General features: G+C 36.3%; 1 protein-coding gene and 1 long non-coding RNA gene across 6 annotated transcripts; one reads left to right on the top strand and one right to left on the bottom strand.

The window, feature by feature from the left end:
* The first annotated feature begins 6,453 nt into the window (after window positions 1-6,453).
* On the top strand, window positions 6,454-6,596 carry LOC140157565 (uncharacterized). Its single transcript, XR_011859706.1, has 2 exons — window positions 6,454-6,512; window positions 6,566-6,596. It is a non-coding gene; the product is annotated as an uncharacterized lncRNA (long non-coding RNA).
* A 658-nt stretch (window positions 6,597-7,254) lies between these two features.
* On the bottom strand, window positions 7,255-81,490 carry LOC140157564 (uncharacterized). Of its 5 annotated transcripts, XM_072180797.1 has the most exons (8): window positions 80,998-81,490; window positions 51,188-51,265; window positions 36,189-36,242; window positions 25,639-25,701; window positions 23,210-24,126; window positions 22,326-22,397; window positions 19,199-19,353; window positions 7,255-8,307 (listed from the first exon to the last, which is right to left on the bottom strand). In XM_072180797.1, exons 1-5 carry the CDS (start codon window positions 81,068-81,070, stop codon window positions 23,483-23,485), a joined length of 912 nt encoding a protein of 303 aa, XP_072036898.1. In that variant the 5' UTR covers window positions 81,071-81,490; the 3' UTR covers window positions 7,255-8,307; window positions 19,199-19,353; window positions 22,326-22,397; window positions 23,210-23,482. The 5 variants fall into 5 exon arrangements, with proteins under 5 accessions (XP_072036898.1, XP_072036899.1, XP_072036901.1 ...); XM_072180798.1 differs by lacking the exon at window positions 19,199-19,353; XM_072180800.1 differs by lacking the exon at window positions 36,189-36,242 and having other exon boundaries at window positions 80,998-81,488.
* Between the last annotated feature and the right edge of the window lie 40,562 nt (window positions 81,491-122,052).

Here is a 122,052-nt window from a genome sequence, read left to right as displayed (position 1 = left end):
GGAGAAAAAAGAGAAATATCCCCTTCGTACATACTGTGTACAATATTGTACACATGGACTTCTATTGCTCCCTGTATACCAGGGGAAGCTTATTACTGCAAACAAACACCATGTGCACAATTGTGCATTCATATGCTATCCTCCAGTGCAGAGCGCCCTCGCCTAACTGAATGTCACTTTTCATAATCTAAGAGGGCATCACCTACTACAGCACGTTGCCAGAAGACATGTACTTTCCCTTTTTAATTTTATATGAAATATCATTGTGGACAAGCTAAATTCTAGTCAGGGGGTCTAGTAAGACCTGTAGAAAACACGGAACACTATTTTTGATCAAATGCTTCAAACATTATGTGGTGTAGAATTTTTTTTAAATGGTGTGTACAATTGTACACAGTGTGTCTCACATTGTAAATATAAGACTAATATATTGTGTTCAGTTGTACACAGTGTGACTAATCTTATCAATATAAGGAGTTATTTAGTATACTTTGTACATCATTATAAGTTATGTTTAACTCTTTTGTCAATACTTCCATTCAGTTTATAATTTGCTCTGGATGCATTTTTTGGAAAAACCACTATGTAGGCCTGTTATTACAGAGATAGTTAGGAGTAACTGGTCGTTGATGGGCCCGAAAATGGATCGTGTAGAGTGGAGTAACAAATTAGTCTCAGAAATTAAGTTTATTAAGTGTGATGTCTTTTTCGGTCTCTCCAAAGACAAGAACTGTTTATTAGCATTTTATACCAAATTAATGAGAGTTAAGAGCCTACAGATATGGACGTATGAAGGCAACAGAAAAAAAGAAACAAAAGGTTCAAGTTTATTGCTTCACATAATGTTACCAAGTTTTACTGCCATTACTTAGTCATAATGTGTACAGTTGTATCCAAAAAATCATTGTAAACGTCGTCACTTAGTCACAATGTGTACAATTGTACACATGCCCTAATTTGCATAATTAATGAGGTAATTTTTTTTTCAGTTTTTCACAAATTACTATCCAAAATAGTTTTTGATCGAGCCATCTTCCTTCGTGTCCGAAGGGGCCTCGCCAACCCAGTAGGCCCTACTTAGTTTTAGCTTGGTTATAAAGTGGCAGGAAAAATCCCTAGCTTTGTGGAAAAACACAAAAACACAATTTGTACATTGATAATATTTTTCTTATATAGTTTATTTCATGAAATCTTAACCAAGTTAACAATATGCATTCAGATCAGTTTGATCTAAACAATTATCATACTTTTAAGTTTATGTTTTAAGTACAGGTCTATATAAGACTTAAAGTGTAGTTATGATCAATCGAATGTTTATAAAACTGCATGATCAAAATCAAGGCAAAATAATAATAATAATACTTAAGGGGGTACTACACCCCTGTGGTAAATTTGTGACTATTTTTGCATTTTTCTCAAAAAAATTACACACTGGTAAAAAAAAGTTATACATATTATTGGGGCAAGGAATCCAATTACTACACTGAAATTTCAGTGACTCAAGACAAGCGGTTCAGTATAATATACGATAGAAAACGAGGTACATCCAAGCGGTACCTTATTTCTTATCATAAATAACAAACCGCTCGTCTTTGGTCACAGAAATTCCAGTATAGTAATTGGATTCCTTGCCCTATAATATACATAACTTTTGTTACCACTGTGTTATTAGTTTTGAGAAAATGCAAAATAGACACAAATTTATCGAGGGTGTAAACCCTTAATAGGTAACAAAGCATGGACCGAACGATATTTCTGGCGGGGGGTATGATATTTGCCGGGGATATTTGGGGTTTCAAGGTGTTAAAGGGGTTATTTCCATAAAATTGAGAAACAGGTTTTCAAGGAGAAAGGATACGGCATTTTAAAAAATGCAAACAATTTACGAGATAAAAACGCAAGAGATAACACGATATTTGACAATTATTTAAGGGCTGGGGTATGAACGTTTGGACAGTATTTATTTTGGGACATTAGAACACATCAGACATATCGAATTGCATTCTGAATACGAAGAATGTCATTCTGATATCAAATAATTTTTATTTTTGAAATTCGCAATTTAATACACATTTTATGGCAAATCATTAAAATTGATATTTTTGATATTTAACAGTACTCGAAGTAAACTTTATAAATCTGATGATTTATACTTAAAGTGTATGTAGGTGGGATGAAAAGCCGACGATCAATTGAAAATTTGGACCTTTCGTATATGGATTTTTTTCCAAAAACACCAAAAAAAATTAGGTCTTTTTGGGAAAAAAATCCATATCTTCAATATGAAAGGTCAAAATTTTCAATTGACCGTCGGCTTTTCCTCCCAGCTACGTACACTTTAAGAATATATCATTAGATTTATATAATTTACTTCGAGGACTGTTATATATCAAAAATTTGAAAAATATCAAATTTTGTCATAAAATTTGTATTATATCGTGATTTTCAAAAAAGAAAATTATTTGATATCAGAAAGACATGCTTCGTATTCAGAATGCAATTCGATAGGTCTGAGGTGCTCTCATGTCCCACAAATAATACTGTCGAAACGCAATAAACGCTCATTCTAGATCCCTTAACCCCTCCCCAAAATATTGATCGGTAACCTATACTGAAATGTATACATTAACGCGTACATTTATCTATTATGATTGGTGACTCATCATGGCAAAACTATGGCCTTACCTTCATGTAAGCATCACGGAATATTTATATCATTAATCCTAACCCTAACACTAACACTAGACCCTATAACACTAACCCTAGACCCTAACCCTAAACCCTAACCCTAAAACCCAAACCTTAGAACTCGTGATATTGCTTACAGGAAGGTAGAGCCAAAACTAGGCAAAAATCGCCAAGATAGGCCTACTTTTGAAGACAACATAAAAACATAGCTAAAAACGATAGAAACAAACAAATGTTCAAGAAAAATATATATTTTCAAGTAGAAAAAACAATGTACTCAAGGCGAGTTGGATGCCGGCAAATTAATGCTCTACGTGCTAGCCATGCACTCCAATAGACAAATTTCAAGTTTTGAAATATTTTCTCAAAATATCAAGAGCTATCTTTTAAAAGAACTACTGAACCAATACTAGGCATGTTTGTACTCATTTTCATGCATTTTTCATGCTGATTCCAAATATGGTCATGAAAATTAACATTTTTGAATTTTTTTTTAAACTTGTCGTCTGCAGTCGACACCCGCGTGAAGAGAGTTAAGTTTTGATGGGTCACCTATTACTCCCTGTATCCTCGTGATTTGGCATATTTATGAATATCGGATGAATATAAACCGTATAACACATGAGGTACCGAGCCCTGGTAGTGGCGACCACACCAAAAACGGCTTTGCACCGCTAAACATTGGAGTGGCCGCCCTCTACAGTCGGCACAATAGACACGTTTATCGGGGATATAATGAAAGACAGAGATAATAAAAAGACTAGTTCGCGTCTGAAATTCTGACAACTAGACAAGAAAATGCCGTACTGCGCAGGTCGGCAACCAATCACGGCGCGCCTTTGCGATCTAGTCTTTTTATCTATGTCTTTCATTATAGTCGGTGTCTGAAAACCACAACATTGTGAGTTTACATGTACATAAATACCAGTTATCGTATTTAAAAACATATATCTTAAGGTGTGAATCGGAGCCTTGTGCCATATTTTTTTTCCAATTTTGGTAATTTGGGTAACATTTATATTTCCAAATGTATTGCAGTAATTGAGTAATGACAATAGGGCTAAGCTAAAACAAAAGGTTTCGCTATTTATCCCGTCCCAGGCAAAATCATACACATGGGAGAAAAATAAAATCCATTATATACAATGAGCCTTGGGCTCTCACGTATTGAACACATACATTTTCCTTTGAGTGTGGGATTTCTATTTCATTTCTCATGAGCGAAAACACCGCTAATTCAGGCACCACTCCGACTCACCTTAACGAAAAGCTCTGTACAATATGTATAACATAAATTGAGTACAAATAAAATTTAGAAAACCGTAAGACATATAACTGCCCTACGCCGACAAAAAGGCAAAACTGACACCTCGAAATTCAGTCTTCACTTTATAGGGTTGCAGATTTTTGACTCTGCAAATTTGAGGCCCTAAGGAGTTGTGCGATAATTATGAGCCCCCCCTCAGTAAAATTTGCAAGCGACGTGCCACAAATTGGTTTCCTTCCCTCAGCATGCCAATAAATATTGCCCCCCCGTCCTCAGCCTGAAAACAAATTTTACCTCTCAACCATTGGCATGATATCATTGGACAACCCCTATTTGCACATGGCAACTCATTTTGCAAACCATTAATGGTTTAGATATAGCGAGCATGCAATCTTGCATATTTGAACGTTTCTGTACTGTTTTCCTGGGCCAAAAATCGCTACCCCTTTTGACCTGCTCTACTAAATATCACTTGCCCCTCCCCCTTTAGGCATACCAAAAATTTCCCCCTCCTTTTTTTTTTTTTTTTGCTTGCCAAAACATTCTTGCCCACCCCCTCATAATTATTGCACGCACAGCCCTGTAACCACTAATAATATTATTGTTGGTTTTTTCAAACGGAAGCTGTCCATATTAGCATGTCACTTGTGACATTTTGTCGGCAACAAGGCAGTTAAAAGTAATATGAAATGCTAAGATACAATCTTAATGAAACTACAATAATATTAATAAATTTCAAACATTTTAAAGAAATGTTTTGTATACATCACAAATTTTGTCTTGATGAGTTTTAACCTTAAAAGGTTTCGAAATGAACCCTCGTATGGTACCTTTAACAATTATAGCTTTTTAACGTAACGGTTTACATGAAAAAAATGCTTTTACAATAATAATATCAGCCTTGATAAAGTATAATAACCAGTCATGACAACAAGGACAAAAGTTTAATATCATATGTATATAATTTATGAGCCGTAAAGGAAAAGTGCGATATCCCACAAAATCACAATTTCCGAGATATAATGGTATTCCACTTTCGGTAAAATTTCTTCTTTTTTCTGGTAAATTTAGGTGCTTTTAGAGCTGAAATTACCAAAATCTTCAGTGCTTTGTTTTGGTAAAATTCAGGTGTCTTTCGGAGTTGCGCGGTCCCAAAAACAGGGGTCTTTCCGGGGAGCATACTCGTTTTGGTCATTTGTGTTGAGTGCCACCACCACCACTGGCAGTATCTGTATAGTACTATATATACGAACTTTCCGAACTGAACAATATTGGGGTAAATTTGTTTTTTTTAATAGATGCACTATCAAATCCTGCACATTATGACACCACATTGAATCCAATGTGACTTCAAGAAGCAAAGTTACAAGCATTTGATTAGACGAAGGTCCAGTTTTAAAAGTGACAAACTGGCCTATTCAAAACTCCACAGACTAGACATCTGGTTTGAGAGTGGTGAATGGCTAATTTATGCGTTTGGCTTTAATTTAAAACAAAAGGAACAAATGAAAACTGAAACAAAAGAACTGACACCTTCTCTTCTATATTGCGTTAGTTATTGCATAATTTTGTCATACAATTGACACGTTCTCTTCTATATTGCGTTACAGTTATTGCATAATTTTGTTATAAAATTGACACTTGCCATAATTTTGTATCACCCATTTCCGCGAAACACTATGAATAAAGTATGGTGCTAGATGGTCATCGCAGCCTGTATACCTATGCCTTCCCGTAGGGTACTGCGCCAATAAAGTATCCTTACACTTGGAAAAATAATCACAATTTCCGAACTGAACAATATTGGGGTAAATTTGGTTTTTTTAATAGATGCACTATCAAATCCTGCATATTATGACACCACATTGAATCCAATGTGACTTCAAGAAGCAAAGTTAAACGTACAAGCATTTGATTAGACGAAGGTCCAGTTTTAAAAGTGACAAACTGGCCTATTCAAAACTCCACAGACTAGACATCTGGTTTGAGAGTGGTGAATGGCTAATTTATGCGTTTGGCTTTAATTTAAAACAAAAGGAACAAAAGAAAACTGAAACAAAAGAACTGACAAATAAAATGAAAGTTATGAAAAATATAGAGAAGTAAAAATTGATATAAAAACTGCTTTAAATCACGTTTCATTGAAGAAACTGTGTTGTCTCTTTGTTTCGCTTGTTTAGAATCTTTTTGCGCCTGAGGCCAGTTTGTCACTTTTAAAACTGGACCCTCGTCTATTCAATTGCTTGTAACTTTACTTCTAGAGGTCACATTGGATTCAATGTGATGTCATAATGTGCAGGATTAGATAGTGCATCTATTAAAAAAACAAATTTACCCCAATATTGTTCAGTTTTGAAATCGTGATTATTTTTCCAAGTGTAAGGATACTTTATTGGCGCAGTACTTTATGGGAAGGTATAGGTATGCAGGCTGCGATGACCATCTAGCACCATACTTTATTCATAGTGTTTCGCGGAAATGGGTGATACAAAATTATTGCAAGTGTCAATTTTATAACAAAATTATGCAATAACTGTAACGCAATATAGAAGAGAACGTGTCAATTGTATGACAAAATTATGCAATAACTAACGCAATATAGAAGAGAAGGTGTCAATTTTATGACAAAATTATGCAATAACTGTAGCGCAATATAGAAGAGAAGGTGTCAATTTTATGACAAAAAGAAATAAAAACTTAAGTTAGTTTTGTGCAACAAGCTTGAGTGATTTCAGAAGTAGGTACCGATTAATTTTAATTAAGTGAAAAATTAATTTGTATAGCCCTTCTCGAAAACTATAGTGCATAATTGTGGATATGCACTTACTGAATTAGCATTTTGTGCAAATGTTATTACAAACTTGAATAGGATTCCTTTTAATGGACCTTTTCATTTCGCCTGTAAAGTCTATGGAGAGAATTAAGGCTGAAAATGACGCTTTAGCCTCATTTTAGGCACTGAAATACTCATAAAAATGCTCAGATGGGTAATGAAATTCACATTAAATGCTACTTGACTAAGTACAAATATAATTAAATAATTTTGAAAAGGAGGCTAATAGCCAAAACAAAATATCCTACACCTTAATAGTCATGTTAGTGGTTATGGTACAATGCTGTCACGTGAACTTTTTTTTTAACAGAAAAATGTTTTTAATCCCCGGCGTAAATATTGATGGGGTATTTATCTTTAACAAACAAAATGGGAAATGTTAATAGAAACTTTTTATTTCAAATATGTTCGGCGTTTTTTTTAGAATGGGGTCACAAATTTATGCATAGCATTTTTAAAATTATAATATAACACCCGGAAGGATTTTTCAAAAACCTTAAAAACATTTTTCTTTTAAAAAATACTTCCAACATTTTGAAAGTTTTAGCATGTTTAGTATAGGAAACCAAAATCTATTTTCAAAAGAAATACCGGGACAAAATTGACCCAACATGCGTGATGTAGGCCTACATCTTCTTTTTGGCCTATTTGAGCTTGTGAGGCCATAGATATCCTATATAAAGTCATTTTGGGACGATTTTGCCATTTCCGGCCTCTTGTAAATTTAACGGTTCGTTCCTAACAACACCTGATATACAAGGGCCGTCACTTGGGTGGGGAACAATTTGACCTTAAATATTTTCGGTGAAGTCGGGTGAGAGGCAGAATGATAACTATGTCCGCATGGATCCTGGGTCCCAGTCACCGTGACACACCATAAATGACCGGGTTTCCCAGAATTTTTTAGTGTTCTCTTAAATTTAAATGCTAATGATGCAATGGTATAAGTAAACATGACCCCGTGTTATTATGAAATTATGCAAAGTGACGAATGTGATATCTTCCGTAACTGATGAGGGCGATATTTGCGTGCTCATACCGGGACCTGGAAAAGATTTGATTACCATGATGTCATTTCTTTTGTAGATTTTGCCGAAAATTTCATTTAGACATTTTAATCACAAATTAAGTGCTCATTGAGCAAACCTTCGATAAACAACCCTTTTGATAACCAATCTTGTAACAGAATTCCAATCAATTGTGACTGTGAGATGTGACTCGTCGGACTATTGTATTGGTTGTGAGCGCGCACATTCTCCTCGCTAAGCGTGATTTTAATACATCATGACAAACTGTTTGGATTGAATTCATATTCGACACTTTGCAAAATCCCTCAACATTGCGACTCAGTGTATGACACGGAGAACACTGTATTTATTTCAGTATCTTACATTTAACCTTTTCATGTGTTATTAGGAAACCCAAATCCATCTTGGTACCAAGGGCTTGGATTAAATTCATATTCGACACTTTGCACAATCCTTGTATAGACTGATTCCCGGTCGTTGCTGTTAAACACCTGCAAAATAAAAGAGTGACATATTTAATCAGTATTGTGCATGCGCACTTGAACAATAAACTGAATGACATTGCAAGGTTTGTCTCGCCACTGTAACCCAATCTGATGATTGGGTTATTCCAATTGATTGAAAATCCATACACGTAAATCACCTGTGGAAGACATGCCGTCGTTTTATCTTTTCTGTTTCGGTTTCGGTTTCAATTTCCGGTTTCGGATCTCATTGTTATTTTGAAGTGTTAGCATGGTACGTGTGAACAATCCTTTTATTCTAGTCTTTTGTTGCCCACAGAAAAGTTGAACGAAGATCATTTCTGTTTTAGGTTTCGGGAGTTATGTTAAATGCAAATGTGAGATGAGAGGGTCGGTGCTTATCTAAATTTTACGGCCGTAAATTCGCGATAAATTGTACGGCTTCAATCGACTTGCGTTGGGTGTATAGGTACTTCCGCCTAGGCGGGAGTGGCTCGTGAAAATAGCCCAGGGTATAAATATACATTAATCACTAGTAATCAGTATTGCCCTGAGACTAGTATACTAGTCTCAGGTATTGCCAAGAATTACGTATACTTGTTCGGTCATATGATTATGTAGGGATGAAACGGGGAATTATTTTCGGCCCAAATACACCTTAAAACTTGGTAAAATGCAACACCAAAGAAGTGCGTTGAAGTGAAACTAATTGGATTTCTTTCATTGGAATTGGTAATCTGATAATTGCTTCAGGCAAAATTGCCAGACTCAAATCTATTTTAAATGTATATTATTTGTCATTCATTGACCAGCGAAAGGGGCGCTAGACCACTAAAAAACACCGGTCTTCCACACACTGTGGGTGTTCCATAATCTTGTCTTATCCAGCCTTTATTAACAACATGCATCTACCTCTATTGAAATAAGCTGATTGGTACTTCAAACTTAACAACGAATTCAAGGAACAGATCAACTCACATAATCCCTTGCGTTTTCGTTTCTGAACAATAGAGCTCCCGATACAAAAAAGATAAAACGACAGATGGCATTAACTTCATACACAGGGGATGAATATTTTAAATTGAGTTATCCATAAGTAACTCCATTTAAAATCTGCATGCACTCCCTGTGTGTCTACACAGATCCTGGAAAGACGGATCTGGGGTGTCTGTGGGATTAAGTTCATGTCTTCCATGGGAGTGTATGCCTTTCAACTGCAATACCCCATTATCAGCTTAAAATGTAAACTTGAACTTTTAAGGGCTCGGATAGCTACGTTTGCACTGTATTTATGTGGAACCTGAGAAAACATCAGACACGGCAAAGTGCATTCTGAATACAAGGAATATCCTTCCTACATGAAATAATTTAGATTTTTTTAATTCGCGATATAATACAAATCTTATGACAAATGATTAAAAAATTGACATTTAACAGTCCTCGAAGTAAACTTTATAAATCTAATGATATGTACCCAAAGTGTATGTAGCAGGGATGAAAAGCCGTCCATCATATAAAAATTGTGACCTTTTGTATTGAAGATATGCATTTTTTTCCTAAAAATATATTATTATTCCCAAAATTATTTAGGGAATAAATGTATAATTATCTTCAATACGAAATGTCATGTTCATATGATGTAAATGATAAATATACCTACAATTTTTAAATTGTACTTAAAAGTACATAATCATTAGATGATAAAGTTTACTTCGAGGACTGTTAAATATCAAAAATTAAAAAAAAAATATTAAATTTGCAAATATATCACGAATTTCAAAAAAATCAGATATCAGAAGGGCATTGCTCGTATTCGGGATGTAATTTGGTGTGCCTGACGAGCTCAGGCCCCATTGAACGGAGACTACTCCCAATTCCAGAAAATACAGCACTAATTTTATGGAATTAAAAAATTTATAATTCTGTTTTGACGAATGAAACATTGCTGAATTCTTATCATTTTAATTGAAACTTACTGACAATGAAAGTACAGTTTTAACATTTGGCCAATTTGTGAAAATAAGGGGCAAAACATGCAATTTTTTCTAACAGTAATAATTGCAGTAAAATTCAAGGATTTACACAAAATAGAACTCAATATTGCTTATTTTTACTCAATATGAATTAGAATTTTTAAATTTCTAATGAGTCAAATTAACTCAATGCTAATTAAAATTAGCATTGAGTTAATTTGACTCATTTTGCTGCTCTTTTGCCTTTTGCTCAACGGTTGAGTAATACGTATTTACAGTGATATAATATTACTCTTAATCTTAAGGGAACAAACCAAAAGTTTCATGACGTCCTATAAATAAAAGTGAAATATTAAAAATTCAATTCCGAAAGATTAACTTTGACCGATATTTTAGAACTAGTTTTTACAATCGTAATCGGACTTTATGACCCCCCACCAACGAAAGGACTTTCGTTCGTTTATAGAACATCATCTTTTGGTTTGTTCTCTAATTATCTTTTTAATAATGTTATAGAATAGAATACAAAAATGTGTTTGCTAAAAAATAAGAGTAGATAAGCTGATATTACACTTCTAGAAGTGTTTAGGCTCGATTGTTACTGGATAAAAAACCCAAAACGCACGTTTTGGACCTAATTTCTAAAAATTGGCCAAATATAAAAATGACTTTTATTGCCAATCAATTTTGTCGAATTAAAGAACTAGGATTGGGCTACACAATATATGTTTCATTTGGCAAAACGGGATAATATTTCTTCAATCTCCTATCTGGAATCGGGAGGAGGGGCAGTATAACTATAGTCAATACATCTGAAAAACAAACAAAAAATTGAAACATTCTACACACTTGTTATAAAACGTGTTTTGGTTTGGGTCAAAATGCTTTTTAAAGCTGTTATTAAAATAACAACTAAAACTCGGGTTATATGTCATGAACACGTTTTTAAAACCTTTTCAACGACTTAACACTCATCTACAGCATTGTTATTGTAAAATATTTTTCTGTAAACGAAAAGACATTTTAGCTTGATAAAACCAAGTGAATTTTTACTCACTACAATATTTCGTCCTTCACATCGGAGGACTTCATCAGGTATGACTGATATGGTCATCTGATCCACCTTCCCGGGAGATGGGTTTTCGGTGATGTTTAGACTCATTTCCAGTCTTTTTTAAAAGCGGATCATAATTATACGTGGCTAAGGAAATATGTGCCCTCCTCTCTGTTTAAGGTAATGCTCCCCCTTCTTCTTATCTCCATGGCTTCTCGAACTGCTCTAGACTTCTTATTGTGCTCCCGCCCAAGGATCTTTGAATCGTCCCAATTAATTACGTGGTTGGCCCGGGCAACATGATCAGAAATTACTGATTTGGTATGTTCTTTTTCTGATATCTTGCGTTCAGAGCGAGTGTACCTTTTTTGTTAGTGGCCTTATTGACTTCAGCTTTGTGTTCTGCCATTCTAGTTCCAAACATGCGAGAAGTTTCACTGACATAAGTCTGATCGCAGTTTTGGCATCCAATTTCATTTAGGGTGCACTAAGATGCGCCTGAGTGTTTGGAGAGGTTTCATGGCTGTATCTACCTTATGTTTTTGAAGATTCTTTGGATACGCTCCGACACGCCATGCCTTTACTTTTCTCTTCAGTGGTCTTATTTTTCTTAGAGATTGGGTTTTCAGGGTTTTGGATCTTATTTTTCATTTAAGGTTAGCCGAGAGTTTTTCATGCGCTTGATTTCAGAGGGGCGTAAGTTCATAACAGAAACAGCCATGCAGAAAACGCACAAGCGTACCGGGACGTAGGCATACTTATAATAGGCATATCACCTCAAAAATAATCGCAGCAGAAACATGTTATTTAATGTTCCTACATTATTGAGCTTTATTAAAGCATCAAAAATCAAAAAACAGAATTGAAATCGGTCAATGCATTGTGACGTAGTGTCAATTTAAAGATGCTCGTAGATGGAATGAAATCCTGCCACAAATGGCTGTAATGACAAAATTGGCACATTTTAAGATTTTGAAGGTATATTTGGACGCTTGCTTGAAAAAGCAGCGTTAATTTAAATATCACATGTTAAATGCATATCTTTCCTGACTTCGTTACAGAAAACAAAATTAAAAAATCTATCATTGAATAATTATAATAAATTAACCAAATATACTATTTTAGCAATTTCGGCCAATCTGCAGACAAATTAAATTTCAAAAATGACTAAGTTCAGCTAATTAATATGCAAAATTGATGCCAATAGAAAACCGTACATGATATAAAGGTGCGGTTTTTTTTGCACACATATGTATACAAAGTTCTTTCAATTGATAACAAAAAATACACAAAAAGTAATTAATTATGCAAATTAGGTAATTACAGCTAATTATGTATTTATGATATTATTATGCAAATTAGGCATGAGTAATTTTAGGTTTTTTTCAATATTTAATGAACGTCTGTTCATTCATCATAAATTTTTAAGTATGATCCTGTTATGAGGTTGAATAAATGAACTGCAGTTAATTATTTAAAAACAATACAAAAAAATAAAAAGTTTGACATTTTGACGGTGTCTGGAATATAATTTTCATTTTACTGTAAACATGGTATGTGTCACCATTACTCAAAGCCAAGTCCGAAAAGTAAAAATTAAAATTCAGTTGCAATGAGACTTTAAATTAACATTTTGTCATCTGGATTAACATGGGAGGATAATCGGTAAAAGCAAAAGCTATTTTACTGTACCGCGTATACAAAAATAGTATGGCCTTGGACACACACAATGGCTTAGAGCTATTGTGGTTTGGAAAATTACTCCCTAAAAATATAATTGATTAATGTTTTGCTTCAACTAGTTTTAGGAAGTGTTTCATTCGTTGTCGACGGAATTAATTTACATGCTAAGAAAGATTAGTATTTCAGCTAAATGGTGGTAGTTCCTTTACTTCAATAGGCCTATATTTACTGATTTATGAGCGATCTTCAAAAATCCATAAAAACAGGCAGTAGCTCTTAGACAAAACAATTTTTTTATTTAAGGACCCGATGTTAGCCTCGGAAAGGCTTCACACACCATATATTAAAAATTCAAACAATTTGGATAAATGAAGCATATGAAGAAATTCATTTATCGACATGGATGTTTTCTAAAATTGGCCAAATTTGAAGCGCGCCCTTTTCAATTCACTGTTATGCTTGCATGCACAGTGTAGCAGAATTATTGTGCAGCCACTGTGACATACCTACTTATAATAGAATATCGATCCACGGACAAGACATGAATAGGCTATGAAACTTGGCTTAGCTCTTGCCGATGCCCGGAGCTCGTGAGTCGGGGGGGGTGTCATGAGGGGCGGCATGCCGGGTCGGATGCGGGGTCGGATGCCGGGGGGCACAAGCCGTTTTCGGCAATTTTCATAAGGATTTTATAAATTTTAAAATTGATTTGGGGCACTTCGTCAAGCTACGCCCTGGAAAATTGGTTGATTTTGAATTTATAGCCTTGATAAATCAATGATGCTATTCCCCTGATTACAATGTAATAGGGTACAACAATAACATCAACAACAATATCAAAAAGCAATTATTTGCAAATCGAATTTGGGAAGAATATTCAACAAGACAGACTTAGCAGGCCTACAAATTTCTGAATTATATAAAGTGAAAAACAATCAATCACGATTCACTGCAGTCAGCGAATCAATCAAATAAAACTAAAAAGAAAGGAGCGAGAAAGAATAAAAAAATAGTGAAAAGAGAAAGAAAGAAAGAGAGAGAAAGAAAGAGAGAGAGAGAGAGAGAGAGAGAAAGAAAAAGAACGAAAAAGAAAGAAAGAAAGAAATGAAAAAAAAAAGAAATGAAAAAAGAAAAGGAGAAAGAAAAGAGGAAAGAAAGGAAGTAAAAATGAGAAAAGAGAAACAAAAGAAAATTCAGCCACACGGGGACTCGAACCAACAAAAATGTTTCATAACAGATCCCCAGTCCAACGCTCTATCCACTCGGCCATACATCAGCTTACGCAATTGCTTGTTCCCGAAGCGGATATATAACTATAATTGGATGCAATTACGTGATTACAATCGCGTCCGCACAATGGCTCTTAGAATAAACACGCATCTCGGCGCTGAAATTTTGAACGAACTGATGAAGGAAAAACCTCGTTTTTTGCAATACTAGCTTCAATTTGGAGTGAAAATCAAATGGGATAGCAATTGGCAGAATGTTGAGAAATAATGTAGGTATTCAGATGTCTGAATTAACGTCCCGTAATCCAGATATCGATAATGTAACAAAACAGTGTTTTGTGGTACAAGATTCTCGAAAATTGTTCCCAAAAACGGGCTAATAAAATTTAATCGGTACTGTATTTTGTTCTTCCCCATGGCAACATTATTTCTTTGGTCGATTTGTAGTACAATACAAAAAAGAGAAATAATCACTCGGCGTGGTTTTATACGGAGCGAACATTTGAAAAAAACTGCATGGAACGCGTTTTTGATCTTTTGAACATGGTGCGTAAAAATGATTTAAACGAAGGATTTTCAAACGGATTCTAAAAATTTGTATAAACACACAAAAACAATGTAAAGATACATCCATGCACCAACATTTGACTCACTGCGATATTTGATTGCTGAGAAAACGCGGTTTTAGAGAACAACTTTATACGTCTTTTATACGTTTTTTTATACGTTTCTTCGTGTAACCTTAATCTTTTACTTTGTCCATCGTCCATTTCGGGTAGCCACAGTTTTTAAGGGCTGTGCGAATATGCTCTTCTTCTTTGATTTTATCACTTGTTTCTGTGACAACAGAGTTCATGCGATCGAAAAGGGTTCTGATTACTCCCATTTTTTGATGGAGAGGATGCTCTGAAGTGTAATCAAGATACTGATCTGATAATAAGTGTGTCCAAGAAAGGAATTTTTCCATCTTCCTCTTTTTCGAAAGTGAATTTAATACTGTCTGTTTGGTATATTGTATTGAGACCTGTTTGGTCTATTGTATTTCCTTAGCCACGTATATGATCCGCTTTAAAAAAAAGACTGGAAATTAGTCTAAACATCACCGGAAACCCATCTCCCGGGAAAGTGGATCAGATGCCCATATCAGTCATACCTGATGAAGTCCTCCGATGTGAAGGACGAAATATTGTAGTGAGTAAAAATTCACTTGTTTTTGTCAAGCTAAAATGTCTTTTCGTTTATTTAATCAACAAACCTGATGAACTTATTCAACGATTGTTCTGTAAACAGTTATGCAAAATATTTTAGCACTTTATAAAGAACATTATGTTAGCAGGTACAGGTTAGAATATGCTGCATGCAGCAAGTGTTTAAAAATGTTTGCATAAAAACGTTTAATACCCTACACTGTAAGAAATAAAGGTTCTAAATAGAACCTCCTTTGTCCTCTCAGGAGAACCTACCCTCTTGAACCTCTCAGAAAAGTTCGTTAATTTTGGAGAACCCTCAAAAGTTCTCTAAAGAACTGAAAACGGTTCTGTATCACATTTTTGGGGCCATTTTCGATGGTTTTGGAACCATTTTTGGTTCTTTAGAGAACCTCTAAGAGTTCTCCTGAGAGGACAACTTTAGAACTTTTTTAGAACCTTTATTTCTTAGAGTGTATATATAATCCGACATTCAAAACTTTTTCTGTAAAACGTTTTGTGGGGTTGGGGTGAGTTCGATCATTCCGTCGCTATAGGATATAATGTCTTGAAGCTTCAGAAATAGTCAATGAACATGCAGTTTAACGTCATTTTAGTGTGATTTTTATTACCGTGTAAACTCAGCAAAAACAAAACGTTTTACAGAAAACGTTTGATTGTTGTGTTATATAAAGGGTATAAAACGTTTTAATAACCTTCCCAAAACAAATTTGAAACTCAAATGCAAGACATTTAAACACAATGTTATTAGAGAGTTGACAAATATTTTGCAACAATGTTTACCAATAAATATTTCACAATAATATCTTGACAGCAACATTATTAAAATGTTGTTGTAGTGTTTGTTTATATAAACGTTTTAAAAAGTGTTTTCATGACCTTTATATAACCCGACATCCAAATGTTATTACGTTTTGAAATAATGTCTTGAGAACATTTTTTACTGGGAAGAAAAATTAGTATAATGTTAATAACACGTCATTATTACAACACAAATGGTTAGTATATACTGTATCCGTTCATCATTATCGCGCTATTTGCAGACGACATTTGCAGACGACATTTGCAGACGACATTTGGTCCTCAAATTTGATTACAATACCAAAAAGTATATAATTATTTTAATGACGTTCATTCCCGTGTTCATTTTCGTACGATGATTGGTCAATGCAGTTCACGTGACGAAGCGTGACAAACTCGCGAAATGGCCGTTGCTTTTTATCAAATGTAATAGTTATTGATCTATCGGCTCAACGCTCATAAAACAAAAAGTACGTAAGAGCACGCGTAAAAACCGCTTTTCTAAAAATTTGGTCGAATATTTGCCCGGCATCTTTGACATATGGGCAGATTCCATACACGTATATAAAGAAAAGTCTTCAGGGTTCTCGAATGACCCTTTATACATGAGACGGAATTTCTAGAAAGAACTTTTTTATACCTTCCGGGACTAGACTCTATTAATTAATAGTCTGCAAATTGGACACCCTTTCCAGTCTTCAGGCCTTAATATACTAAGTACTGACTATAATTTGGATATATGCGTACCCTTTCTGATATAGTTTTTCTGCTGTTCACGCAGTTTGCGAGCATGAAACTCCGACCTATATAAAACCAGCCTTAATTCAGCGGCGCGCCTAGATATAGTAAATGAAGACAGAAAAAATTAACTGAGACTGACAGCGACTCATCGCCAGGCAGATACGGTAGGTGAGGTGTTTGTCCACAGAAGCGTGCCACTCGGGTCAGTATCAGAGGATGATTTAAGGAAGCCCCATCATGCACTGTAAAAGTGTTGTCACTAGAGTTTCAACTGCCACTTTACTTTTCAAATCCCATTGAACTCTGTGCAAAAGATGTTGTTTTAGAATTGCCCGTGTGTCATTATTACTTGGTCGATTTCAGATTTAAAGTGATGTATGCATGAAGGATAATTCACACCTTCTGTAGATAACATAAAATGTGAAATCGACCAACCTTTTGAAGGTGGTTTTATTGTAAATATATCTGTCCAAATTCAAATTTAACCATGCACGTGTGTATGCAGTGGGCGGGCATGTTCACTCACACAGCTGTGCTAACCGCAAGACTTGCTGGGAAGTGCTTAAATCATCCTCTGGGTCAGTATGACTAAAACCTGTCATAATACATGCGTCAAAATACATCGACACTAAATTGAATTGTCATATTACAACTATTTTGTATGCAGTCCATATTCCTGATCAGAAATCGTGCGTTCATGTGTGGTTTTCATATCAATGCAACATCGAAAGCGAAGCAACACAATAATAATTTTAAAAAATATCTGAAACCAATTTTGGAATGTTGTTGACGGGTAACACTAACAGTAATCTAGGACCTACAATAATACCGTATGCCACAGAAATTGTATGCCTTCCTATTTTTGTAAAGTAGCCCATGGTCAAACTTCCCGGACTGACGCGGTATTTTCTTCATGTGGAATAAACTCCGTTACAGTGTGATGCTCCGGGGATGATGCTGTACTACAGAGGACACAATAGCCCGCATCTTTTGTCTATTATCACGTTGCTTCCTATATTGGGGCACCTTTCTTTTCACGCAGGTGAGATTTGAAGCTACTCTGTGTGCACACACAAACAGTACTTTAAAAAGCTCTACAGGGCCTAATTTCCCCTCAAATGTCCGTTTTTCTTTTCACGCAGGTGAGATTTGAGGCTACTCTGTGTGCACACACAAACAGTACTTTAAAAAGCACTACAGGGCCTAATTTCCCCTCAAATGTCCGTTTTTATTACAGCTGCAATATAATATATTGATAAATTAAAATAAACTGTGAACAATGGTGAAAGGCAGGTGGTGTATGACGTGCAGTCCCTAAATTCAGTAAATTTTCATCGTCAACCGTGTACTTGAATGGGATTATTTTGAAATTTTAAAACGCTTGAAATATCACAAACAAATAGGCCTATGTTGATAAATAATATAAATACAAGCTAAAACCGTTGGGGTTCGATAATGAACCCCACAAAATTAATCGAGTATATGGAAAATGCCATACGGCCGGGCGGTTTCACGAGTTGCCGGCGCGATCATGTCATCCGCCGCCTGGTGAAAGGAAAGACGAAAGTGTTACATTTGTGACAAAATCTAAGGTTTAACGAAGACAGGATCCTGGCCCGAGGTGAAAATAGCTAACCGTTTCAAATGTCGATATAAACGTGATAATCATCATAATACAGCATTTTATCTATTAAATAGTTCGGCTCAAAGTGCAAAGGGAATATTACTGAAAGTGAAACGTTATTTATATATAATTCTGAGAAAAAGAAATAGCAAAATCGAAATTTGTTAAAAGATGACATTAATATATCCCACCACCATGTGCATGAAATGAATTATGTACTGGGGAAAAGAAACACCCACCGAAACTGCGCCAGCCAAGTGAAAACAAAACAAAGCAAAATAGTTTTTTAAACGTCTACAAAATCAAAAGAGCACGCCTTTCCATCTATGAATATTCTGTACTTTTCCTCGTTCTTTTCTATTTCTCCTTCCAAGCCTTAATTTTATTTCTTTCGATTATTTTTAAGTATTGAAAATAAAAAAGATTAGCCTTGCATCAGAAAATATGCAACATTACATCTTGATTCTGATCATTAAAAATTGCATTGTGTTTCTGCTGATACTTTTTGACATACTAGTGACGTAAGCGATGTGTTTCATCGAGGTGTTTGTTTCTTCACTCCAGTAATGAATTAATAAAAACATTTAGTATATCATAAATCATACCCAATCCAATACATATGTAGGATGTTATACTAAGAACTGTCCCATGCAAGTATTATCCAGTATGCCCCCTCGGCCGAATCCAGTGCGAAGGGGGTCGATGAAAGTGAAAAATGTAACCCTGCCTCGTTTGTCAGAAGGCAAGTCGGAATTTATGACTGTCGAGAAAAAAGTAACGAGAATGAATGTGTCTCTCCAATGAAAACTTGTGCTAAAGCTTTACAAATACCATAGATGCAAAAGAACGTGAAAGAGGAGTAAAGATGCTATATTACTAATATTATTAGTCCTTTTTAAGGGCGTACTACACCCCTGTGGTAAATTCGTGACTATTTTTGCATTTTTCTCAAAAAATAATAACACACTGGTAACAACAGTTATGTATATTATTGGGGCAAGGAATCCAATTACTACACTGAAATTTCAGTGACCCAAGACAAGCGGTTCAGTAAATATGATAGGAAACGAGGTTACATTCTAGCGGTACCTCTTTTCTTATCATAAATAATGAACCGCTTGTCTTGGGTCACTGAAATTCCAGTGTAGTAATTGGATTCCTTGCCCCAATAATATACATAACTTTTGTTACCACTGTGTTAATAGTTTTTGATAAAAATGCAAAAATAGTCACGAATTTATCGAGGGGTGTAGTACCCCCCTTAAGACCAAATGCCCTTCAAAAATGATCAATAATGAGGTTTAGCTAGTATGATGTCCACTCTGTATTACGAGTCCACCGCTAAACCTCGTAATAATACTAGTTCTAGCGGACTTCTCCATACCATATGGCCACAGTATCAATTATGCTGTAGCTTGCATGGCTGGAGAATAAAGAGGCACCAAGAATGTTTCATGCATACACTGTTAGAAAAATGGGTAAAAAACCGTTTTGGTAAAACACGTTGCCCAACATTGGGTACCCAACATCGGTTAAGGCAATGTTGGGTAAAATTTACCCAATGTTTTATGGGTTAAATGTTTTACCCAGCCCAATGTTTTAACAGTGTAACCATGGTAACACTCTGGATACAGGTGACGTAATACTATCAATTGTCAATGAAATCCCTAAAGGCACTTTCCCCTACCTAAGATAAATAACCTACGGTCATTGAAGTATACGGGAATAAGATACAAGCCATTATTTGACGTCAAACGTCTTTGTTTGTTTCTATAGCCAGTAGTGATCATAAAAAAGACGATCTAGGAAGCTTGTACGTTACCTGTGTTAACCTGGTCCCATCGGAACCCATGTGTGCTCCGTACGCGTGGAGCGACCGTTAAACAGACAAACTTTCTACAAAATTTGGACAAAGTGTAGATTCTTCATTGTTTTTAAAGAAAAAATTGCTTTTTAGTATATTTTGATTTATTTTGGGGGTCGGTTGTCAGATTTCCTGGCCAGCCACACCCTCCTTACCCAAACCAACATTTTACTTTGCGATGATTATAAAAACCACATACTTTCCGTGTAGGGAAATGCAAGCTGTATACACATCAGTGCTTCTCTCTTAAATTGCCTGATTGAATATTCAATCAAAAAGATTGAATTTTCAATTTCGCCGTCCCGATTTAGGACAAATCGTTTTCGACTGTATATTCAGTCGGTGAGTTGAATTTTTCAAACTATTTTTTTCCAGCAGTGATTCTCAATCTTTAACAATCTTTTAGTGATTGAAGTTAGGGGCAAATCTTTTTCGATTGAATTTTCAGTAGAAAGGATTGATTTTCATTGTTTTTCAATCTTTTGCCGTCCCAAATTAGGGACAAGTCCTTTCCAGTTGAAAAAAAGATTGAAAATGTTCACTCTTAAACAGTTGAAATCTCATTCCAAACACATGCAACACGTATACATGTCATTTGCCAGTACATTAGGATTAACACTTGATTAGATAGTGAAATCAGTCTACAAAGAGAGTTTAAGTGAAAACAAAAAACATTTCAATTAAGATTGATTCCTATCATCAATCGTTAAAAGATTGACATATTTCAATCGGCCAATTTACGAGAGCTTAATCAATATGCAACATTTGGTCCCCTTGAAATGTCCAGGATTTATAGTTTTATGAATATCATCTATAAAATATACCGGTAAGGTAGCTCCTATGTTGCATTTTGATGAGACAGTCTTGTCCATAATCGCTGACAGTTGATGGGTACCAATCATTTTGATACAGCCTGTACAGTGCTTACAGTAGCTTCGTACTCCACTTACTCAAAGTGCCTACTCTGGCTATTACATATCATATAACTCTGATTTGTATTCATTTGTACAATTGATAGAGTTTCACATCTAAACTTTTCAGTCACCGTACTTCCTGTTTCCTAACTTCCCTCTACTTGGGGTTTCGCGATCAATAAACTGGCATATCCCAAAATCAGAATTGTTCATAAGTGAGCACTCAATATAATTATGCCAATTATGTTGCATTCAATAACATACGTATAGACTTTACTATCACTAACCATAATAAACCTTTTTATGACCAGAATACTTTGACTTGTGGTATCTGTATAATTTGGAGTTCAACTGAACGAGTTCATCATGATTATAATACTAGCATAATTTCTTTATTTATAAAAATATCGACTATGGCATAGTCCGATGTTGCGTGTTTACTGATTACTATAAATAAAACCAAAACAAGCCATCAAACCCAGTTTTATTTGACACAAAGCCTGTAGAGTTCATTTTTTAAACCACGTGTCACACAAGGTGGCAGGATGCCAAAGCCTTTATATCCACAGCAATGATGAAATAGCGTAAATAAAAATACTGATGAAGCGATAAGGAAAAATGCCACATTTGAGTGATCTCAACCTTTAAAGGGAGATTGAAAAGATGATGGACCTTATCCCGTTGTCATGGTAACCATTCTTTATTTAAGACAAGACATATCTTTGTGAGTTTTTAATTTCAAATGAAATGAAACATCAACACAGAAAGATTTATCCTGGTATTTTGAATTGACGATCTAAATCCGTGGTAAAGCGGCGCTATGGGCTCTCAGCTGATCATCAGATCCATATACTCTATACGATGCATAAGATTCTAAAATAGTGCAATCAAGATTAATGTTTATTTATGACCATTGTGTTGTTTACATGTGTATCCCTTGTATACTGCTCTTACCATTTCTCGTATCGCTATCTTCCCTCAAAAAACGGGTTAGCAAATTAAGAAGAAGATCATTTGAAGACTGTTCTATAAGCAGAAATAAAGAAAATCATACAAAAATTTAAAAGAAAGGCAAATCAAATTTTGAAGCGTTTGAGCGATAGAAAAACCAACATCGAGTTTTTGCCAAATAATAAACATGGAAAAAATATATGAACACAATAAAAAGCAGACGATACGATAACGATTCGAACATTAACCAAAAGTAAATAAATGTTAGACCCATCCCGCAACTGGGAGTGGCAAGAGGGGCATGCGCAAGGCACACCCCTTCCTCTACCATGTCCGTTGGACCATATAAAGCATGTTAAGTGACCATGTAGCACAAAAGTTCATTTTAATAGTATTTTTAGTATTCAACCGTGACGGGGGCCGATACCAGTTACCAAGAGTGTACTATAAACATGATAAAGTGTTGGGGTCAAGTGTCCAAAAGGTCACTGATCAGGAACTCGAGTTGCCAGTCTCCCGATGAAGGTCAAAGATGTGACCGAAAATTTGAGGTTCGTCTAATCTTGTGTTGAGATCAAAAGTTTAAAAAAATCGAAATACGTCAAGATAACTCATTTTGTTTGCGTTGCAAAAACTTCTTTTCATTGAGTTGCAACAACGCAGGCACTGTGTTATATAGTTGATTTTCATCAACTAAGTTCCCTGCACCGTTGAATTGTAACAACTTCAACAACTCACCTCAGATGATTAACTTTTGCCAACAAAATTGTTGGCATAACTAAAAAATTCCAGACTTTTTGAGCTGTAAGACGAGAGTTTTAAAAACTTCATTATTTTTCTGTAATCAAATTATGTTTCATGTTTGATAACAATTAAATTTTGTTTACCTTTTGTCGCTTTTGCTTTATTCCTATATCCCGATTCTAAAGGGTCCATAAAATTATTAAACTGTCCTGTTGCGCGTTTTTCTTGCTCTTCTTTTGTTACTCCCTCAGGTTTCAATGGATCTACAAAGTTATCAAATCGTTCAGTTCCTCGCTTCTCTTGTCCTTTCATGTTATTCCTGAATCCAGACGCTAATGGATCCACAAAGTTATTAAACTTCCCAGTTCCGCGTTTTTCTTCTCCTGTATTCGTTCTGAATCCAGTAGCGAGTGGATCTACAAAGTTATTGAATCGACCAGTTCCGCGTTTTTCTTCACCTTGGTTCGGCCTGAATCCAGTAGCGAGTGGATCGACAAAGTTATTGAATCGCCCAGTTCCGCGTTTTTCTTGACCTTGATTTGGCCTGAATCCAGAAGCGAGTGGATCGACAAAGTTATTGAATCGCCCGGTTCCGCGTTTCTCTTCACCTTGATTTGGCCTGAATCCAGAAGCGAGTGGATCAACAAAGTTATTGAATCGCCCGGTTCTGCGTTTTTCTTCAGCTTCATTTGGCCTGAATCCAGAAGCGAGTGGATCAACAAAGTTATTGAATCGCCCGGTTCCGCGTTTTTCTTCCCCTTGGTTAGGCCTGAATCCAGTAGCAAGTGGATCGACAAAGTTATTGAATCGCCCAGTTCCGCGTTTTTCTTCCCTTGGTTCGGCCTGAATCCAGTAGCGAGTGGATCGACAAAGTTATTGAATCGCCCGGTTCCGCGTTTTTCTTGACCTTGGTTCGGCCTGAATCCAGTAGCGAGTGGATCGACAAAGTTATTGAATCGCCCGGTTCCGCGTTTTTCTTGACCTTGGTTCGGCCTGAATCCAGTAGCGAGTGGATCAACAAAGTTATTGAATCGCCCGGTTCCGCGTTTTTCAGCAGCATCTATATACACAGAGAAAAATAAAGCAGTGGAAGAATTATTATGATCAAAAGATAATGTAAAAAAAGAACATAGGTCTAATGTAAGATGCAAGTTTTTCAATACCAATCTGCCAGTTTCGAATGGAGCTGAAAAGTAGGCACTGTATGATATGTTATTCAGCTGTGTTTTAATTGGGAAGCGAACTCACTATCTTTTACCAATTTTTTGTAATATAACGATTAAATATATCGAGTAAATATAGGATTAACAACATGTTTTATAACGTCCTGTATAAAAATGTTTTTAAATTAATAGTGAAAGATATTTTTACAAACGTTTTACACTTAAATAACATTTTGTTGCAATGTCTAGTGGTATTGTATTGAGTAATTGATAATGTTATTGATAACGATTCGAACATTAACCAAAAGTAAATAAATGTTAGACCCATCCCGCAACTGGGAGTGGCAAGAGGGGCATTCGCAAGGCACACCCCTTCCTCTACCATGTCCGTTGGACCATATAAAGCATATTAAGTGACCAGGTAGCACAAAAGTTCATAGACATCATTTTAATAGTATTTTTAGTATTCAACCGTGACGGGGGCCGATACCAGTTACCAAGAGTGTACTATAAACATGATAAAGTGTTGGAGTAATTGATAATGTTATTGATAACTGCTTATTTCTATGGGTGTGTGTATAATAATGTTGGGTGGGGGGTATGTGTGTATGCATGCAATTGTTTGTATTATATTGTGCAACTTAGGCCATAAATGTTAATTCTCTCCACGCGGGTGTCGACTGCAGACGACAAGTTTTTTCAAAAATTCAAAATTTCAAAGATTTCAGAATTGTAAATTTTCATTACCATATTTGGAATCAACATGAAAAATGCATTAAAATGAGTACAAACAAGCCTAGTATTGGTTCAGTGGTTCTTTAGATAGCTCTTGATAGTTTGAGAAAATATCTCAAAACTTGGACTTTTTATGTTGAAGCTTATGGCTAGCACGCAGATCATTAAGGGGTGTTTGTTTCAGGCCTTTAGACCGTCTGAGCATCTCCTCATTCAAATGGCAAATAAAAACCCTATTCACTACCCTTTTCTTTAACGAATCAAAACAAGCTTGAGACATGTAGCAAAATAATAATTACAACCTTTAAACTAGAACCACTATTTTTGTTTGCATGGTATATTTTCGTTTATGATTGATGTAATGTTAAATGAAAAATATGTAGAAACATGTTTAGATTTACACGTGAAGGGGATATTGATATATTGATATTAAACCGTTGTTTTATAACCTCATTAATTATTATACAACTCAACATTCAATGGTTTTCTTGCAATCTTGTGCGCCATTTTGAAAATGTTACGAAAATATTTTGTGTGTATTTGGGTACTTATCTTGTTTACGGAACTTCCGATAATAAATCTCTTTTCAAGAAAAGTGATCGTTGATAGTAAAGAGGCTTACGTGAGTTCTTACGGGGATCTTACTTGTTTTGAACCTGAAGCTTTATCTTTACCTTGCAAATAAGTGGTAAGCCGTTTAAAGAGTAGCTTGGCTTCTGCATCATGTGTCTCACCGTCTGAAATATTAAAACAAAGAGACGGGATTTACAATGATGGATTCATGTTATCCTAGGCTTGAATTAAATGTCATGCAGGTAAAACCGGCTAATCCGTTGTTAGCATTTGCAATAGATTCAATCCGGTCCATGGAAGAAAGATGATCAGGCCAAAAAAATGTTTGATTGGCGTAACCCGACCTACCCTAAATATACTACCGACCCTGAATTTAATTTTGAGAGAGCGGAACATTTTTAATTTAATTTTGCGGACCTATTCTTTGGAACTCTCTAGATAAAAAATAAAAATCTCAAAGTCCATAAAACATTTCCGCAAACAGCTTAAATAAAATCTTATCTCTAAGTACAATTAGCCCATTCTCGAGCACTGTAATTTGTCATGTCTGTTAGTCATTTTTATTTATATTGGTTGATTTCATAATCTTTGTTTTGTTTTTTCGTCAGGGAAAGGCAATTCTCAGGCATTATTGGCTTTTCTGCCTTTTCCGCCATATTGTGTTTCCTTTGTACTTTATTGTAATTGATATATTTTTTGATGTAGTTGTATATTTTTATATATGGAAATAAACGAATGGAAATGGAAATTTAATATACTATTAACAATAAATGCTCTAAAATGGAATGAATAAAGTAGTTTGTGACTAGTAGAAGTTAGGGAAGTTAAAAATAGAGACGGGCATGTGAGGTGGGGCACAGGCCTTATGAACGTGAGATCGGTCATGATTGTGGGTTCGAGCCCCGACGTGGCCATGTGTGTTGTGCCTTTGAGTAAGGAAAAAGGTACTTCACCTCAATTACTCCTCTCTACCCAGGTGTATAAATGAGTACCGGCATTCTTTAATGCTGGGAAGGTAACAGACTCGCTGTGGAGGAGGTGTAGCGATCCCCCTATTACAACATTACTTGGGAGGAGTCTGGCCCGTCGGCAAAGAAAGAGAGACGGACTCTCCGTTCACTGTTTATATACCGGTGTAATAATAATAATAATAATAATAATAATAAGGAGCGATTGCCGAATAGGGTGCAACTCTACTAGTCTTATTACAAGACTGCCCACCCCAACCCTAAACCCTAACCTGGACTGGACTCAAGTCTAGCAAGTTGCACCCTATTCGGTAATAACTAATAATAATAATAATAATAATAATAATGATAATAACACTAACACTAATAATAATAACACACCTTATTCGGCAATCGCTCCTAATGATAATACTAATTTTATATTACTCCGATCACTGTCTATGCTCCGATCAAACAAGTTTCTTTCATGGCCAGATACGGATATGCAGCGATCCCCGTCAATGCAGATGGATTAACCTTGTCACTGTGCTCATGCAAATTTATACTGCAGCTCGAAGAGCTTCATTACAAGATCGGTTGCAGCTTTACCAAGTCATGCCTTCAATGGACTTTCTTAACCCTAACTCTACAGTGTGCCCTAACTCTATAAAATCTACAAAGCAAAACCATTACGCATGAGCTCGCATGTATTCATCCCACGTGACCGAATCAGTCAAAAACCACTTTTAGCGTTCGGGTTAAACAAGAGGATCGTCCAAACAACAGCATTATCCACACTTTTCGTCAACAAAATGAGTACTAAAATGCCTATATTATTTTATTTATCCTGTAAAAAATAAATTACGGCTGAAAGATGTTTTGGTCAGAATTATAACACGCTTTTCCTTATGCAGTACTTCAAACGCACATTTCGTTGGCTCTTGCATAGACCTACAGTAAGCCAAAGAATTAAGGTACCAGTTGTGTTCACCCCTGTATATCCTAAATAAGGACAAAATGTCAAAATTAAGCAGCCAATACCTGTACTCTTTATCTCTGATTAAAGACCTTATCTTTTGAAATTGTTTGAGAATTAAAGATATGGTGATCTAAAACCTAAAAAAGAAACGAAATCAAAAGTTGCACTTTTGTGTTCTGATCAATGAAAGCACGACGTTACTTTTAACATGCTAATCAATGGGAAGCAGGCGCCACACAGTGTCGACTTCCTATTCGATAAATATAAATTTAATACTCCGTTGGTGAGCGACGGGCGACTGGTATTTCACCGAACGCAAGAAAAGGAGTTCTATCTGATTGGCTAGCAATCGATCTCTTAGGTCGCTTAGTAGTCAACTACAAACTCAAAACTGAGCATCGTATTCAATTCGATTGAAATCGATATTCTATTATTGCCGTATATAAAGAGAGTGATAGTGTGTCAATAATGTACATTGTATTGCAGCTGGATTTTACATGCATTCTTTTATATAAATTTTTTCTCAAAGAGTTGAATATGATCAAAATTTTTACTCAGGATTTCAAATTTTTACCCGCAAATTGCAGTTAAACATATCCACAGCAAAATACCGGTCCTCACTAATTAGTGTATTTAATTTCCAGTTAGTGTATTTAAGATAAAACCTGACAACAAATAAAATTTTCTTGCAATAGAAATATCATATGGGATACTGATATAGTAGGCCGCAACCGCCACAACGTGGAGCTGCTACGCGTAGCTGACTTTTTGCTCCGTGGAGCCAAATTGACCAATCATGATCATGTTAGAGTTTTTCATTACTCGGAGGTAAAACTGACTAATTAAGTACGACTTACTCATTACGTGAAGCGAATTTATTCATTAAGAATTTGCCAGACGAGCGTCACGTAGTTGCAAGATATCCTCGGTCACGAAAGTTATGATTCAAAAAGTAGTTTATGAAAAGTACGAACTGACTTATTATTAAGGTGGTATTGGATGCATTTTCTAGAAATAAGGAAATGCTTTGAGCATGTTTTAAACATATTAATTGAGTAGGGTAAAGTACACTGATCAATATGCCTTTTGTTTGAAGCAAATCGGACATACGGTTTCTATACTACATCAAATTATATTTTCTTTGTATCTTATTGTTTTTATCAATAATCAATATAGTTAATGAGCTAAAAGGACTGTAAAGGCTCATTAATATGTAATTTTTGGCAATATTTTGCTAAAAATCAATGCATAAATGTTCATGGTACTTTTATTTTGCATACTTTTGCCCTGAAACTTGGTCAAAGTGTTTCTAATATGTTCTAATGTATTATATAGTGAAGCCGCCCCTCATTTGCATATTTGCATAATTAATGAGCTAATTTGCATAAATGCTAATTAATTATGCAAATTAGGGCGGCTAGCTCATTAATTATGCATAAATTATCTGGAAGTCATTAGGAACACTTTGACCAAGTTTGAAACCAATATTCTGTTAAATAAAAATGTTATGAACATTTATGCATTGGATTTTAGCAAAATATTAACAAAATTACATATTAATGAGCACTTTCAAGTCATATTAGCTCATTAACTGTATTGATTATTGATAAAAACAATACAATACAAAGACATTTAAAATGTATGTATTATGAAAACCGTATGTCCGATTAGCTTCAAACAAAAGGCATATGGATCAGTGTTCTCTGCCCTACTCAATTAATATGTTTAAAACATAAATAGAGCACTTCCTAAATGGGTCCAGAACCACCTTAAGATGGACATGCACTCATAAGAAACTCATAGAGTATTGTACATAACTATATAGCTAGGCAGAGTGGTGGTAAACTATGCACACAGTTCTGTGATCTGCAGTGTATCGCCGGGAGCTAATTTGTATAACTTGCGCGGTGTCCCTGCGGAATTCGACCTTCAGCAAACTGCAAACCAGTTCGGATTTACTTTATATACTAGTAGTAGGCCATACATACTGTAGTTACTGTCCGTTTTCCTATACACAATACTCAGTGCGCTCACCATTGACGCGTGACCTCTACAAATAGTGTATGTTAGAAGTATAGGCCATTGCCTAGTTGACGTCACTACTGTGTAAAAAATAACCGGCCAATATTTAAAGTATTCTCTGAAATTCTAGAAAATATAGTTTTGTAACATGTCCTAAATTTTTAGCTAATTTAGGTGTTTGGAAATATTGGTACTTTTGTACCAAAAATATAAACCGTGTTAAGTCATTAAGCTTCTCATTTTCAAGAACGCTGGTTAACAATAAGCAGACTATTGTCTCATTTCGTAAACAAAAGCCCACAGTATTGTTATCTTGCGTTCGCTTTATAATCGTTCACCCAACTGAAACTATAATACCAGCTCATTGCTCATTGCACAGGTAAAACAGACACAAGTGCAGTGTGTATTTAACCAGAGAAGATCTGATGTAACATAGTTGAGCCGTTTTCATTGAGTGTTATCTTGGTTTAATAGCTTTTAATAGGGTTTAAGTCCTTCAAAGGTCGTGGTGAGTTCTACTGTAGACATGACTGCATCATGATTATTTTTAAGTCAACAACATTCAACAATATGATCACCGTGATAGTATGAGAGTATCAGTACCGTGGGTGTCAGTGATCCTGGCCTGACACAGTAGACAAACAAACAAACAAACACGCCACACACATTACACATGCATGCAAGGTAACATTGACTATACACTAATCAAACAATGGTATTGATCCTGTACAACTGGTCGTGGTTTATTTACAATCGATTCATTTAAAATCCCCATAGTAAACATTAATTTTGGCAAGAGTTTTCTCTCTGAACGAGGATGCATCCACTGGCTCCGCGTAATGAAAAGATCTAACATGATTGGTCAATTTAGCTCCGCGAAAAGTAAGCTACGCGTAGCAGCTCCACGTTGTGGCGGTTACGGCCAGCCATATATTGATCATGCGAAAATCGTAAAACATAGAATAGAAACAGTGTGGCAGGCGCTCAAAATCTCAAATTGTATGCTTAGCCTGAGTTGCACGGCCTATCTCGAATAAAATCACCATGCGTAGTTGTTGAAAAACGTGAGGATTCATCGTACTATCACGGCAATTTTTAACACGAAGATATAGGGATGATGACGGTGTGCGCCAGTTATCTTGTTCGCGAACGATTTGCATACACATCAATAGGGCATGCAATGGAGCAAACTGCAACTTTTAAATTTGCATCTTCCTTGGGTTTATGGATCGTCATGTCTTTATTTCTTGAACAATGTCAACGAATGGGGTCTTAGATTCCAGCTAAAAGATGCAGCTATAGGCTGCTGGTTCCAATTGACATATCTGTCTTTGTTTAGGATATACAGGGGATGAACATAACTGGTACCTTAATTTTTTGGCCTACTGTATATAAAACATGTTGAAAGTGATTGAAATTAAAATGCTGGTAGAAAACCTCACAGGTAAGATCAAGGTCATCAGCATGTTCAATCAAGGCGAACAAACAACGGGATGAAATGATTGAAACGGACCACTCCTTAGGGAACATCAACGATCTTGAACAAATTTAAATCTTTACCACGCGCCAGTGCACATAAACGTTGAAAAAAAACCAGTGCATCTGGCCGCGGATTCGAACCGGTGACCTTCGAAATACTAGCACGACTCTCTAGCCTAATTCTGATATTATTCTTTAAAACACTGCTGTGTTGTTAATATTGAACTAATTGGACGAATGGGGTATCAAAATGTGCGTAAATAAATCATCCTTATTTCTATATATGTTGAAATATTGTGAAAACAATTATTTGTGACCGTACACGAAGAATGAGCCGTAAATTCCTCCCCGGACAGTTTTGTTTCATTTCGTGTTTAGAAAATATATATCATAAGCTTTAAAATGGTATATCATTTGACTTCAAACAATATCCAGAAGCGGGGTTATGGTTTGTTGAACTTTGCTCCTTCAACAAAATGGTACCTTTTTTCGTTTCTACATGTGTCTCTTTTTCCACATTACTGTTGGTAATAAATATCAAACAGTCATAATTGGCGGTCCTTTCAAATCATATCCAAGTCAACGAAGTTAAGGAGTGGCCTTTCATTGTTAATTGTTGGTTATACATACCTACACAAAATACAATGCTTTAATTGTAACCCTCCACTTGAACAGGATTCTATAGACATATATAAGTTAAAAGCTTATTATCCTCTTCAACAAAAGGATTATTGATTGGTTTAAAAGCTGTTTGACAATCTAAACATGCTAAATGAGATACATGTCGAACATATTTGAGGAACCTTCATGCACATTTTACACTGTAACTCAGAATACAATTTCGGACATTTACGGCTCATTCGTGCTGTACGGGTACATTTGTTCTGACGCTATTGTCCTGAAGCTATAGGCGTATTTATACCAGCTACGTTAATTTTTGTGCAGTCTTCACAAACTTTCATACTTTTCGGATTTTAAGCTGAGGGGTTATACACTTGAATGATATTGTATTCATACTTGCATCTACCCATCATGCAGTTATTGTTAACTACATGTATGCACACAACACAGGGGCACTTACATATGTAATTGACCCGTACTAGCAGCGCTGTGCTGTGGGTATAGGAGATGAACTAGTTAGCGTCACATACCAAAAAGTATAAAAGCTCTGATTTTAGTACTTGCTCTATGTTTCAATTACTTATTCTTTTCAAATTATCTGAATTTTTAATCCGGTACAAGCTTTAATAACGGGAGAGCATGCATTTGTATGAGAAAGGAAATCTACAATCTTATCCAAACTCCCGTGTTAATCCAATGCACATTTTGCTTCACCGGGCCGCCCTGACTTGGTCGCGTTTGGAAGAGAAGTGCCACCAAACCGTAATAGGTACAATTTAGTACTTTCTGTCAATCAGGTATGGTTTATTATCTACATGTCAATCTTTAAATTATTAGCATAGTCCTTATAATAACGGTGGAGCGCCTTGATGAGTAAATGATAGCAAACCAGTGAAAAATCCCCAAAACTCAGTCAGTGGAGCTCCACCCGTACATGTCAATAGCGTCATTATCGATTGGATTAGTCGACCGCAGCGGACAATTCGATCGCTCATTGGATTAATATTATCACGTGGTAAGAAATGTGCATTGGACAATCGATTACTCTAATCATGAAAATGGTTTAGTACTGCATATTTCGGTTTAATCTTCACTAAGCGGGTTTATGGCTGAAAAGGTCACGGTGAATTTGCCGTGGACAAAACTGCACTATGCGCCGTCGTCGCTCAATGCTAACCTTTTGAATATGCTGCTTGTGTGAAGTATGTAAATAAACGAGTTAGGTGTGTAGCATGCACGAAAGTTTAACATCGTTACACGTCTACAGATGCACATAGGTGCTTAATAGTAAACACCATTCTGAACCAAACACATGCACCTTAAATTCAACTTTCTACCTCTTGTCAGGCAAATATAGTCCAAAGGTCCTTTAAACGTATTATAAACATAAAGAGTACAAGGTTGAGGACAGTACGGTAATTAATGCTCTGCATGCTAGCCATGCGCTTCAACAGAAAAAGTTGGAAGTTTTGAAATATTTTCTCAAAATATCAAGAGCTATCTTAAGAACTACTGAACCAATACTAGGCTTGTTTGTACTCATTTTAATGCATTTTTCAAGCTGATTCCAAATATGGTCATGAAAATTTACAATTCTGAAATATTTTGAATTTTGATTTTTTTTAAAACTTGTCGTCTGCAGTCGACACCAGCGTGGAGAGAGTTAACTTCAAATACAAATTCAAATACAATCATATAAATTCAACATGTTTGTGCTTCTATGCAGTGTGATCCTTCAACAACAATAAATACTAAATGTGAGCAAATCAACTTGAGATACGAACTAAGCAAATATCAATATGATACCTGTGAGATTGGCTGTTGAAACCACAATTATAGCCAACTTTTTTTTATCTTTCAATATTTATTGGTTTTTATTCATAAACAAGAAGTAATTAAGACAGTTAACATCAAATCATACACAAAAAGGTAGCAAATATGGATACAAAAATTATACAGTCACTTCTACCCAGATACACTAATCATGCCAATAACCTGTTCTTATGCACAAGGTCACAATATAATCAATTATAGCCAACTTGATAATGTCTAGCAAACAATGAAAGCTTCAGTTGGCGAGAGCATCGTACTAGTATTACCAAAGTCGCCAGTTCGAATCCGGCCAGGGGTAAGTCGCCGGTTCGAATCCGGTCAGGTGCACTGGGTTTTTATATATTTCAACGTTTATGTCCGCTGGCTACTCGGGTAAAGATTAAAATTTGTTCATGAACCCAGAAAATATAATAATTATCAACGATCTTTATTAGAAAAAAAGATTACATATTGCATACTCTTTTACCATACTTTTATAGCCAATTTCATGTGATCTTTTATACATCCATATTGTGGCAAACGAACGGTACTCCGTCCTTAGGAGGAGATGTTATAAGCCTTCGATCCCAATAGAGAGTTAAAATACATGTATAATATCGCAGCCAGTTTCAAAGAGATTACGGTGAACCCCCTGACTGCCCAAATGCGTCCCGAGGCCAGTATGGAAAGAGTTAATGCTTCCCCAGCAAACACAAAACGGTTTTACAACGTTTTAAACATATCATATTTTTTGGTTTTGATAAAAACGTTATATTAAACATTAAATGTCGGGTTTTATAAAGGTCATGAAAACGTTTTGTATCAAAACACACTGCAACATTTTCAAAATGTCGGCAAAATGTTATTACATTATGTTAGAATATTTTGCAGTACCTTTTCCAAAAAATGTTTTAAATTTTATGAAGACGTTTTTTAAAAATCCTCTATGTACCCCGACATTTAAACGTTTTCTTGCAACCTTTTCTAACCGTTTGCGGATAATGCCCAAAGCTTTTGTGTCTGCTGGGTCGGCACTGATTAATGGAAACCCTCTATAAAGCGCTCCACAGACTCCGAGTATTGTACGTACAATATTGTATGTAACATATGTACGTTATTTAATCTATTGCCATTCTATTTCCAGTAATGTTTAAGTTCTAACGAATGTTTGATGACGAAAAATCGATAATATGTTACATACAATATCTAGCAGAAATATATTATCGATTTTTCGTCATCAAACATTCGTTAGAACTTAAACATTACTGGAAATAGAATGGCAATAGATTAAATAACGTATATATGTTACATACAATATTGTACGTACAATAAAAAGTCTGAATACTGCTTTAGATGTCATCAAATAAAAATAAATAAATAAATTTACTGTAGGGGTTAATAGGCTAATGGATACGGCTCATTAGGTTCCTATTGGACACCTAAAACAGGACGAGGTTGCTTTTCATTATTCATTATTATGTGAGAACTAGTTCGAGGTGTTGTATTCGCTTTAATAAGGGTAGCCGACGGATTTTTGGTCGAATCAGCCAAAAAAAATCGATTTTCATTATCATTCTAAATCAATTATTATTGAAAAATAACATCTGTGATTGAATTCTTCTACGCACTCGGCGAGTCGCTATAAAATTATCAATGCAATTTTTGCCAAAGCTCACTACAGCTCAACTGATCATACTTTTCCTACATTCGACCTTGCATGATTTTTGAGTTGACACAGTCATGAAACTAACTATAGATACTTGACAGGCCATTAGTAGCCCAGTTCTGAACCTTTTCATTGATCATTCATAACAATAGGTATCTGATGGATCAGTGAAGATAAGAAGGATTATAATATATCCGTAACCTTGATATTATAGTACATCTCGAGGAAAAAGTGCAATGGACATGTTTTCATTTTATGTTTCAAATATCCCGCGCATGAAAATTGAGTATTTAACCCAAAATGGAAAATGGAACAATTTATTGGAAATCTGTTTTAACAGATTTTTTTGACATCTTTTTCTGCACTGTATTATACCTAAATTAAGAAATTTGATAAATATTCAAAGAAAATATAGGTCATCCAAAAATGTTGATTTTACACATTTTGGGGCAAAAAAGGAAAAATAAGCAAAAATATCAAAATCTGTTTTAACAGTTTCATTCATCAAGTCATAACAAACGGCCTACATGCTTAATTTCTAATAAAATATTGAAATTGTGAAAAATATAGGTATTTATTGATTTTCATGTTTTTTCTTGCAAATATGCTAATAATATGCAAATTATGAAATTGCAAAATAAGTTTCTACATAGCATACATCTTTCAAGTGTGATGTTCAAAATGACAGACATCAAAAAGAGATTCGATGAAATGTAAAGGTGTAGTAACAATTTTGGCATGGACTGTCTGGTTAGGCAAAGTACGGTAAGTTGAGCTGTACCATTCGCAAGATGCTGTGAACTACCAACATGACCAAATCGCAACAGTTATCCTTCATTATAATTATCTGATTCTGAAAGTAGACATCACGTGGGATGGGTTAATAAAGTCTTATTATCTTCTGAATCCAGAATGACGAGCAAATGTCATTATTAAGCCAATACCCAACTCCTGTCAACTTAAAACTGTGTTAAATCATCAGAAGTATAAGCATGATAAGAGTGGATTTGCTGCTGAGTTTGGGGGGAAAGTGCATGTTATTCAAAATAATGAAAATTTTGTCAAAAATGGAAACTCAAGATTTATTTCCTTTAGCCTTTACGACCATGATGACAAAATCCATACCTCGTTTTTTCCTGCCGCCAACCCATTGTCGTCTGTCGCCCTCTATCTGACCGTCTATAGTGATACGCATGCGTGCGAAAGATACACATGCGTACAAATGGTGCATATGAAAAATGCGTGAACATAGAAAAGACATACAAAGAGTTGGTGAATAAATATGATTACTAAACAGTGAACATGAGAAACAAAAACAGGCTTAACCAAATTTAACAAACAATATATTCAGGGTTATCAACTCTCACGCATTCGACGCGTGAGTCTCACGCATTTGGGTACTTTCTCACGCTTTCTCGCCAAATTAGTTAGTTCGGGATTTTTATGCCTTAGTGTTCGACAAAAAGGTTGACAGCCCTGATTATTTTGTTTCTTCTTCGAAAGTGACGTCATTTACACGCATGATAATTAATGAAAATGAACTTACCGGACTAAACAGAAAGAACAAGAATTACACAATCATGCAGTAGGGTCATTGAATTTGGCTCTCTATATAATTTTACTCAAAAAATGAATTGTACGTAAATATTACATTGGTGCTTCTTTTACACGTATTTAACATGGTAATACACATTTTAACAAGCAGTGTAATTTTTCTGTAGAAAAGTGTGCATAAATAATAATGTGTTACACAGTGCTAAGCTCCCAACAGGGAGCACATTGTGTAGTGTTAAATGTTGTGCACTTTGTGTTATAATCATGCGTAGGAGTTTCCACATATGAAGTGCAAGGTCCAAAGATTATTTTAAGAGGCATAACGCCATTTTAGATTTGACCCCCGCTGACCACTAGTGGTCGGTCTTGAAACGTCATAGGTACACGTTTGGAAATAACGTCCAATTTGGTTGAAAGATATACGTCTGATCGCAAAGATTTCACGAAATGTCGTTATGGTGGTTTTCTGCAAAAACCTCATTGGTTGTACGGGTAAATAATTTCAACTTCCTCCAAGATTTTTGGTACATATTTCAACAAAATGTTCACAATTTCACCCCTGTATGACCTTTTGTGACCTATAACGGGCACCAGGTGTCAAATCCAAACTGGCTGCACATTTTAAAATGAACTTTGACCCTTGTACTTCTGGTGTGGAAACTCGCATTTTTATCAAAAAGTGCACAATTCGTCAGGTCAACAGTTCTACTAAAACGACAAGTATAACAAAATCAGCCTTGTGTTTTAAATTAAATATGAGCTAATTATTTCTTGTTTCTGAATCCAAAGGCTAGGAGCAACTAGTTTCGTCTACAGTGGAAAGCCATGAGATCTTATGGTTTTTCTGAAGCTTTCTGATATAGACGTTTAACCTTGCTTGTTGCGAGTCGCTACTTGGCCAGACCGTTTATAAAAGAGTGCAAACGTTCTATGGGAAAAGGCACCCGCCTTATGGCTTCTCTTTTTTGGTACAAGCACTGTGGAACAAACAAACAAACAAACACCCCATGCGTGGCTGAAGCTAATGATGCACTGATTCAAAAAGGTCACCAAGATTTAAAACCAAAAGAGTATTGAGCAAATCAATAAACTCACTGAGCGTGTTTATAGTGAGACAATCTTTCCGTTATTTAGCTAAACTACCGCGTAGTCTAGATTTGCAATGGTTAGTAAAACATAAACAAATATAGACTGCGTGGCAGTCCAGCTAAATACCGCATAATCTGGCTCACTATAAACACGCTCACTGACTGCAGCATTTCATACTGCGGATATTGACACCTGAATTGCTGCTCTGCGATCTTGTTGGAAACAGTGAGCGTGTTTATAGTGAATATATCGCATTTTGAGTATACCGTACACGATAATCCTTGTATATGTACCGATACTCTTGCTGTTTATAGTGGGACACAGTTACCGCACAAATTATATACCAACTAACATTATCGTACATTTGCAATGACCCCGAGGTCACACGGGGAATGTGTAAATATTGTGGCGCGAGCTATAAACAGCGCATTCAACAGTATGATCATGGCGGTGAACATGCAGCTTCTGTTTTGATAACGCGTGGGGTGAGAATCGTTCCGAATGGCCTGCGCGCATCCTACGCATCATGAAGAAGCTCCTACTTCCGGTAATACCGCACACAATTTATACTGGTGTGTTTATAGTGGGAATATCTCGCCACAATATCCTTCGGTTGAGAAGGATATCAATATACCGTACATACATATACTGCTAGTGTTTATAGTGGGCAAGTATCCGGATAATCTCTAACCGGGTAGAAATTGTACGGCAATGTACCGCACATCTGCTCCCACTATAAACACGCTCTATTACAAGTGTTTCAATGGTAAAGGGTCGCATTTTAAAAGCTGCGGTAGTCCCTATACAAAGGATTCTGAATACTGGATGAGTATCCAATGCGGAACAAACTTTATTGTGCGCGTCATTTTACAGCGAGGTTATTGTCTCTGCACTTTTGTATATGGGCTCGCTACTGCAACTTTTGAAATCCTATCCTTTACCATTGAAATGCTTGTAACTTTTCTCAACGAGATCGCAGAGCAACAAATGAGGGGTCAAACTTTGCAGTATAAAATGCTGCATTCAACGAGTTTATTGATTTGCTCAATACCTTTTTTAATCATCGCGAATTTTTCAAGTGTAACGATACTTTTTGTATGTACATGAAAGTAATACCGCTTGGGTGCCAAATCGCCTGATATACACATTTTAAACTATACATTCGCCCTATTTATATTATATTATATTATATTATATTATATTATATTATATTATATTATATTATATTATATTTATTATACTGGTTCTATTTTGGAAAAGTTGCGTTCCTACTGACAATTTTGCGTAAAAGTTGGCAACCAGCAACCAGCTTATTTTGGTTAATTTGGGTATGCTGAACCCGAATCTGTTGTCTGCCAAGCAGTATTTTAAGGCCGCGACCTCAAAAAGACCTCCAAAAAGACCCCATAGGATCGTATATAGGGGGCAAAAAATAATTTTATTCCAATAACACTTTCAAACATGTCAAATTATTCGTCTGGCCCACGGATCCCAGAAATGTAAAGTGTGTGTGAATACGACCTATAATTAAGATGTTATGGGGCACAAAAGGTCAAAGGTCTATGTGCTTGCTGTGCATATGGGTCAAAAGTCAAAGTTGCTCTAATTATAGTGAAGTTGTGGCAAATTGTTCGCGTAGCTTAGAGGTTTTAGAAAAAGACTAGTTTGCACTATCTGCGATGTCTAGTTAATATTATTACACTTCATCGTCTTGTCCGTCTTCGCTGGTGCCGTCAACACCGCGGTTGGATCTTACACGTGTGGCGCAATGTTATGTTTAGTGATGAAGCAAGATAGCAAGATTTTGTTTGAGGAAGCTGGATATCCGAATGAGAGTGTGGAGAAGACGTGGAGAACGTTTTACAGATTGCTGCATTGACAAAGTAACAGTCTATGGTGGTGGAAACGTGAAGATATGCAGGGGCGGGAATATCGATGACAGGAAAGACCAGACTGGTACTGTAGTCAACGGAAATCTCAATGCAATCAACTGAACTATTGAGATGACATCCTTCAGCCAGTTGCAGTCCCATTTCTGCAAAACCTTGAACCGAACGCTGATCTACAGGATGATAACGCTCAACCACACGCTACCACACAGGGCAACAGTTTTTAAGGACTTCCTGCAAGAAGAAGGAATTCAAGGAATGGCGTGGCCAGCCAATATCCCAGACTTAAATCCTATAGAACATCTCTGGGACCAACTTGATCGGGCTTTGCGCACTAGAGTGACAGATCAAATCACCATGGCTATTTTAAGACTTATCTAGCTTGAAAATTGGAATGCCATCCCTCAGGAGCGTGTGGCCAGGTTTGATAGGAAGCGTGAGAAGAAGATGCAATGCTGTTGTGAACGCGCATGGGTTCTCTACTCATTACTAAATTTAGGTAAGTGGCAATTGTTTTATGGAATATCCTTACTCATGTTTACAGATGCGAATGGCGCTGACAGTGGCAAATTTGGCATATTTTGTTTGAGACCTGTTTGTCTTTCAAAGAGTGTTACTCAACCATGGAATAAGTTATGGTCACAAATAATTGGTGTCATTTTTGACAGGAAAGAAAAATGTTTGTATTGATATGACACAATATAGAAATAGATTTCAAATATTTCTGATATATAGCCGTTTTGGAAAATTTCCAAACTTTTTGAGGAGTTTATTATACATTTGGTTCCTTGGAAATGTTCTGCTCTTCTCTGGAACTTTGACCACGTGGTATAATACTCACAAGCATATAATTATCTATTTAAGTGGCATATTTTCTAATTTCCTGCAGACGTGAAAGATGAAGGTCGGCCGCCATCAATAATATTTTGGGACATTGATAGGTTTTGATAACACTTTTCAATCACGACACTAAAAATTCTCTGGAGCCCCCCGTTAAAAAATATGACCACCCCCTAAAAATCGCTCCAAAATCACCTAAAATATGTTTTAAAAAGCAGTTTTTCATCGCATTTCCAGGAAATATTGTAGGAAACTCCAAAATTCAACAGGTCCCAAACAAATTGGTATTGAAAATACATATATTGGTGAATCTCCTCACAAATTTGCAGAAGCCAGCAATTTCATTAAGGTGGATTTTTCATAAACTCAATGTAGCCATATTTTCAAAATGTTGAAAATGAGAAAAAATGCAAATTTTACCTAATTTCTAACTTAATTATTGCCTTTATTCAGGCTGAGTTTGATATGACCTTTTTAGATAAACATTTCCCATCCTTTGCCTATAAAAAAATGCTTTCTCTATTGTGGTATCTTTTTCCAATTTTTTTTGAGGGGTCTATAAAATATTGCATTTTGCATTAGTTCGTAAATAAACAAAATCAAAATGAGCATATTAATATTGTTTAATACTATGTACAATCTGTATTATTCAGAAAGAAAATATTATATAACATCAGTATGTAGATTATTAATAACAACTGAGTACAAGTTTTTACCTAGAAGTAGGTATGTCACAGTGGCTGCACAATAATTCTGCTACACTGTGCATGCAAGCATAACAGTGAATTGAAAAGGGCGCGCTTCAAATTTGGCCAATTTTAGAAAACATCCATGTCGATAAATGAATTTCTTTATATGCTTCATTTATCCAAATTGTTTGAATTTTTAATATATGGTGTGTGAAGCCTTCCTGAGGCTACCATCGGTCCCCCAAATTAAAAATTGTTTTGTTTAAGAACTACTGCCTGTTTCTATGGATTTTTGAAGATCGCTCATAAATCAGTAAATATAGGCCTACTGAAGTAAAGGAACTACCACCATTTAGCTGAAATACTAATCTTTCTTAGCATGTAAATTAATTCCGTCGACAACAAATGAAACACTTCCCTAAAACCAGTTGAAGCAAAACATTAATCAATGTTTTTTTAGGGAGTAATTTTCCAAACCACAATAGCTCTAAGCCATTGTGTGTGTCCAAGGCCATACTATTTTTTGTATACGCGGTCAGGTAAAATTGCTGTTCATTTTAACGATTATCCTCCCATGTTAATCCAGATGACAAAATGTTAATTTAAAGTCTCATTGCAACTGAATTTTAATTTTTACTTTTCGGACTTGGCTTTGAGTAATGGTGACACATACCATGTTTACAGTAAAAATGAAAATTATATTCCAGACACCGTCAAAATGTCAAACTTTTAATTTTTTTGTATTGTTTTTAAATAATTAACTGCAGTTCATTTATTCAACCTCATAACAGGATCATACTTAAAAGATTTATGATGAATGAACAGACGTTCATTAAATATTGAAAAAAAAACCAAAATTACTCATGCCTAATTTGCATAATAATATCATAAATACATTATTAGCTGTAATTACCTAATTTGCATAATTAATTACTTTTTGTGTATTTTTTGTCATCAATTGAAAGAACTTTGTATACATGTGTGTGCAAAAAAACCGCACCTTTATATCATGTACGGTTTTCTATTGGCATCAATTTTGCATATTAATAAGCTGAACTTAGTCATTTTTTGAGATTTAATTTGTCTGCAGATTGGCCGAAATGGCTAAAATAGTATATTTGATTAATTTATTATAATTATTCAATGGTGGATTTTTTAATTTTGTTTTCTGTAACGAAGTCAGGAAAGATAGGCATTTAACATGTGCTATTTAAATTAACGCTGTTTTTCCAAGCAAGCGTCCAAATAAACCTTCAAAATCTCGAAATGTGCCAATTTTGTCATTACAGCCATTTGTGGCAGGATTTCATTCCATCTACGAGCATCTTTAAATTGACATTACATCACAATGCATTGACCGATTTCAATTCTGTTTTTTGATTTTTGATGCTTTAATAAAGCTTAATAATGTAGGAACATTAAATAACGCGTTTCTGCTGCGATTATTTTTGAGGTGATATACCTACTAGAAGTGACTTTTTAATGTCCAAATATCCCATTTTTGGCTGTGTTTGGTCAATAATTTACATTCATATCCCTATATACATACGCGCTACCTAACGGCCCAGCGTTTAGGACCGGCTGATTTGCGTGCCAGGATTTCAGTTGGAGAAATAATGGTATATGATGAAGAAATAGTATAGTATCACAAAATGTTCTGGTATAAGCGTGGTTTTCATGAATGAATCCCTAATAAATTAAATTTGATGTGTGAGAATTTGTTGGATTTTACTACATCCACTTGGTCCCATTATCATTTTGTACAATAACCATTTGGTCCTATTTACCATTTCGACCAAAACCCAATAGTCTAAGGGACCGTTCACAAACACTTGTAGGGGGCCCGATGCCAAAAAATTTCATCGCGAACATTTTTCGGGCCCGCCTTTACAGACCTCAAAAATTTCAGGCTCCCCCTTTTTGACATGAAAATTATGGGTCAACCCCATAGAAAAGCATATAAATTCAATTTTCCTGGGAAAATTTGTGGTCATTTTTTTTTCAAGGCCCCCCAGGAGGATCAAAATTTTTCAGGCCCCCACCCTTTTTGCATCAGCCCACCCTCCCAACAAGTGTTTGTGAACGGTCCCTAATAACCAAAAAGTCTAAAACCATTTATTCCAATGAACCATTTGGTATAATTCCCATCTGGTCTATAACCATTAAGTCTAATAGCCATTTTGGTCTAATATTACGCTTTTGGTATACAAACCATTTGGTCTAACAAGCATTTAGTCTACTAATTAATTGGTCTACTAGCCGATTGGTCTAATAGCACGTGTGAGGCTATGTAGGCGAAATGATGCTACTACACATGATGAGGTCATAGGCCGGGGTTACCGTGGTCGTATAAAAAAGCAGGATGCCTTTGCTTGTTTCATAAACAGGGATTATATAAACAGGCCTATAATACATGTAGTATTCCAACTCTATGCGAATGACGTAAACAGGCAAACCTATTTCGTTTTAATGTTTGGAGTTGCAGGTAACTCGTACTGGCCCATGTCCCATGCCTGTGGCACCCCCGGTGATGCATGATGAGCCTAGCACAGTGTCATCGACCCTATATCTTCATGGCAGAAATCGCCATGGTAGGTTGAATCCACAGCCACGATTGGCCATTTGGTTCAGACCTTTGAAGCTCTTTGAGACGAATAATTAGTCGAGGGACATGACTAAGGCTACTCACAATAGCCGGGTAATTGATCTTGGTTGTGCGTGAATAATCTTGTATACCCCATTGAGGTCAATGGTCATCGACTTTTATACTGCCTAGTAGTGAGTGCAGCTGTACTACACGCTGTAGTCCATACAGGACCAACGCAATTGGCCGACTTTCATATCTGTTCAACACGTATTTTCAAGTGTATGAGACCACATCTGGTTTCTTGAGAAAAAATCATTTACGGGAGATATTCATCATTTTCTAACCCGGTATCCGAAGATTTTCGTCTGATATCAAAATCGTGCATAGCAATTCACGTGTATCGATCCCGTGTATTCATTTTAGTGTCTCTGATGCACCAAATAATTATTAGCCAGGCGATGTCGGTGTGCCTAGTGTCGCTGGTATTATTTACATACCTTGTAAAGACCGGAAAAGAAGAACAAATAGCCCGGCAAAATGTCACTTTCAATACATGCAGGCTGCATGTCTTCTTCTTATTTTTTTTGGTACATTATAAACAATAATAAACAATATTAATTCTGAGAATTCCGAGGAATAATGCATACGTTTTGATGAATATAGTATGTTTTAATATACACATGCTCGTCTCATTTACATATATTTACAGCCCGTAACCCGTTGTAGACGAATATTTTGGCAAATACACGACATAGTAGGCCTATTAGACCATACGGTTAATAGACCACACAGTTATTAGATCAGAAGGTAATTAGGCCAAATTGTTCATAATAAAATATTATACCAAATGGTTATTAGTCTATATGCTCAGTAGACATACTGGTTATTGGACCAAACAATATCATACTAAATGACTATAGACTATATGATTATTAGACGTGGTAATTAGCCTTTCTGGTACTAGACCTTTTGTATATACAGAATTGATATTTAGTATGGAATATTTTTTTGCAAAATTCCAAGACTGGTCTGGAAGGGGTCTGCATAAACCGCACAGACTAAATATTAATCAGGGTGTGTCGGGGGATGGTGTAACATAATTTTTTGACAGAAAATGTGCTTTCCAAATTCCATTAGTTTACATTATGCCGCTCATAATGTAGTGAATTAGTTGTCAAATTTATTGAGGTTTAAGGTGGTGTTTACTGAACCTTAATATCAATAAGTGTTCATCAGAACTGAAATGCACTTGTAATTTACCCGTTTTGAAAGTGGGAGGAGCTTTAAAAATATGGCTCTTAAAAGTGGTACGCACTCAGAAAGTTTGAATGGCCCCCTGGGGCCAGATGAAATTTTATAATCTTACTGTACACAAAGAAGCAGCGTGAGTTCATTGGACAATGACAATTTTGCATAAAGTCCGAAATTCTAGCCCAGTCCTTGAATTTTGTGAGAAAATATTCCATACTAAATGTCAAGTCTGTAGATAAAATAGGTATTAGACTAAATGATATTAGACCAAATGGCAATGAGATATTGAGATATTGTAAACGTACATCATTGCATGTACATATTCACATTCAATTTTAGACCATGCTTAAAGTACCTGTACATGTTATTTGGTAAATTCGCCTTTGAAAAGAAATGAAAATTCCATTGCATTGGTAGTAGATAATATGAAGTATGGTGTGGTGTTTGTTTTGATTTGTTATAAATGTTTTTTTTAACTAAAGATTAGTCTATTTTATTTAAAATATGATTTATTACCTAAACAGTGTAATGTTGGTTGCAAATTCCACTTTCGAAAATGTTAAAAGACACAAATTCCATTAACACAAAACAAACACATTCTGTTATTGGAAACATATTTCTAAAATCAGCAATCAAAATAATTATCATATCAATCTAGGAAACCCAAGTTTCATATCATTAGTTTGTAGGGAGATTCATATGCAAATTCCATGAAAATTAACAAATTCCACTATAATAAAAGAGCAAAATCCACATGAAAATAGTTATCAAACTCAAATCAATAATAACCTTGGTTGAGAATTGAAGCCGTATTGTGAATGTAAAATAATTAGTATGGTTATACATTGGAAAACGTTAATTAAGTCTACAAAAAAACAAGCAAAAACGGAAAATCCACCAAAATCAACAAACTCCCCTGCAGTATAGGAAAAAAGTACCACGCTAATTTAAACATATTTCAGAAGTACAACATGTTGGTTATATTATCCAAAAGGTTTGATCCAATGTTAGCCTGAATATAGCAGAAAATGTGATTTGAAAATGTACTTTTTTCGCTACTTTCAAAATTATGAAAAATCCTGTTTTTGCCCAAATTCCACCATGATTTTACGTAATTATATCAAAAGAATTAATTTTTTCTGAATAGGTCATCTTATAAAGCATGGTTCAATTCCAATATGTTCAACTTTCTGTCAGACCCAGGTTATTTCAAAGTACATTTTCATGATGTCAAATGTTGGGCATTTTTAAGCAATATAAAATCTGAGGCAGGTCAAAAGAGGGCCAATTGTAGGGGGGTCATGGAATTTCCCCCAGGGGGGTCACCTGATTTTTTTACTATCATAGTTGTGAACCATCTGACCTAACTAGACTAAGTACCAAATACCAAATACCATTGGATTTGGCTGACCTTCATCTTTCAGCTTTGTGTACAGGCCACATGGTGCTTAGAAAATATGCCACTTAACCGCTATTGAATCATTCAAAGTGCATTGCCTGTGCAATATTGCTTATTTGTTTTAATGTATCATGTTCATCACACAACATTGGAACGAACTTCATTTAACATGGAGCGTGAAATTTCGAGCTTATTTGCTTTTTGTATTTAAAAAAAGAAAAGTGGAAGCTTTGTGTGTATAAAACGTGCTCGTTTAAGAAGTGAATCGAACTATCACTATTTGCATCAGGGAATTTCAATTAACATTAAGCATGTGCATGCATGTTCACAGTTCAGAGTAAACTTGATAAATGAATGTTGCTTGTATACCATGTATATCGTATAACAGTCCAATATGAACTAATTGCTCTTTGCGTTACTTGTCAATTCAGCAGCTTGTGAAATTGAACGTTTCCTATACCTTAAGGGTAGACTAGGTATTGTCGGTCGAAGCAGCCAACATCTATTTTCATTTATCTAAATCAATATATTATTGAAAAATAACACTTTGAAGTTTGCAAAAGTTCATTCTACAAATCATATACTTTGAAAACTTATACTTTTGAAAAACCCTCTTTACAACATAACTCAAGAACCACATGACCTACAAAAGTATATCTGTGAATTTGAATTCTTCTTCATACTCACTATGAAATGATCAATGCGAGTTTTGCCAAAGCTCACTACTATTCGCAAGATGCTATGAACTACCAAATCGCAACAGTTTAAAATAGTTGCTAACCTTAAAAGTTGATTCCGTTGGTTATTCGTATAGGCATGCGTATACATGTGCACGCTTCTACACCAATAAGTTTACCCTTAATCAGTGGCGTAACCAGGGTGAAGCCGGGGGATTTCCCCCACCCCACAGAATATTTTCAATGATAAAATGGGGACCGCAAAGCAGACTTGTAGTATTTATATGGACACCCAGACTGTGCAATACTAATTTCAACATACTTTAGTATATTTAGCAGTGATGTACAAATGTAGCTTTCGAGTCTGGACTCGGACTCAAGTCCACCTTTTGCTGGACTCGGACTCGGCTCGGAATTGAACATTAAAAGGCTCGGCTCAGCTCGTTCAAAAATAGGACTCGGGCTCGAAGTCGACCCCAGTCCGTTTCCAGTCCAATCAATCCATGTACAATGTGGAAAAATTATTTATCTTAAAACATCAATTGGAATAAATTAATTGTCAATTTTCCAAGTACATTCATGCACATCTACACAATACATCTACACAACAGATTATCCATTAGCTTAATCATTATAACTATTATCATTAATTATGCACATCTGGATAATTATATCCATGTTTTACTAATATTTTTAAAACTCCTTTAAATCTCTTATAAAATCCCAAATGTCTGTGTGGTAAGGACCTCTCTATTCATTTGCTTCAGATGCACTAGCCCAAGCCTGGCACAAGAAGTACACTGTGAGCTCATGTGGCTGGCAGAAAATCTCACACCAGTCACATTATCATTAGTTCTACATGTGTGCAGCATACAAGCATACAAGTAGTGGAGTGTATTTGAATTGGGAATATCAAAATGATTAATAAAAGCTAAAATAATGATATTTTAACATGATAACTTGAAATTCACCACAAAAGAAAAAAAATCTTGACATGTTTTCCCAGTTTGCTGGGTCTTTTTCTGTATTGATCAGGCATTGTGTGAATGAGGCATGTACATGTAGCATACATGTCATGGGTGGCAGTGTGCACAGGCTGTTACATTGTAGATCTACATGTCTGCAGCATTCATGTTCATTTTGTGTAGCCAGGGCTGGATTTATCTTTTTCAGGGCACTGGACCAGGCTAAAATAAATTTAAGGGCACTTTCCATTTACTCCCCACCCAACCCCATCCATGATGTACATTGTAACCTATTTGTTTTAATTATGAATTTATGATCAGAGGACTCACAGTGGGATTCATGAGTGGAGTTAACATGCATCTGGGAAGTGAGAGTATTCTATTCTCACTTTCCTGCATTTGTGTAACTAGGGTAACCATGTACTGCATGGTACTTGTACCCATGGGTACGGGTACGGGTCCCTGACCATGAGTACAGGTACGGGTCCCATGCATGAGTACGGGTACGGGTACGGGTCCCAGGCCATGGGTACGGGTACGGGTCCCAGTCCATGAGTACGGGTACGGGTCCGAAGTCAAAATAGGGCACGAGTACGGGTACGGGTCCGGGTCCGAAGCCACGGGTACGAGTACGGGTACGGGTACGGAAATTGGGACTTGAGTACGGGTACGGGTACGAGTACGGGTACTACAAGTCTGCCGCAAGGAGTAAAGTGTCATTAAAAGTATTAAAATGGGACAACATATAATTGACAAAATAGGGACGAAAATTTGTTTACCCCCCCATCCCTACACACACTCTCTAAAAGACTGGCTACGCTCCTGACACAAACCATAGTTAACATCGATGTTGCAACCTCCTCGTTATATATTCTACGAAAAGTAATGAGTATCTCATTTTAAAAAATGACTAAGGAGTTCAAATAATTTGGTTCTACGGGTTTTGCGTTTCCTGTGTTTAAATTAGGGAGTAGCAAATTGGTTTTTCTTTATATTTTAACACCTATAGGCCTATCTGAAGAACCGTAAGACGTGATCTACTAACAGTGCAATAATATTATTGGGTTTATCACAGCCTTTATAATAAGAACCATAATATTATTGGGTTTATCACAGCCTATAATAAGAACTATAATATTATTGGGTTTATCACAGCCTTTATAATAAGAACCATAATATTATTGGGTTTATCACAGCCTATAATAAGAACCATAATATTATTGGGTTTATCACAGCCTATAATAAGAACCATAATATTATTGGGTTTATCACAGCCTTTATAATAAGAACCATAATATTATTGGGTTTATCACAGCCTATAATAAGAACCATAATATTATTGGGTTTATCACAGCCTATAATAAGAACCATAATATTATTGGGTTTATCACAGCCTATAATATGAACCATAATATTATTGGGTTTATCACAGCCTTTATAATAAGAACCATAATATTATTGGTTTTATCACAGCCTTTATAATAAGAACCATAATATTATTGGATTTATCACAGCCTATAATAAGAACCATAATATTATTGGGTTTATCACAGCCTATAATAAGAACCATAATATTATTGGGTTTATCACAGCCTTTATAATAAGAACCATAATATTATTGGGTTTATCACAGCCTTTATAATAAGAACCATAATATTATTGGGTTTATCACAGCCTTTATAATAAGAACCATAATATTATTGGGTTTATCACAGCCTATAATAAGAACCATAATATTATTGGGTTTATCACAGCCTATAATAAGAACCATAATATTATTGGGTTTATCGCAGCCTTTATAATAAGAACCATAATATTATTGGGTTTATCACAGCCTTTATAATAAGAACCATAATATTATTGGGTTTATCACAGCCTATAATAAGAACCATAATATTATTGGGTTTATCACAGCCTATAATAAGAACCATAATATTATTGGGTTTATCACAGCCTATAATAAGAACCATAATATTATTGGGTTTATCACAGCCTTTATAATAAGAACCATAATATTATTGGGTTTATCACAGCCTTTATAATAAGAACCATAATATTATTGGTTTTATCACAGCCTTTATAATAAGAACCATATGTAATTGTTTACATTTATATTGATGTGATGCTACAACCGAGATTTCCAAACTGAGTTGTTACCGGTTATAGTTTCCACAACTGGATATAGCGTGCATTAGCTTTTCAATGCAATCTTCTTACGAATTAGTCACTTAAATCCAACTTTATATTATTTTCACCTGCAGATAAAGTATAATTCCTTCGTCTTTGGAGTTTATAAAATTACTGATATGTTTGAAAGTCGTCAAATAATTATCCTATAAAAATATAATAGTTTAAAACACAATTAAAAAAAAAATCAAAGTACCATTATTAAAATTTAAATTAAATTATTATTTTATGAAAATTATTTACTGGTACCATTTTGTTCGATCAGCTCTAAGGGAAATCACCGGTGGGTACATTCGCATAGAGCTCTGAGACGAAAATACCTCGTCTCAGGTAGAGCTGGGGATATCAACCGTGCCGTGTTACACTCATGTTCAGACATCATTGGTCTTACATTAATACTGAGAGCATAACTTTCATTCATGTTACTAATTAAAGAAACCTCTTGACTTATACATGGTATGTTTAATTTGTTTGTTTGAATTTCCTGTGTTTTTGTGTGTTATTGTTTTTAAACTCTGTCGGCTCTCATTCACCTGGGTATGTTGGAATTAAGATTTAATTTAGATCTGGTCAACCAGACATACCTATTTTTGACGGACGAAACCGACATTGCCACTGAAACCTTCAGTCTTCAGCTGGGTTGTGATGCAAATGACCTTGAGTACCGGAAACTTCTTTAGCTTTTTGTTTGTTTGCTTGTTTGTTTGCTTGTTTATTAGGGCAAAGCACAAAGTGGTCAGTGAACATGGTGAAGCATCATGCATGAGCTATTAATGCATGCAATGCTTGTTGTGAGCCAAACACAAATATCTAATTTCTTCCGCAACGTGTCATTAACGCTAAAACACAAAGGCCGCAAGCCCCGCAGGGCTGAGGCCACTGACTGCCATAGTAAAGACTTACAACTAATGGAGTTCCAATATAGAAGAGCCCCAAGACACTCGGACGGAATCAGATTTCTACTGAGGCAAAAACTTGGAAAATGTATGGAACTTACCATCTAAACTCAAGTCATCCTCTAGATACTTGGCCACAAGACTCAGTAATAATTTGGATTTGTCATCTGGTGGGATTTCTGCAATGTACAAAAAATGTAATCAAGTAAATTATTGGCAAACATCTATATAGTGGTTCACATCAACTTCAGTGGTGACGTCAATGCTTTTTAGCGCTTGCGCTGCAAGCGTGTCGACAAACCACATGCCTAGGTGTACGCTCTGTTACAAGTTACAGGTTTACAAGTTTTATTTGTCTCTATGTCACCAAAACATTTGGTATAAGAGAGTTACAATAAGATATCATTATCATAACCTACAATATCATACAATATAACAATAATTGTAACAAAAGTGTCCAAAAATATATAGACCTATTGCAATGATATCTTTCATAATACAATGACAAAACTCTGCAAGTTTTGATAACTCATTACCTCTCTGGCTGTTTAAAAGAGTGTTTATTTTAAGAGTGCTTGGTCTGAAGTTGCAAGACTGTTTTCGGAACAGCCTCCTCTCTTCAACCAGAGACGGACATTGAAAAAGATAGTGGAACTCGTCCCCAAGTTGAGCGTTTGTGCACAAGGGGCATATTCTATTGTACCGTTCAATGCCCTGGTAACGCCCTGTAACGATCGGTATTTTACTGTTATTACATCTAAATCTACAGAGTCTGCTACGGTCGCGTTGGTTGAGGATGGTGAGATATTCTTCAAACTGAAGGTCTGTCTTAAAAAGGTGCGATTTGTCTGAAGGTTTGGCTTTAAGATTTACTTTACGTGCGCGATTTGATGCTGCGACCAGCGAAATGCAAAATATGCGTCTACGTCCTTTGAATGAAGGAAGGAAATAGCGCACAGTGTCGACACCCTATATTATAAAAATAAACTTAATACTCCGTTGGTGAGCGACGGGCGAGTGGTATTTCACCGAACGAAGAAAAGGAGTTCTATCTGATTGGCTAGCTATCGATCGCTGGATCGCTCAGTGGTGAACTACAAACTCAAAATGGAGCGATGTATTCAATTCGATTGAAATCGATATTCTATTATTGACGCATATAAAGAAAGTGGCATAGTGTGTATTGTATGACTTGTGATTTAATTTTCTAATACATTGTGTTCCTTTATAGAATTGGAATTCTCAAACAGTTGAATATATCACAATTTTTGAAGATCAAAATCGTTACTTATAAAATGCAGTAAAATATATCCACAGCAAAATACCGGTCCCCACTAATTAGTGTATTTAATTCCCAGTTAGTGTATTAAAAATAAAACCTGGGATTTACCTGACAACAAATCAAATTTTCTTGTAATAGAAATATCATATGGGATACTACTGATCATGCACAAATCGTAAAAACATAGAATAGAAACTGTGTGGCAGGCTCTGTGGAATCTCATATCGTGTGTAAAATGGTATGCTTAGCCTGAGTCGCTCGGGCTATCTCGGAACAAAATCGCCATGCGTAGCTGTTGAAAAACGAGATTCATCGTACTATCACGGCAATTTTTGACACGAAGATATAGAGCTATATAGGGATGATGACGCTGTGTAGCGCCAATCACATCACACTGCTTCTAAGATTTCTTAAGATCTTCTGCTTCTAAGATTTTCGAGTGCTTCACAGCAAAATGGTTTTTTTTTGTACTTTGCCGTGATAAGTGAAAACAGTCAGAGAACATTTTGCCAATTCTAAGTACACCCATGAAATATGCTTCTACCACACATTTACATTGGCGTATGACGACATCGGTCTCATTCACTTTGATATGTAAATATAAGAATATAATACAAGTAACGAACGCATCCAAATAATCAATTACATAAACCATTTGTCTTACATAAGAACAGCTATGTAAATAACGACACGCCATCGTCACGATCACCTATCCCTATGGAATCTAATACATAACGACACGCCATCGTCATGATCACCGATATCCCTATGGAATCTAATACATAACGACACGCCATCGACATGATCACATATCCCTGTGGAATCTAATACATAATGTCTTCGCTAGTTTACAGGTACATTGATATAATAAATAGCTATCCTTACACAATCACCATAGTCCGACCGTGAATATATTATATTTCGGGTTAGATGGTTTTGTCAGTTACTTAACATCGTTATTCTCCCGATTTTGCTCTTTGAAAGGAATATAAGCGCTAGCGCCCTAAATGCAACACATTTTGATGTATAGTACAATTTTTTCACAATTTTTTATACTTTTCAAATTTTTTCCGCCCTTTCTTATTTACTATTCTTTTTGCCGCCCCTTCGTTTGCCGCCCCTTCTTCCCGCCACCCCTTCGTTTTGGACGCCCCCCTGCTTTTACCCCGGGGGTCTGGCGCCCCCAAAGCTCCCCAAAAAATACGCGCATGATCACACGATTTCAATACCATAATTGCATACTTAGTTCTTGTCAAGCTTGACATGTCATGTGCTATCCAAATAACTAGAATATTGTACAGCCCAAATGCTCTAGGGTCAGTCCATGTCAAAACAGACTGAGTGTACACCCACCCTCTTGGATTATGCTCTCCTTTGGCTCAGGGGTACCTTTCATGGACCCCTAGGTGAGGTCACAAGAAAAAATTCAAATTCAATTTCGTTTCCGAATGGCGGGCCATCTAAGTTTGGCGACCTTGACCAAAATTGGGAATTTAAGGTGTCCAAATGACAAAGCGCTCTCTTTGAGAGGCATTTTCTTCTTAATTAAATCAGTTGTGACCCTCTTTTTGAATGTGGTCACTCACTGGCTGTGTCTGAAATGCCTAATGCCAAAAAAGATTGATTTCGGAATTTCGTTGGGATTTCAGAGGGGGTCAAAATCAGCACTTCATACTGTTCAATCAAATTATCTTTGATTTTGAAGGACCCATAATAATGCCACAGTGCACTTATAGGGCCTAATTATGTTCAGAATGGATTAACCATGTGCCAATGTCTATGAGCAATTAAAAAAAAGAGACATTTCTAGACCCCCTACAGAATTTTAGGCCCCCTAAAGTGGTTCAGCCACAAATGGCGCTTAAAATCGGCAAATTTTGACACCTAATAACTTTAGGTGTACACCAGATATGAATTTCTAGTCTTTTGCATCTGAAAGAATGTAGTCTAATGTTACTAGGAACATAAGATTTGTTTTGTATTTTTCGTGTTTTGATACTTTCAAAAAGGTCGTTGACCTATGAACATTTTTCGTCATAGCGCCCTCCTGAAAGGTCTGACACATAACAAACTATACATTTTTGGAATCCTCATGACCATACGAGTAATTTGATATATTACTTGACATAATTGGGAGCATTCTGAAAATTTGACCCCATAACCTGTACTTTGCATGTGCATTGTTGCCAGGAAGTGCATTTTTGACCCCCTTAAAAATCCATACAGAGGATTAGAAAGTAGTTTTTTCTTATTACTTGACTCAAGAGCAACTTGATATATCAGGATAAATAATACAAATGGCTATAAAGTGATCAAAAATATAAAAAATATCATACTAAAATTGGCATTTTGTACCGTATCCTGTATGCATGGTATGTTAGGCAAAAATGACTATTTTTGAAAGCGTCAACTTAATACTAAAACACAAAAAATACAAAACAAATCTTATGTTCCTAGTAACATTAAACTACATTCTTTCAGATGCAAAAGACTAGAAATTCATATCTGGTGTACACCTAAAGTTATTAGAGGTCAAAATTGGCCGACTTTAAGTGCCATTTGTGGCTGAACCACTTTAGGGGTGGCCTAAAATTCTGTAGGGGTCTAGAAATTTCTCTTTTTTTTTAATTGCTCATAGACATTGGCATATGGTTAATCCATTCTGAACATAATTAGGACCTATAAGTGCACTGTGACATTATCATGAGTCCTTCAAAATCAAGATAATTTGATTGAACAGTACGAAGTGCTGATTTTGACCCCCTCTGAAATCCCAACGAAATTCCGAAATCTATCTTTTTTGGCATTAGGTATTTCAGACACAGCCAGTGAGTGACCACATTCAAAAAGAGGATCACAACTGATTCATTAAGAAGAAAGTGCCCTCAAAGAGAGCACTTTGTCATTTGGACCCCTTAAATTCACAATTTTGGTCGAGGTCGCCAAACTTTGATTGCCCGCCATTCGCAAACGAAATGGAATTTGAATTTTTTTCTTGTGACCTCACCTAGGGATCCATGAAAGGTACCCCAGAGCCAAAGGAGAGCAAAATCCAAGAGGGTGGGTGTACACTCAATCTGTTTCGACATGGACTGACCCTCTATTAGTCAAGAATAACGTGAAGGATATTTTTGGGTGACGTTTTCCGCCTGTTTTATAATTCCGCGTAGTTTGCAAGTGTTCAATTTGTCATTTAATGTAAACGACCATGATATGGCCGTTATAATTTACCAAATACGTCAATAGCAACGCCCCTGTATCGTTGGGTCTCAACCTGTACACTCTTTAGTTATAGGAAATGTAATATTTCAAAAATCAAATGCATAGAAATTACTTGGCGCGACACCTAGTACTCTCCCTCCCCCATCACTGATCATGCGTTTATACTTGTCACAGCCTCACAGGTCATTTTAGAGGATAATTGTGTACATGTGACGTCAAATTTACGTCACTTCCTGGGTGGCATTGGCAGTAGAACTGTTATTCAAGGGCAATTTTGCGGCTGACGTCATGTCACTCAAACTATATACGGCGCGTATGTAGGGCTGTTAAGACCCCCTTTTTCAGCTTCGCTGTCACCCAAAGACCCCATATTTTTTACGAACACATGTTCTGTCACCCGAAGACCCCTTATTTTTCCATTTAATCTGTCACCCAAAGACCCTTACAAGTTCAATTTGAACAGCAACTTTCATTTATCACTCATTTTGTTACTTATTTTGAAAAACCAAAGAAATTTGAAGCCATTTAGAACTAAAAATTTGATTTTCTAGGTTTCTGTGGCACTTTTTCGGCTCTCACCCAAAGATTCCATTTAAAAAAAAGGTCATGTTCTCACCCAATGACCCCATATTTTTTACATTTTGCTCTCACCTAATGCCAAAAATCATGCTCTCACCCAATGACCCCATATTTTTTTTACATTTTGCTCTCACCGAATGCCCCTTAGTGCGGAAGTGCCAGCCCTACACCTATATCCATTTCATATTGAAGTGCCCCCACCCCCGGACTAAAGTGCTAATATTAAGCACTGTATAACAGTCTCAAAGTGCTAATTACTCAATGAGGTATGCGGAAGGTTGTGGAGGTAATAAGTATCGGTAACCCACTGATAATATCTAATTGACCCATCCATTTATTCTCCATCCATTTAGTAGCCAGTTTAGTTGCGCTCATTCGGAATCAAACTGGCCGAGACTTATGCTAGATTCTCAGCTAGAGCAGGAGGGTGGAATACACTGGTTCTATTTTTGAAATATGTGCTTATTTAAGCATCAAGCATTAAGCAAAAATTTTTAAGCAAAAAATTAAAGTTGCTCCGATTTTCGTAAAAATGGATGCAAATTGTTCTTCAAGTTCAAGTAAAATTCAGGAAAAGAATAGTTTCTACTATCTGCGATGTGAAGTTCAGAAGATAGATGATAAATAAATGTAAATTCCATTAAATCCTACGCAATCCTACATGTGTAACATGCTAACTAGACATCGCAGATAGTGCAAACTATTCTTTTTCTGAAACATCTGCAAGCTAGGCGAACAATTTGCCTCAACTTTAACCAAAGGACCCATACACAACAAGCAAATCGACCTGTGACCTATTGTGCCCCATAACTTCTTAACGATAGGTCGTACACGCGCGCACAAGCATTACATTTCTGGGATCCGAGGGGCCAGATGCATATTTTGACATGTTTGAAAGTGTTATTGGAATAAAATGAATTTTTGCCCCTATACTATCCTAGGAACCACCGCCAAACTTAAGACCTGTCATTCTATTATCTGTAATTAGACAAATTCTTGCCATAATAATGATCACAAGAACAGCAGAAAAGTTAAACAGCCGTATACCGATAACTCAAGCAGCATAGATCAGATAGAGGAACAACAGAACATGCATTTACTATCAAAACTCTTGCTATCAAAAGAGACTTACTCATGGAGGATTTAAAAGAAGTACTTGATGATGATGAATTACACAAAATGTTCTATTTTACTCAAAGATGCAGAAATACAAATGAAGAGCTTTGTTGCAAAACCCCTTACATCCACTTTTGACTTTTTGAGAAAAACAGCTTTTTTTAATTGTGCAAGTATTACTTGTTCGATTTGATTCAATTTGGGATTGGATAAAGTGTTGATGAATAGAAACTAAAAGAATAGGTTTGGGACAATTTTCAAGGCTTCCTATTTATTTTATTATTTCTTTTATATCGCACCTTTTGTGGATGTAAGGGGTTTTGCAACAAAATAAATTTACCCCTTTTCTAGAAACCACTTTTGCAATCAAATTTGAGCCCATTTGCTTGCACTACATTATGTAACTTGACAAATGCTTTGAAAATCAAAAAGAAAAATTGAAATATCTCATTTACTTTTTTAATTATGAATTTTTAATTTAATTCGGGAAAATGGCATTTTTGGGGGTATTTCCGAAGGTACACCTTTTGTTAATTAAAATGATTTTTTCAAACATAGTGACCCAAAAACAGTTCCTTTTGGTTTTAATAGGTAAAAAACATTCCAGGCTACCATTATACATCAAAACAAATTTAAAATAAAACAATTCTATATTCATTTAAAGTTCAGATTTCCGGAAATTCCCAAGATTTCCCAAACGGGAAATATGCGATAACTCCGGAAGGGAAGGTGGTATGAAGGTCAAACAACCACCAAAATGTGTATTTTTACCCACACTATAATATTATTCCAATAACTCAATTTGGCCAAAAGTGGATGCAAGGGGTTTTGAAACAAAGCTCTTCAAATACGGGTAGATAAACACACTGGTGATAACATAATCACAAACATAGTTGAGTACGCCGCCACATCCTGGGACCCTCATACTCAACGCAACATCAGAAAGATTGAGCAGGTTCAGAGAAGTTGTGCTAGGTTTGTCACAGGTGACTATGATCGCTCCAGCAGTGTGTCAGCCATGGTTCAAGATCTCCAATGGCCCACCTTGGCTACCAGACGTCTCCAAAGCAGACTGGAGATGATGTATCGCATACGGTTTGACCTCATCGACATCAGGTGGTCCCAGTACATGACTCCACTAGCTTCAATCACCAGAGGCCATGGTTCCCGCTTTCAATATCCGCGGTGTAGTTCGACAGCTTACTTAAACTCATACTTTCCACGCACCATCCGTGACTGGAACAGCCTGTCAACAGACCCAGCTGCATCCTGTTCCCTCAACGGCTTCAAGACTGCGTTGAGGGCCTGCTGGCAGTAATCATCTTGCTACCAGTTTTTACTCGCACCTGTTTATTTTGCGCATAATTTGTTTTGTTTATGTCATGCTTGTACCACGCATGACCACCCTCGCAGTGCGTTTGATACTCATCCATATGAGGACTGCACAACCATGGAAGAAGAAGAAGAAGCTCCACAGGGCGATTGTGCTAGTGCAATACTCTTCACTTTTTATCTGGCTAAATCCCTACAGGCTGAGAAGAGATGCAGATGAAACTGAACATAATTATGCCATAATAGAGAAGTCTCCAATGATACTCTACCATCACATATACAGGATCACTCCTATTTCAAATCCAGCCCAGACCAAACATTTCTAATTGATCGATAATATGCAGATGACATAAGCTGGATAACAACAAAATACTGCACAATCACCAAAATAAGAAAAACAGTACTATATACCAAAACTAAACAAAGAGAAACCTAACAATAAATCAAGTTAAAACAGAAGAATACAAAGTACACAAAGATGGTCCATCAGACTGGAAAAATGTAATTACCTAGGAACATTACTAGATCTTGATCTCTTAATATTGTAAACTGCTGATCCAACTCCTAATGGAACAACACTCAGCTTGGAAGAGGTGGGTGATGGATGAGCAGATTATTGACCTTTGAAGGATCTACGGGCTTCAGTGAATTGTTTAGAATCGGCAATGTTGGTGATGTGCTGCGGAAGATCATTCCAATCATGACTGGCCTGAATGAAGAAGGAGCCTTTATGCTAGTGAAGGGTACCTGAAGGTAGTTTGGTTTCAATGTCTAGTTGTAATTTCTGGTTTCCTGGTGATTATTTCTGGTGGTAATTTTACATCGATCTGGCTGCTGATGATCTTGTGGAAGTTGATGAGGCATTGGATATATCTTCTTTCCTCCAGGGTTGGTAGGCCAAGTTGTTGAAGAAGGGCGGTGACAGAAGTTGTGTTGTCCCAGCTATAGGTGTTGGTAGCGTGCCAGTGGCGTAACTAGGGTTGGTAGCGCCCGGGGTAAGAAACGTTTTATATGAATATTAAAAACGACAGCATTTTACATTATGTTGTTAAAATATTTTTGCAAAATATTTTGCCAACACTTAACTAACATTATGTTATGTTTTGCAGCCGTTTTTAATAATTTTTTAAAATGTGATTAAAACGTGTAATACTCTTTACATTTCTGTAAAACGTTTTGTGCTTTGTGACAAACTAATTCAAATTGCCTCAGCGCCCAGGTAAAACGATAGTATTCGTTTTGCAATTGAATCGCATATACTGCTACTTGCCTTGGAGGCGAGGGCAGACACACCTATATAATTCATTTAAAGACAATATTTTACAAGGATTTTGTAAATCCGGGGTAAGCTTGCTTCCATTGAAGCCATCTACCATTTACACGTCACTCTATCATCCAGTTTCATCTACATTGCTTGTTAACATGGTTAACATGCGCGTATGTTTTTTTTGGGGGGCTTTGGGGCGCCAGCCCCCTGGGGTAAAAGAAGAAGGAGAAAAAAAAACAGGGGCGGCAAAAACGAAGGGGCGGCAAAAAGAATTAGTAAATACAAAAAGGCGGAAAAATTTGATAAAGCATAAAAAATTGTGAAAAAATGGTACTATACATCCGCTTTTAGGGCGCTAGCTCCTGAAACCCTTTTTTTTTTTTTTTTTTTTTTTGCTCTTCACTTTTTCAAACGACCAAGAAAAAAATTGGGTCAACCTTTTCGGGCTGTTGAGGAAGGGGCGGCAAAATTGAATTTTCTTCAGCCCCCCGGGGTTGGGGCAGCCACGGTACGCCACTGGTTAAGGGGCTGATCAATAATCAAGTGTCCCAGGGTTAATCAATTTAAGGAAGGCAATATGTTTTGGGCTGCATGGCGGAAAGTAACCAAATTTGGGGCAGCTATTTTTTGCACAATTTTGTTGTCGGTTTTGCATAGTCGCTATCTGCGCTCAAGCATGCACTCCATGTTTTGTACGGTTTAGTAGTCCCGCATTTAGTGTATGAGTCCGACCTCCTCAAATGGGGATTAGAGTACTCGGGTCAAATTTCAAACTTGCTCAAATTGTGTTAAAAACCATTCCAATATGTCCAATCATGGAAGTATAAGTAGACTTGTACTTCCGTGGTCCAATGTATTCCTTTGGTTATTAGAATTCATAAAATATATAGTTTAACTTATCTAGGACGCACCGTTCTTGGTCAAAGGGGGGAGGTCAAAGGTCACGTTTTGCAAATATGTAGCGCAAATATAGGTTATCCACTTCACTCATGTGCGACTTCTAACAAATGGCACTGGTTCCCGTAGTATTCCTCATTCAAACCAATTCAATGCACGACCTCGGAGTTACTTGCATGAGTTTGGCGGGCTATTTTGAAACAGTCATGGTTGCACAATGTACTTCTTTTGAAAGTCCTAAACAAAGTATAGCAGTCGCTGATAGGATATGCAGCTTATAGAACACGGATAACCTCTATAGTAGCTTGTCGTAAACTATGTGCTTAAAACTCAGGTATTTACTAACTCTGGATTCAGAGTTGACCCACTTGATTTGATCCGCTTTAACGAGGATCAACAGGTAGTGCCGTGCACATCTCTTAGTGATTCAGTTTCACAACTCAAATCCATAGCTTAACATCCAATATCGAACTCCTGAAAATCTTGTTAGAATTAACACAATATCCCTTATAATTGAGTCAAAAGTGTGTTGAATAGGGAGTTATTGTGCTCTATTAAATGTAACACTTGTCCAGTGTCAATGCCCGGGGATGGGCATTTCAGTATGATATTTAAATATACACGTAACACATAGACTTCCAAAGTAAAGGGCTTTCGGTTCAAGAAAAATGTTAAAATATGTGGCATTTAGGTGAGAGATTGCCTTTCGGACCTAATTTATTTATTTATGAAATCAATGTAATTTCTCTACTTTTTCATTTTTAATAATACCTAATGGCAATTTTAATGACTTAGGTCTATCCTACACATTATTTGTGACACTTTTGCTGTGATCACTGAATAAGCCTTGTATTCAAATTATTGGATGTTTATGAGTACAACATTTGGTAAGAATATTTTCATAACGTGAGATATGAACTGTTCCATTCAGCCAGGTTTTAACAGTTCATATTTCACCGAATGAAAAAATTCTTTCCATTGACCGAGTAAAAACATTCAATATTTGTTTTGTAACTCATGTAAATTCTTCTCTTCCACCACAGGCTTGCTTTCCTTAAAAGGTTGCCATGGTAGTTCCGTATACAATAACCTTATTTGACAGTATTTTCCATGTTTTCACGCGCATCTAAAATATTTGAACTTAAAGAGCTTAAGAGTGCAGACACCAGATTAGCATTTTTTAACAGGCTTGCATACCAACAGAGCCGATAAGACGTATGAGCCTATGACAGATAGTAAGAACAAAAATTCCTATTATATTTACTTACTATTATCATGATTTTCTGATTATTATTATGCGAAAGTATAGGGTCAAACATTTAAATGGCTCACAAGTACTAGATTCGAGGCCTCATTGAAAATTCTTCAATAGAATACGTATAATACTGATTGATTAATTCGAATTAAACCATTCGTCAGTTGGTCATGGGCGCCACCTTTAGACATATTAGAAGACCATCAGATGACATTAGAGTCAGAAAACTGACTTCAACTTCGACGGCAACTTTTACTTCAACGCGACCGTCTGATTGGAATTACTGCACCAATAGCATCTTATCGTTTAAACTCGGGACATGTGTATCAATGAACGATCAAAAGAAGGGTATGTGTACGCGACTGCTGCAAAATTTGTTTGGTCAAGTAGGTTGTTGGTCACATCATTTTCAGGATAAAAGACTCAACCTTTTGAATAAACATGAATGGACTCGCCAAGCGATGTCTGTCCTTCTCAACAGGGATTATGTCGGGAGCCAGTGCTAATCTCATTATCATATTATTTTCTAAACTAGCTTTGTAAATGCATCTATGCACAGTTTCCACCTCGATACACCTGAGTACACGAATTGTCCAAGCACTGTGAGTCTTGCAATTCGTTGTCTCTACAGTATGTGTTTACACTACACGGTTGAGTGCATAGCATCATAAGACTGTGTGAGCTTCTAGCTGGTGACTAGTGGAAAATACGGCATATGTGATTGGTTTTGTCAAACCCCCGAAATAAGAAAATGATATGAAGGTATATACCAAGCTTTACGTTTGGAACAAAAAAAGAATTTTAACCTAATTCAATCACTAATTTTCAACGATATGTGGCGTGTTATTGGTCTTTTAACTAGATAATACATAACTTGGAATTTTTTACTGCATGCGGAAAATATAGAAACTATTGTTCTTAAATTGACGTATTTTCGTTCATAATTTACTGCTCACTATAGATTTTCGCGAATTCACTTCAACTTCTAGAGGCTCTCATGGCAGAATGGTTTTGAACAGATAATCTTCTAGACGATTGCATTATTCAGACCAATAACACCTACATAACCATGATAACGCCTACAATATGTAGGCGTTATATTACTCATATCTCTGCTGGTGAATATTAGACTACCAAATTTGCTAATTTTGTCTACTTTGATCTGTGCAGGGCAGGGCATATTCAAAGCATAAAATGGTTACAATAAATACAAACAAACACTTAAAGCCATATTATAACATTTTCAAACAAAATAGATTTTCTTTGCCATAAAATGTTAGCTTTTACTGTCAGATATATCCCTTTTTATTTTTGAGCCGAACAACTACGGCAAACCAAAGAAAATTGGAATTTACTACCAGCGCACATGTCGCCCACTCCTTCGGCCATGTTATGGTACGACCCTTTGTTGTGTATATCACCGTCCGGCACGCCGTGTACGTACTGTGTGTTATGAACATCGTGTATGCGTTCGAGTAATAATTCCATCGTAATAATAAAACGCTGATTCAAGCGTTTTATTCAAAATCTCGGATTTTGACAAAACTACACCACCTAGAGTCTTGATTTTTGCAAGGTACATGTGTATATTGGTTTAATAAAGTACAATATAATCGTGTGAAAAAAAGAATTGGAAAAATTCAGTGAGGGCGTCCTCCTCAGCAAATGTTATAATATGGCTTTAAGGGTAGACGAGGTAGGCCCTATTGTTGGTCATATTTGACTATAAATTATGTTAATGGTTTAAGCCTTACCCCAAGCATTTCGAACTGGTATGTATTTTTGTCGATCAGATCTTATTAATTTCACGGTGTCATGATATTTTACTCTAGTTTACTGCATCCTCAATATCGATTGTCATGATATATAGTCCTGGGGCACTCAACTTTGATAGTGACGGTATGTGCCTGTCAATAGGCCCCCTCTTTTGAAGTCGACTATACCCGATGACCCCTTTTTTAAAAGCCATACCCGATGACCCCCTTTTTTTTTTGGTTGCGGCTACCCAATGACCCCCTTTTTTGGTTGAGGCTACCCAATGACCCCTTTTTCTAGAATAGCATCATCAAAATGGAACAAAAAATTGCCGAAACTGTCAAATTATGCTCAATTTTTTCAAAATTATGCCGAAATTTTCAAATATTGCTCCATTTTTTCAAAATTTTCTACCCGATGACCCTTTTTTTTAAATCTTACTCGATGACCTCCTTTTTCAAAATATTGTACCCAATGACCCCCTTTTTATTTTGTTTGTACCCAATGACCCCTTTTTAAAATAACGCTTTGTACCCGATAGGCCCCTACTTCGCGACTCCGGTAGGCACATACCCGTCACTTCCAAAGTTGAGTGCCCCCCCCCGGGATATAGTCCATGTCTTAATGTCATGAATATTGCAATGTTAGATTATTCACACACCAGTAAACGCCTACAAACTGCTACATAACACCTACTTACCACGCACTACATGCCCACATGTACACCTCGATTACACCGCCAAATTTAACACTTTTGTCTGTTTTGATCAGTGCAGGGAACCTGTCAAGAACCATGGCATTTTTCGATGGTTACAAAACAAACCGACACACTCTCTTCATATGTCGGTAATTGAAATGACAAAAGCATTAGACGAAGATGTTGAACACCTGCTTACGAGAGGTTAGCCAGCGCAATATTGATGTTTGGGAGAAACTCCTTTAGAAAGTATAGTCTTAATCAAAATATCCCAGCCACATTTAGAATGACAGTCGAGTATGGCGTGTATGGAATATACTAGTACTGTGCATATTGATTTTAACGTCATTAGAAGTTTACTTGAAATTGTCTTAAACTTTTATGTCAAACTTCGATGTCGATGTGATTTCTCTGCCACATTTAACATCCACAGTCCACATTTCCCAATGCTGTATAATTGTTGTCCAATTTTACCAGTAATACCAACTACATGCGTACAAACAAACACTTTGGGTGTGATCTGCTGCAAATTTGATCATAACAACGCACAAAGAATATCAAATACTTGTTTTTACAACAGATAAAATGGTTATAGTGTATTAACAAAATTGGTAATGATTTTGCTAATCAATGTAAATTATCCGTTGCAAAATTTGAACTAAAGTCATAGTTTTGTATGATCCAAGACTCAGGCAAGGCAACGTATAAAGCAGATAACTACTCAAGTACAGATAAATTGGTTATAATAAACATTCCATATAAAAAGGAATAGGGCGAGCAAATGAGGAACTGTCAAGATAAAGGTGTAGTTATGATATTGATAATACAGTGTTACTTCAATAGGAGAGGAATGAAAATGTTGATTGAAATAATTGAAATATATAATTGAACTAGTAAGGTTGGTGTTGAAAGTTTATTTTGTTAGTATAAAATGTATAGGGTTGAGGCAGTCTTCCTGTGGTACACCAATGTTAGTCGTGCAGTGCCAAGGATGTGTCCTAAACCTGAGGTTACACATCTTTGTTAGAATTGCCATACGGCCCAGCGTCATCTGGAATTGTTTTGAAAAAGTCAAAGGCTTTACACATGTCGAGCATTTTAATCATGATTTCGTATAGTTCGATATTATGATTTGATTTTTCAGCGAGGAATTTGAAAACATGTTCCTTCTTGGTATGTGACTCGAGTATTGCTACTTATTTGGTATACACGGAGACTTATAATAGCCTGATAGTAAATCCATGCGCTCAAACGTTGGATAACAATTATCAGCAACAATATTCATCTCGAGCTAGCGTTAATGCAGAGATAATGGAGAGATTGAGGTTTTCCTAACTTCTTACTACTTGCACTTAATTATCTTTTTTAATTATTTTATATAACTCGTGTCAAGTGAATCGCCTCAACACGACAATATTTAAGCCTAAAAATAATTAACTGCATGTACAGTATGTTAATTTCATTAACAGTATTGGCAAAAACAACTGACATAATTTACTGATGTAAGGGCAGAAAAAAACTTAAAATGTGAGATGTCTATTACAAATTCTTGAATTAGTTCGATAAATGACTCGATTAGCCTCTATAAACTTTCATATATTTATACATTACTTTTTTATTTATATACTTTCTTTTAGGCCAAAAAAAGTTTGTTTCCTGTATAGCGCGCGCATTACACTCTCAGAACATTGGTTAAAAATTTTAACCAACTTGGTTAAAATTTTAACCAACCATGTATTTACAGGTGAACAGCCCAACAGTTGGTTATATTGTTAACCAACCTGGGTTGGGTAACAATATAACCACAGGTTGGTTAAAAACATTGACCAACTACTGGTTAACATTACGGTAACCAACCAGTTGGGCAAAGCATGTTGGGCAAAATATAACCAATAGTTGGTTAAACACTATGAATGGGAAGTTCATTTCATTGTTCATATTTTAATTAATTGGAGACATTTGAAGGCAGGAAATTATATTATAAACATTTTATCGGTATAACACTTGTTTAAGTGTGTGCGAGGTTGTGAGCAAGACTTACGATGCTTTATCGACTACAGCTACCACAAACCGGTAAGCTTAAGCTTAAGCTTTACCGGTTGTGGTGGTAGTTGTCGTCGATAAAACATCGTAAGTCTTGCTCACAGTCTCGGCCTCGCACACACTTAAACTAAGTGTTATTCCCGATGAAATGATATACATTATAATATAATTTCATACCTTCAAATGTCTCCAACAGATCTTGAAGACCCCGATCCACCGCTTTGCAGCAAGCCACTCATATCGGCCATCTTGTTTTCTGAAATGCATTTTTGCCCAACACAATGACCAATCACAGTTCGCAAAGGAACACCATGTGACCCCTCAGACCATGGTTGGGCAAAACCATACTTTGCCCAACTTTATTGGCGGGAAAAGGATGTTTTTTACCAAGGTTGGTTAACTTTTAACCAACATTGTGTAAATACCATATTGACAGGTTTGACCAACCATGTATTAAACTGTATTTTGCCCAACTTCAAGAATCTTAACCATTGTTGGGCATTTTTAACCAACTGTTTTCTGCCCATTAATTTTTTATCCAATGTTCTGAGAGTGTAGGTTTTTGACGTATAGAGTGTTTGCGCATCAGAATTTTTTTTCACTTACAAAACCGGAAAAAAATCGCACAAAATAATATAAAACACTACTGGATTAAATAACATTAAATACACATCACACAACAAACGAGCGTAGGGCCTAGTGACAAACTACTGGAGAAAAGATCACACATTTTTTTTAAATACCGTTTTTAATCTATAGGTTGAAAGGGGATCATAAATATACTTTTTGATTTTATTGTGTGTCGGAGAGACCCACTGTAAATTCCCATTCCAATTTGCAGCAAAAAAAGTAATTTGTTTTTTCATTTGAAGACATGGATTATATAAAAAAACCCGCATTTCGCATTTGACTTTTTTGACCTGCTACAGGAAACAACCATGTTTTTTTTGGCCTTATACAAGTTAATTATTTCTGGGGAACATATCCTGTAAAAATTTTCAAACCACTCGTGAGCTTTGAGACAAACCTTTATTTTGCCTAAGTAAAACAAATCTCCCACCCACTCTAAATAAAAAAATTCGCCCGCTTATGCTCATGATGGCAAAAAAAAAGCACCGCCTTCGGCGGCAACTTGAAAAAAAAATCAGCCCGACCCAAATTCCCATGTCCCCCCTGAAAATCAAATGGTAGGTCTCAATGTAAGATTATAAAAACAGAACATGAAAAAATCGGACCATACCCCTTTAATGTCATTGAAAGTTTGTATTAATTAAATGTCGAGCTTCGATAAAGAGTCATGGTTTTTAAACTGGGACCCCAAAAAGGTGGTGCCATCACATTTTGCTAAATCATTTTGTCTTTTTATTCCTATATTTTTGCTAAAATATCATGAACAAATGGTGTTGGTCTTATTTTGAAGAGAAATTATTAATCTAATGAATTAATAACAAATACAGTTGAACAAATGTATTAATTAATTATAACAGCTTAATCAAACTAATTAGTCAGGGATGGTGCCGGAAGCGGGGGAGCCGGAAGCGGAGGAGCGCTGTGTAAATCATGAAATCGAATGGGAAATTGGTGTTCACTACAGTAATAATATTAAGGCTATGAACTTCGGTGCCTGGTAGAAGTAAAAATGCATTTGAATAGCGTTAATCTTATTTTTTAAACATTCTAACTGTAATTGCCTAATAGTTTATCCTAATAAAGTTTAGTTATTAAGGATTTAACGACCTTTAAATTTTGCATGAAAAAGGGAATGAAAAAGGAAAAACTCTCTAAGCCTGTAATATGCATGTGCATGTTTTTGCTCTTCATATATGTATGTTCAAAGTACATGATAAAATCAATTATTCACCGTTTTAGTTATTTTAATTTTAGATTAGAATTTTAGAATTATTCTGGTTAATATGCAAATAAATTTGTTTAGGGATTCAGGAAGCAGCAATATAGATTTTCATAGAAAGATATTTTTTAATTGTTTTTGAAATATCTAATTAGGATACTTTAAATAGGCCTGATTTGTTTATTTTTCAAATATTGGCGTTCTCAACACCCTGCATGTTCATAATTATTTTATGTTATACCATGTATATTTACATTGTTGTTGTTGACTTTAAAATTGTTTACTTTGATATGTTCTATATACTTGATTAAATAGACATTCATTTCTGTTATTTATGTTATTTAGTGCAATCACTGGTCCTTATGTACACTATGGTGCAAAAATGGCCTCATAAGTAGGCCCTATGTTTCCTTTTTTTACAGGCGACGCTAGATGCTAATAACCTGCTGCCCCAGTTACTGCGCATAAACTGCAAGATTGAGAAAATTGAGGCAAGCAGCGTTATTAAGATCCTGCATTTGAAGGGTTGCAGTGCCTAGAAAATCAATGATGAAATGAAAGTTATCTTCGGTGGTGATTGTGATATTGTCACTGTTGCTTTTTGGAAAATGAATTTTTATTTCATCACAGATTTTTTGGGCACTGTAACCCTTAAAATGGAACTTAATCATGCTACATGCCTCAATTTTCTCCATTTTGCTGGTTATGCGGTTACATAGGCAGGTACTGACATCTAGCGCCTGTAAAAAAAGTAAACATTCTTATGAGACCATTCTTGCACCATAGTGTACATAAGGACCAGTGATTGCACTGACAAAATTTCATTGATATAGCTCTTTCACTTCTGGGCGATTTCTAAAACTTTTTGATACCCCTTCGTATATCTGTAATCACTACACTTTACTCATTAATTGTGTCAGAAATCCAGTTTGTGCACATACCTACATGTACGGTTAATTATCATTGTAATTATTCACTGTAGAATTGATTTTGGAACACTCTATATGGATATTTAAATATGATACTATACTGAAAATGCAACAAATATGCCAGTTTTAGCTTTATATTACACGCAGGGCTCGGATAGTGACGTTTTAACGTATTTTTTGAAGGACAAGAGAGCACATCAGACATCATCGAATTGCATTTTTTTAAACGAGGAATGTTCTTCTGATATTAAATAATTTAATTTTTTTGAAATTCGCGAAAGAGACCCAATTTTTTTTTCAGGTTTTTTAAACAAAATCTGTATAGATCTTCAATATGAAAGGGTAAAATTTCCAATTGATCGTCGGATGTTCATTCTAGCTACATACACTTAATGTACATATCATTAGATTTATACAATTTACTTCGAGGACTGTTAAATTTTAAAATTATAAATTTCTAATCATTTGCCATAAAATGTGTATTATATCGCGAATTAAAAAAAAATATCAAAATTATTTGATATCAAAAGGACATTCTTCGTTTCCAGAATGCAATTGGATATGTCTGTGCTCTCTGGTCCCGAAAAGTCGCTATCCGAGCCCTTGAAATTAAACAATTTAAAATACAACTATTTCACACCCTGTATAACACAATGGGCTTAACAAATATAGTGCAAACTATTATAAATTTAGTTCAGGCTTGGACAGCAACGTTTGCATAGTATTATTTGAGGGACATGAGAGCACATCAGACATATCGAACTGCTTTGAAGACTGTTAAATTTCAAAAATATAAATTTTGTAATCATTTGGCAATTTGATGTGATACATACCCACCTCAAAAAACATGGCCATAGATGCGATTTCGGTGCTTCCTTATAACATAATTATCCAAGTATTTGTTCTGTTACCAGTGGCGTAGATTTCTTTTTGACATTGGGGCCTGGGGGGTTTGTGTGAAAAAAAATCCACTATAAAATTGTATCCAACAGTGGAAAGTTAAACGTTGTGTAACCATGGTAACAGTCAGTCTCGAACGTTACCCTGGTTACATAGATAATTTTCAAATTCGCCTGGACGCCTTTATACTTGTAATTATCTTATAAATCATTTTGATATCACTCTGTAATATAGGCCCCTATAACAAGATTGCAAATAATTAACTGTGCAGTATTAAGTTTAAGACTCTATTTGCAAAAAGTTTCTTACATGTCACTTTGGGGCTCCGTAATTTATTTGAAGTTGCGTGAAAAAGTCAAATAATTACATTAGCCTAGTGATCATCTTGAACCGCGAGATGTCTTGGTGCGCAACGTACGGTGGCTCAATTTGATTTGAAATTCAAAACAAATAGTTTATAACCTGTATAAAGGCATATGGGCCAGAATGGTCCGACACTTAAAGCAAATTTTCATAGAGCAAAAAATTAAGCTCTTTTTAGCATATTTGATAGGGGCATCTATGTATCGCAGACACGCATCTTCGATGAAGATAACTAAATAAGGACATCAAAAAAGGTCGATGTCGGGTGTTCATTTTAATTCAGATATTAGTTGCTTTTCGGATTTCTTGCTCATTTTAAATATAGGATATAGGGGTAATATATATGATATAATGTAGCATAGAAAGTATCTCAAACCAATAAATAATACATGAATTCATAATTAGTCACACACTACGGGAAGCATGTAAATCTGGTAATATATGTAATGTGTGGTAAATCCCCGGGGGTAAATCAGCAATGGAAATGTTCATGATGCAGATGTAACTGCATACAAACAATGTCATGTATAATTTAATATAGATTTAGATGGTAGACACTGCGTGCTTTCTATAAAGATACAAATCTGATAATATCCCCAGAACATATCCTTACAAAGTGCAAAGAACTCCCGAGGGTGGGGGCATCTTGTACACAAGTGGTATATATCGACGCTCTTGTATTTCTGAATTGCACCGTACCTCCAATTAGGGTGTACAACATAATATGCAAGCAACCCTAAATGACGTAAACAGTTGCAGAGTTTGACGCCCGAAGGCTGATGCTGAGAAAACGAAAACGCTCTTTTCTAATTACGATCAAGTGTAAAATTAAGTTGTAGATGACAATTATAAGTCGTGACTTTACATGTTGACGTCGACAGATCTTAGGCACTGAGGTAACCTTCAGTGAGATGCCTCACATCGTCATCATCCCTATATCTTCGTGTCAAAAATTGCCGTGATAGTACAGCGAATCCTCTCGTTTTTTAACAGCTACGCAAGGCGATTTTGTTCGAGATAGGCCGAGCGACTCAGGCTAAGCATACCATGACTATCATATGAGATACCACAGAGTTTCTATATTCTACACATTATTACGATTTTTGCATGCTCTAGTACCCCATATTATGTTTCTATTACAAGAAAAATCGATTTGTTTTCAGGTAAAACCATGGTTTTGTTTCCATTACACCAACTCGAAAAGCAATATACTAATTAGCGGGGCCTTGCAGCTTGCTGTGGACATCTTTTACTGCATTTTATAAGTAGGGGCCTAAAGATTTTGAAATCCAAAGTAAAAATTGTGATATATTTAATTTTGAGAATTACAATTATACTTTATATGTATAAAGGAACACGTTTAGCCCATTCAGTTAGGTTCCAGGTGCAAGTCCTATAACACAATGCATATGTAAACTTTCTTTATCTGTGTCAATAATAGAATATTGATTTCAACGGAGTATAGAGCTGTATGGAAAAATATTTATAATACAGGGTGTTGACACTGTGTGCCTTACACAAGAAACCACATCTTTTGGTTTAAGGGTAGACGAGGTATCGTTGGTCGAAGCAACCTAAAAATCGATTTTCATTATCTAGATCAATATATTATTGAAAATTAACACCTTGATGTTTTGCAAACGTTCATTCTACAAATCGTATACTTTGCAAACTTGCTTAATTTATTGTTGTTAATTAGTTATGCACGTTTTACAAAAGTGTTGTTGTTTCAGCCCTCTTTACAACGTAACTCAGAACCGCAGCACCTATAAAAGTATATCTGTGATATTTTAATTCTTCTACACGCTCGCTATGAATTGAGCTATGCAGTTTTTGCCAAAGCTCACTACCATTCGTAAGATACTGTGAACTATCAAATCACAACAGTTTAAAATAATTAATAACCTAAAACGGGCCCAATCTTCTTTCTATCGATTTTTTTTGTTTGTTTTATATTATTATTATTGTTATTGTTATTGTTATCATCATCATCATCAGCAGCAGCAGCAGCAGCAGCAGCAGCAGCAGCAGCAGCAGCATCATCATCTCATCATCATCATCATCATCATCATCATCATCATCATCATCATCATCATCATCATCATCATCATCATCATCATCATCATCATCATCATCTTATCATCATCCTCATCATCATCCTTATTATCATCATCACTGTCACCATCACCATCATCATCATTAACATCAAAGAGGTGCTCTGCTTATTTTGTTGGTAATCATTTGGAGTTAAGCTGAACAATATTGGAATGCCGTCATTATTTATACGGATCACCCCATGTACAGGGTGATTTAAAATGAACTGTACCCAACTTTACCCATTTTTTATATATATTCGTGGAGATTGTACATATCAAAAAAACTATCATAGAAAGCAGTGATAAGTGTTCTGTAGTAGAAATTTTGAATTTTGATAATAAGTGGTTTTAGTCAGAAGATATCGCATTTTCAATTTATCATCCCATTTTAGACCAACACATGGAACTAAGTTTATCCGTGTTCTTTACCGCAGTAACAAAATTCGTGTGTTTTATAAAAATATACTTTTCTTCAAAACCATTTGAGGTAAAGACGTGATTTTTCACCAATAATAGGAAACATACTATCCTGTTACAGCTTACAAACACAAATTATTTTAATGTCGGTAAGTGTTTTATTTTAATTTTTGAATTTGGGTACAGTTCATTTTAAATCACCCTGTATTATAGTCCCCTGTGTGTATGATGCTCGTGTGTTTAATATTAGTGTTCGTGACACATTATACGTGAATAACCATGATAAGTGTCACATACTGTTTTTCAACACATTCAATTCATCCCATCATCCAAAAAATAGTGTCTTGAGATAACCCTCAAACCTTCAGAGAAAGAGGAATTTATGGAAAATAAATCGCTCGTTTATAAACCACGTTGAAGCATTATTTAGAAACTGCAAGCGCTATGTCATCAATTTATGAAATTTGATCCCTACATCGATGCAGGCTGTATCAAACTGACTGTTCTCAGACCTCTTTCCATTTTTGTGCTTTATAAAATCATGTTACTGAAATTGCTTGCCATTTTGTGTCAATATTCAAATAGCTCAGAATGCCAGTTTGTGCGAGCATTCTGTTTGGAGCGCACCTTTTCACGATGTTTTCACAAAGCAGGCTCGGTGGCGTATCCCCACTGGTGATAACAATGTTGTGTTGTGTTTGTGTGTATTGTATATATACCTCCATTGCCTACATTAGTACCCAGTTTTAAAAAAAACACCGTTTATCAGTGGGAGCTAGTGGCCTAATGGTAGGGCGTCCGTCTAGTGATCGGAAGGTCTTGGGTTCGAATCCCGCGCTGGTACAGTCCGTTGCTTTTATTTTTCATGTTGGGTTGTGCGCCGGTCGCGATTTGTGTTTATTTGTTGTCTTGTTTAATTGTAACACTTTGGCTTGGTAAAATGTTCTTTCTTTCTCTACTATAGATTTATCCAAAATTACAAAACTGGTTCTCTTTATTAAAAATCATTTTAGAAAGTTGACGAAATCGACAACCCGAATAGTCTCATTTCCAGTAGCAATAACCTCCATGTATCAATCAATGTATTAGGGGGAAATAACTGTGCCCTGCCAGATGAGTATGTTTGTGGCTGATTGTAGTGAGAACGGTTTCCTCAAATTAGTATCATTATAAGTATTAAGTATTACTATTAAGCAACTGTTTTTTCACATTCTTGGCACATTTTCCGTGCTGTTTAAATTCCATTTAATTTATTTTTACCCTAAAAACTGAGCTACGTTATTATGAAACTCCGATCATGACACTAATGGGACCTTTGCCTAGCTCCACACGTTTCACGCCAATAATAATATTCTTCCATATCATACATCACAAAATCAATGTTTAGCCGCAGATGTCCAAACTATGATGTTTATGTTAATTCCGTTTTCCTGCAGTCATTCATCTCTTCGACCACGCCAACCCAATAACCATGATAAACTTGAAGTTTAAGGGTATATACGAGGTATTGTTGGTCGAAGCAGCCACCAAATTTTTCATTATCTGAATCAATATATTATTGAAAAATAACACTTTGATGTTTTGCAACAGTTCATGCTACAAATCATATAGGCCTACTTTGAAAACTTGCTTGATTTATTGTTGTAAATGAGTTATGTATGTTTTACAAAAGTGTTGTAGTTTCAGCCATCTTTACAACAAAACTCAAGAACCACAGGACCTACATGTACAAAAGTATATCTCACTACCATTCGCAAGATGCTGTGAACTACTTTTTTTTCTGCTGCTTCGACATCGTATACCCTTAACTCTCTTCACGCGGGTGTCGACTGCAGACGACATGTTTAAAAAAAAATCAAATTCAAAAATTTCAGAAATGTAAATTTTCATGACCATATTTGGAATCAGCATGAAAAATGCATTAAAATGAGAAAAAACAAGCCTAGTATTGATTCAGTAGTTCTTAAGATAGTTCTTGATATTTTGAGAAAATATTTCAAAACTTGAACTTTTTCCAGTGAAGCGCATGGCTAGCACGCAGAGCATTAAGGGGGTACTACACCCCTGACCAATTTTGTGCCTATTTTTGCATTTTTCTTAAAAATTATAGCACATTGGTGACAAGTAAAATATGTATATTATAGGGGCAAGGACTGCAACTACTGCACTGGAAATTTTATTTCAGCACAGACAACAGTTGTGGAGTTACAGTCAAAAATGAGGGAAAACCAATATTTGATCAATAAATCTATAATTACTTGCCTTGAGTTGCTGAATTTCCAGTGCAGTAGTTGCAGTCCTTGCCCCTATAAATTACATATCATACTTGTCACCATTGCGCTATAATTTTTGAGAAAAATGCAAAAACAGGCACAAAATTGGCCAGGGGTGTAGTACCCCCTTAAAGTAGTTATTCGCAATATTGCGTTAAGGTGAGTCGGAGCGGTGCCTCATAGAGAAAGGTATGGGTTCAATACGTGAGATCCCAAGGCTCATTTGAATGGGTTTTAGTTTCCCCCCTTTGTGCATTATTTTCACTGCGAGGGAGAAATGGCGAAAATTTTCGTTTTGACCTATTATTTGGCATAACGATGTTGCCATAGATGCACGATTTATCACGGCCTGTTTTGTCACATGTTTTGCTACAATAAAGACGCATATGATTCAAAGTTCTCGCACATATCAAATTCATTTTTATTATAGATTAGTAGCAGGTACAATGAGTTAACAAAATATCAGTGGGATCACTTTTGTTTAAGTAGCAATCTATACTGATCATGCTGATATTTGGCTTGGCAGTACATGTACAGGGTGTCCCAAAAAAAAAGAGGCCCCTCATTACGCCCTCTTTTTCTCCTATTTCTGAAAAGTAAATCAAATGTATTTTGGTATGTAAAGAAACCTTAAATCGTTAGCTTTAATAAACCGAAACAATTATTTCAATGGGTTCATAACTTTTGAAGATATGCTCTTTTAAAGAAATGTATCCGTTTTCACTCTGTCCACGGAGGAGGTTTGGCTACTTCAAAGATTGAAAAGTGTATATACCATGCATGAATGTAAAACATTCCTCGATGATAAATTTATAAAATAACAACTTTATTTTAGCTAATGGGCTTTACCGGTGGGCTTATGGGTTATGGATTTTGTTAAGTGTCATTAATTTTGGCGAAATTGATGTGGGATGGGATTTCTTTTGCTATACTTGCAATTACTTATGTTTTTCTCAGTTATTTTATGCCTTTTTGTTTTATTATGTTTCTTGCTTTCTTTTTATTGACAACATAAGTCATTTCTCTCTTTGGAATAAAAGGTAGCCCTGAAAAGGGCTGATTAGTTTGTCTTTGGTTCTTTTGAAGTGAATTTACTGTGCTGCCTGGTTGCCTCCTTGACGAATACAGGTTTCAGCTCTAGTCCTCATTGCATCAATTGTTTTTGATGTAGCCAAACCTCATCCGTGGACAGAGTGAAAAACGGGTACATTTCTTAAAGAGGGCATATCTTCCAAAATTGTGAGCCGATTGAAATAATTGTTTTGGTTTATTAAAGCTAACGATTTAAGGTTTCTTTACATACCAAACTACATTTGATCAACTTTTCAGAAATAGGAGAAAAAGAGGGCGCAATGAGGGGCCTCTTATTTTTGGGACACCCTGTATGTTGCATGGTCAGTAGACAAAATGGTAGCCCGTCATTTGATATCAGAATGACTCCGTGCTACATCGTGCAATGACTTGCCTCACAATGAGGTGATACAATATTTTCCCACAAACCATTTGTTTTCAATATTTCTGTAAGGTACGGTATATCGTATATGTCTTTCACATGAATTGATGAAGTCTTTTCTTCACGGGACGGTATTAATTCGCCGTAGAAGTAACGATGTAACAGGATTGATTACCATAGCGATAGGTGAATACAATTTTTGAGTATATCGCCCTGCACTACAAGCAGGTTGCACTCATCACATGTGTATATATCTACGTCTGCAATCATAGGTTGAATACAATCTAAGATGCTTATCTTACAGGTTCGAGTGATCAATATGATATGGTTCAATGCAGAGGTACCGCGTGAACGTCCTAGTGCAGTGCGATATATTCAAAAAAGTTTTAACCTATTGCTGTGGTAGCTAATCTTGTTACATCATCACTTCTACGGCAAATACCGCTCTTATCAAAGATACTAACCTTACTATAGGTGCGAATGCTCAGCATGTTAATGTATGAATATTCTATTGAATTACGACCTAGTATGAACGTACTAGTGCAGTGCGATATATTCAAAAATTTTATTCACCTATTACTATGGTAGTTAATCCTGTTTACATCATCCCTTCTACGGCGAATCGTTAATTTCAGTACAACTCGTTTTACTCACCCTGTGTATTATTATTGAATATTTTGGACATGATGTTGTGATCATGGTGATGGTTTCCGTTTTGTTTAATTAATTGAACTCCATATATTGTCTCTCATTCGGCCATTGCATATTTATCAATTATTGACGTGCTAAATTATTTAGTAAATTGGTACCTGTTTCTACGAACGATTAGATACAATGATCATTACTCAACACCATTATAGGAATGGGCATGTAAACGCCTTTATTATCTGAAAAGGAGGTCTCCAAATATTATCCGGGTTATATGTGGGAATGGGTCAAAACCGTTCAACATTTAAACGCGTTTCTATTGGAACTCATATTTGGGAATATTATACCGGCTAAGAGATTCATTTTGCCCAAAAGACACTGACGTTCTCCGCCGTTTTTTTCTTGGTTTTGTTAAGACCATGTTTCTGCTGATATACATATTGCTCTTTTTAGCTTTGTGGAGAAAGCATAGGCGTAGATCCCGGGGTGGGGATGGGGTAAATCGCCCCAATATTTTGCCAGGGGGATGGTCCATACAATCATCCCCCAATGTTGACGACTGTGTGTGGGTTTCCGACCAAATTAACCTCATATTTGGCCATTTTAGCACCCAACCAGATTTTTACGCGCTTCGCGCGGATTTATCCCACATTGCACCATTATTTCAACAGTTTAGCTTCAAAATGGCAAATTTTTTCGCGCACATCGCGCGCATTTGTCCCACAAACTTATTCTGTCGCCAAAAGGTGCTGGATTCACTGTACTCCTAGAAATCCCCCCCCCCCCCATGTCAAAAAGAAATCTACGCCACTGGGAGAAAGACAACTACAATGTGTGCAATACTGATCTGAATTTTAACTCTCTTCACGCGGGTGTCGACTGCAGACGACAAGTTTCAAATTTTTTTTAAAAAAACATTTCAAAAATGTAAATTTTCATGACCATATTTGGAATCAGCATGAAAAATGCATTAAAATGAGTACAAACAAGCCTAGTATTGGTTCAGTAGTTCTTAAGATAGCTCTTGATATTTTGAGAAATATTTCAAAACTTGGAAAATTTTCCATTGAAGCGCATGGATAGCACGCAGAGCATTAAATAATGACATGAACTGCCCCTTCGGTTAATCTCAAGTGTACTCTTAAAACTATAAGTGTCCAATATATTTTTGCATTTTATGCACGAACACACTACATTACCATGTAGCTGGTGTATTATACACACACGTACATGCATGTATTCTTATTATTAATGCTCTGCCTGCTAGCCATGTGCTTCAACGGAAAAAGTTCAAGTTTTGACATTTTTTCTCAAAATATCAAGAGCTATCTTAAGAACTACTCAACCAATACTAGGCTTGTTTGTACTCATTTTCATGCAATTTTCATGCTGATTCCAAATATGGTCACGAAAATTTACATTTCTAAAATTTTTGAATTGTAAAAAAAATGTCGTCTGCAGTCGACACCCGCGTGAAGAGAGTAAAATATCTTTCTGCTAAGATCCACAATTTTAAACTTCAAAATAACACACCTAAATTTGAGTTCACATAAAATAGGCTTGTTATTTTCACAATAATTTATTGATTACAATCAAATCATTTTAGACACGTGTTCACGCGATAAATGTGTGAATTACAATAAACAAATTCATATACGTATTCGTATAACCCAGAAAAGTTTAGGGCTTAGATGTTTCCTTTAAAGGCCCATTCAGTGATTTGCTCATCCGGACGATCGTAAATATCATCATAATTCAGATTTTGGTACCTTTTTCATTGTCATAGATGTCCTAACATATAGCCTGCTAGTAGTTCAGCCGATAGCCATAATATGGAAGACAAAATAAGACATTTTACCAATGTTGTTTACATGAAAGTCTGTAATTTATATACTGACAGTATATAAATTAGTTTATACATGTATTTCAATGGGGCTTCAACTTTGTCAATAATGGCGTTTCCTTGTTTATTTGCCCAAATTTTTCATTTCAGAAATACCTAATTACAATTTTAACGACTTATCCTTCACTTTTAAGGGATTTATACACAATTTTGATTTTTGTGTATACTTTCGCTGGGATCACTGAACAACAAAAAAGAATATCCCATGCACACCCCCCCCCCCCCGGGGCATCCCCCAGCAACAACCAAATTGACTCACAGCTTTATTGTGGATAAAATAAGGCTATTCCAGATGAAATCCATACACCCCCATGCCTTGATTGCTCCATGGAAGCAATATCATGGAAGTAAGGGGCGCACCATTAGATTTCCAGGGGGGCATGGGAGTTTTTTTGAAAAAAAAACTTGCCCACTAGTGAGAAAAAAAAAAACTTTGCCCACTAGTGAGAAAAAAAAAAACTTTGCCTCACTGATGAGTAAAAAAAAAATTTCCCCCACCCAACTTTGTATAAAAATGTACATTAAAATTGAAAAAAAATAACTTCGCCGCCGAAGGCGGCGAAAAAAAAAAAAAAAATTTGGTGCTCTTGGAGGCAAAAAAAAAAATTCACCGCCTTCGGCGGCGAAAAAAAAAAATTCTGCCTGACCCAAACTCCCATGCCCCCCCCCCTGAGAATCTAATGGTGCGTCCCTAAGAGACAGTCTCTTACTTCAGTTCAAATTATCCTTTCATCGCACTCATTTTGCTCAGAGCGGATCCAGGTATTTGAGAGGGGAGGCGTAATGAAACAATTTTGCTTACTTTGCTGGCCCAGATTTCATTCATAGTATTGGCTATTGGCCATTCTAGGGAACCTGACTAGCATGGTCAATTCTCCCTTCGAGGATTCGAGACCCCCCCCCTCCCTCTTCTTAACACCGGAAAGAATTGTATATTCAATTCCTGGACACCAATATTAATAATAATTATTTTATACTCAAGTTCTATGTCCCATAGACATTTGCAGCAACGGATTGGTGACTTTAAAGAAAAAAAATTAAAATAACGGTTTGGAATGGGAGTCCAATTTCTGTTTAATATATTTGTACGAAGGCGCATAGATTCCCGGACGGGAAAAACACTTAGGAGGAATTATGGAAAAAGAAACAATCGTCCAAACATTCGACGTCAACTTAAAAAATAAACTTAAAAATTTCACATTTTACACAAATAAGACATGACGTCACGACCTGGGGTATGCCCTAAACAATATCTGAATATTTCCAAAGTGACACCATTAAATGTGTTTAGAAAAGTTTTTAAATTACCCAACACAGGTTTTGAAGTAGACCTTAATCTAGCCTTAAAACTACTCCTTAATGCTCTGCGTGCTAGCCATAGGCCTAGGCTTCAACATAAAAAGTCCTAAGTTTTGAGATATTTTCTCAAATTATCAAGTTATCTAAAGAACCACTGAACCAATACTAGGCTTGTTTGTACTCATTTTAATGCATTTTTTCATGCTGATTCCAAATATGGTAATGAAAAATTACAATTCTGAAATTTTTGAAATTTTGATTTTTTTATTAATTTGTCGTCTGCAGTCGACACCCGCGTAGAGATGATATTTTAACAAAGTGAGAAATTGGACTTACCTTGAGCTGATATATGTTGATTTGCAAACAAGGTGATGAATAAAACGGCACAAAATATAAGAGGCACCTTCATCTTAGGTTAGGATGTGTCCAGGCAGTATGCGATAGATAGGCAGTGAGTGATCCCTCTTACGATGTAATATCCTGCAAGCCCAACCAACCAGCTAGTAATCAGCACAACTTAAAAACTCCTATAGATTGGAGCAGATGACGAACTATTAATACGACTGCATGCACGCAATGCAAAGGCACCACCGATTGGCTTCAAAGGATGACACGAAATTCCTCCTAAACTTCTTATCATGTAGATCTATAAAAGTATAAATCCACTGTAAAACACCTGACCTACGGTAGTGAAAACGACCGATGACAATCAATTCACCTGTCTCCTTCAAAGACGAAAAATGAACTGATACAAATAAGTGGCATTTCTATAACGCATGTTGAAAGAACTCACGGCCTCCGCACAAAAGTGTGAAGTGCCTTTTCGCCCACACTGTAATTGGTATTATAATAGGCAGGCGGGGACTGACCATTTCACAATATTGAAAAACCATCGACTTTCCCGGTGGCATCTTTATAGCCATTTTGCACAGCCAATCAGGCGTATATATTTCAAGTATACCGCCCTAAAGCATGTTAAGACATTTTAAATATAATTCAGAATTTTTTAAGCATTGCATGATTTTACATAGCCAAGAAGGCCACATTAATTTGAAAATTTGACTTAAGGGATGGGGAATGATGAACGTTTGGACAGTATTTATTGTGGGACATTAGAGCACATCAGACATATCGAATTGCATTCTGAATACGAAGAATGTCCTTCTGATATCAAATAATTTTGATTTTTTTTGAATTCGCAATGTAATACACATTTTATGGCAAATGATTAAAATTGATATTTTGATATTTAACAGTACTCGAAGTAAACTTTATAAATCTGATGATTTATACTTAAAGTGTATGTAGGTGGGATGAAAAGCCGACGATCAATTGAAAATTTTGACCTTTCGTATTGAAGATATGGATTTTTTCCCAAAACACCAAAAAAAATTAGGTCTTTTTGGGAAGAAATCCATATCTTCAATATGAAATGTCAAAATTTGCAATTGATCGTCGGCTTTTCCTCCCAGCTACATACGGTACACTTTAAGAATATATCATTAGATTTACAAAATTTACTTCGAGGACTGTTATATATCAAAAATGTGAAAAATATTTAATAATTTGTCATAAAATTTGTATTATATCGCGAATTTCAAAAAATGAAAATTATTTGATATCAGAAAGACATTCTTCGTATTCAGAATGCATTCGATATGTCTGATGTGCTCTCATGTCTCACAAAAAATACTGTCGAAACGCTCAAAACGCTCATTCCAGATCCCTTAAAGCTCCTCTGATGTTCAAAATCTAATTCAGAATGCGGGGAATTTTTGGGGAAAAAATCCATATCTTCAATATGAAAGGTCAAAAGTTTCAATTGATCGTCGGCTTTTCATCCCACCTACACACACTTTAAGAATATATCATTAGATTTACAACATTTACTTCGAGGACTGTTATATATCAAAAATGTGAAAAATATTTAATAATTTGTCATAAAATTTGTATTATATCGTGAATTTCAAAAAATGAAAATTATTTGATATCAGAAAGACATTTTTCGTATTCAGAATGCAATTCGATATGTCTGATGTGCTCTCATGTCCCACAAAAAATACTGTCGAAACGCCCAAAACGCTCATTCTAGATCCCTTAAAGTTCCTCTGATGTTCAAAATCTAATTCAGAATGCGGGTTTTTTTTAAATATTTATTTTCTATTTAGTGATTTACGATTGACGGGAATCCGGTTTTCTTGTAATATTGGGCTATTCCATTTAAGATTCACACTACCCCTGTGGAAGATTTAGCTAAAGTCTTCCACAGAGGGAGTATGAGTTTTGAATAAAATAGAAAATTTGGTAACTTCCATTTGAAATACTCACTCCAGTTGTGGAAGATATAAGTAAGCCATAATACAGAGGGAGTATGGGTTTCAAAATGATTTACCCTGACCATTTACATTTGAAAAATATACTCCCTCTGTGGAAGATATTTCCAAAATCTTCCACGGGGGTAGTGTGGATTTCAACTGGAATAGCCCATTGCACATAATGTTGCACACATCACAGATATAAAATACATTGAGTCTTATGTTCTTTATTTTATGTTGTTGGGACATACATAATTATGACAAGATTTGCTATTAAAAACACAGCAAAGAAATTTAAGAAATTTTATTTTTTGCCTACAATCTCGGCGTTCTTTTATGATTTCAATGGTAAAAATTAAAATCGTTTTGGACTATTCAGGCATGACTAACGCACACACATTTTCTAATGCGTGCGGGAGCTTTGAGACAAACTTTGAAATGAATAAGGCCTAATCAACCGTAGGGGCCTATACCTGATTTCAAGTACCGACTTTCAGACATTTCAAAGATGATTCAGAAATAAATAGAATCTATCTCCATAGCACCATGACAGCACTTACATTTGGTGCCGGCTACATTCAGCACTTATCGTGCCAGCCTGGCAAGTTAAGCCACAATAATTATTTGTTGTATAATCATGATAATGGGGGATTCCACTTTTGGAATTCTAAAAGGCATGAATGAGCTACAAATGATTTAGTAAACATAATCGGTGATTTAGTTTCGTTATTGTTTGTTTGTTGCTTGTTTGCTTGTTGTGATTCCTTATGTTGTTTTCTCTTATTATGATGTATGGTATCCATGGTTATATAAAGCATCACTATGGTGACAAATAACTTGTTTGTGTATCACATTGCAAAAAAAAAATCGCATTTTCATCATGTTCACAACAAATCTTCTTATCTCTCTTTTTCATACCGGTAGTTGAACAGATTATGGTTAATTCGTAATTTACATTGTGGTATTATAATGCATGTAAATAAGGCGTCAGCGGCCATTATGACGCTTGATAGGATTCGTCTTTTCCATGTAAATTTGCGGTAACAACTAACATGACTAAACTAAGTTTAGACTTTGCATAATACCAAACTTACGTCAAGTTTACTGACGCACAACGGATTATTGGCGAATGATAGGGCCAATAAATGGTTTCATGTCAGCAGCCATTTTTTCCTTCTTAACCAACATTTTCAATACTAAGTATTTTGTCATTATTCCTGATGCAACATGTGTCATACTTCACACTTCTCCTCCGAATCATTTTTAATAAATAAATAAAATAATGAAAAATGGGCTATTCCATTAATGTGGGGGGCAATGGGTAAATCATACAATTCTATAGTTTAATGAGGATCATCCATGTTCATATAGGCTATATGTTACTTTTTATGTTTTGATTATTTCATCATCATTATTATGCACTAAATAAACAAATAAAATTGCACATCGTGAGAATGCAATGTTATTGCATTTGGCAGAAAATGAGCGAAAATTACGACATTTACGCAGTTTTTTGCGACATTAAAACCTAGCATCAACAATAATATTAGATGTCCTTTACAATTTAAATAATTAAACCTACTCATTTGTAAACTTAAATGCAACTTCAGATGTCAAAAAAAGAAAACAAAACTTAAATTTAAAGAATAATTTAATATTTTCACCATGTGAGAGGTTTGGAAAAATGAGTTCCCTGTGTAAACTTTGGTGTCCCCGAAAAGTGTTTACACGGGGAACCACATTGTTGACCAGCATAGCATCCATACAAAGGCTTACACCATGTCAATTTTAATAGCTAAGTTATGCTTGTACATGTTTCCAACCCATAAGAAAGAATGAAGAGGGAATTGATTAAGCTAAAAAAAATATTGACAATTTAAATTTTGAAAACTTAGTTTGGTGTCCCCAATTTACTATGTGAAACTTTGCAGCCATATTGAAATAATTTGCTGGACCTAATTATTATGAATTTCTAGCTAAAATGCATGCTAGACTGGGCTTATAACATGTATGATATAACATTTGGTCAAACTAGTCCCAATTTTTAAAATAACAGGCAAAACGACTTTGGTGTCCCCCCAACACATTTACACGGGGAATTTGGTTTTTGAACCAGAAATACCCGAAAAAGCCTCGGAGAGTAGAATAAATGGGGTTTTTAGCTCAAGAGTAACCAAACCTCCTAATATAAACTCAGGATGGGTGTTTTGAAAAATGCAGAAGCAATTTTCGCAATTTATCTCGGTCAGTGCACCTGATTGACAACCTGGTTCATCTCAAATTACGAGTTCAACATAACTACGCACCGATAACCCTTGGCGTTAAATGAATTGCTAACAGAACACCTGATTCTTGTCCTACACTTACTGGCAGAGAAGAACGGCAACTGCATTTTTGAGAGCGTACACAGCGTAAACACGGAAGTGGGGTTCTGATTGGCTAATTCAACTAATCTATATTGGCCGATTCGCGTCAAAGCGTTGGTCGACGCAGAATGCCGCTCATGAATGCTCCGCGTAAGTTACTGATTAATAGGGCGCCCTCGCCAATAAGAGCAAAAGAGTGTCGTACTTCTCTGGAAGCCAGTGTAATATATTTTGGCAAGAATCATGAGAAGTAACAAGAATAACTTGGATTTATTGCTTTGTTTTCTTGAAATATTTAAATAATCTTCATATCAACGAACCCAATAATTCGATACGTTTGTTTGTTATCATTTTTGTTTTCAATTTCCTTTTAAAATAACCACTTATCGATATCTTTATTGAAATTTCAAAACAGTTCAAATACAAACAAACAAAGCAAATCTTCAGGTCTATTGAATAAATTGGCCAGGGGGGCACTTAACACAAAATGACCACTACGGGTATGTTCCCCGGAAAGACCACCCCCCCTCCCTTTTTTTTTTTGGATTTCGCGGCTCTGAAAGACGGTTGACCAAAATAAAGCTCCGAAAGACCCTTGATTTTGATCATTTAAGCTCTAAAATTCCTTGTATTTCCGGTTTTTTCAAGTGATATTCAACCAGAAAGCCAAGAAAGATCCTCAATTTTGACTGTTCGCAGCTCAAAAAGTCCCCATTTTACTTGTTCGAAGCTCCAAAAGACCTCTTTTACCGGTACGCCGTCGGCTCCCAAAGACCCACCACCTCAAAATTCCGCGAGAACTTAACCACCAGAATTTTTTGATGTGCTCCCCGAGTAAATCGGATTTCAGAATTACCTGTTGGGCTCTGTATGAGCCCTCTTAAATACTTGAATTCATGCGAAATCCACATAGCATAAATCAAAAGCCGCCCTCCTCCACCCCTAGAAAGAAAAGCACACGGTAATTCTCTCTCATGATTGATACACAATTAAAGGGAAAATCAGTGATAACTAGACTAGACTAGGGAGAAGTAAGAGGCGTCCCCATGATGATTAATGTATTGTTAGTACACTCTAAATTACAGGGATTTAAATTCAAATCCAAAAGACTTACTTTCAAAACTTTCAGAGACAGTAGTTAGGGACCAATCAATATAGGATTAACATAAGTCTTTGGATTAAAAAATAAGACTATCCTTAGACTTAAAATTTCAAATCCTTGAAAGATTAAAAATGCAAGTCCATTTGATTTGATATTCAAGTCCTTTAAGATTTACTTTTAAGCATAAAATAATATAAATCTTTATGGGGATTTAAATATCGATATTAAATACAAGTCTGTGTGACTTCTTATCAAGAAATACGTCTATTCTCATAAAGTTCAAGCAATAGTCTGCAGTGCCAGTGATAATCCCAGTGTCACTGCAGTGGCCGAGAGTGATCCTTCATGGAAATAAGCTTACCCATTTATAAATTATATTATGTGTAGCTATGTGTATAGGTAAGCTTATATAGGGCCTACAGCAGAAGCACAGACTACTACCTCGGCGATTGAAGATAATGTTCACATTGGCCCTTCGTGCACAACAATGTAAGCTTTTTCATGGAAGTTATAGTCACTGACATTGGCAATTTCAGCATCTGGGATGTCATTCTGCAAAACAAATTCGTCCATATCACTTCATTCATTCGCTCGCCACCACACGAAATCGCAAAAGAAAGATGGCGGCTGAGCAGTCTAGGAAAACGTTTCGATTTGATCACGTGCGTGCACCATCGCGTTGTGATTGGTTTAATGTTTAAGTCTTTCGAAAGATTTAAAAATAGATTTTCTTTTTCCCGATCCCAAAGAAAATTTAAATAAAACCCCGCGTAAAATAAATTTATCTTAAAGATTTAAAAATTTACAAGTCTCAACTAAGATTCAAATTTTAAGTCTTTCTAATTTAGAGTGTAAATTATGTGACACGTATTACTATAACACAACACAAAAAGAAAGTCCTCACTCCAGTGAGCCGAAATAAGCTAAACCTGCTCATGTTATGACAATTAAAGGAAGGTGAGCTGATATATTTGGAAAATCAAATTCTTTAAAATTTATGTATGACATAAAATGTCATCCCTTTCCAACATTCATACAAAAAGAACATGTAAATATTTTTTGTAAATGTGACTATTTCCTTATGGAATTACGGACATTTATGTAGCGTGATATTTGTAGTCTACATTGACTGGTGTTTTTATTAACCCTAGAATGACTGAGCCATATTCTGTATCACGGACTACGACGGGGACACCCCTCTAATTTTCAATTATAAACGCCATAACTTGTAAACACAGGTGGTATTTTAATATTACTGAAATTGACCAACAATTCAATTTTACGCACTTATAATGACCACGCGCTGACATTTTTGTGGATTTTCGTAAAATCCACATTTGGATGGGTTTGTTATAGTTTTTTTCCAGTAATGATTTCGCCAAGCATCGATCGCGGTAAATGGATCATACATGAAAGTAAGTACCATTGATAGCTTTTCTTTTCATGCGTCAATAGATAAGCGGATTAAAACTTGGCCGATCGAAGTCGTTGTGGTTCCTTCTCATCTCTTTCTTCCATGAGATGATCAGTGCTCGGACTTGTTGAAGTGCGATGGACAGGAATAGGAGAGACCACCGCAGATGATGGACATACATTATGCATTATGTTATAGCGGTGAGGAGAAACTACATGAGAAAGATGTTGGTTTTCTGGTTCACAAAGATGTAGAAAAATCAGTACACGAGTTCAGATATACACCTAGTCGTATAATAATTGGCAGGACAACCGCTCGTTATTACAGGTCTACGCACAGGTACTGATGAAGAGATGGAGCAATTCTATCAGCATCTATATACATGAAAACAATCCCGAAAAGGATCTTATTTTAGTAGAATGCGAAAGTGGGAGTTACTGCATATCCAACATGGAACTGTAAGGCACCACTGGCAAGTTTGGATTGGGAACAACAAAAAGAGGACTTACTAGAGTTTACAAAGTTCTACGATCTCGTCTCGACAAACACAATGCACACACAGAAGCAATCTTTATTGGAATGCTACCTGACTCTCTCCTGATGGAAAAACTCATAATATGATTGATCAAGAAGCCCTTTTAGTGAAAGTGTGAACTTAGCTCAAACAACAACATTTGCTGATATCACTGAGAGTGAATCACCCAGCCCACTTTGACATATACAGCTTCAAGAACCAGCTGAATGAGTAGTTCTTAGAGTTTTGTTAGACACTGCAGCAGAGGTCCTAGGAAGAGCAAGAGGCATATTAAGAAACTTATTCTATGGGGACACATTGCACAGTTTTCCAGTTCAGTGGTAAAGTAGTCAAATGGTCATTCACCATGTTCACTGCCCGGTCACACTGAGCTACACTCAGCACAGTGTCGTTCACTATACAGTCTTTCCGCCCAAGGTCAGAACTACCCGAGCGTGAGCTGCTATATTTAAAGAGAATGGTCTTACGCCCAACCCTGTATGCAACAGTAAAGGGTTGAAATCAATCAAAGGGCGAGCTTTGCTGTTCATATATCGAGGGTTGACAAACAGAAGGCCTTAACTCACTTTTAGCCATTTTGAGATTTTGGTACCAAAATAATCTGTAATACCCACAGATTCTTAAAATCATAAAGCCTTAACTCAATCAAGTTCCTATTGCATCTATAGCACAATAATACTTGGTCACATTTAAATGCAAAATATTATTTTACTCATTTTTCTCAAAAAGGCACTTTTTGAGTTAAGGCCTTCTGTTTGTCCACCCTCGATATAATAATAAGTATTTCAAACATTCTTGTGTAATTATGTTCTATGTAACCACAAACTTACTACTATATGCAGATATTTTACACCAAAAGCTCTTTGGCTTTGGTGTGCGTTAGGCCTTATAATTCAGTATGCATGTAGAAACGCAATGAATACATTTGAAATGGGTTTTGATGTCGGAGGAAGTGGCAGAGAATCGAAGAAAAGCGCTTCTATTCAGATCAGGCTAACTATTCAGCATCGAAGTGGTTACGTAATTCTCTTGGTTACCGGATCACGCTATTTTGATATGCCTTCAAGTGCCATATACTTTGTGTGGTGATTGTTTCGATCGTGGTTCATAACTCAAGCGCGTGATCCCGTTGACATAGTAACATTACGTAACTTCGATACTGAATAGACAGTTGAATAGATTCAAGGGGGAAACTGAGGTGGCCGAGGTAAAGTGGATACCAGTGCTCCACAATTGACAAGGCAACTAGTAATAGAGGACAAGGATGGCAATTTACTGACTGAAAGAACAGTAATTTCTAACCTTAGATTATTAATACACAGATTGGAATATTCCATGCCTGTGCCTTCTAAGCGTACTCGAATTCAGCTGACGCCGGTACAGCGTACAGACCTGGCGACATCGCTTATCTTACGCGCGAAGTTTCTTTTGTGTACGCTCGCGCTGTTTGCGCTATTTTTGAGTTTGCTCACGCGGTACCTGACTTAAGAAATAAAGACACGACGATTCAAAAGCCCAAGGAAGATGCCAATTTTAAAGTTGCAGTTTGCTTCATTGCACGCCCTATTGATACATAAAGCGTTCATGAGTAAGAGAACTAGCGCCGTGCTTCAATTGTTTAGCACGTTGAAACTAGCGTCATGATTTCATTGATTAGAACACAAAAGTGCAACTTTTGATTTCGTTTCTTCATTAGGTTTTAGATCGCCGTTTCTTTAATTCTAAACCAATTTTTAACAAATAAGGACTTAAATCAGAGCTAAGGGGTACAGGTATTTGCTGCTTGTTTTAATTTTTACATTTTGTCTTTATTTAGGATATACAGCGGTGAACACAACTGGTACCTTTCTTCTTTGGCTTACTGTATTATCACATCTGAGGTACACGAAGCAATTGAAAGCCTGAAGGATGAGAAGTCGTGTAAAGTTGTGTAACGAGGTGTGGACCTCTGGAGTTTGGCCTTTTGCCTGGACACAGCCAATCATCATCCCTCTTCCAAACAAAGGCGACCTCAAATCTTGCAGTTACTACTGTACCATCAGTTTCATCAGCCATCTTAGCAAGATACTCTTACGAGTATTCCTATTAATAGACTGGGTAATCCATGTATTCCAGCCGTTCAAGGTACCTATGAATAATTAAGCAGATGACGTATTTACCAACTCTGAGGACGTAGTGTTTCGTCTGTTTTGACGAATACAACTATGTTTGAATGTCAATCCAAAGATAATATTCAATTTATTATTTATTGTTACTACTGCTCTTATCATTCATTATTATTATTATTATTATTATTATTATTATTATTATTATTATTATTATTATTATCATTATTATTATATTATATTATTGTTATTGTTATTGTTATTGTTATTGTTATTGTTATTATTATTATTATTATTATTATTATCATTAGGCCCTATTATTATTATTAGTGTTATTATTATTATTATTAGGCCTATTATTATTATTACTATTATCATTATTAGTCTAAAATCGGACCTCTTCCCATATCCCTGTCCCATCATATCCGGATGGCGTCCCTTAAATTTAGTAGCCTCTGAGCACTATTGGGATTAGCCTGGCTTCAGCCGAATGTTATAAATAAAATAAAAATATTATTAGGCCTATTACATCATTAAATATCTTCTATCAGGGCAGCCAGCATCCCACATGGGGGGGGGGGGGTTTGTCACTGAACTCAATCAGTTAATTAACCTAATCAATTTATTAATCTAATCAACTAATCAATCAATATCTACGATATCCATGAATGCTGACGTTGCTGCTGATGATGCTGCTGACGATGCTGATGCTTATGATGATGCTGATGATGATGCTGTTGACGATGCTGATGCTGCTGATGATGACGCTACTGATGATGATGCTGCTGATGATGATGCTGATGATGCCGCTGATGATGATGTTGATGCTGCTGCTGATAATGATGTTGATACTGATGATGCTGCTGATGATGCTGCTGCTGACGATGCAGATGCTGATGATGATGCTGATGATGTTGATGATGATGATGTTGATGATGCGACTGATGATGCTGATGATGATGCTGCTGATGATGATGCCGATACTCATGATGCTGCTGCTGACGATACTGCTGCTGACGATGCTGCTGCTGCTGCTGATGATGATGATGTTGCTGCTGATAATGATGTTCATACTGATGATGCTGCTGATGATGCTGCTGCTGACGATGCAGATGCTGATGGTGCTGCTGCTGATGATGTTGATGATGATGATGTAGATGATGCGACTGATGATGATGCTGGTGCAGATGATGCTGCTGCTGATGCTGCTGATGATGATGCTGATACTGCTCATAATGCTGCTGCTGACGATGCTGCTGATGATGATGTTGATGCTGCTGGTGATGATGGTGATACTGCTGCTGATGATGATGCTGCTGCTGATGCTGATGATGTTGATGATGATGTTGTTGATGATGATGCTGCTGATGATGCTATTGGCGATGCTGATGCTGCTGATGATGATGATGCTACTGATGATGATGCTGATGATGTTGATGATGATGATGATGATGCTGATGATGATGCTGCTGCAGTTGCTATTGGTGGTGCTGCTGATGATGATGATGAAGAAGCTGCTGCTGCTGATAATGTTGCTGCTGCTGCTGATGCTGCTGCTGATGATGATGCTGATGATGGTGATGCTGCTGACGATGCTGATACTGATGATGCTGACGCTGATGCTGCTGCTGATGATGCAGGTGTTGATGATGCTGATGATGATGTTGATGATGATGTTGATGATGCTGCTGGTGATGACTGATGATGCTGATGTTGCTGCTGATGATGCTCTTGCTGATGATGCTGATACTGACGATGCTGCTGCTGATGATGCTGATACTGATGACGCTGATGATGATGCTGCTGCTGACGATGTAGATGCTGATGATGATGCTGATGATGATGATGCTGATGCTGCTGCTGACGATGCGGATGCTGATGCTGCTGATGATGTTGATGATGATGTTGATGATGCTGCTGATGATGACAATGATGCCTCGGATGATGACTTGCATGATGATGATGCATGATGACCGTAGCATGATGATGACATGTAAGGGTGGTGCAATAATTATGTGTACCCTGGGGGTGAATTCTCAAAATGGTCTGCCAAAAACGCTTGCCCCCCTTTGGCAATGCCAAAAATCTTTGCCCCCCTTTCGACGTGCCAAAAACCTTTGCCCCCCCTTTTGACGGGCCTAAAAATCTTTGCCCCCCCCTTACACATGCAAGATTTTGGGGCACCCGAATTTAAAACCTTAAATTGTCTTATCATATAATGCGAGCGCAGCGAGCAGGAAATTTTGCATATTTGAATGTGTTCCTAACGTTTTCCTATGCCTTTTTAGGGCGTAATGTAGAAACGGTACCCAAAATATCTGTGCCAAAATTGCTTGCCCCCCCCTTTCGACCTGCCAAAATCGCTTGACCCCCCTTTTGACCTGCCAAAAATGCTTGCCCCCCCCTTTCTGGCCTGCCAAAAATCTTTGCCCCCCTATAATTCACCCCCGGGTACACATAATTATTGCACCACCCCTAAGATCAGTAGCTGTATCATCACCATCACCATCATCGGCAGCAGCAGGATCATCATCAGTAGCATCATCAGCATCAGTATCATCCGTAGCAGTATCAGCATCATCATCAGCAGCAGCATCATCAGCAGCAGCAGCAACATTATCATCAGCAGCATCATCATCAGCAGCATCAGCATCGCCAATCATCTGCAGCAGCAGCATCAGCAGCATCATCATCATTAACATCATCAGCAGCAGCAGCAGCATCTGCATCGTCAGCAGCAGCATCATCAGCAGCAGCAGCATCAACATCATCAGCAGCAGCAGCAGCATTATGAGCAGAATCATCAGTATCAGCATCATCAACAGCAGCATCATCTGCAGCAGCATCATCATCAGTCGCATCATCATCAGCAGCAGCATCATCAGCAGCATCATCAGCATCTGCATCGTCAGCAGCAGCATCATCAGTATCAACATCATTATCAGCAGCAGCATCAACATCGTCAGCAGCAGCAGCATCGTCAGCAGCAGCATCATGAGCAGCAGCATCAGTATCAGCATCATCGCAGCATCATCATCAGCAGCATCATCAGCAGCAGCATCAGCAGCAGCAGCAGCAGCAGCATCACAGTCAGTCGCATCATCAACATCATCAACATCATCAGCATCATCATCAGCAGCATCATCAGCATCTGTATCGTCAGCAGCAGCAGCATCAGCAGCATCATTACTATCAACATCATTATCAGCAGCAGCATGAACATCATCATCAGCAGCAACATCAGCAGCAGCATCGTCAACAGCATCATCAGCAGCAGCATCATAATCATCAGCATCGTCAGCAGCATCATCATCAGCAACGTCAGCATTCATGGATATCGTAGATATTGATTGATTACTGATTGAGTTCAGTGACAAAACCCCTGCCCCTTTTAACTACACCCCCCCCCATGTGGGATGCTGGCTGCCCTGATAGAAGATATTTAAATGCTGTTTTTATAATAATAATGATGTAAATAATAATAATGATAATAGTAATAATAATAGGCCTAATAATAATAGGGTACCTGCAGGTAATATGGGACCATTAAGGACGTTTAGCTTATGTGCATAAAAACTATTGAAGATATGCCCAAAAGAGATTGTTATGATGAACAACCTGTCCTTTAAGATTAATAAAACAGGCAATGTTATCTTGTTTTTATGTTTGTTTGGACGCTATGACGTCAAAATGACGTCATCGTCAAGTGTCCCATATTACCTGCATGTGCAGGTAATATGGGACACTGTGTTATCTCTATGGTGAAAATCAAAATGTTCAGAAAATCACTCTTTTGTTCTAAAAACATTTTTGTTACATGATTTTGAATGTTAAATGCAAATTTTAACAAGAAAATTCAATTTTCTAAATAGTTTTGCTTTTCGCATTGACAATGCACACAATTTCCTATGTGTCCCATATTACCTGCACCCATTCAGTTGAAAATCAGAGAAAATAATCATTTATAAAAGTAAAGTGCCACTTTTCAGTGGAATTTTACCTGCTGATAAGCTTAACCCATCACCTAAAGATCATAAAAAGTGACAAATGCACCCTCAGTACCAGAGTATTTGGATACACAATCATAAAATGTGGCGTCATTGATTTTATATCAGGCCAAAAAAACGACGTAAATTTTGGGCAATTTCACTCTTTGGCATTGATTTCCAAGAGTTTGATACACAGACTCCAAAACTGCATTTCTAGAAGCACAATTGATGTCTCTAAACACTTAACAAATCAACTTAAAGTGTGTACCTTCTCTAAGCTACTTTTTGTTAAAATGAAAACAGGTGTCCCATATTACCTGCTGTCCCATATTACCTGCAGCTACCCTAATAATAATAACACTAATAGCATAATAATAATAATAATAATAATAATAATAATAATAATAATAATAATAATAATAATAATAATAATAATGAATGATAAGAGCAGTAGTAATAATAAATAATAAATTGAATAGGCATATTATCTTTGGATCGACATTCAAACCCCGGATTCAAACATAGGCCCCTATAATAGTTGTATTCGTCAAAACAGACGAAACACTACGTCCTCAGAGTTGGTAAATACGTCATCTGCTTAATTATTCATAGGTACCTTGAACGGCTGGAATACATGGATTACCAATAGACTGCGACTTCAAGCAGAAAGAAACATTGCAAAGAAGCAAGTAGGGTTCAGGAAGAGGCGTAGTATGTATGGCAGAACAGATCTTCAAGCTGAGAATGCTGAATGAGAAGTTCCGGACAGATCACAACTTCATTGACTTCATTAAAATACAATTGAAACTCTGTATGAATCATCCAAGAGTGACCATGGTGACTGGTTCTGTACACGTGCTGGAGTCAGACAAGGCTGTTTGCTGTCACCCACCACCTTTAACATCTATCTTGAATACATCTTGGCGGAAGCCTTCAATGTTTTTGAAGGATCAGTCGGCATTGGTGGACGAACTATCACAAAGCATCGGTTTGTTGACGACATACATTAGATATGGTTGCAGGCCAGGCTGACAACAAGACTAGAGAAGAGTGAAAAACATCTTGGCTTGCAGAGAAGAGTAAAGTCATGCGAATGGGATCCAACGAGCAACTAGAATATCAATTGATGGCGAGCGAGAAACTAGAAACTGTGACTCAATCAAGAGTCAATAATTATAGAAAATGCAAGATCAGTGCAAGAAATCGGGATTTCTTTTGCCACATCATCACTTGCAAAGCTGAAACTCATATGGTGGGTCAAGCAAATATCCATGAAAACCAGGATGGGGATACATCGAGCACTGGTCACGTCAGTTTTCCTCTATGGGTTCGAAACCTGGATGCTGAATGCGGAAATGGAAAAACGAATCAACGCTGTTGAGATGAAATGCATGCGCAGACTACTCCAGGTACATTACACTTCTTATGTTATAACCGAAAAGGTCAAAGGTTACGTTTTTGGCTCTATGTGGGTCAAAAACATCAAAGTGCTCCGATTTTGCCAACAGAGGTGTCAAATTGTTCGTTTTGATAAAATAAGTTAAAAGAAACATCTTGATACATTGACCTTTATAATTCTTTCGAACACACTTGGATGACAACCCCCTTCATATCAAGATTTCTAGCACATTTTGGTGAGGCCTATCACGTTCAGTATTACCACTTTTAAGTTTAAAAACGCTCTGAGAAAAAAGGGGTGCAATCGCTATGTTCATCCATATATCAAGCATTCCTTGGGTTATTGACATGTACTCAAAGCATGACCAGCATAATCTCTAACGTAACACTACTCACTCAAAGAATAACCCCGCGAAAAAATCCAGGATGATTTTCGTCCAGAAATTATTCAACACAACCCTATTATTATGTACGTTCATTTGTTTGGAGTAACCTTTATTTAGTTTCATCCAGTAATATAGAGGGGTTCAATGCGCATCTCACAGGACTTGATCAAACCTTTAGCTTCCTTCCAGGACCAAAGCAACCTTTTTAGCTTCAATAACATATTTGAGATTTTTACCAAACATATTTGTGATAGGCGATAGTAAAGATCGAAGGTCAACACAGAGGTCAAATTTCAAAGTTGCTCAAATTTGGTTTTAAAAAACACACTACAGTATTCCTCTCATTTCAAGGATTCAGAAAAGTATAGTTTGAAATATCTGCGACAAAAAAACACCATATATTGGTCCATATGTTTGAACAAAATAGACTCAACCGATAATTACCAATATTACGTACCTTAAACTAACAACTGTGCTGAAAGTCAGTTTAAACTTTTCATTTAAAAATATCTACGCCAACGGACATGTATAATACTGTCGCAATCACTCACACAACCTTTTTAGCTTCAATAACATATTTGAGATTTTTACCAAACATATTTGTGATAGGCGATAGTAAAGATTGCGACAGTATTATACATGTCCGTTGGCGTAGATATTTTTAAATGAAAAGTTTAAACTGACTTTCAGCACAAAAATCCAACTAACCTTGAATTTTCGATGTGTGACACACATCTTCATCAGAAGAAGTCCTAGGATGTTGTGATGGACTTGCCCTTTTGTTGACCATTGGCGACTTTCGGTCAAATGAGGGTGTTGAGGATTGGCAATTCCAGTCCTTGATCACGATTTAGTTCTGGCGTTTTCTTCTTGATCTGGAGGGCCTCCCGCACTAAGCGGGGGTACTCACGATCACCCTTGGCTAAAACCTTGGTGGATACCCAGTTAATATTGTGGCGACTGGCGAGATTCAGTTTTATGCTCTACGACAGCAGAGGGTTTGCGGCTGGGGGCAGTTGACTTATGCTCTTTCAGTGTTTCAGTCTTTCTCCTAGTTGTCCTACATGTAAGCTTATCATGCCAGCCCAGGGTCTTCCACAGGTTCTATGGTTCCAGAGAAGATCTTTCTCATCTTCTCTGATACGTCAAGTCCACCACACAAGCTCAGACTGCTGACCCGCCCATAACCAACCCGCCCACCTAAGGCCCTCTGTTGTGCCCGTTGTGCCATTATTTAATTGTCAGTAGTGAGATTGATACTGAACGCTGACTTAAGGGATCTGGAATGAGCGTTTTAAGCGTTTCGACAGTATTTTTTGTGGGACATTAGAGCACATCAAACATATCGAATTGCATTCTGAATACGAAGAATGTCTTTCTGATATCAAATAATTTTCATTTTTGAAATTCACGATATAATACAAATTTTATGACAAATTATTAAAATTTGATATTTTCACATTTTGATATAACAGTCCTCGAAGTAAATTTTATAACTCTAATGATATATTCTTAAAGTGTATGTAGCTGGGAGGAAAAGCCGACGATCAATTGGAAAATTTTGACCGTTCATATTGAAGATATGGATTTTTTCACAAAAAGACCTAATTTTTTTTGGTGTTTTGGGAAAAAAATCCATATCTTCAATACGAAAGGTCAAAATTTTCAATTAATCGTCGGCTTTTCATCCCACCTACATACACTTTAAGTATAAATCATCAGATTTATAAAGTTTACTTCGAGTACTGTAAAATATCTAAAATATCAATTTTAATCATTTGCCATAAAATGTGTATTACATTGCGAATTTCAAAAAATCAAAATTATTTGATATCAAAAGGACATTCTTCGTATTCAGAATGCAATTCGATATGTCTGATGTGCTCTAATGTCCCACAATAAATACTGTCCAAACGTTCGTACTCCATCCCAGTAAGGTACACCCCATGAAAAATTTGTGACTATTTTTCCATTTTTCTAAAATAATTATATCTCACTGGTTACAAAAGTTATGTATGTTATAGGGGCAAGGAATCCAGTTATTACACTGGAATTGCAGCGACTCAATACAAGCGGTACGTTATTTATGATAAGAAAAGAGGTACCGCTATAATGTACCTCATTTCTTAACATACATAATGAACCACTTGTCTTGAATCACTGAAATTTCAGTGAAGTAATTGGATTCCGGGGGGGGGGGGCACCCCCTAAAAATGGATGACGGGGATGTGCGGCCACATTGACCCCGATTTTCAACTAGCCCTCATCCAATGACACCCTTTTTTGTTTTACTGAACTCCCTCACCAAAAGACACCAAAAGACTCCTTTATTATAAAAAAATTTGGGGAAAATTCTGATAATCTCTCATCACTGAATTTGAATTTTTTTAAATTTTTTTAAATTTTTGAAAAACTTTTATATCTTGACCCAACATTTTTCCCAGTCTCACTGAATGGCCCCCTTTTTAGGTCAAAATTTCCCAAGTCTCACGGAAAGACCCCCTTTTTTGGAACCTTCTCACTGAAACCCCCGCCCCCTTTTCGGTGTCTAGGCTCTCGCCAAAAGACCCCTAGTTTCGAACTGATGTCCGCACATCCCCGTCACTTCCAAAGTCGAGTACCCCCCGGCTTGCCCCGATAACATACATACCCGTGTGTAGTTATTGTTTTAGAAAAATGCAAAATTAGTCACGAAATTTATGAGGGGTGTAGTATAAGTACCACCTTAAGTATTAACACTATTTTTGTTTAATTGTCAAGTCTTTGTCTTCGAATGGAAAGTATTAAATTCATTTTTTTTTTTCATTTTGTATAAATAATAGCGACGTGACCTTTATCAATCAGGTGAAAATTCCGCAATAATAAATCCTAATAGTCATGTATTATGTCAGTACGAGCATACGGTTTAGCAACACCTGCCCATAATGGACTTCTATTCCTGTTGTATTGTGTTTCCTGGGCATAATCCAATAGCTATTGTTTTATATCGGAATGAAATAAACATATGACATAGTAGTTTACATAACAAAAAAGTAAAGCCAAAGTTAAAAGATGTTGAAGGAACTTGAGAACGACACATGTGCTCCTTTGTTAAAACGGAAAATACCTGTTGGGTAAAGTTGAATAAAATGTCATTTGCATGGATGCACGACGCCACCGGGATACGACATAGTGTTTAATATCTGAATATTTTAACTGTCATTTATTGTTTCCTTTGGAAATCGCTCAGAAACATTTTGTATTGTGCGCTGTATAAATCTTTTCTGCTATTATAAATAAATAAATGTAGATATTTATATAGCGCTTTATGCCGTAAACAGCCTCAAAGCGCTTTACATTTACATTTGCAGCCTACAAGTGGCGCGGCAGGGTCCATCAGTACAACGACTGTGACTACCCCTAACAGCTTCCCATTGCACCTGGGTGGGGTGAGGCAAGCGAGGCAAAGCGCCTTGCCCAAGGGCGCAACACGGTGGTGGGACGGGGAATCGAACCCACGCACGTCGAGCAAGCTCTCGGATTATGAGTCCAAGGCCGTAACCACTGAGCCACCGTGCCCTCAAACATGCAGCACTAGCATTTTATAATGTCCTTCACAATGTTTGTAATCTTAAGGTAGGTTGGAGGGGCACGTGACTTTGCACTCAAATATTGAGACACACAAGATGCATACAGGGTGTAACAATAAAATGTATACAATTTGGAAAATAGAATTACACAAGTATGCCGCTTATGTTTTGGTTTGATATTTATATGTCTATCAAGATAATTTCTTTAGCCACCAGATAAGCTGTGTTCCAATAAAATTGATGTTATACAAGTGAAGATATGGCCAATTATGTAACCTTGTCTTAAAACCGGTTTAACCACTTTTGTCTGTGCGTGACAAAGGTGACCTGAATAGAGTTGAACCATGGACCAGCTGGTCGGTGCTCTTATGATAGGTAGATAAGATTAAGATACATAGTTTTAAACAATGGGGTATTCGAAGTCATAGAAATTATAACATAATAGAGTATCTCATGAGTTTTTTTAAGTCACAACTAAGGACTGAAATAACAATCTCATTTACTAGGCATCATGGCTGTAGCTCCACAACTTCAACCCCAATTTACGTTGGAAGAGCGTATGTTATACTGTACCATATGGAGTCAAAAAGAAACTTTTAGATTGTAGCTCATTTTCCAAACTCACTTCAGTTTTACCAATGATGATATCTCAGGGATATGAGAAATTACGTTATTTATAAGATGATTTGAAAGAAATAAACCATGAACCACTTATGATTCTTTTGTGTCAGTTCTTTGATGTTTAATGCACGATAAGCATATTTACGTGGTGCAAACTTGATATGCGCAAACATGGCAGTGGCCCAACACGTTTTCTGGACGATTTAGTTAATCGGACATAGCTTTTGAACCGAAGCTGGTAAAGAAACCAACTAAACGTCTTCTTTTAGCCAAGACATTACTGATTGTATTGCATAACATTTAGGCCTATACCATAACTCTTTTAGTTTTTTTCCTGAGAAGTCAAAATGTAATTGTTTACACCCTGTAGTATGGGCTCTATAATTAGAGTATTTTAAGTAGAACAACAAAGCGAAGACGAGTTGTTTTTATCAAAATAGGTTGCTTTGTCAAATCTTGGAATTCACCATTTTTACGCAATCCTCTCTAACTTCTACTAGAAACGTCCAATTTTTAAAATTTAAAAATTCTGAGAAAGCTAAATATATGTAGAACTTTAAAAAATGCAAAACAATATGACCAATAGAAATGCCGTTCATACCTCAAAAATCCATCTTTCCCGGTATAAATCATTCTGGGACACCCTGTAGTACCAGGACCAGCCTAACCTCTAATGGAACTTGCACACATCAAGATGTTCCAGCATTGCAAGTCCTGCCCTGCAGATCCATGACAAAGGGTTTGCTTGGTATACTAAGGGGTGATGGTTTGGCACGTTGGTTTGAACACCTTATACCAACAGTTCCTGGTCTGCAAGAAGGGAGTAGCCACTACTGTAATGTGATTCCCTGATGTCAACATTTGCTGCACTGGAGAGGGATGGTTCCCGGGAACAAAGCGCTCAACCCACCACCGCCCGTCCAAAGTCGGGGGCAGTGCAGCAGAATGTTAGATTGATGGAACAGGATGTGTCTACCTGGGCTTGATACAGCAAACAACAACTTGCTTCATCTGTACACGTCCTTAATAAACGTCGATTGCAGATCAAGCCAGGAAGCAGCCACTCCACGGCTATGGAATTTCACTCGTATGCTGGATGAAAAAAGCTTTAATAATAATAATAATAATAATAATAATAATAATAATAATAATAATAATAATAATAATAATAATAATAATACCAAAGTATCAAACTAAACATGCTGGTGCCATTTGGAATCCATTAGTGTAATCATTTTCATCATATTTGCCGGCGGTACAAAACAACAAACTGCGTAACTTTATCATTTACGTCTGCTTTGGTCTCTCCGCGCACGAGGTATGCCGCGTATCGCGCTACGAGTTGCGAGCGACAACGCAAAATGTGCGCGTCGGTTCAGTATCAAAATATCTTGCACGGTAGTACCGTGCAGTATTCAAAATTTGTGGTATAGCTAAAAGCTTCGTATTATATAATAATGCAAACATTGTCAATAAATGGATAAAAAATGAAAAATAAACCATCATACTGCAAACACAAAAAGAAGTGGAAAAGTTGAAAAATATTACTTATCCTTTTTCAACAGAAATGATTATCATCTTGGTGTAGATTATTCATCCAAATGAACATTATTTACACAGCCTTATTTGATAAGTATGCTTAATGTCATTCATCGGTCGGTTTTGCATACATGTAGTATTGTTATTGAGTCATTTAAAGAAATCACATTAAATTTAATGAATAAATCAAATGAGTCTTTAGATGGCTCTTGAAATAGTAACTGATCCTCACTTTTTTGTTGTTTCATTTTCATCTTGTTATTTTACCATATTGTTTGTGTAGAGAACTGTAATACATAAATAAAATTGATAAACAAATTTCGAATTTCAAAACACTTCATTCCACACGACTTTTATTACGGTGTATTGTTGTTATAATTCGCCGGTCGCAACACATAGAGTGATTTGTCCAAATTTTCGGTTTCACATAGTGACGTATAGGTTTAGAGCTAGGTATAGGCCCTGTCATATAATTATAGCTATTCCTTTTTAACTGTTAAAGATACAGCCTTGAAAAGTTTGAAAACTTTAAATGGAATCGGGCCACAGTGAGATAACAGAGGATCGACTCCATTATTAGTACATATCCTTTAAACGTGTTTTTCTCGGAAACGTATTTTGTCCTTCTTATACGCCAGTATGTGTTGTGAACGATCAATTAATGCACGCTATTTCTTTTTCCTATTTTGTTTGCTATTTTTGCCCTTGTATATTTTAATTAACATGCATTCATGAATGAATAACATGTTGTTGTTTTTCTCAAAACGTGATAATAATGAGCACAATTTTTTTTTTTTGGATCCCAATTTTCATATCTTAATGGTCTGGATACGTAGCCCGGGCTCATAATTATTGCATAGCCCCTAAGCCTCAGGCCCCTGCCACGTACTCATACATGTATTAATGACAAATTATTAGAAGTGTTTGGGACGGAATAAATTTACGGGAACATGTAGGGCCTATTATATATATGACGAGTCCTTAAATGGTTTTAATGTCACTGTTTTGTTGTTGAGTTCATAGTTGGTTTCTTTACAACCTGTTATTGAACGTAAGTGCATATCAGAATATTTGGATTACTTTAAGTATGGCAAAAGATGCAGGGAACCACCCTTGCAAACGTTGCTTTAATGATAATAACTATTATGGTATAGCGCGGGCTCCCATTGAACACGTACATTATCGTGCCACCCTAACTGCGCCTGACCGTTCAAATCATATCAATAAATCATGTTTTAATATTGAGGGGTAGTTCGTGGGTAGATCACCAGCGCGGTCATCTTCGGAGTCTAATTTCACCCTACTTAAGATGAGCACTCCTGGTAGTTGTCTCTTGGAAGATGACAAAATTGGAACATCACCTTGTTGCAGTCTAACTAACAAACAAAGTCATCTTGTACTTAAAAAGGACGCCCCGCCAGAGCAGTTCTTCTGGGGTGAACCACACCTGCCTGGTTATCAAATTAACCAGTGACAAAATTATCTCTGAATTTGACAGGTACTAATTGATGTTTTAATATTATTGCATCAATAATCACCTGCAAATTCAGAGATAACTTTGTCAACTGCTCTGATGTGGCTTCCTCTTAAAGCCTATGAATAACAGGGCTTAAGCTACACTAGCAAGTGCCACACCGTTGCAACGGTCCACCCGGGGTGGTGTAAGGCAGCAGGCAGTACTAGTGTATAGCTATGAAAAGTGTCGTTGAGGAATTGTCGGTGGTAAAACATCAACATTGTCACCATCGAAACCTATTTTCACAGTATAGTGTGCATTGGGGTCTTTGGACTTAAGACCAGACTTTGGCGGGTTAACCGGTTTATGAGCTCAACCTTCCCCATTCCCCCAGTGTATATCGATGGTGTTGGTATAAACTCTATCTGTCGGAATGCCTTTGTATTTCTGCATCCAGATGATGTAGCTGGCTCTTAGATCTGTTTTGGAGGCAGTGTCTATGATTGGTTTTCTTTTCCCCTTTGGGTCTTCTAAGGCAGCTAAACTCTTGGTTAGTGATGTGTTATAGAAGCCTCTGCTTCCCACTTCTACTGGGAAGTAAAACACAGTCCATCCTCTGTTTTCACATTCGGCTAACAGGTCTTCATATTTACCCTTTTTCTGGCGTACGCATTGGCTAGGATCTCCTCTGATGGTACTGTCAATTCCATGATGATTGCATGCTTGGTGGTGGCTAAATAGATCGTAATATCAGGCCGCTTGGCAGTTTCTGCTATTTCTGAAGGGAACACTATTGGCTTGTGCTCCTCATCCATCAGGAAGGTCCAGTCTCTAGCCTTCTTCGGGATGTTTTTTACTTCTGTCTTTGACAATGTTTGGAGTACGTAGAGCTGGGTTCCTGTATGTTGTGCCATCGGCTGTACGGGAAGCAATGGTAGGGATGAAGTATTGCTGTTATGCTGTTATGTTAGCCTCATCAATATATGGTGCCAGGCCTGATGCTATTGCTCTTAGTGTTTGGTCATGGTGCCAGTACCTTCCATTCTCAGCGAGTAGCTGCAACAATTCAGGATGTGGAGCAGAGTACAGTTACGGTAGTTGCAGAGTTGGCACAGTCCAAGATTTGTTTCCCCCACAGTTTCAGATTACCAGGTGAAGGAAGTTGGTCATGGATGGCATTGATATGGAAAGACAGGAGCTCTGGTGTCCAGACATATAGGAGCTTCTTCCATGAGGTGCCAGTCTGCATGGCAGAGTCCCATCTCAACCACTGTCCTTGTTTAGCACATCCGTAGAGGTTCTGTGCTCATTTTGCGGGTAATCATATGATTGTATATCCACATTTTCATGATTCCATTCAGTTGACTTTTATCAGTTAGTTTTCAGCATGGTTGCTAATGTTGCATGTTTCACTTATTTCAAGTGTGACCGTCATCAACTAAATTGCAACAATGAATTTCTTCACCCCATTACTTTGTTAACTCTTTAAAAAAAATAGCCCACCAGAAGATTATACAGTGTGTATCAAAATAAAGTATAGAGTTTGAAAAATGCCGCTAGATAAAAAGAATGGGATCTTTGGTCAAAATGCTCTAGTTGATAACTTAATCAACATCTTGTCCTCCTACAGCTTCAATTGGGTTTCAATGCCTGGTATTTGCTATTGTTGTGCAACCAAGTGAGACATGCAGGTGTACAGATCATTTGTCCTCATTGCTAGGGTTCCAATCCTGTGCATGTGCGAGTTACATACCACGTGATGTTTGGTAAATCTGGGCATCTATCTCATTACATATGCTAGGTTTTACTTGACAAGGAGAATAGCAACATTACAATGGAAAATTGCAGAGTACCATCGCACCAAAGTCCTTCAGAAGTGCTTCAAAGATTCCGTCAGTAGTACCCAAAATGCACGTCCCCTTCACGTGGCGCTATTTACAAAAATATTTCGAAGTATCAGATAACTGGAACGAGTCGCAATCTGAACAGAGAACATTGTGGTCACTCCCTAACTGGAAGATCTGCTGCTAATATCCAAGAAGTCCATAACACTCTGCATGCAGGCAGGGCAAGCAGGAGGTCAAATTAGCTGCCGTCGTAATGGACTTGGAATACCATCTGCAACTTTTAACAGAATAACTCGTTTAGACTTACAATTTCATCACTATCAGATCAGATGATAAGGAGACAACAACTTCAGCAAGCAAGATTACCAACGTCGTACTGTGCTCTGTCAGTGGCTTCTTGCTTGTCATCTACGTTTCCTGGAAGATCTCATCATTGGCGAGAAGCAAGGTTTGATTACATTTTTTGACAAGTCCTCCTGCAGACCTTGATGAACTTCAGAGACGCATAATTGCACAAGTTGACATTCTCAGGCAGGACAGACCTCTCATTAGACGTGGTGTGAATGCCATATTGAGAAGAGCCGAAATCTGCATACAGAAGAATGGTCCACAGCGTCATCATCCCTATATCTTCGTGTCAAAAATTGCCGTGATAGTACGGCGAATCCTCTCGTTTTTCAAAAGCTACGCATGGCGATTTTGTTCGAGATAGGCCGAGCGACTCAGGCTAAGCATACCATATGCAACCGATATGAGATACCACATAGCCTGCAACAGAGTTTCTATTCTATGTTTTTACGATTTGCGCATGATCAAGTACCCCATATGATATTGCCATTACAAGAAAATTCGATTTTTGTCAGGTAAACCCCAGGTTTTGTTTCCAATACACTAACTGGAAATGCAATACACTAATTAGCGGGGATTGCTGTTTGCTGTGGATATATTTTACTGCATTTTATCCGTAACGATTTTTAAATCGTTCGTCAAAATTGTGATATATTAAACTGTTTGAGAATTACAATTATGTAAAGGAACACGTGTACAGAATATTAAAGCACAAGTCTATACAATGTACTTTATCAACTCACTATACCACTTTCTTTATCTGCATACCACTTTCTTTATCTGCGTCAATAATAGAATATTGATTTCAATCGAATTGAATACATCTCTCCATTTTGAGTTTATACTCCACCACTGAGCGATCTAGCGATCGATTTCTAGCCAATCAGATGGGACTCCTTTTCTTGCGTTCGGTGAAATACCAATCGCCCGTCGCTCACCAATGGAGTATTAAGTTTATATTTATAATATAGGGTGTCGACACTGTGTGGTGACCATGTGGAAGACTAAGACTAAATCTGTCAATTTAACAGTAAACAGTAAAGAAAGTGGTGAGACTTTTTTGTGATTTGTATGTTGTTTTGATATAAATGACTTCGCGCAACTACATTTTGTACTTGGTTCACAAAAGCAGCCACCAAATCCTTAATAGTGGTCACACGCCAGTGATTTTTCAGAATTTCAAAAATCAAAATTATTTGATATCAGAAAGACATTCTTCGTATTCAGAATGCAATTCGATATGTCTGATGTGCTCTCATGTCCCACAAAAAATACTGTCGAAACGCTCATTCCAGATCCCTTAATCTAGCGGCATTTTTCTTTTTTTAAATTTTATTTTGATGCACCCTGTACTAGATTCCAAAACACATTGGAGTGGTGGGGAAATGTTAAATGCCATTGGACCTCTACTGTTGTCCGAAATAGGTAACGGAATTAAGAATTATTGATCTCCTCCTAACTGCATAGTGTGGAGTCAGTGAGCACATCAATTAATAATAATATCTCTACAAAAATAAATGTTACTCCGAACGTATAATATAATAGCCTTTCTGGCAGTAGACTGTACCATACGGCACTCCTCCATACGTCATACATAAATTTGCATAGCCACATTTCCCTAAAATTAAATTCTCACCGATTGTTAAGTACGATTGAAATACCAAATGTACACCATAGTTACATTATAAGCGTATGTTATGGTAATACTGTCATGAGCAAAGCAGGTGGTGGCCGCCGTGCATTCTCTAAATTCAGTAAATTTCCATCGTCAACCGTGTGATTGAATGGGATTATTTTGAAATTTTAAAACGCTTGAAATATCACAAACAAATAAGCCTGCGTTAATAAATAATATAAATACAAGATAAAACCGTTGGGGTTCGATAATGAACCCCACAAAACTAACCGAGTATATGGAAAATGCCATACGGCCGGGCGGTTTCACAAGTTACCGGCTCGATCATGCCACTCGCCGCCTGGAGCAATGACTCAAAATGCGCAGTCTGGTGATTTGTACCTACTTATTTACAAAACATATCAGCTGATATAATTTACAAAAGAGAACGTGTGAAATATTTACGTGCTACTACATTATTAAAATAAAAGGATATGGGATTGCACATGTTTTTTCCGATGTCATCCATTAATTTGCGACATATCATTAGATAAATGCCTTGACAGAGTTGCAGTTAATGCTCTGCATGCTAGCCATGCCCTTCATCAACGGAAAAAGTTCAAGTTTTGAAATATTTTCTCAAACTATCAAGAGTTATCTTAAGAACTGCTGAATCAATACTAGGCTTGTTTGTACTCATTTTAATGCATTTTTCATGCTGATTCCAAATATGGTCATGAAAATTTACATTTCTGAAATTTTTGAATTTCTAAAAATTTTGAAACTTGTCGTCTGCAGTCGACACCCGCGTGAAGAGAGTTAATTTTTTTCTGGTCACATATAATAATAATTTACAAAAGAGAACGTGTGAAATATTTACGTGCTCCTACATTATAATAATAAAAGGATATGGGGTTGCACACGTTTTTTCCGATGTCATCCATTAATTTACCAGGAAAATTGTGGTGGGAGAATGATCGGATGGAAGAAATTACCAGCCTAAGAACACAAAGGTCATTCAAGGTCTGCAAACACCAATTTTTTTTAATTTTTCAAATCATATTGACCATAAAAACTATTAAAACATCCGTCTCTCAACACGCGATATTCAAAATTTCCGGGCACCGAAATTGTCTGGAGAAGAGTTTTGGCGAATGTTGAGGTATTTTCCGAGATAAGGGAGCGATCGTTATTTATGACAGAGGGGGAATGGGAAAATTTAGGGGGGAACACAAAATTTTTGGGGGTCTTTAGGGGGAACCTGAAATTTTTAGTTGAACCAGGAGGGGGGATTGTTAAATTTTAAATGGAGAAAATTGGGAAAACATGGGGGAACTCGAAAATTTTGAGCGGACGCGAGGGGGGGAACGCGAATTTTTTGTCGATATTTTTCTAAAACGCCCACCCCCCGCCGTAAATAACGATCGGTCCCTGAATTCACCTGATCTTCATTCTACTACCTTTAGATGACTTGTTACTATAGTAACATAGGAAATGTGTTGCCCATTGGGTAATTTTGTGCTGTTTTACCTGGAATAAAACACATAAGTGTAAGGTGTTCTTTATTATAGAATTGTTATGACAGGTAAAATCACTAACACCTTCAGAAAATATCATGGGAAGCTACAATTAGAGCAAATGTCATTTACTGACCCAGTGAATTCTAGAAATCCTCATATCCCCACTCTCCATGCAAAATGTGATATTGTATAAAACAAAACAAGCTTTTGTTTCAACCCATCAAGTCTGCTCCCAGCAAACACAAAACGTTTTCGACATCATTCGCAAAAGGTTATAAAAGGTTGTCAGAAAACGTTTAAATGTCGGGTTATATAAAGGGTATATTAAGAGTATAAAACGTTTTCATAACCTTAAAAACATTTTTGATAACCTACTGCTCAGCAAACAAAAATGTTTTACAGAAAGCGTTTAAATGTCGGGTTATATAAAAGGTATAAAAACGTTTTAATAACATTCCAATAACATTCTTCAAAACTTGATACAAAACATTCTAAACAGAATGTTATTTTGGGAGTTGAAAAAATATTTTGCGAAAAATGTTTGCCCAAAATATTTTCAATAACGTTTTAAAAACGTTTTCATGACCTTTATATAACCCGACATTTAAATGTTATTAAAATGTTTTGAAAAAAAACATATTAAGAACATTTCTGTGTTTGCCGGGTTCAAATATTTTAACATAATGTTATTTAAGTATTGACACAATATTTGGCAAAAATGTTTGCAAAAATTGTTTACAATAACATTTTTTGAAAACATTAAAAAATATTGTTGTAGTGTGTTATCATACAAAACGTTTTAAAACGTTATCATGACCTTTATATAACCCGACATTTTAATGTTATTAAAACGTTTTTACCTAAACCAAAAGCCAAAATATAACTTATTTAACACGGTTTTAAAACGTTTTTGTGTTTGCTGGGCTATCACCATATGGGCGAACTATTCCCGTTCGAATGACACTATCCAAACTATTTGGGTGATGTGTAATCAACATATTGTAGTACATATCAAAACGGCGGTCATTTTGGATTTGGAGGTTATCGCCATAATATTTTTCAAAAATATAAAGGCTGATCAATAAACGTGTACAATAGCACCACACACATCATGCACACAGAATGACCGGGGTATTAATCGGCCGTTACATTCATAATATTGTTTTAGCTAGAATAAGGCTGTCACTTTCTGCGTATTTTGTGACAAACACATTTTCAAACTATGACACAGTATAACGATATATTGATACAAGATATATAAGTTTCACAGACTTAGCAAGTCAATTTTCTGATAAATAGGAATTCGATTAATCCAAATATAATTGAAATATGTAATACGAGCTGTATGATTCAAGCCAAAATCACCTTTTACTCAAATTCACACGAATGCACAACAAAAATACACTGTTTGATTAAGGTAACAATATCTGGTCTTTAATTAAAAGTAAATTATGATTGATACATGAACAACAAATGCAATTATATAGACGAGTTAATTTACGTATGAGCTAGACAAAAATGGAACACCAGTGATTTTGCTTGCTAGTGACTCTTAACAATCTCTTGATCAGCATATCCAAAAAGGACAAAAAAGGACGCAGGGGAAAAATGCTAATTTGCATCTATTCAAAATGGCCGCTAATACAGGGCTTGAATTTCAAAATTGGGCGAATATGGTTTTTAAAAAACATCTAATAATGTATTTCTCTCATTATTAGGATTCAGAAAAAGTATAGTTTGAACTATCTCCGATGTACATTCCTCGAGTTATGGGCATAAAGGTAAAATTATTCCGTTTGGAACAACGTTTCAAACAAAGAATTGCTTGCTATATCTCGGGTATTTTGTTTATGTTACCTGGGTAACATCATAAAATAGGTCAAGGTTAACATGATTTAATTGTTGCCCTGTTACCAAGGTTACGAGATATGGCAAACTATTCTTTGACTAAACGGAACAATTTGAGACCACTTTGAGCGAAATCGGGGCATTTTTATTTTATTTATTTATAATAATGATAAAATTGGATGCTTTACGTCCAATATTTGAAGAGCTTATTTCCAAACTGTGTTAAGTCCACAACCCCATGTGTCTCATTTACTTTACGACAAGTTTGACATTAGCAATAATGAGTTGTACCATCAACAAGCTATTATTTACCATAACAATGCTGCATAACAATATGCAGACTATTGTTGTCATTTGGGAAACAAAGGCCTAACACAGTATTGTTACTGTGCGTCCATCCACTGTTTGCTTTGTAATGGTGCATCCAACTGAAATTATAATACCTAGCATCACAACACGACTACGTCTCGTCCAATATTTTAAAACTCATAGCGAGACCAATAAATATGTGCTCAATCGATCCAATTTTATATCAATATATGGCTCATTAGGACAAAGGTTAAAATAGTGACATTACACTCTTTTACGTTATTGTTAATGAGTATGTATATTTTGTGCTTCAAAATGTGATAGATATAATGATAAAAAATGCAATGTTTCCCAGATTTGACGATTGTTATTGACAAAAAATACTTAGAGAATAAACTATAGGATTTTTTTTTTATCGTAAACTGCACTAAATATTGGACCTGCCTGTCGTCTATCACACAGTAGATGATAGTAAAAACAAATATTGCTATCGTTTATTCTCATTCTTAGTCAGTTAAATATTATTTTTATAACTGTAAACTATTTTTTAAGCAAAACTAAGTTACCGTCATAAAAACTCCCCTCATTATAAGATGAACGAAACTTGTTTACAACTTCATACTGCAGTTACTGTCCGTTTTCCTATACACAATACACAGTGCTCTTACCATTGACGCGTAACCTATACAAACAGTGTATGATATGAGTATGGGTAATTGCCTAGTTAACGTCGCTGTGTGAAAAATAACCGGCCAATATTAAAAGTACTCTTCTGAAATTCTAGAAAATATAGTTTTGTAACATGTCCTAAATTTTTAGCTAATTTAGGTGTTTGGAAATATTCGCACTTTGGTGTTTTAGGAAGGATATGTAAACGACAGATAACACCAAAAATGTGACCATCCATCTCAAACCTCTCGTAAAGTCGGCAAATTGAATTTCGAGTTACAGTCCAAAATGTGCATAAAGCTTGTATTCATAATGTACCTAATAATTGTCCTACAAGTTTCTCATTTCAGTCCAGTCATATACCAATCTTTAATCCTATTGTTGAAGAGGATAATAAGCTTATACTTATAGTAAATAGCTTTAGTCTTTGTTTGCTTTGGCTAAATCCTGTTCAAGTGGCGGGTTAACCAACAATTAACAATGAGAGGACATTCCTGAACCTCGTTGACTTGGGGATGATTTGAAGTGACCGCCAATTATGACCATTTGATATTTAATACCAGCAATGTAGAAAAAGAGATATATTGTAGCATCAAAATAATGTACCTTTTTACTGAAGGAGCAAAGTTTAACAAGCCATAACTCCACTTCTGGATATCGTTTGAAGTCAAATGATATATCATTGTAAAGCTTATGATATATATTTTCTAAACATAGAAGAAAACAAAATTGACCAGGGGCCGACTTTACGAGCGTTTTGATGTGGATAGTCACAAATATGAAGAAATTATTTCCAAACCGTGTTACGGCCCACAGCCATTATGTTTCTCATTTTCAAGAATGTGGTTAACAATATGCACAGTATTGTCTCATTTCGTGAACAAAGGCCACACAGTAATTGTTACCTTGCGTTTGCTTTATAATCGTTCACCCAACTGAAACTATTAATACCAGCTCATTGCTCATTGCACATGTATAACAGACACATGTGTGTGTGGATTTAACCAGAGAAGATCTGATGTAACATAGTTGAGCTGTTTTCAATGAGTGTTATCTTGGTTTAATAGCTTTTAATGGGGTTTAAGTCGGCTTAATTCCCAAATTCTTCACTCCACCCAGGTGTAAAATGTGGAACTGATGGGGTACGTAATCACAATCTAAGTGAATTCTACTGTAGACATGAGTGCATCATGTCACGTATTCTGTTGCACGTACTGCTAGGGTGTGCGTGTATTACGCACTCATGATGACGTGGGTCGTCTACGGCCTGATAGACGGCACCCGAAATCATGCAATTGAATACCTGAGTGGAAGAAGGGCCCAACTCCAATTTTTTACGAAAATGAGTTAGACCCAGCATTTTATTGCCAGCAGACTGTTTTTCCTTTTGTGTGAAAGATGAGCCAAAATCCACTCTCGAAATAGTCTTCCACTTTAATACACTTAATCATGGTTTTCATGGAAGAAAGGCCCAACTCCATGGAGTTGGGCCCTTCTTCCACAAATATTGGGTTAAAGAGGAATTTTGTTCATCCATGAATTCTGATTTTCACTACAATAAACTTTCTTACTAACATACTACATGTTTCTATTTGTGCAATTAATGGATAATTACCAAATTTCTGTTGCTATTTATAACACATCTGCTTACGGAATTGGCACTTGCAGTATATTAGTGGAAGAAGGGCCCAACTCCAGCTCGTATTAAGACCTGTACCGTTACCATGAAAACGTCATATATAATTTTGAATGTATGTAATATTGTATGTTTATGGTCCCCTGAAGATGAAAACATTCTGTCTATAAAACTTTTCCAAATATTAAGTTTTTTCTTAATATCTCGAAAACAGTTTTGATGGAGTTGGGCCCTTCTTCCACTCAGGTATTCAATTGTCCAATCAGAAGTTGGTAACGTTAAAGAGGGTAATGGCCATGCGCAGATCGTAAACATGAGTCATTTCTCGAACAAAATCGCCATGCGTGGCTGTTGAAGAACTAGTGGATTCGCACTTCTATCATGGCAATTTCTGACACGAAGATATAGGGATGATGACGCTGTGCCTCAATCATCCCCCTCCTATTGGTCGACTTTGATGGTCGGCCCTATGGTGGGTTAAGAATTGTTATCACAGTTATCACTATCACTAAAATGAGTGTAAAGGATGAATAGCGGAAGTCAGTTCGGTGTGGAAACAAGCGTTATTGTATCCGAATGAAAAAGAGTTAAATAGAAAATTGTCAACACTTTTTTTATAAGTTATGCATTTTAGTGTTGTGTCTTGTTATTTTACTTTATTTTACTTATTTTACTTAATCATTGAATAGCCCCTAAGCCTCAGACGCCTGTCACGTACTACGCTATGTATATAACAGATTATTAAAAGTATCAAAAACAAAGTTTGGACGGAATGAATTTAAAAGGAACATGTAAGCTGTAATATAAACTGCGTCCCTTTGCAATGGTTTTAATGTCATTGTTTTGGTGTCGAGTTCATAGTTGTTTTCTGTTTTTCTTTCCAACATGTTCATGAACGCAACTGCATATCAGAATATTTTGATCATTTTAGTTATTGCGAAAGAGTGGAATTTATGTAAAAAAACATCCTTGCAGACGTTACCATGGTTACTTTGATGATAATAACTAGTATTAGCCTGTCTTGAAGATTATAATGAAGTTATAATAATTGTGTTTTAGGATTGACCATTACGTAAGTTTAAAAAATGTTAGTTTTAGTTTAATGCTTAATGGGCTCTTGATACTTTGACCATTATTGACCAATACAAACCCTTGACGACAACTCATTCATATCAAGATTTCTACCCCATTTTGATCAGATCTATCACGTGCAGCATTATCACTTAAACGCTCTGTGAAAAAGGGTTCAGTCGCTAAGTTCGTCCTCAGTATAAATCATGCATTCCTTGGGTTATTGAAATGCACTCAAAGCATGGCCACCATATGTCCCTAGCGTCACTCTCCTCACTCAAAGAATAACCCCAGGAGGAAAACCCAGGATGATTTTCGTCAAAAAATTATACTTCACTAATAGTTGTCTACTTCCTATATCTGTACTTTTGTGGTAACAAAACATAAGTCCCGGAACAAATTAATTCTCTTCACGCTGGTGTCGACTGCAGACGACATGTTTAAAAAAAATTTAAAAATTCAAAATTTTCAGAAATATAAATTTTCATGACCATATTTGGAATCAGCATGAAAATTGCATTAAAATGAGTACAAACAAGCCTAGTATTGGTTCAGTAGTTCTTAAGATAGCTCTTGATAGTTTGAGAAAATATTTCAAAACTTGAACTTTTTCCGTTGATCATGTTGATGAAGGGCATGGCTAGCATGCAGAGCATTAAAGTACGCAAATCGACATAATGCACAAAACAACATGACTTTAAACTCGATGTAAAATTTACATTTGACTATGAAATTTACACCATTGTATGACTTTCAATGCACCATCATTATTTTGATGAATTACCGCTTTCATGAATAACACAATTAATGAATAATGCATGATCTTGTATATTATGCACGTGTTTACCGAAATAGTGAAACGATCTTCATGCGGACAATCAGCAAGGCGACTAATCTCTTGAAAATGGATGAAGTCATAAGTGAGTTAGTGAGATCAGATCAGGGATATTTGTGACGTGTCATGTCAAAAGGAGACATTTTTGGGCAGGTTATAAATTTGGAGGTTTTTACATATCTTAAATGTAGAGATATTTTGCTCCACAATGCCGTTTTCCCCAATGTAATCGGACATTCCTAAGCGAAGATATTGAGTTCCTAAGTTATGGTATTATAAAATTGGAAATTGAGATATCGGCCTTTCAAAAATATTATTGACAATGTTGAGAGTAGGAATTACCTTGAAAAATGTCTCAAAAAATACAAGATGCCAGTTATATTCGGGTCTGAAACTATCAGACAATATTTTTAACATTAATAACATCACAAATTCGCAACAAACCGAAATTGTGAAAAAATCACCCCCGGGCAGATTTTTAGCTATTTCTCCATTTATAATTCTGCCCAAAAGTGTCTCCTTTTGACATGACACGTCACATTTTGTCCTAGTGAGATCCAACAGAGCTGGAGAAGGAAAACTGTTGAAATCTGGAACAATGATCTCAGTCAACCACGTCAACCATTAATTGAGCAATTCCACAATATTGCTTTCAAGTTTAATGTTATGCTATACATTGGTGTTGCGGTTCAAGGTTCTCAATTAAGGCATACCTGCAAACTTCACCATGTAAACGTATGTATGAGAAATATGCCAAAATATTACAAAAACAACTCTCGTTAGTACACATTATTGTCTTGTTTATTAGAAGCCTTCGAGTGTATTATTCATTTTGAGACAGATTTCCTCAAAGCGTCAAAATAATCAAATTTTCTGTTGCAAAGTCAGTGCTGGAGGTCTTGTCATTCCAATCGCAATTACGATCAAGAAGATATGCAAAGTTTTCCAATTTGATCATTGTGTTGATAGATACAAATCCTTGTTGTGCGGTTTGTTACGCGAGCTACGAAGTACAAACCTCCAATGGGAAGCACGGTGGTCCGACGGTTAGGGCGCGAGCTTCGTAATCGAAAGGTCGTGGGTTCGAGCCCCACCGCGGCCAGTGTGTTGCGTCCTTGGGCAAGACGGCTTAATTCCCAATTGCTTCACTCCACCCAGGTGTAAAATGTGGAACTGATGGGGTACGTAATCACAATCTAAGTCAGCTGAGAGTACCTGCGCATCAGTTGCGGACTTGTGGAAGCGTAAATGATTCTGATATAGCCTATTGGTAGCGGAATAATTGTTGAAGTGTGCTGGTACTTAGGTGTAGCGCACGTTAAATCACCGACATTTATTAATTAATTACCGTTATACTGTTTTATTTGGCACCAAGGTGTAATTGCTATGGGTCTCTTCTATCCAAGGGGGGGGGGGGGCATTGGGTATAAAAATTTCTTTTAAAAAAGGGAATCATCAGGTAGCATATTGTGAAAAAATGGATTTGTTGTCCCAAGTTTCCCAAATTTACAATACAAAGTTCCTGAATAAGAGAATTTGAAAGTTAAGGAATTATTTTGTCAATTTTTGATAAGAAACTGAAAATTTAATATTTCCGAGTTCCGACTGATTTGCTTGATCGCTTCACATATGGAGCATATAGCGTCTCAAAAGCAGGATTCACAGGACATATTATATTACATTCATTGTGTTTTCAAACAAGGCACGTGACTCTAAACATGGCTTTGTTTATAGCGTCGTTTGCACAGATATCAAATCGCATTACATTACATTCCGCTGGTACATCACATGACTACATCTGGACCATGCTGTTGACCATCTCAAGACACAGGCTAACTGGTCTTTTAAAATGTTTGCCATATACTGGCATACGGGATAGGAACTAACTTCCTGTTTAAATCCAGGTTAAAAGCTTATCTAAATATAGTCAATCTAGTTTATCAAGCATGTTTTCTCATGCCATATGATGTTGGTCGTCCGGTTTCAAATAATATTTTGAACGGTATTCTCCACTTTGTTGTTTCACAATGTAATGCATTTGATCATGTTTTATTGTTTCTGGGAGCTCTTGAAATTAGCTTTACTATCTGGGTTGATGTACATAGACCGCTCGATCACTTGTTCAAAAAAGTTCAAAAAAAGATAACTAAGTCGAAGCCAACCAATTTGCATGTACTATATGAACGATAATTGTACAAGGATTACTTAGCGACTTCAAAATTTGAAGAAAAAAATCGCCTTCGGCTTAAAATTCCGGTAAAACTTGAAAATTTATGAAAATTCAGCTCAAAATCCAAGATGGCGGCCGTAAAGTGAAAATTGTCAGAAGAAGAAAAGTAAATCGAAGCCAAGCCATTAACATGTCTCACATGATAGGTAATTGCATACAGATTAATTGGGGACTTTAAAAAATGAAGAAAAAATTCGTCTTTGGTTTCAAAATGCACAAAATGACAAAAATCCAAAATGGCGGATATACGAACAAATGATCAGGGCCAACACCATCTGACTTTCCCATCTGCACACGGGTGTGTCTTATTATTAAATCCAGTATTTGAATGTAAAGAGAACTGTAATAAATAAAGAAATAAAGAATATTGAATTAATTTACCTTTCATTACCACACTACTTTTAGATTGTGGTATGTTCACCATCTTCAAAACATTGTCAGATATCAAAGCAATGTATTTTGTTGCAAATTGTCCCATGTTTTGGCGGTCTACTTTCCTCATCAAATGACCTTGTTTAAAATAAAATGTACATTTTCAATTTCAAGGAAGTGAATTGATTCAATTTACAATTTGCACAATAGCCCTTCGATTTTACAACTTCTGAATATGTAATAACATAAAGCGTAAATTGGTAGATTCATTCACCCATATGATGTTGTAATTTCATTTATGTCTTAAAGATTATAATGAAGTTATAATAATTGTGTTTTAGGATTGACCATTATGTAAGTTTAAAAAATGTTAGTTTTAGTTTAATGCTTAATGGGCTCTTGATACTTTGACCATTATTGACCAATGCAAACCCTTGACGACAACTCATTCATATCAAGATTTCTAGCCCATTTTGGTCAAATCTATCACGTGCAGCATTATCACTTAACACTCTTCACGCGGGTGTCGACTGCAGACGACATGTTTCAAAACATTTTTAAAAATTCAAAAATTTCAGAAATATAAATTTTCATGACCATATTTGGAATCAGCATGAAAAATGCATTAAAATGAGTACAAACAAGCCTAGTATTGGTTCAGTAGTTCTTAAGATAGCTCTTGATATTTTGAGAAAATATCTCAAAACTTGGGACTTCTTATGTTGAAGCCTATGGCTAGCATGCAGAGCATTAAACGCTCTGTGAAAAAGGGTTCAGTCGCTAAGTTCGTCCTCAGTATAAATCATGCATTCCTTGGGTTATTGGAATGCACTCAAAGCATGGCCACCATATGTCCCTAGCGTCACTCTCCTCACTCAAAGAATAACCCCAGGAGGAAAACCCAGGATGGTTTTCGTCAAACAATTATACTTCACTAATAGTTGTCTACTTCCTATATCTGTTCTTTTGTGGTAACAAAACCCGGGTAAATAAGTCCCGGAACAAATTAATTCTCTTCACGCTGGTGTCGACTGCAGACGACATGTTTTTAAAAAAATCTAAAATTCAAAATTTTCAGAAATATAAATTTTCATGACCATATTTGGAATCAGCATGAAAATTGCATTAAAATGAGTACAAAAAAGCCTAGTATTGGTTCAGTAGTTCTTAAGATAGCGCTTGATAGTTTGAGAAAATATTTCAAAACTTGAACTTTTTCCGTTGATGAAGGACATGGCTAGCATGCAGAGCATTAAAGTACGCAAATCGACATAATGCACAAAACAACACGACTTTAAACTCGATGTAAAATTTACATTTGACTATGAAATTTACACCATTGTATGACTTTCAATGCACCATCATTATTTTGATGAATTACCGCTTTCATGAATAACACAATTAATGAATAATGCATGATCTTGTATATTATGCACGTGTTTACCGAAATAGTGAAACAATCTTCATGCAGACAATCAGCAAGGCGACTAATCTCTTGAAAATGGATGAAGTCATAAGTGCAGTTAGTGAGATCAGATCAGGGATATGTTGTCCTAGTGAGATCCAACAGAGCTGGAGAAAGAAAACTTTTAAAATCTGGAACAATGATCTCAGTCAACCACGTCAACCATTAATTAAGAAATTCCACAATATATCTTTCAAGTTTAATGTTATGCTATACGTTAGAGTTGTGGTTCAAGGTTCTCAATTAAGGCATACCTGCAAACTTCACCATGTAAACGTATGTATGAGAAATATGCCAAAATATTACAAAAACAACTCTCGTTAGTACACATTATTGTCTTGTTTATTAGAAGCCTTCGAGTGTATTATTCATTTTGAGACAGATTTCCTCAAAGCGTCAAAATAATTAAATTTTCTGTTGCAAAGTCAGTGCTGGAGGTCTTGTCATTCCAATCGCAAGAATAAACTAGTAACATGAGCCAGAGGGATGCAAAACCGTGAAATTGCCCAGAATAAAATCAAAAGAATCTATCTGCTGAAGACGGTTTTGATGCAAATTTGTTGACTCGGAGCGAGATTAAATCTTAAGGCAAAATATTTGATAAGAAATCGATACTTAAAAATTGCATTTCAATGAGTATTTAATAAGCAGCCGTGTACGTGTTCCGCAGTTCTTAATCATGCTTACAGTACACAAGGCAGGCATGGCATATTCGACTCAGGGTGAGTTCCAGTGACTTATTGCACTAAAAAAGCCTTTAAAGATTAAAAACCTTTCTCAGCACTACTTTACAACAAAATTAAATGTAAACGTGGTTTATGCTTCACAGTTTGGTGACTATAATGATTACGATCAAGAAGTTTTCCAATTTGATAGATACAAATCCTTGTTCTACGGTTTGTTACGCGAGCTACGAAGTACAAACCTCCAATGGGAAGCACGGTGGTCCGACGGTTAGGGCGCGAGCTTCGTAATCGAAAGGTTGTGGGTTCGAGCCCCAGCGCGGCCAGTGTGTTGCGTCCTTGGGCAAGACGGCTTAATTCCCAATTGCTTCACTCCACCCAGGTGTAAAATGTGGAACTGACGGGGCGGGGTACGTAATCTAAGTCAGCTAAGAGTACCTGCGCATCAGTTGCGGACTTGTGGAAGCGTAAATGATTCTGATATAGACTAATGGTAGCGGAATAATTGTTGGTTTTTAAAAATAAATTTTTTGGTTTTCTGTGTTAATTATATTAATTAATTATATTAATTAATTACCGTTTATACTGTTTTATTTGGCACCAAGGTGTAATAGCTATGGGTCTCTTCTATCCAGGGGGGTATTGGTTTTTTTTTAAAGGAGTCATCAGGTAGCATATTGTGAAAAAAATGGATTCTTTTATCCCAAGTTTCCCAAATTTACAATACAAAGTTCCTGGAATAAGAGAATTTGAAAGTTAACGAATTATTTTGTCAATTTTTGTGGCATTATGATGATACAATTCTAGAAAAAGGGGATCATCGGGTAGCCGCACTTAAAAAGGTATATTCCAAAGTTGAGTGCCCAGGCTACTGTACCTTTGTGACTTATGCTGGTGTCTTGCGTACAGACATAATTGTGTGTTTACTTTAATAATATGTAATGCGATCAAGCAAAATCAGTCGGAACTCGGAAATATTGATTTTGAGATACAGCCAAACAAAGGAAATATTTCCTTTTGTTTCCTGTTGTTTTGGAAACTCTGTAATTGCTCATATCTTTGAAACTGGTTGTTCAATTTCAATGGGATTTTCTCTCAAAATACAGCTTTGTAAATGCTATTTACTATCCCATAAGAAACTGAAAATTTAATATTTCCGAGTTCCGACTGATTTTGCTTGATCGCATCACATATGCAGCATCTAGCGTCTCAAAAGCAGGATTCACAGGACATGTATTATACATACATTGTGTTTTTAAACAAGGCACGTGACTCTATACATGGTTTTGTTTATAGCGTCGTTTGCACAGATATCAAATCGCATTACATTACATTCCGCTGGTACATCACATGACTACATCTGGACCATGCTGTTGACCATCTCAAGACATAGGCTAACTGGTCGTTTAAAATGTTTGTCATTATACTGACATCCGGGATAGGAACTAACTTCCTGTTTAAATCCAGGTTAAAAGCTTATCTAAATATAGTCAATCTAGTTTATCAAGCATGTTTTATCATGCCATATGATGTTGGTCGTCCGGTTTCAAATAATATTTTGAACGGTATTCTCCACTTTGTTGTTTCACAATGTAATGCATTTGAGCATGTTTTATTGTTTCTGGGAGCTCTTGAAATTAGCTTTACTATAGTCTGTCCACATAGAAGTACAAAGTAAATAGACCTCGGAAACTGGAGGTATGAGAATAATCATTTCAATGCAATGCTTCTTTGGCGCGCCAACTGCTGCGCGATTTGTACTTGCCGAGCGCACCACGCTCTTTACGCGTCGCGTCGCGTTCGCGTGTGACGCAAAGCATCGACCCCCGATGCCACAGATTTGGTTTGTACTTCTAGGTGGACAGACTATATCTGCTATCTGAGTGTCCCATCTGCACACGGTTGTGTCTTGTTATTAAATCCAGTATTTGAATGTAAAGAGAACTGTAATAAATAAAGAAATAAAGAATATTGAATTAATTAACCTTTCATTAGCACACTACTTTTAGATTGTGGTATGTTCACCATGTTCAAAAGATTGTCAGATATCAAAGCAATGTATTTTGCTGCAAATTGTCCCATCTTTTGGCGGTCTACTTTCCTCATCAAATGACCTTGTTTAAAATAAAATGTACATTTTCAATTTCA

Source organism: Amphiura filiformis, chromosome 7 (genome assembly GCF_039555335.1).
Source record: "Amphiura filiformis chromosome 7, Afil_fr2py, whole genome shotgun sequence".
In the NCBI taxonomy this organism is placed as follows: domain Eukaryota; kingdom Metazoa; phylum Echinodermata; class Ophiuroidea; order Amphilepidida; family Amphiuridae; genus Amphiura; species Amphiura filiformis.
This window is presented reverse-complemented; position numbering and strand designations above follow the sequence as displayed.

Excerpts from the sequence above, each read along its gene's own strand:
- LOC140157564 (XM_072180797.1), bottom strand. The coding sequence starts at position 81,070 with ATGAAGGTGCCTCTTATATTTTGTGCCGTTTTATTCATCACCTTGTTT. Across the intron at positions 25,702-36,188 it reads TGGCGGCAGGAAAAAACGAG|ACGGTGAGACACATGATGCA; the intron begins GTATGGATTTTG and ends TTAATATTTCAG. Across the intron at positions 24,127-25,638 it reads GCTTACCACTTATTTGCAAG|ATGCTGCTGAAAAACGCGGA; the intron begins GTAAAGATAAAG and ends CTGTGTATATAG.